General features: G+C 38.0%; 1 protein-coding gene across 3 annotated transcripts; it reads left to right on the top strand.

The window, feature by feature from the left end:
• Window positions 1–45323: 45323 nt before the first annotated feature.
• On the top strand, window positions 45324–106768 carry Triqk (triple QxxK/R motif containing). 3 transcript variants are annotated; one of them, XM_057790667.1, is made up of 5 exons: window positions 45382–45441; window positions 56375–56526; window positions 85790–85868; window positions 99019–99104; window positions 104313–106768. In XM_057790667.1, the coding sequence occupies exons 3-5, from the start codon at window positions 85808–85810 to the stop codon at window positions 104424–104426; spliced, it is 261 nt and encodes an 86-aa protein (XP_057646650.1). In that variant the 5' UTR covers window positions 45382–45441; window positions 56375–56526; window positions 85790–85807; the 3' UTR covers window positions 104427–106768. The 3 variants fall into 3 exon arrangements, with proteins under 3 accessions (XP_057646649.1, XP_057646650.1, XP_057646651.1); XM_057790666.1 differs by lacking the exon at window positions 56375–56526 and having other exon boundaries at window positions 45324–45441; XM_057790668.1 differs by lacking the exons at window positions 45382–45441; window positions 56375–56526 and adding an exon at window positions 64450–64486.
• Window positions 106769–144179: the final 37411 nt, after the last annotated feature.

The raw sequence follows: 144179 nt of genomic DNA, 5'->3' as shown, positions 1-144179 counted from the left end.
TTGAAATCAAATATTGGTTTGGTTTGTGTAGAGCTCAAACTATCTACAATGCCAAAGGAATAAATAAAGGCTTTAGTTTAATGTACCATCTACCAAACAAAAACAAACAGTTAGAGCAACAAACTCGTGTTTTAATCAGACACAGTGGAGTTGAGAAAAGAGAAAGACACCAGCATGGAGCCAGTGAATATAAAACGTGGGCCTTGTGGGAATTGCTAGTCACCGAGCAGCATGGGGCCCTGGAAAGAAGGCAGATGGAGGGAACACTGCAGGAAGAGCCACTCTGTTTAAAGTAAATGCAGAGGATGCTTGCTGAAGGTAGCTCTGGGACATCAGCCATGCACTGGGAATGGTCACAGATGAACAACCAGAGAGGCATGATGGGATCTGGGAAGAGATGAGTTATGAGTCAGTGGGGCCTAGGAAGAGGTCAGGAGCCTCTCTAAACCTCAGACAACATAAGAACCTATACTAGTGTTAAAGTATTAAAATCAAGATTTACAGCTAATTGTTTCCCAATTTAAGTAAAAGCAGTCTTGATATTTATATCATACTCAAAAAATACACAATTTGTACTATTAAATAATATGATATTGATAGTAATATGTCCGGAATCACAGATTTTTCAAAGTCTCTATTTGTACAATGGAGCGTTTCCAGGTCAGTGCTAGTGCTGTTTGAGGGTTCTGAGCCCGTGTTTACATGTTAAACAGGATCTCTCTGGCACACAAGCAGGTTCTTTGCAACCTGGCCTCGGTCCATAGTCTCGGAGAAGCTTAATGATACCGTCCACAGGACAGTATTTCTGTAGCATGCTTCCTGCAACTAGCTGAACAGCTGAGATTACTTACAATTGCCTTACTTTAGGATAAACAAAAATTCAAGAGTTTAGCTCCTGGACCCTTTTCCAGTCTGTCAGAAAAAAATCAGTGAAGTATGCCGTGGCTTCGTAGTGCTCTCCCCATTGCCTCTGCAGCTCATTCACATTTCTGGCTAGGGTTTCTGCCTTCCTTAAAGCTCACAGCAGCAGCTTCTAATGTTCTGACGAAGCATCTCTTCTGCAAGGGTGGACATTTCTCTCTGCGTACTCTCAGTACCAGAAATACCAGCAATCAGTACCCAGGGACAGCGTAAGAGCCCAGATGAAAGCTGTGTGTTAAATCAAAACATGGTGATCTCACAGAATCTGAGGGGAAGGCATCAGGGCTTACAGTTAGTTGAGGAGGGAGAAAGAAATGCTGACCCCTAGGTACTAAGAAGTTAAGGAGAAATAAGGTCCAGAGGGTTGGGGTGAATACAGTCAAAAAGCAAGAAGAAAAAGCATTTTGAATGTTTTCATCATAAAAATGGTAATCATTTGAAGAAAAATGTTTAAGCTGATTTAAACATGATACAATTATACATGCTCGGATGTGGAGTGCAGCAACACGTGTCGTTTTTATGCATCAGGTAAAATTAATGTAAAAATATATCTGCAAGTGGGCACAGCAGTAAGGTAAGGCCCTGCTGGGGTGCAGGTTCGGGGTCTTTTTCTACAATGAGGGAAAAAGCAGATGGGAGAGAGAAATCAGCTCTTCCTCATTGCCATTAAAGAATTTCAACTTAATTTTTAAAAAGTTTTAACTGTACGCGTTGCATAAATTCTGTTGATGTTTTTTAGGAAGTCAATAAAAATAGATTTCATTATAACTGTGAAAATATAGATGACTTTTTACACATTCTCTCTGGTGTATTTTAAGAATAATATGATTGAATAATATGTATATATATATATATTTCATAATTGGTTATTTTCAAATCTAATCTCCAGCACAGTACTAAAATTCAACTAGAAAAATAAACCCTTAGGGAAATGCTCAGTTTTACGAGTCCTCTTGACAACTGTTATTCCATTCCAATTACTAGTGTGAGATAAAGTCTCTGCTCACCACGACACCGAAAGCTTAATGCCTGCCTTGCAGATGTGCACACCAAGTCCAGGGTAAATATTCCACTAAGCGCAGTTTTCTTAGCAGGCTCCACTCAAGTTGTTCCTGGTTTAAGAGTTTATCTAAGACACATTCTGAGAAGCCTCTTCCTCGTCTAGGAATTTTTCTGACCTGTTTACTTAGGTATCACAGAGCAACGTTCTTGATACAGATTGGTTCTGTTGGAAAGAGCTTTGCCAAAGAAAGCAGACAGGCAACTGTTTGTACAGTGCATATTTTTTTGTGTTAAATATGGCTGCACCTGTGTAAACATAAACTTTCTTTCCAAGAAGTACCCATGCAGCTGCAGAGACTTTCAGACCTAGCTCGAGCAGTTGTTTTTATTAAACCGTATAACGTATTTAATAGCTTTTGGTCAGTTGTCGTTTTCAAAAATTATATAAGAAGGCTCATTTATTTTAATATAAACCTTTTATTGTATTTTCTACAATCTTAAGATGGAGTTGACTTTACTTCTTATTTATGCTTCATGGTGACCTAATTATACAAGTTAGATTTAATGAGCCGAAATGCTCCAGTCTTGCCCAGACACAAGAAAGAACATATTCTTTACTTATTAATTAATTCATCCAATCTTAACCTCTTTTATTTTCCCTAAAGTACAGTTAATAAATGCAGTTCTTTTCTGCATAGCATGTTGGTAAACACCTATCATATTTTAAAGTTGACTTTTGTGAGTATGGGTCAGGTCACTTCTTGTGTCAGCCGTGGTAGTCAGGAGACGGTCACGCAGCACTGCTGGGCTCTACAGAAGGTCTGCAAGAGCAGCTGGGTGCAGTGAATTGTTCATCGATACTGAATTATATTAAAGCTCTAGAAAAAACTTTAATTTTAAAATTTACTGGGTTTACTTAAGTAAACTCATGTACTGCTTTCTCAATATGTAAGTTATTTCCTCTTTCATATTTTTCCCTTCAATATTATTGAGGTATAATTGACTAATAAAAATTACATAAACTTAGCAGGGTGGAGGTGGTGGTGCTGATTCCTTTAATCCCCGCACTCTGGGAGGCAGAGGCAAGCAGATCTCTGAGTTCAAGACCAGCCTGACCTACAGAGAGTTCCAGGATAGCCAGGGATGCACAGAGTAATCCTGTCACAAAACACAACAAAAATTATATAAATTTAATATTTAAAAAATATTTTTACATACATTTAAAAATGTTTTCCTCAATGAAGTGTCCATCACTTCAGGTAGTTACAGTTTGTGATAATGTGTGACTGTGTGTTTATTTATGGTTTTTATTTATGTGTGTGTATGTGTGTGTTATGAGAATATTTAAGATCTTCTCCCCTAGTAACTTTCAATTAATAATATACACTACTGTTTGCTAGATTCACCATGATGCAATATAAAATCTTCTGATCTAATCTTATAAATAAATGATTGTAGACTTTGGCCAACACTTTATATTTTACCTTACCCCATGAGTATAACTATAAGTATACTATATGAAGTCTACATATAAATGAAATGATGCAATAGTATAAATTTATTTTTTTTGTTTTCAGGGCCTGATCAATTTCAGTTAGCATTCCGTATCATTCAATATGTTCTAAAGTGTATTTTCTCATTTTAAATATGAGTAATATTCAACTGCATGTATTGTGTTTCCTTCCCACCATGCTGATGCTGGACAGTCAGATCCACTCATTCCTTGCCTACCATCAATAAGACTGCCTTAAATTGGAAGAGTTGCTTTATCTATGAGATACTGATTTAATCTCTTTTATACACGAAGGAATTGCTGAGTCATTTGACAATTCTACATCTGATCATTTGAGGAAGCTCCGTATGACCGCAATGATATACATTTCTACCCGCGGTGTACAGAGGCTTCTTCATCTTTACATTTTATTGACAGTTGCCGTCCTTTTTATTATTATAGTCATTCTAATGGCTGTGAAGTAATGAACCCATAGTCTCTCTCTCTCTCTCTCTCTCTCTCTCTTCTCTCTCTTCATCTCACTATTTTCTCTTCTTGTTATATAGCCCTGACATACAGTTAACTATGTATACGGGGCTGGATTTGTGCCACTCCACTTGCCTCAACGTCCCCTCCCATATGCTCAGATTATAGACTGACCGCCATGTCTGGCTCTCGCCCTCTTACCTTGCCTGTTTCCATGACTATGATGTTGAGCACCTTCGACATGGTGGTCAGTTGTCTGTCCTCTCAGAAGAAACATCTACTTAAGTCTGTTGCATATATTTAAATTATATTATTCATTTTTTTATGTGTACATATGTTGGGGTGTGTTTGTACCTGTATGCAAGGATGCATAAGAAGGACAAAAACATATAAATGTTTCCTTTTACACTTTATATTTTGAGACATTGTGTAAACTGAGAACTCACTACTCTCTCACCTGTCCCCTTGAGGGAAATATCAGGACCACATGGTCTCTAATGGCCTTGAACTTGATCCACTGGTCTCTACTGCCTTTGTGTAAAGGTGGCATGGGAAAATGAAACTGCTCCTTTCGGTGTATCTATATACAGATTTTTTTCTCTGGGACTGCTCAGTTAGATATCCAGTCTCCGAAAAATGACTTTTGCCTATGGGTGATTTTCAGAATTGATGTTCTCTTGGGAGAGGTATGGTGAGCGGTAGAAATATCTACTCAGTCGTTCTGCTGACGTCCCTTCATATTACCATACCTCGATACACTTTTAAACTTCATACCATACCTCCATACACTTTTAAACTTTCCACCATCATCTTCACAGATATTAAAAATCATTTTTGAACCTGTAAGGAAATCAAGAAAAATACTTAAAACATGTTTTCAATGATTTTTGTACTCGAGAAATTCAGTATATATAAGAACAACAAACAGGCAGTGGAATGCCTTGTCTGCTTTAGCGTCTAGAATAGATTTGTAGCGTCTATGCATAGTCAAGGGCGTGGTAATCTGCTTCTTAGAGAAAGAGCTTACTCTTCCTTGTCTCAGGACAGAACTGCGCTTTTAATCTCACAAAGGCGGAAATGACAAGTCATCACTGCTCCAAGAACGGGCCTGTCACCACTGCGGAGCCTCCCAAGTCACACTGTGCTTATAGTAATACAAGGATAGTATTTGATGATTTTTCAATGCAGGATAGTATAAAATCAACTATGTACTTAAAAAAGTACCTAAAGCACAAAAAAAGAACCAACCAAAGAGTTGCATTGTAACATGGGGAAAATATTTTTATTGATATAGTTTATATTCTATACTACAATTAACCATCAAGAAAATATTATTAGGTAGAGCAAAGGAAAGCTTCACCAGTGTAAAGAGACACCCTACCAAATGGGTGATGATCTTTGGCAATTGTGCATCATATTGGGGATTAATATCTAGAATACAGATGAAGAAATGCAAAAATCAAATGCAAAAAGACACCTTTCAAATCATCCAAGTTGATAAACAGGCCACTGAAATGAACAAGACATACAAATGGCCATCAAGTATTTGAAAAAGTGTCCAATATCTTTAACTATCATGATATCTACCCCTAAGAAAACAAATAGTGTTAAGGATGTAGAGAAAGAAGAACATCTTTTTTTACTGTTGAAAATGTGAATTTGAGCAGCCACTGTGGAAATCTCAAAAAGGTACACACAGAACTGTCAAATGACCCAGCTCTCCCAGTGTGCTGTACATACTTGAAGGAGTTTATTTGCCAGAATATCAGAGAGAGTTGCATATCCCAGCAGCTATTATGAAACCAGCTTATGTTTCTGTTTGCTGAGTGTCAGTAGAATGCTAAAGATCCAATCACACAAAATAATGCTCCTAAATACTCCTCCTTTTCATTATCCGTGTGAAGTAAGATGTTGTTATATCCTTCAACTAAACAACAAATCATTAGCAGATCAAATGTAGACACAAATATGTAATCCAGCTGTTTTTGACTGACCTAAATATGAATGAGCTCAACCATTCTCAGCTGTTTCCATTTGCTTGTTTAGAAAAGTAGAGTAACCTAACCATACACTTATAATTGCATGGAATAGCACAAAATTAATAAAATAGTAACAATAAATAGTATTACTTTCTAAAATTAGTAAACAAATATTTATGAAGTTAATAACAATTATCAATAGATACAGCCACATCGGAAATCAATGCTACCTATAAGAATTTTAAGAGTATTATCTTCAGAACAAGAATTTGAAAACAGTTATTATAGATCATGATTTTTTATTTCAAAAAAATAGGAATATTTGAAAACCTCAAACACTGTGCTGACTTTTAGTTTTTAAAGATTTCTGTTTTATCTAATACGTATGGCTCTTTTGACCATGAATATGTACGTGCACTGTGTGGTAACTATGGAGACTAGAAGAGGGCTCTGTGTCCCGTGCATCTGGGGTTCCTCATGGCTGTGGGCCTCCTTGGGTGCTGAGAAGTGAATCTGAGGCCTCTGTGAGTGCAGCAAGTGTCCTCAATCATGGACCCTATCTCTTATAAATAAAAGTATAAAATCTAAGAGCACATGCTAAAAGTTGATCAAGTCATAAATTAGGCCATTGTTTATATACCCCAATCTCCCATTCACAATTGATTTTCATTTTACAAAACTACATGGCTATTATAACTTGCTGTTTTCATTGGGGCTTAAGTAAACACTGATACTGGCTAACTGTACCACTAATATAAAAATAACTATTTATAATATTACCACCAGTATTACAGAAAATACTTAATACACATTGACCTTTATCTTAACATTTCATTCAGTTCAGTATCATGGATTTAAACTGTGAACCAAGGTTAGCTTGGTAAATTTCCTTCTTAAGACTGGAGAGGGATTTTGGGTTTTTTGGCTCTCAAAATGACAGGAGATTTTTGGCATAAAATCTCTAGCTATGTATACCAAAATTATGACCTTTACATTATTGTTAATGTTTTAACAGAGTTTTTATATTCACATCTATATTTCATTGTTAGCATAATCAACGAACTTGTTCTCAGGCACAGAGTATAATAGGAAAATTCCTGAGAGGGAAAGACATAGTCATTCATGAATGGTTATGGGTGGAACTGTGCTCGGCCCTCTGGATCGGGAGATGGCCCTCGCTCTGGAGCATGCATTTCCCTGTTATTTGTTGTCTTCACTAGCACGCTCTCAAATCAGATTTCCCAATAGGAATGCTGTCTCAGCCTGTTTGGGGGTCAAGTAAAACCTTTCTACAATGAGAGCACCCTCCAGATGTCTAAGTGTGATGCTCAACATCTTGTCTGGTGTTGCTCGCATCACTTCCCATGTTAGCCTTTTCCACATTGATTACAGTTTACCATTGACTTACACACAGTAGCTTTTCAATATTCCCTCTGTGATTATACTGGCTCTTTGTTTCCAGATGTTCTCACATTTCTTTGGTGTTTTCCATTACTTTTCATTTCTATGAACTTTCGTCTGCAGACTATGTTGAGGGCATCCAGAAAAGACCAAATGTGTTCCAGACCAGAGTAGAGGATGGTTCTCCAGGTACAAAACTAAAGTTCTTAGTTCTATATTATTTAGATTTACTTTTCTTCATTTTTAAAATTTTACTTTGATATGTATTGTAAAGATAATGGCACACAAACTGAGGAATACATGTGCATCAGACACTGAGAGAAACAATTAATAAATGGGATCTCCTGAAGCTGAAAAGCTCCTGTAAAGCAAAGGTCACAGTCAACAAGACAAAACAACAGCCTGCAGAATTGGAAAAGATCTTCACTAACCCCACTTCAGACAGAGGTCTAATCTCCAAAATATACAAAGAACTCAAGAAATTGGCCATCAAAAGAACAAATAATCCAATAAAAAATGGAGTACAGACCTAAACAGTGAACTCTCAACAGAGGAATCTAAAATGGCTGAGAGACACTTAAGGAAATGCTCAAAATCCCTAGTCATCAGAGAGATGCAAATCAAAACAACTCTGAGATTCCATCTACAACTGTCAGAACTGCTAAGATCAAAAACACTGATGACAACTTATGCTGGAGAGGATGTAGGGTAAAGGGGACACTCCTGCATTGCTGATGGGAGTGCAAGCTGCTACAGCCCCTTTGGATGTCAGTGTGGTGATTTCCTAGAAAATTAGGAAACAACCTACCTCAAGACCTATTAATACCACTTTTGTATATATATCCAAAGGATGCTCAATATTACCACAAGGACATGTGCTCAACTATATTTATGCAGCATTGCTTGTCAAAGCCATAACCTGGAAACAACCTAAATGCCCCTGGACCAAAGAATGGATAAGGAAAATGTGGTACATTTACATGATGAAGTACTACACAACAGAAAAAAAAAAAAAAAAACAAAACCAACCCCACCCCCGATATTTTGAAATTTGCAGGCAAATGGATGTATCTAGAAAACATCATTTTGAGTGAGATAACCCAGACCCAGAAAGACAATTCTTGTATGTACTCACTCATAGGTGGTTTTTAAACACAAAGTAAAGAAAACCAGCCTTCAAATCACAATTCCAGAGAACCTAGACAACAATGAGAACCCTAAAAGAGACATACATGGGAAGTATAAAAAGACAAGAACTCCGGAGTAAATTGGGAATATGGGGAGAGGACTGAAAGGGAGAGGCAAAGTGGAGAACAGAGAAAAATGTAGAGCTCAATAAACATCAATAAAAAGCATAGGCAAAAAGAAATCCACGTGCATTTCTTTTAGGTACGTAATGATACAATGTGAAAGTGTATACCATACTCGGTTTCAGTGGCATGTACTCTCAGAGTATTTTTAACACGGTTATATTTCTTGTGTTTTCTTTAAAATCCATCTCATGGGTTTTTGCGATCCTCTAAAATTTTGCTTTATTTTTACTATATACCTGAAATCATTGTTTCCCTAGACACTAAGCACTTACTGCTTGTTCTAAGTATTTTATTAAGTGCTGGTTAAACATCTTGAAGCATTTTTTTTTACATTCAAAATAGATGGTGAGAGTTTATCAACAAAGTTGGTTGAAAGCTGAAATTGGTTTATTGAAATTCAAAAGTATTAAGTCCAAAAATCGTCAGAAAGGTACAAAATCAGAAGTCAAAACTTATTTCCCACAAATGTTATTGCTGGTAATTTTGGTGTGACTTTTCTGTGGTGGCTAATAACTAATTTTTGGCTTTAGTAATGATCTGAAAATTTTTACTGCAATTCATCCTAAACTTAAAGAACCTGTCATAGATCACCACTGCTGTCCATGCTATACACAAAGAGCCAATGGTAATCAATCATACATCCAGTATGCATTTTCTTAGCTCTGAAAATCTTTGTACAGGCAAAACTGACTGAAAACTTGTATTCTCAAAGAACACAAATCTCAAGCATTTTTGAAAATATGTAGAGTTTAAGCATTTTATCACAGTATTTTGACATAGGCATGATGGATTGTAAATGAAATGATGAATCAGACAGTGGTGGCGCACACCTTTAATCCCAGCACTCAGGAGGCAGAGGCAGGCAGATTTCTGTGAGCTCAAGACCAACGTGGTCTACAGAGTGAGTTCCAAGACAGGCTCCAAAGCTACGAAACCCTCTCTCAAAAAAAGCAAAACACCAAACCAAAACAAAATGATAGAGTGAGATGTAACCTCAAAGGAGACATGATTCCAATTTCTGCTTTTCCAATGTAGAAAACGTTAATTAAAACATTAGTGAGTTATTAGAGACAGCAGGGCAATCTTTGTATTACTGAGTAGCAGGGCTAAACCTTAGAACCCCCACTTCCTAATTTATCACACTTTTGTTATACCAGGGATGGAATTAATATTGCTTAGACAATATATTTCACTCATAATTTATTGTTCTGTTCTCTGCCTTGCTCAATTACATAGTTCTAATCTCTCCTAAATGTTTAGAGGTTCTAAGGCATCTATTTATCTTATATTGTAGAATAAAATTGTACTGCATAGTAATTTTGAAAGAATAGCTCAAAACACATCATAATCATGATTATTCCAAAATAGACCTAGAAAGATTAGATAGCTTTTTAATACGAGTAAGCTTGGAAACAGTTGAGCACGCAACTCTCCCAGCTGCTGTCATTAGTCTCTCTTCCCCAGTGTGAAGTAGGAAGAAGAGAAAACCCAAGTGATGGGGATGTACGTGCCTTGCCCAGTGTTACTCATAGACATACCTTATCACATAGTCTATGGTGCATTTTTCAGTACAGAATCAAAATTAGTAATAACTATTAATAACTCTCTCACTGTGTAAATTTTGTTAAAATAAATGAATGAACAAATATTTTAAAATAAACAAAATTAAAAGAGTTGTTTTTAATAGATTCTCAATTATCTTTTAAAAGATAAAGTTATTGAAAATTCAACTCATAGGAAATGTAGTTATATTTTATTTAAATTATAAATTATAAAGGTGTATCCCTGAGCTCATATTTTGGAACGTTTAAATGAATCCTTATAGCAAATTTATTGCTATCTGAATGCTTCAGCAATTTCAGTTTCAGGATATACTGTAGAACCTTTTTATGTTTAGAATTGTGTAGCTAAACATCCAAGTACATTGTCCACCCATGCATGATGATTAATTTTTTATTGAACAGAGCCTTAAAATATAAAGCATTAGTTGATTATGTGTAACCAAATGATGTTAGATGTCCAGAGGCAATTACTATAAAATATTAATGCAATTTCATCTCATGAAAAAGATAAAAATATACGGCCACATACTTTTTGATTCAGTTCCTTCATTTTTTGCACATTAAAAATGTATATCAGAGTTTCCAACTCAATTGCTTCAAATATGAAGTTACTTTTTTTTTTTTTTTTGAGAAACTCTAAGTTTGCTCAAGTGCATTTGTGATTGTAGGAGTCACCCAAAGTTCCTACGGTTAGGCTTCCTGTAAGCCGAGGCCAGCTCATGTTCCTTCCTTTAATAATACATTTAGAATCCTTATTAGAAAATGTGCCACAGCGTCGCACTCAGAGATAAACTACGTTGCAGTAGCCTCTGAAAAGAAGATAGAAATAAGTTGCTTAATAAAGTCTAAATCATTCCTTAGGTTAGCTAATAGAAGCACCCGTGGTTATAAAATTAATCAGTCCCTGCTATTACAGCAAATTGGTGAAGATTGTATTGACACATCTTCATCTGCATGTCTCATCAGAGGTGTCCGTGCCATTTAGCTAGGAAACCCTGGAGGCTTCCTCTGCACAGAATCTTATAACACTTCAATTAAGGGACACCAAGCTGCCAGGCAGACAGCAGCACATTTATTTCGTGAAGACTCCTTAAGATGTGCCACAGGCCTATCATTAAGAGAATATTTTTCACAGCAGGTTGCAAAGATCCTCGTGCCATTAAAAGGAATTGAAAAAGCATCAATTTGTTGCTTCCACCTAACGCAGATATTTTTCATTGCTGGAACAGCCATTAAAAACAATCTGTTTTATTGCATTCTGAAAAGATCACATGAAGTACACATAATGATTTATTTTAAGGGTGACATTAGGATTAAAACCACTGTGAAAATGTAGTCTTTCAAATAAATATTTAGGAAAACAAAGTCTCAAATATGCTTTTCTTTTTTTACACCAAATTATTAGTAGTCATCTCTTGATACCTTCAATGAGAGTTTGAAGCTGCCATAAAGAGAATAGCTTTTTGAAAGGATGGGGACATGAGAAGGCATGTCGCAGAAGAATGCATACCTTCACACTGAAAATGGAAAGTCTTTGAAAATTAGCAAAGCAGAAGAGAGAGCTGTGGGACCTAATGGAGCCAGTGCCTCCTTGGTGTGGGGATCTTTAGGAGGGAGGGGTTCAATGCCATTAATACGTTGTAAAATTCTGATTTAAGAACTAATTTTCAGTCCCTAAGTGGCAGGAGACACTTGATTTTAGTCGTTACTGAGGCTGCTGGAGACTCTGGTACCTATCTGATGATGTAGGAGACAGTCCACTTTCTTTTGAAGCTTCTCTTATTATCATAGTTGGCCACCATTGTACAAAATGAGGAAAACATTGCGCTATGGTGTCTTCCTACTCTTACTGTTTACAAAACTTCAGAAGCTTTTAAACAAAGTCTTTAAGTAAAAATTAAAAGAATAGTTCATTCACCCTGGTCAGGGTTAGACAGAATCTTCAGGTAACTTTCTAAGCAAAGCCAATAATAAAGCAGAAACAGCTTCATCAAAATATGTTTTATTCAAAACTTCCCTCTGTCTAGTCTGACTTCTCTCACAACAAAACGTTGACCTCTTGAACATAGGTGCACACCACAAGCTTTCTACATGTAAATCTCCATGTCAAGTCATGTCCCTAAGAACAGGGTGAAGACAATCACACTACCTGCTTAAGGTAGAGGATTTGGTTTGTTATTCCTGATAGGTTACGCGTATGAGGAGAACACGCAATGCTTCTGTGAATGTACATGTATACAAAGGAAATCTACTATAGGAAATACATTCACATCAAAAACAGAATTCTCCTTTGCTTCCAGAATATGTCTGTATCGTGACGTGAGGGCTGGGTAAGAGTTTGAGAGGACTGACCTTCTGCACAGAACAGCTCAACACAGATACAACTGAAATCACAGACGAGACCCAGGCAGATAAGCATTGCAACGGTGTTACTAACTGCCGGTCTGGGATTATTGGATTTTAAGAGGGGACTCTGATTTAACATGCACTCTGCAACTAAACATGTAATAAAGCTTACATTCAGGGGATGGATCTATTCTCTCCATAGGGGACTTCCTTCCTCTCCTCCCCCTTTATTGTCTTATTAACTCTTTTAGGAATAATGGAACATTATTAACTTGGCAATTTAAAGTCTCTGATCCTCAATTTTCTCATGGGTAATGAGAGGATAAGAATTTATTTCACAGGATCATTTCCATTAATTCATTCATAAAAACCTGATAATCACAGCTACACCTGAGGCAAGAGAATCACAAGTCAAGGCCTGTTAGGACAGTTTAATAAAGGTTTTATTTCAAAGTACAAAGGAGAGTGGGGGAGACTGGGTATGTATTATAGCTCGGTGATGCAGCCTCATTAAGCCTTGGGTTCCATCACCTCAAGTCTCTAGAACTGTGAGAACAGAAAGAAGAACAGGAGGAGGAAGGAGGAAGGAAGGCAGAATGTATTCCTAAAGGAAAAGGGGGGGGGGTAGAGACAGAGGTGAGGAAGAGAAGCCAGTGAAAAGAAAACAGGACCTAGAACTTTGGCCGACACTCCAGCCTTGGAAGTCTGTACAACTAAGAAACAAAAGAAATGAATCCTCCAACAGATTCTAAGCTGAGGAGGTAATGGATCTGACATCCAAACATGCACTCGCATTTGACTGGATGAAAATGGAATTCTAGAAAGGCAAATGGGGAAAAGCATTGGCTTCATAAAATAGCTCACGTGCTGAGTTCGTTCAGTATCTGCAGGAGCTGGTAAAGTCGACTGCAGTTCCCTCGGCTTCTTGTGTTCCACCCTTATCTCCTTAGCCTTCCTTTCTCCTCCATCTTAGTAGTCATTAGCATGTCTTATGGAAAACCTTAAGGGAATAAGATCACAGTATTCATAAACAAAAGACCATCATACGCATTCCGCCAGGCTCCTGGGAAACTGGTGATGTCTAGAAAGACAAAAGGAGGCTTCCACACTGTTCTGCTAGAATCTAAGGGACAGCAGAAAGAAATCCTGGTATTCATGGCAGTGTTGGAGGGGAGGAAGGAGAAATTAGGGGTCACCTGATGGACGAAATTACACAAAGGAGAGGTCAGAGTGTTTGGAAAACCGAACAAGTGACTTAGAGGTAGGAACAGCAATGAGGCACGAGAGTGATTGCTGAGCACCAGGGCACCAGGCTGGGAAGTGCACATGCTTGGTAAAAAAGTCCTTTCTCAATAAAAAAGAAAATCATAAATATATAAACATTGCAAATGTGGGGATATTGGTACATCAAATGCCTACAGATGTATGTACATACTGCAAAGTCTACTTAGTAGAAAATTATTACTCCAAATCAGAAATATTATCAAAATATTTGGTTTAAATGCAATTAATGAAGTTACATTTGAAGAGAAATAAGACATAAGTGAAGAAATTCTTAAATGTACTATACAGAAGAATCACAATCCTGATTTTTAATGAGAAGAACAAAGAACATTTTTACTTCTGGCTATTAGATTTATTAAGCTATTCTGAGCTTATTAAAAATTGCCTCACTATATTTTGTTTCTTTCCACTTTATCAGGTTACATTATTTAACAAGTATGTTTAGTGTATATTTTGATCACTCTGATATCACTGTACTCTGGGAAACACACAATCCTTTCATCACGTAATTCTCCGCCCTCCATCTGCAGCTGGTTTCTCTTCCCATTGCCATGCGCAGGTCAGTACTGATGGACTTTTTCTGCCCTCCATCTGCAGCTGGTTTCTCTTCCCACTGCCATCTGCAGGTCAGCACTGACGAACTTTCTTTGCCCGTCATTTGTAGCTGGTTTCTCTTCCCATTGCCATCCGCAGGTCAGTACTGACGGACTTTCTTTGGCTGTGCATGAGTTTGAATTTTCTATGAATAGAATAACACAACACAACTCCAGCTTCTTCCCTTCAGTGTAATTATCTTGAGATTCAAGATTCTGTTTCATGTACCATTAAGTAGTCTTATGTTCTGCTAACCAGTATGACATGCTCTGACTACCTCACAAACTGTTCAGTTCACCTGCTAATGGACACTGGGGTCATTTCCACAGTCTCTCTATCACTAATAAAGCTGCTATGAATTCTGCTGTACAAGATGAATATGGATATATGCTTTAATTTCTCTGATAAACATTTGAGAATGAAATGACAGAATTAAGTTTATATTCATCATTAAATAAATTTCCAAGACATTTCCCAAAATGATTATACCATCTTCTGTTTCCATTTGTCTTGTCCCAGGTTTCATAGATAAACATTCCACAGATTAACCTTGTCAAGACAAAGTTAAAATCCACCTGGAATCAGAATTTCCATAATATACAGAAGGAAACCAAAGTTGAGGAATGTCAGACAAACTGCTGCTGCGTCGTTGAAACAGGTGGAAGAGCTAGATGCCAAACATGGATCTTGTAGAGCCCAAGAACTTTCTAGGAGGCCCAGGCTGGCTCATAGGAATGGAGGGTCTTGATAACTTTCACTTTGAATAGATACGATTCTTGTCTATGCATTTGGTGGCTTTTGTTTGCTTTGGATAAATGAATAGAAGGGTAAATTATTTTAGTTCAATAGATGGCTATTTGGTTGTACAAGGTCAAAGTAAAGCTTTCTGTGGTTGACTAGAATTCAAACTGGGACTTGTCATTGATTGGGGAAGAGATATACAAGACCCCGTGATAAACTAACAATCTCCTTAATTTAAGAGAGTAGCTCTAATTCAGATGAAGTACTACTTAAATTTGTAACCATATCCCTGGTTTCATCGGTTTAATGGCTTTTCCCCCCTGTTGTTGACTTTGTTTCAAGGAACAGATAAAGATTCAAGGGCTGGCAGGGGAAAAACAGCTGAAGAAGAGAGGATGAGGCACCTGGAGGAGGTTAATGGATGAAATGCTCTCTCTTTGTTTCCATTTTTAATAAGACAAACACATTATGTAAAATTTAAAATGTGAGAAGTGTGCGGAGCTGCAGGAAAAGCAGCCTCCAAGAGGCACTTGCGGTTTCTGATGCTGCTGTTGGCACTGCTTCTTCTAACAACTGACCAGACCTTCGATGTCTATAATGATCACTCTCAACGCTTGCCGCAGCCTAAGACAGGGCAGAGGCAATGTTGAAATCACTGTGCCTGCCTAAGCATTTCAGCACTGAAGCTAAGGGAAACTGAAGACCATTTGCTCCTCAGAGGAGAACTGGGAGGCAGGGTAGACGCTACTTAGGTCTTAGCAACTAAAGCTGCAAGGGGTCACCGACAGGATGACCACGCCTCATTCCTATTCCTGCCAACAATTGCCATAGCCTTTTAATGAATTCACCAGTGTAAACATGAGTAAGTGTTAAAAAACAAATAAACAAACCCAAACATGTATAGCATAAGACCAGGCCATGCAATATTTAGTAGAGAATTGCAATAACTTCTTATCCACCCATTATTGTAAGTGATTGTGCACCTTATATTTTTCTGTGGCCATGCCCTGATCCTCTTTCCCTCTGACGTCCCTCACTGCAGTATTAGTGAACTAAAATGTCAAAGCTTGCAGCAGTGGGACACTACATTTAAAACAAACCTCCAAAGACAGGCAAACTTGAGTACTTTCTTTCCAACACAGCCCCGGTGTCCTGCATTCCCAGAAGCACAGTATCAGCTGCCAGAGTGATGATTGTAACCAGTGCACAAAGCAGTCGTGTTGTCAGGATGGTGAGCTTTTTGAGAAAGACACTGAAATAATACAAAAGCACAACACTCAACATAATCCATAATCCAATAGTTCATGACTGAGGCTCTTTTCCTTTGTATGTATTTCAGCTGCTCTACGGTATTAGTTCTAACACAACAAGGCACACTAGCCAGTGATGCTGTATAATAATTATTATTAAATATTCATTGCTTAATAATAAGCCAAGTAGAAAACATGCAGCCTGTCTGTTATTTTCAAATGTAAATGACTAAATGCATATTTGTTAGGGTTTGGATGTTTTCTCCATGTATTTTTGTGAGTTTTGTTTAGTCCATCCTTAATTGGCACATGATTGTATATATTTATGAGGTACAGGGTAATATTTCAGTACATGTCTAAAAAGTGTTATGATCAAGTTAGGACAATTAGCAACTCTCTCATCTTAAACATTTACCATGTCTTTGTGCTGAGAAACTTCCAAAGACTAAATGTTTACTTCGCAGTTGTTTCCAAATCAATCCAAACAACAATGTCATTTCAATCTTTCAATCACATATCTCAAAAGTTTGCAAAGTTATTATGAAGTTAATCTGAAAAGATTAAGATATTTGACTAAAGGAGAACAAAGTGGAGGCATGTTCCCTCTGTAAAATATATGTGATAGGCAACATAAATGTAAATGTACCAATTTCTCCAAATTCATCTTTAAATTCAGTGCGGTACCAATAGAATCACAAGTGTGTGGATGCACCTGCAAATAACTTTGTACATGTCATGGGAAAATCACATGGCTGAGATTGGTCATGGCATTATTTTCTGTTTTAATCAGTTACATTTTGCATTTCTAGAAAATTCGAATTCACTTTCTTTTACAACACCGTCCACCATTCACTGTCTTTGTACCCCACCTTCTTAATGTTCAAATGTCCAAGTATTTCCTAAATGAAAAAGTAGTTTGATAGTTTTGAAATTCAAATAAGGCTCACATATTTTAATTGGTAGATAGTCCATTTCTTTTCCACCAACCATTTTGTTCCCCATATTTTTTTTTTATTTGAAGAAACCTAAGTTCTCTCTCCAATTTCTCACAGTCTGGGATCTTCTAATTACGTGTTATACTCTTTTCCATTGTCCTCTGCCTTTTGATTTTCATGTAAATTGCTAATTTAAATGGATTAACGTTAAGACTAAGGTAATTTTAAAATTTCTTTCAGCAAGGCAATTTTCCAGGTTCTACAATGTATACTCATGCACTACCCCATTGTTTCCCTTTTTGATTCACTAGTATCCTCGCGTGAGCAGTCTGCTGTCACTGCATAGAAGAACTTGCAGGACAGCGAGAGCTGACAGCAAACTAGCAATACCTCATCTTTAGCGGACGCCGCTACTCTAAAAGGCAGCGCTTCTTCATCTGCCATTTAATCACCCATGGTGCAGTTTGTCTAGAGAAGGCAGCACGAATGCCTCATTACCTCAGCTGAAAGAAATGTGACAAGCAGGAGTTCCATTCCCCTGGATGTGAGGACTCACTCTGAAATTTAGTAACTAATGCGGTTTAGAATTGATGTAGACCCACTATACAAAGTCACCGAATGAAATAAAGATCCTGGCAACAAAACCCCATCAAACTTAAATTCTAATAGAAATAGTTAACATACCAGCGAAGAATGTAATTATTTAAAGCTAAGAGACATCTTCTACTTGGTGCATTTGGTGTGTTTTCTTTAATATTTGGGTTTTTAAGTTCAATGTTACATTTACAAAATCAATGTTTTTTTTTCATACCCATTCTGGATCTTTTCGTTGTCATTTCTGCATAATAGCCCAATGTGCTAAGTGCATTTCCAAACCCCGATGGCAAGATAGATGGCAGAGAATGCAATTTCTTTATCTCCTGAATTTCTATGTCTACTGTATGGTGAATACAGTAAATGGAGATATCTGTCCATAGGGAAACTCCAGAGATGCCCATGCTGCCAGGCTTTGAAATAAATTTGGGATCATTAGTTATTCATCAGAATACACAAAAGAGTAGAATATCGCCTTGTGACATTAAAAGAAATTATCTGTGTTCAATTCCCAACCCACACAAGGCAGCTCACAATTGTCTCTAGCTCTAGACCCAGGGAGTTCAGTGCCCTCTCCTGCCCTCCATGGGCACCAGACACATACATAATACACAGATATACATGATGGCAAAACACAATACACATAAAAATAAAATAAAATAAAATAAAATTTAAAAGCTATGTGTTGAAACTGATATAAAGAGAAACAATGATTCCTAGGAGATTTCTTCTCAATGAAAGTATGGTCGCTCTACTTTTTCTGAACTTTGTTCCTCAAACTGAGTCACTTGCCTTTTAAAACGGGATCTTTTAGGATTGGCACTCTGTTCTATAAATATTCAGCATTTTTTTAACTGAGTGCCTATTTCAAATATTGTTATAGGCACTAATATTCTATCCATGAAAATAGGCAATTTTCATAGCATTTCTATAAAAGTAATAGGAAGAAGACGATCACATAAAAATAATATGTCTGGTTTCCTGAGTGCATGCTTTGAAAGGCTCTGGAATGGAGTGATTGAAAGGTCCTGTTTTAGGTGGACAAGCAAAGAAGAATGAGAACAAAACCAGTAGAGAGACCCGAGACGAGGGATGAACAAGGAACGTTGCTAGCAGAAGAAAGATCCCTGTCAGTAACATACTCAGCATGGTTAGCACTACGTCAGTTCACAAGAGTTCATGTTCTGCCAAAAGCATTTTTCACTAAAGTAGAAAAAAAAAAAAATATAGACCTTCGGGATTCCGCACCAACTTCACCACTTCTGCTTTGTCAATTCTTTAAGCCTTGAGTCACAGCAAAGTTGAGCTTCCTTACAGATATACTCAGTTTTATTCTTGTAATATCTTTTTCTATAGGAAAATCAAAGTTCTGATATTTTGCTGCATTTTCAGGTCACCCATTATTTTACCCAGAGTAAGCGCTTATGCTGTGTGCAGAGCACAGGGGCCTCTCTTTGGACCTCTTTCCCTTGAAATCCCTTTCTTCTCAAGCTAAAAGCTTAACAAGTATTAGGTCTCGATGAAGACTAGCAGTTAGCAAGCGGATTCTGCAAAAAAAAAAAAAAAAAAAAAAAAAAAAAAAAAAAAAAAAAAAAAAAAAGCCTTTAGACGGTTAGAGTAAGTGTATTTGAATTTTCATGAGGACTTGCAGTTGCAATGAATAATTTAAGGTTTGACTCTGTAAATTTCCAGGTGTCCCAGCCACCGTCTCCAGCCCCTCTGCCTTTTCCAGTGCTCTCTCACCAGTTATGGGCACACAAGCTCACTGCATACCCCCTGCCAAGCTACACACACTTTGTTTTGAGCCACTCTGTGTTTCCGTGTCTCTAAAGGGCACCACATGAACTAAAACTGAACATCTCTTACCCAACCAAATACTCATGTGGGCACATCATAAGAAAGGACAACCAAGTCCTAATTTATGAAAATATGTCATATATGATTAAATAAAAGGTACAGAATGGATATTTAAGGCATCTAGATTGCAAATTAAGCATCAAAAATCACCAAGAATCACTGGCTATTTACCATCCTGGTATCCATTCATTTTTTAATAAATTTTAGTAATTTTTTTAATTTATTAAGCATTTTCTATCTAAAGAACACTTGCTAAGCTTCTGATATTATGCTGATATCATTAAAGAATTTCTCAAAGCAAAAGCATATGAAAATGTAGATAATGTGGACACCTAAACTGTTGTATAATTTGATGATTGCACTGTTCATCATGTATGCCCTTGGTTTAGGGAATATAAGGAGGGCCAAAACTTATCCTAACTTGAGCAAGAGAAAGCATCTGAAAGAAAACATTTTCCTTTAGCTTCAATGATAATTCTAGTGTTATGATATTAGAACTCTAAGCCCAGAATATTATTTCTTCATGAGCACACACAGATGAAGATAATTCCCTTAATACTGTTATTAATTATAGGATAACAGTTGCAGTCACCACCTCTTCTGGCCATTCCCAGAAATGCTCACTTCCTCCTCCCCTTTCTTAGCCAGTGTGTTTTTTTTTTTTTTTTCTAGGAATAAGCAATGACATAATCTTAACTGCATAGCAATAATATCAAAGTGTTAGGGCATTCCTGGAAATAGGACATTCAGAGATTGAACGACCAGAGACTGAACGGGGCGACGATTTCACTTCATGTACTTGAAAACCCCCAAATTATGTTTCAAAGGAGAGACATCATGTCAGTTGGGAACTTTGCCAGACTTCTGCAAAAGAAAAATAGTCAACTGGTCTAGAAGACACTGTTGGCTTCTGCAGCAATTTCATCCAGAGAGTAGATGACCACGAACAAAGGCTCATTCATGCTGCACTTTTGGTAATCGACTCAGGGGAACTTTCACGTGATTTGTTTTACATAAGGCAGGGTCTTAAAATGCATCATTTTTTTTAGCCAGTTCATACTTGAAAAAATTGATCATTAAGAATTTTTTATTCAAGGCCACACACACACACACAGACACACACACACACACAGACACACACACACATTCTTAGCGTTTCTTTCTCATTCTAGCAGGACCTTCCTGGTAAAGAGCTGAAGTGCTTCAAACACCCTTGTAATGGTACAGTAAATTACATTTTCTCCTTTGGAACATTGTAATAGATTTCTCTACAGAGTGATTTATCATACAACAATTAGGAACCCAAGGGAATTAGATGACCATTTTAAATTTTATCAGCTTGTTTCAATAAACTGTTAATGTGACCCTAATGTTTGGGAAGCACTTTGATATAATCAGATTTGGGTTGTTCAGTCTACTGACATTAATGGCTACCTCATTAATCATGGCATTCTCCCTGAGACCTTGGAAGCTGAGCTAAGTTCAGTGGACCAATTCTTACAAAAATAAAGCAGGCAATGCTTAGCAGGGAAACATTCTTACTTTAACTACACAGTGGGTTTTGTTATTCCTTAGCAGAGCAGCTGGAATCATGAAAAGCTCATAGAACAACAATTAAGCACTTAGACCAGTTCCCAAACTAGTCAGTCAGGTCAAGATCTTTCTTAATCATTATCTATAGTAATATTTTATTATTTAAAAGTATAGATCTGTACACCAAGATCTAAAATTGGCCTACTGATGGATGCATAACGTGTCTGTTCCTAAGCCCTGTCAGAAGCTGGCGGCCTGTGCCTCTCCTGTAGAGACAAAATCTGCCCTGCTGTTCAGAAACTCACAGCTAACCCTCAGTGCTCTGTCCTGAGAAGCAGGGGAGCTGTGATTTAGAAGGTTTCGAAAAACCATGTGTGAAGGTCGAGGCTGAGTTTAGTGCTTCTGATTTGGTTTTTATTTTAATGACACCCTCCCAATCTTTTAAATGTCAACAAAGCTGAAAGACACAATAAATATTGTTTTTATAGAAATATCACTAAGTTTCCCACATGGATTACTGGCAAAGAATGATTGTGAAATATATGTCAAGGCTGTTTCTAAAGTTATGGCTTCATTTTATTAATGTTTCTTGTTAAATTTAATAGGATAGGTACCTATTGGAAGCAGTTTAAAAAGCCTAGTGTGGTTAACTGGAAAGAAAAATATCACATCTTCAAGTCAGCCTGAAATGCTTGTTGCTTTAAAAATGATTGTTTTCAGTTTCAAGGAAATCTCATCATTCCATGTGTGGTGTGTTTTCTGGATTTATGTTATTCTCAAAGATTAAACTATAGAAAATACAGCTATGAACGTGAAATATAAAATACATAAACGTAGAAACAAGGTTCTTTTTCCCCCAAAGAATATTTTAAAAATGTAATATGCCTTAGTCACCGATAACATCGTAGTTTACTTTTTATTTATAATATATAATCTGAGTACACATTCCAGGCAGAGAATTTTAACAGAACTCCGATCCCATTGCAAATATTCCAGCGCAAAGAACTTCTCAAGTTGATATGGAATTCCATTGTATATAATGGTTCAGGTTCATCAATTCATGCATTAATACCTGTGGAGTTCTTTCTGCTTATTAATGCTGTATGTTCTAGAATCTGTATTATGAAAATAACTTGGTAAGCTAATTTAATAAATTTTATTATTGGAAATAAATTATATCTATTTTACCCCATGTTCTGTAGTATGATTGCCTGTTTATTAAATGATTAAATGTGTCCATAGGCTAACAAATTCTACAGAATGTGAAAATATAGCCAAATATGGTCTTTAGTTGAAGACTGTTGATTTAGAATAGATTCTTTGTAGAGAAATATTTCTTTAGATGAAAGCAAAAGTGAAGGTCAGCTGTTTTACAGACTGATAAAAGGGCACAGTTAGATTCATTATGTGTCCGGTTGCAACTGTTTACCACTCTCTAAAAATGCTCTTTCTGTTGAGAAAATATGGAGATCGTGGGAAAGCACTGTGCATTCTGCAGGGAGGGGCAAACTTGACTGGCAGATCCAGCCGTTGTTCCAGTCAGTGTGTAGCCACTGCTTATCCAGGGCCACTCTTTCCCCAGGTAGATCCGGGTTGTTACAAGAGTCAGGACTCCTCTTAAGGACAATAGGGCAGAAGCCCTCCCCTCCACAGGTTACTCCAGAACGTTATTAGGCCCGCGCTACACTACGATGCTCTTTCTGTGCCTAAGTACTGTTCTCCCGTTCTTTCTGAGATGTTGGATGTGTCCTGGGGTCTGAAGGCTGTCTTTCCAGATTCTTCCCCTTATTCATTCCCAAGTTTTCTTCTAGTAAAATTTAACTGTGGCTTTTACAACCTAGAGGATCACAGCACAACAAATGTTGTTCACTCATGTCCGCAGTTGTGTGTGTGTGTGTGAATACACTCCCATAGAAAAGAAAAGCCATTGTTCTCAATTTGTAACTTTTTCTGAAAACATGTAGAATAAGTCCCTTCAATCTCATACTTATTTAATTTCTATGAGGATGAGATGTTTTTAATGGCTACAACTTACCACTGTGAAAAACAGTGCTGATATCTGTCAGACAAGTTTTAATACTGTTGTTTGGTTCAAGTTAGGGACCTGTGATATGTTTGTATATTGTAGAACTATGCATATTATCCATTTTATGGTTCTGGATTCTACCTAGATTATATAATATAAACTATAGAGGTAAAGGCTTATTACTATTAAACACCTTTATTTTATATTCTATTAATTTCTATTAGAGTCTTCTAATATAACTCTTCTCTGATTATTCCTTTTGTCTAATAAATCTAGTGATATTCAAATCTTTTGTTTGATCATGCATTCTCCCCTGCAAAGCAAATAGTATCCACAAAGAGAAAATGTTAATATTTAAGTGTGTAGATGTTCAGCTACTCAACCTCTCTTTCCCACAGTGACTCCTAGAATTTTACCTTAAAGTTTGAAAGACGCCATTCAGATCACTGAAATCTTTTGGCTTTATCTATAAATTTACACTCTACATGCTGTAGGAAGGTATTTACGGACTCTACTCCATATGGTGTCTTTTTTCCACTGTGACAGAACCATCTATGAATGACAGTGGAAATTGCATATCTGAAGCTGCCACCAAAGTTCTTCTAGGGAGACAATTGTCTTTGTTTAGCAAAATACTTCAATAAGTCTTTTATAGAGTAGCATCTGAGACTCTCAAGTCATGGGCTTTGACATCACATTTGAAAGTGACAAGTTACATGCTCTGCCAAAGAACTGTGTAAAAACTAGGGAGTCTGACAAGTATGAAGGAAAGAGACAGGGAGAAAGAAAAGGCAAATAAGAGTCAAGTAGCAGAGAGGGGCAGAAGCCTGAATTTTATTTTTAAAAGCCAAAAAGTTTAATATTTATCAGTCTAATTGGAACCACTTAGGACCATTACACTCGGCTCCCATTAGGGATGTCATCTGGATGCTACAGATCTGTATCTTACTTATTTCCTATCAACTTTGTAATCCCCTAGTATCTGATATGGTCTCATTTTACTGGTAAAATGAATAAGACTGGGGCACTCCATTTATGTATTTATACTTTGAAACACATATTAGTGGACATGTTTCTAATTAATACATTCTAATAAGTGGGCGAATATATATAGATGAAAGGAGGTGCCATTCCAACCTCATGAATTATGTTTATCTCTTTTATTCTTGTGGAAAGATTCAATTGCATATATATAATGTTGCAGAAGGAAATATGTTCTAATAAGTCAACTCTTTAAACAAGGCCACTGCCGAAGAAGTCAGCAATCTTGGCTTTTCTTCTCCATGTCTCAGAATAGACTCCAGTGGGTGGATAACCTACCAGCAATGTGCACCTTCCCATGTGTGAGTGATGACTCCAGGCACCTTTCATAGCTACTCACAGCACTCAGAACGGTGCTTTGAATTTCAAATGTCTTCTTCTGTGCTTGATGTGCCTAATTATGTCAGCACCAGCTGGAAGGAGATATTGACAAGACAGTACAACACGGCTACGCTCCCTACATAATTCAAATTCAGTGGCAGGCTTCCACCTCCATCTCCCCCTTCCACCTTCATCAGCCTGAAGTCGAGCAAACATAGTTTTCTGTATTAAATGCACACACACATACACACACACACACACACACACACACACACACACACACCCGAAAGGGCATGCAGGCCAGCTTTGCCATATTTTTTTGTTTCTTTTTTTTGTTTCAAGGGTCTCTAGTATCAAAAGTATTACCAAAAACTAACGACTATAATAGCCACAGGAAATGCATGTTATGGTGGATTTCAAACGGTGTTTTAATGCCTTTTTTAATTTAGATCTCTGATGAATAATTTTGATTGCTTACTTTCTTCTCCCTGGATTGAAACACTGAGCCATCTCATCCTCGGCGGTCACCTTTGGAGCATAAGGGTCTTCTAATCCAACAGTGGCTCAAAAAGTCGTGTTTCCTGGAAGCATTTAGTTTCTACCTTAGAATATCAATTTTAGTTATTTCAACCGTGGTTGTGTATGCCTTCTGTGTCTTCCCTATGCGATGTAACACATATTTGTAAGATGTCCACTAGGCATGTGATACTGGGGAAACAAGGCACAAGAGACACAGATTTACTCCTCTGGAATGATCAAGCTGCTGAAAGCCACTGACAAGCACATAAAGAGGTTGAAAGATATGACAACAAAAAGAGAGACAGGAATTTATATAATGTGACAGGATCATCGGAAAGAGCAACCTATTCTCACATTGGAATTCAGCTTTTCCATTTACAGGTTCTTTTGTATTTGAAAATAAAATTTTATGCTCAGACACACACACAGACAGACACAGAAACATACACATACATATATACAAATATACATATATATATATAGCACATCTATATGTCAACTAGAGCATCACTATATATCACTACTGTATAGATATATACCTGTCTACTACACTATATATATATATATATACCTATTAAATAGATGGCGTATATTATTAGATAGCTAATGAAATAGTTAAAGAAAATAAGCAAAATCTCCAGCTGAAACTGCTTTATATAATTTGTCAATGATCTATATATTTAAGAACTGAGGAGATAAATCTCTTTTCTTATCTATGAGTCAAAACACTTTTTAAAGGAAATTCTATAGCCTTAGATTTCTTTAATGCAAAATATCAAAATATGAGTATGATTTTAAGATAGATCTATTATAATGAGCATGATATGACGTCGGACTAGACTTGCCAGTGGGTTTTATCCTCACATAAGTCATTAAAATGTGGGTTGTTTCTGGAAATATACTCAGATTTGCCAAAAGATTCGGCCCAGGAAGCAAATAATAAAAAAGAGTTCTTGTGTAGACTATGACGGTTTCCGAGTGCTGCAGAACTATTACCGGGATTTCTTTCCTTACCAAACATGGGTACACTAATATATAGTATGCATGTGTGCTTCTTATTTTGAGCCCCAAATTTAAACAATTTTGTTATTTTGTTTAAAGATTCATGAAGCCACCTCAGGAAAGCAGGACACTAATATAGGGAGAAAATGAACGCTTTTCAGCAAGAATAGGGATGAATGAATTGCCAAGCTCTCTGATGAGTGGAACACAGCCTTTGCCAGTTAACACACCACCAAGTGACCTCACTGCTTCCTCGGCTGCCAGAGGCCCACCCTTCCTCACTCAGCCTCCATGTCCACCTGGCTGACTTCCTTTGTGTGTTTCCACTTCTCTTCCAAGCAGGACTGAACCACTTCTGTATGTGTGCCTAGTCATTCTCACCCAGGGGGAGGCTTTGATTAGTTCACGATGTCACTGTTGCCAGAGGCAAGACTTTCACATCCTGCCACCTAAAAATTCCCTAGTTACCCTCAAGTGAAGTATCCAACCAATTAAATTCAGGGATAAAAATACTGGGTCATGTATGGAACATGATTATCCATGACTGGAATGTAGCTGTCTGGTGTCCTTTCTTTTTTCAAGAGAGTTAATGAATTTACTAATACTTGCTTCTAATCCTTGCCACGATATATAACAAGGAACCTTTGTCATTTTTTGAAACAGTACTCTTGGCTCAAGGAAAAGATAAGCTGTCTTCCAAGGCTTCCATTCTTCTAAGTAGCAAATAAATATACAAAATTGAAATTAAAAGCAAATATATCATCTTCTGCACCAACTCAAGTAAAAATTATTTAATACTAGCCTATTTATCATATTATTATGAGATAAAAATGGGGTTTTAGGCTCTAGGGATTTCCATGGTTTGATTCTATCAATATGGAATGAAAAATAATCACTTTCTGCTCTGACTTAATCAAATGAAGCAAAAAAAAGTTTCACTGAAACCAAATGAGTAGTTTTTCTTTTTTCTACTGTTACCAACATGTTTGGTATTAACATTCCATTTTAATTGGACATAAATATCCAAAGTCATGGGTTTCTATTATTAGTTTTAAAATAAAAGAACCAATTTGCCAACATTTGCATGCTTACCCTGTGTGAAACATTCTCTTAAGTTATTGAGGCTGTGGTGCTGAGACTCAAACACAGGCCCCCAGCGTTCTAGGCAAGAGCTCTACCAGTGTGCTATACCACCAATCCCACTTACCCGGTGTCCCTTTGTTTATAAATGAGGAAACCATGCTGTAAAAAGGTTAAAATACTTAGATCCACGCATACCTATCAAGTGTTACAGCCTGACTGACTCTAAAGCCTCCCTGTGGCACAGGGCCATGCTGAATTTAGAAAGCAATGCTTAAAGGACTGGGTCACTGTGACCTTGAGAACGTTTTTGCTTGTCTGTGTGATCTTACTGAGGGGTGAATCTTTTCAGCTCTTTAGTATCTCAAAGTTCACAAGTTTAGCAAGTAGAAAAGAAGCTAATTAAAAGCAGAAAACATTTGAGTAAGTTAATCCTGAAGCCTGATTTAGAGGAAGATTGGGTTCTTCTCCCAGTATGATTCTTTTTTCTTTTTCTTTTTTCGAGACAAGGTTCCTCTGTAGCTTTGGTGCCTGTCCTGGAACTAGCTCTGTAGACCAGGCTGGTCTTGCACTTCCAGAGATCCACCTGCATCTGCCTCCCGCATGCTGGGATTGATTCTTTCAGGTTCCCACACTCCTTCCATCTTTGCCTGGTGTCCGCTATCTTTGCTTTCAGAAACATCATCTCCTATGCACATCAACACGCCTACCCCATGTGATTTTAGTCCTGTTGAATTCTCTCTTCAGTTACTACAAATTACTAAAAGACAATAGACTTTTAGTGAATTCGTGTTTGAGACTAATACACACCATGGAATAATCAATTGAACTACTTCACATATTTACTTATTGTGGTGAGAAACTTAAAAAATCTACTTTCTTAGTAACTTTGAAATATAGACTATTATTATTTTTTATTATTAGCTTGCATGTGTATGTATGCATGTTGTATGTGAGTGTTCACAAATGTGTGTTGGCACATGTGCACATGTGTGTCTATTCGTGCAGAGGCCCAGGCTAACTTCGGAAGTCTTCCTTTATTATTCTCCACTTTATTTATTTGAAGTCAAGGTATTGAAGCTGCAACCCAAGTGTGTGAGTTTGGGCTGTATAGTCATTTGCTCTGAGCATTGGAATCACCAGCAGGCTGCGTGAACACCAGGCCTTTGCATGGGTGCCGGGAGAGCTAAACCCTGGTTCCATGCTTTGGGACAAGTGATTTACCCACTGAGCTAGTTCTGCAGGTCTGAGGCAGACACTATTGACTGTAACAAACCTTGTCCTTCCTGGATGAAAGGTTGTGCTTTCTGCCTAACGTTTCTGATGTGGGATTCCCTCTGAATGCTGTGAATATCGTTGGTTAATAAAGAAACTGCTTTGGACCTACAGCAGACCTATAGCAGAACAGAGCTTAAACTAAACAGAATGCTGGGGGAAAGAAGGACAGATTCAGAGAGAAGTCATTTGCCTCACCGGAGACAGACGCCGGAACTTTAGCCGAAGCCACAGCCACGTGGCGATACAGATTAATAGACATGGGTTAAACTAATATGTATGAGTTAGCCAATAAGAAGCTAGAGTAATGGACCAAGCAGTGATTTAAATAATATAGTTTCTGTGTGGTTATTTCGGGTCTAAGCAGCCAAGCAGCTGGGAACCAACAAGAAGCCGCCTTACAGCACCTTTCCTTATTGCTTATCTGTCCATCCTAATGTCCATATTCTGGTGGCTGCCATTCTTCTCTATATAAATTTGACCTTTTAAGATTGTATAAACGAACAAACAAACAAACAAACAAACATGTGTTTACTTAGACAGACAGATCGACAGGTAGATAGCAGTGTTTGTCATTTTCTGTCTTCTCTAGTTCATTGACCAAAAAGTCCCTTAGAGTCATCCGTGTTGTCAGAAAGGATAGCTTCCTTTTAAAACAATGAATAGTATTGCAATGTGTATGCAAACCACACTTGCTTTACTCATAGGAAATAAGATCTTGATGGAATGAGATACGCTGAGATACTACTGTATGCCAGCCCCTGTTCTTGGTGCTGGGAAATCTACCAGAGAACAGGACAACCCCAGTCTTTATTCTTGGCAAGTATGTATTCTTTGGGAAAGCCTTTCATCCTTCTAGAAGAAAAATAATGACTCCTCGTTCCTGGTGCTTCCTCCTGATAGAAGTGAGTTCCATTAGCACAGCAAGGTAGTGCCTCCAGCTTCTGGCGTTTCTTTCCAGAGGAAGTCATTTCTGTGAGGTGATCTGAGGAGCAGCACCTGGATATTCCGTTCTTCTGTTCCACTCAGTTCAGAAAGCTATGCCCTGGGAATGCAGACATTGCTCCACAGTGATGGAGTATTGAATGCAGAGGAAGCGACCATTCCCCTGCGTAGGTGACCTGGATGATCCCAGAGCTGTGGGGACCGGCCTCCTGTCAATAGACAGGTCTATTCTGCCATTCTCCAGCTATGCTCTCAGCTGAGATCTGATCAGAACTGTGGCCAGACTTCGATATCCTGCCCCATATCTGTAGTTTGCTTGTTAGACTGAAGGCTAGAGTCCCCATGGGATCTCATCATGCACTGTGAATCCTGTTTCTCTCCCGTTCTCTCAAAATCAGCTTCCCTGGTCTGTGTAGTTTTCACATTTGTGATTAATCATAAAACAACATTGATCTGCTTAGTATTTTATTTTATATAAATGTGCCACATATTTATTATCCTGAAGCCAGTTCTCCACTGCACTTTTTTTTTATTAAATGGTGTCCACACTAGTTTGTGAATAACAAGTTTATCTTTAACTTCTGCATAATATAAGCCACAGGAATGTGTGGCAAAGGCTTCATCAGCCCTCTTGGGGTAGAAGTTTCTCCAGTCTTAATCTTGCATGGCTTAGCACACTTATTCTCCTGGTCTGCTAGCAGCCAGCTCTGGGCTTTTCCACCTGCTAGCTCTGCAGGCACACACCCCCTGCTAACCTTGTTCCACCCATATCCCCAGCACCCACGGCCAGCCTACTCCCAGTATTTAGGTTTCATTGTTGATATCCTTCCTCCGTGCATCCTTCTCTGCTCCTCATCGTGGCTTGCTTCGCACTGTATTTCAGCACAATTAAAATTCAAAACAGACATTTAGCCGGCAGATCAGGTTTGTTAATCTAATATTACCTTTTCTACATGTTACAGTGCACAACTTCTGACTAGAATAATAAATGATTACTGCCTTAAAAACGTCTTTATGAAATCGATCCTGGAGGACATGTGTATCTATTGTCAATTAGCGACTTGGCATTCTTTTCAAAATTGAGGGCCATTGTTTTGCAAAATGTACTTTGTTGATTGTGATAGCTACTAGAGCTTCACGGATTGATGAAAGGATCTTGTACTGTAGTTTATGATTATGCCGGTTAAACCCGTGCCGAGGCTCTTGTCTATGCCTACCTCTTTGCTCACAGGTAGTTAAGATCATCAGTTCTCTGCGAGGATTTTCAAATTTAGCAAAAAATTAATAAACAGAAGCAAATATCACATGTGCTAAGTTTACTCCTGAAAAGTACAGACATCAATTATATCCCAAATTTTTGCTTTATACATTGAGAAAAAGGTGAAGGATTTTTGTTTCTAGTACACATGGTATTTTGAGGGTAACATGCATTAGGGTTACTGGGACTGAAATACAAAACTGGCTCTGGTTTTGTGAAACATACAGGCCACATGACGTTTCCAGGATTTCTGAAACCTTCATAATGCCCAGGCCACATAACATTTCCAAAAGGGACACTCTGAAACCTTCATAATGCCCAGGACACATAACGTTTCCAGGAGGGACCCTCTGAAAATTCATAAAACATTCATATCACTTGGATATGAAAAAACAAGCAAAGAAAAACCTCCTTTAATAAAACATTTGCCCCTATTACTCTACACTGCTTTAGAATTTTATTTATTCAAGCATCACATGCAATAAATTTGAATGATATGTGCATTTTGCACAGAATGAGAGTGTACCAGGGCTTTCATTTTTGTAAAAAAGAGCTTTACACAACAGCAAGGGTGAGAATTTGGGTAGAGACTTGCCTGGTTTCCCTGTGTTTTGAATGTATGTGTATGCTTTTCCTAGTTTGGATTTAAGTTACTTTTTAAAATATATTTGCTGAAGAAGGAATAATAGTAACAACAAGAGATTATGTCGCTATAATTTTCTGGATAAGGGTTTGTTAAGATTTGAAATATGTAAAATAAATAATGACTTGATAACATTGACTTTGATTATATTAGCACAGAGCTTGATTGAAACTGAAAGGCGTTTTAGAATTATAAAGGAACTTTAGTCCACGGAGAAGTGCAGCTGAAGGTTTCTAAGGACAATACAATGTTTTAAGGCACAAAGGGATAAACATTTGCATATGTATGATAATTTCACAAGGTCTAACAAAATGCGATGTCTGACCAGCTTCGAAAAGATTGTTGGCATCCTGACAGCCTTGAAAGGTTCAGCCGTGTGCAATTCATGTTTACATATCTTGGGTGGAACACGCTAGCCTTCAAAGGAAATGTAAAATGTCGAACATCTACGTTCTCTACAGGTAAATAACACATCGTATGGCTCCATTATGACCCGATTATATCCATTAGTTACTGCTGTGCGCCATGTAAATCTCTAGGTTCCCCTGGGAATGAGGAAATCATTTCAGACTTCAATAACTAACAATCAGTTATTGCTCTGGGCAATAATAAAGCTGAATGCAATTACCTAAAGTGAAGTTAGCAGTGTAACAAATGAAATACAGAGGGCTCTTCCCCCCTCTCTTAAAATAAATGTAGCATCTCCTCATCCCAAGTTACTGTGTATTCTAACAGGATCTTTCCAACTGTGCATCGCTTGAATGGCCGATTTGAGGTTTGAAATATATGTGATTACAATTTATGAAGCTCCTTTTTTGATATTATTGACTTAGTTTGTACTCAGAAACATCACTGACAACAAGTAATAACAGCAAAAAATAAAAATATAATACTAGCAATGCCCACAAACTGCATACTATAAAATATTTGCTTGAAAGATTTACTACATGGAATTGTGCTTTTATTTTTTTTAAAAAAGCATTATTTGTTTTAATGAACATGATCATCTTTTTTTGCTAGTGTTTATTCATGTAGCGAAAAGGCCAGAACAAACAGTACTGATAAAATCACCTTTCTGAGTTGGCCTAAGCATACATATGTTTATTACCCTTTATTGTTGAAGTATTTACTGAAATGAACAGTGAAGAGGAGGCAGTGAAGAAGAAAAGCTAATTTATAAGTTTTACTCTTGGAATGACTTTTTCTGTGACACCATTTACATATCCAAAACTGATTTCTAGTTTATTATTTCCATATATTTCCTATTTGTCATAACAGAATGCAATTATCCCGAATCGGATTTCCCAGTAAAAAGTTAATCCTGCTGTTTCCCATTTTGTTTAACTATTTTTTTTATTTATAAATGTAGTCTTGTTTTGGCATTGATGCTCATGAAAAAGTGGCTTTTCTGGCAATTCAGCTGTTAGCATCTATTCTATGGTGAATATGGTCTTTCCTTAGCTCTGTATTCAGATAGCTCTGCCAAAGTCTTTTCCGTGTTCTTTACCCATTTCTGTTTATAATAAATCCTTGGACATTTGATGCTAACACCTGCTTTCTGAAGAAATCCTTTCCCTTCCTTTGCAAAGGGATATTCTGATTTATTACTGTCCAGTTGTTTATTAGAGTTAGGCTGATAGCAATTATTAATACTTAAGAAAACTGACTGTTTCACAGGGAAAAGCATGTAGGAAACTGATGAATATTACTAAAGGTTATGTAAGATTGGCATTCACAAACATCGAGAGCAGCTGCTTCCCTACACTTTTATATTCTGTAGTTTTATTATATGTTGAGTGATTGGAGAGAGGCTCCAACTTCATGGACCACATTGTTGGGAAATAAAATTCATGTATGAGAGTAAAATCATTGTTGGGGTTTCTTACTTACCTAAATATTTCATTTTAACTTCTTTTATTTTATTCTAATTGGTCTTCCTGTCTCCTTTTCCTACTTCTTGTCCGTCATTCAATTGATAATTATTGACAACATACTCTGTCTTGGGTCCATAAATCATAATTCCCATTTGCCATAATAAGTGAAAGGAATACATGAACTGTGGAAGATGATTATTTTTATTTGTCTGCGTGTTTATAGTGCTGGCATTAAATACAGGGCCTTATGCATCCTGGTCATTATCCTATCACTGGACTCCAGGCCAGACAATTATTTTTTATACTGAATGAGGCTCAAACCAAATATTCAAAGAAAATCTCATTGAATATTTTTCTATTTATTAGCAATATTTTGAGGATGAACTATTAAGAATATTGTACATTATTATTTCCTCTGACTTTCACTGAGAGGTTGAACTCATTTAATGACAGAGAAGTTTGCAGAGATTTAGCAAAGCTAGTTTGGTTCACCACTCCTGCATAAGATCTCACATTTCTTACTTAAACTCTATGCATAAATACACAAACACACATGCATGTACATGCAATCCACATGCAGAGCAAGTACATGGGTGGCTTGCAGATTTCACATGCATCTGAATCATTAAGAAAGACTACGAAAGCATAAAATACTGAGCCTACATGTGTACATTTCTCTGAGCAGATCTAGGAAAATGTCTGAAAACTGCATTCTCAAAATGTTTTCAGACACCACCTCTGGATTGAAGACGTACATAGTAAAAACTGCAGCGTTTGGGAGTGTGTTCCATCCTCTGCTTCGAGGGTGTGGTCGATAAATCAAATCTACTGGTGCAAGCTATTAACAGCAAGCTCAAGAGGGAGCTAATTCATCCGTGTCACGTGGTATGCTGTCGCTGCTGCTCTGCTCCTGTCTTTGTGTCTGTCTCCAAATCTTAGCAAGTCCCGGAATAGATCTGAATTTTGGAATAAAATTGAACATTTGAATGATAAAACAAAGTGAAAATCCAGGCCCTTTTTGTAATTTGTGTGCTCCAGGTATTATTATTCATCGGAGTGTGACCTAGTAGGGCACAGTCTGTTCATAACTAAAAGAGAGATCTCACCTTGCCCAAACCCCTCTTTCTATGATGGCACCTACTGTCACTGCCCAGATGATCTACCGATGAGAACAGTACATCAGTTCATGGAGAGAATTTTAGACACCCAGTCATTAACACAGACAATTCCTATGCATTTTCCTAGGTTAAGATATTGTGTAGTACCAGAAAAAGACAGAAAAATAATTATGTTTTAAACGAAAAGCAAAACTGGACAGGTAAAACTGATTCACTCAATTTTGAGTCCCAAATTCCTTCTTGCCATCCCGCCTCTAATTTCGGTCTCATCAGCTTTTGCTCTCCCCGCTTTCCACCTCTTGTCTTCATCCTCCAGCGGTAGATATTCTTCACGGTCTCTCTAGATTCATTCTCCAGGCCATGAATATTCCCCTCTCCTTCCCGCTCTCCATCATCCACTTCGGCTGCTCACCCTCGCATTTGCTGCACCTTGGCTTTGATAGACTTGCAGCGGCAGCTCATGAAAATGGACGGGAGTCTGAATTTCGGCAGGGCTTGAGTCCCATCCCTGCTCATCAGTTGCATTGCCCAGCCTCTACTTCCTGTCTGGTTGACCCGCTTATACTTTCTGCCTGGCCAATCAGCGTTTATTTTAAACATGATTGACAGAATATAGACAATTATCCCGCACCACTCCCCCCCCCCTTTTTTTAAAACAAAGGAAAATATCCATACACGTGGCTTGTACAATCCTTCCATCCCTGGCTTTTACAATCCTTCTGACTCCAGGAACTGGCTCATTGCTTGACTTTCATGCTTTCTGATATAATTGGGATAGTCACCAGTCTGCTTACATAGACGGCCAGTTCAGGAAGCCTCCCTTTACTGCTATGCTAGGTCATCCTTATGGATTCCTGTGAATTTCCATTGCACCAGGTTTCTCCTTAACCCCCAATGCGCCCATCAATATATCTATCTCTTTCATTATTCTTCCCATTCATTTTCCCCCACCTGCCTAATCTGCTCCCTCATGTTCCCATAGCTCCACCCCTGACCCCCACTTTACCCAGGAGATCTCTTCCATTTCCAAGGGAAATCCATGTGATTATCCTTGAGCCCTCCTTGTTACCTAGTTTTTCTGGGGCTGTGGATTGTATTCTGGTTATGCTTTGCTGTACAGTTTATTGTAGAACCTGGCATCTATCATTGGAAGCCCCTCCTCCTGGGCGGTGTCTTGGTCCAGACTCCGCCTCCGGGAAAGCCCGTCATGCTTTTCACTTGTTTGGTTAGAATTATTCCAAGATATTTTATATTACTTGGTACTATTTTAAAGGGTGTTATTCCTCTGATTTCTTTATCAGCCCATTTATCATTTGTATAAAGGAGGGCTACTGATTTCTTTTTAGTTAATCTTATATACAAGCACATTACTGAAGGTATTTATCAACTGAACGAGTTCCCTGGAAGAATTTTTCTGGTCATCTTTAAGGGTCTCTATCATTTTCATAAAGTTTCATTCCACTGTGTTGAAATGTTCAAGTCTTGCTGTTGTAGGATCACTGGGTTCTGGTGGTGCCATATTCATGGTTTTCCGATGTATTCTCACTCCGGCGTTTACTCATCTGCTATCCCAATTTAGACACTGGTTATTCTTTGTCCTTCCTCGTTGTTGTGTGGGGGGATACCTTATGGGAACCCAAAAATGTGAGCCTGTCCCACCTGTCTGAAAGTCAGAGAGTTTGAGCTTATTTTGGCTCTTTCAAAGTTGTTGGCAATAGGAGTGAACTACAAAACAATATATTCTGGCACAGGGTGTGGTGTTTTGGACATTAAGATGGCCCATGAGGATGGATCCGCTCCAGCCTGACAAATAGGAAATTTGACATAGGGAGTGGCTGCCTACAGAATACGTGGTGTAAGGTGTGTTCACTGACCCAAACATCAAATATTTTTTCAGGAATTAATGGCTTGATGTCTCAAGTATTGAAGCAAGTAACTGTTCTGTTTGTCCTTTGTGTCATGTTTAAGCAGTCTTTTGCCTTCTCCCCCCCCCCTTTCGTGTTGGGGTACAAAAGTGTAGGGAAAATAAACATGGATGAACTTAGAACTCAGAATTCAGCAGTGTCTACTGAGTTGCCCTCCCAGTACTATCCTGTTTCTCTGTGTTTCTTTCTTTTCTCTGTTCCTCCTACCTAATGTTTCTAATCCTCATGCCCTACCCTGGAACATGCAAATTTGCCACAGCTAAGATTGTGGGAAAAGTTACCCCCCCCCAAAAAAGTGGCTCATGACAGTAACTTTTCATATCTTGAGTGAAACAAAATTGGCCCATTTAAGAAAAAAGAGGAAGCCCATCAAACAGTTTTGAGGCTTGAGCATGATATTCTCAGATAACTTATTATTTAATATTTGTTAATATGATTAACTGGAAAAAAATCAGAATGTCATTGATAAGACTTTACAGGTTGTTGAGTTCCCTTTGAGATGGATCCAAAGATGATGTTGAAAAGTTTACACAAGGAAGTTTCTAAAAATCCTAACTGTAAAACCACAAACATTCACTCATCAGCATCATATTTCACAAGGCCCTGGCTGCTTTTGACTACGGGAATGAGAAGACTTGGCTTTCAGAGTGTGCTGTGCTGCGCGGGTACAGAACAAGACAAAACCGTCTCAGAGAAACGTGTCTGAACCTGCGATCTGGAGACCGAGAATCTCCTTCCAGGAGCTCAATGAGATGGTCGTCATCTTAGTCACCAGATGACCAGCGTATTTCCTCAGGATGGAAAGGAAAAAAGGAAAGGAAGCGAAGGAACGAGTAGAAGGGGGCCCTGCATGAGAGTGGGGTTGTATGAGCAACAGCCAGCAGGCTGTTTTGTTTTATTTTATTTAGAACTGAATATATTGCTGGAAAGACAGCAAAGTCAAGCGCCTAAGAGTTTGGAACTTCAGGCAGCTTCCAAAGTTTAATGCAGCAAGTCCATGAAGTACTGATCAATCAGAAATAATGATAATGACAAAGCTGCAAACAATGACTGACCAATCAGAATTAATGATAATGATAAAACTACAAGCAATGGTAACCCTGAGGCAGGCCCGTGGCGTAGGTAGAGATGATGTGGTTCTGTCCACTCCTCCCTGTGAGTCTCATAGCATGCACAGGGGTGAGCACGCTGGACCTCAACATTAGTGAAGATGGTGTGGATATTGTTCCTGATAAGGCATACTCTCAAGAATAATGGAGCAGCTTCTGGCTCCCAGTATTCATCATTGTGCCTGCTTCTACTGTTTACCTTCTGTTGATGTCATCTGAGTTCTGCCATGTCCTTTCTGTCTAGGTCTAACTGTTGAGAGCTGGAAGCCCTGCATCCTTAACTGACGTGAATTGGAGATGTTAAATCATGAAATTTCCTATATTCTCTTCAAAATTCATATGTGAATAATAGAGTGCAGTCCTATGCAAAATAGTAAGGAAACAATTTGTTCACACAAAAATATGTAGAGAACATTGTGAAAATATGTGTAAAATTTTCTATTTATTCTTTACATTCTTAGACAATATAGAATAATGGATGCAAGGAGAATTTCAACAACTAAAAATGTAACATGCTATAGAATATGTACTATAATTCCAGAATATGTAATAATGAGAAAAATATATCTCTACTAAGTATAATTCCTTTTATTCACTATAATGAGTAGCTATGAAGTATTTATGAAATTGAAACTATAATTATAAGCTAATAGGCAAAGTGCCACATTGCACATAATGCCCTAAACAAAACTAAATGTTCTAAGAGGAAATATCATAGATATAAAACCATTTTTATATTGATAGCATACCATAAAAGTAAAGTAACACTGAATAAATAGAAAAGCAGTAGTACATTAAATAATATAGGATATAATAATAAATTCTAAGTTGAACTTTATTCTTTGAAAAGAAAAGGTAACTGCATGCCCCCCTGAAAGTAACAATACTTGTGATTTGAATATGAGCATGAAAATAATTGCAAAAACAATAAAAATTTGTAATTAAAAAATTTTGGTATAAAGCTGAAAATTTAGCAGAAGTAAATGCCTTTCTAACAAAATACATGGCATTGGTGTCAGTAGGACAGGTGAGTAGATCATGAGAGAGACTGGAAACCATAAAACCACACAGTGAGGTACCAGTGTCAAGTACAGTGAATATGGTGTGAGGTTTCTCTGTGACTCCCTTAACCTGTGAGTGCTGGTGTTTACCTGCGTTCCTTTGATGATGGCCCGCTTCTACACACAGAACCTCACAGAGCTCGGTACTATGCTAGGTTTTGTATAGATGCTAGCTGCTGTTGCTAGCGAAGAAGATAGACTCCTAAAGCTACCTACATAAGTGGCATGGGAAAGCTTCAAATATTATTAATGAATAAACACTAATTGTGATTAAATTAAGACAAATATAAAATTTGATAGCACACACTGACTTTACTTACAAAAAGAAACCGGTGAAATATAGTTAGATCAATTTCACAGAAACACCACTCATTCTAAAGGGTGAAACTCAATGTTTGAAATTAGGAAAAATACAGGGAATCATTCGGTTATTTTTATTTTCAACTCACTTGAAACAATGCCCATGCCTTTCCATACTTTATTTTTATTATCCACACATAAAATACAAAACATCCTGTATGCGTTATTTATTTTCTAGTTGCCCGTTGGCATCATATCCTCCAGAATGTGAATTTCAAGAGCACAGAGAGCTTTCTCTGTTCTGTTCTTTGCTATATCCTCTAGGCTTTGATTAGCACTTGGAACAAGAATTACCAAGGCTGAATACTTTGATCAGTTACGTTATTTACTCCATGTTACATTCGAGGTGATAGTTAATGCAAATCATGAGAAAATAGCATTGGACTAGACAATTGTACACAGGGATTCCTACCTATGTAAAGAAAGCCTAAGAGTTTTAACAGATAATAAATAAAACTACTGAAATTAATGACTATTTGCCCCGGAGTTGAGTGCAAAGGGTTTAGTATCTCCACAGTGCTGCTGTCCAGGGGCGCTGGCCCAGAGGTCCTTGGATTTCTTCTCTGACCTACTTTCATTCTGCTGCTGCAATAAAACACTGACTTAAAGCCACTTCAGAGGAGGACAGAGTTTCCTGGCTTGTAGCTTACAGACCATCATGGAGAGCCGCCAAGGCAGTCACTCCAGGCAGTAACCTGGAGAAGGCGCTAGAGCAGAGACAACAATGATTGCTTGCTCAGACTGGTGTGTTATATGACCCAGGACCACCTTCCCCACGAGTCATCAACTGTGTCTATAGCTTGTGTTGAACTGACACAAACTAACCAGCTAACCCTCGTTAGTGTTTTTTTCTAAGATTCTGTGAACTCACCAATGAACATATACATGTACATGTGTGTACAGATACAAGATTTGCTTTGATTCAAAATTAACTTTTTGTCATTTGCTATCAACAGATCCTACTTGGTAAAAGAACTAAAAAAATATTTTTGTTGTATTTTAAGTTAAACACCAATGATACAAATTCATCTTGGCAAGTCTCATCATACAAACCATGATGCAGACCCAAACGAAGAACATAGGAAGCGAAAAAAGAGCATTGATGCAAAAATAGCATCCATATTAGTTCCTAATTGACTGAATTCTTAGAGCAACAGATGTTCTGGCTAATTTAATTTTTTTTATAAATTGACAAATAAGACAAGAAGCTCCCAACACTTGGGGAAAATCTTTATGAACCGTCTCACTTCACTTCGTTGTATCAGAAACCAAAGAGCACGCTACAGTGTTTTGTTGGTGATTCCAGGTTTCTCTCTATCCTACATCATTCTGACTATTACTGAACACAGTGACAACAGTTTTCTATTTTAAATCTATATTTTAAATTGCCTCTGATTGAATTGCTAGTGGTTCCTAAAAATCATTAATGTGATGGTTAATCTTGATTATCAACCTGACAGGATTTAGAATTATCTAGGAGACACACCTCTGGGTTTTGAGCCGGTTCCCAGGGAACATTAACTGAAGAGGGCAATTGTCCTTTAGTGTGTGTGCATTAATCTCATGGAGGGCCACCTGAACCGAATAAAGCTGGGAAATGGAGCTGATACCAGCATTCGCTTCTCTCTACTTCCTGACTGTACATGCGACATGACCAGATGCCACAGTGAGAGATACTCTTCTTAGCATGCTTTCTCTGCCATGATAAACTATATCCTTTTATAATGGCCAGAATACACCCTTCATTAAGTTGCATTTGTGGGCATTTTATTTCAGCAACAACAGCAGTGATTAATACAGAAAATTGGTACTGGGAACGGGTTGTTACTTTAATAAAGTCCTAATAAACACAGCATAGACCTTTGATAAAGGTTGCAGCTCTGGGCTAGAGAAGTTTGAGAATTCCCTAAGAAAGGCTTAACGGACCAGTCTGATGGGATTTTAGAAGACCAGAACGCTAAGAGAGATGACGACAGTGGAGGCCTGACTCACTCAAGAAGTTCAGAATCGAGCAAGGATTCTATTAGGAGCTCTGCTAGTATAACACTCTGGCAAATAATGTGGCTTCATCATTTTCATATTCTGAAGATGATCGAAACTGAACTCAAAAGTGAAGGATGGATTTGTTTGGCTGAGGAAATTTCAAGACAGAACAGCACTTGGGCTACGCCATGGTTATGTCTTGGTGCCCCTATCCATGTCAAGGTGAGAGGGAGTAACCAATGAGACAGAAATTCAGGAATGAGAAAATGTATGACTTTGAGTTGTAGTTGGAAAGGCTGTGAAGAATTGAGTGATAGTTGTTAGAACAGTTAAGGAGAAACCTTCTGCTTTAAACTGAGACAAGACTCTGCTCACGAAAGGCCGCGCCTCATAAAATCACAAATTCCTTTGGCAGGAGAGAGACTGAACAGAGAATACAGCTTAGTGGTTCTTTGCTCAGAAGCCACCACAATGGGTAGGGTAGTGTTTTCCAGGTTCCCCCTGTTAGGTGCAGAGAGGCTATGGTGAAAGGGAGACGGGCATCTCCAGGTGGCTACAGACCTCGGCACTGGCGTGATGCTGTACTGGTTATGGAAATACACAAAGCCCAAGAGCAAGGGGGCCCTGGAGGAAGAAAGCTACTGAGGACTTTGTTTGGTGGCTAGGGTGGTACAGTTTAAAGTGATGTGTTTTGTGTGGACCCCACAAGGGTTGGGCTTGAAGAACCTGATCTTATCCATCTGATGTTAACCTGTTCATTTGCTGAGATTCAGAATCACCTGGAAGCTACAGCTCTGGGCATACTGTGAGTGTGTTTCCACAGCAGTTTCGCTGAGGGAGGGAAGGCTCGCCTCGAAAATGGGTTGTCATTTGCAGACTGGACAGAAGGGGAAGGCAAGTGGAGCACCATCTCACCACTCTTTCTGATGACAGATGACATGTGGCTAGCAGCTTCATGCTCCTGTCATACATCTTCCCTCGTGGTGGACAACTTTTCTTAGTTTTTTTTTTATTTTTGTTTTTTATTTTTGCTGTGATGAAACACCATGACCCAGGCAATTTATAAAACAAAATATTTGATTTGAGGGCTTGCTTCCAGTTTCCGAGGATTCATGTATGGTTATCATGGCAGTGAGTATGGCAGCAGGCTGGTAGGCATGGTTCTGGAGTAGCAGCTGCAGAGAATGTCTGAGCCACAAACCTGGAACATGGAGAGAAAGTCTTGATGGCATTGGCTTTTGAAACTTCAAAGCCACCCCCAGTGACACACCTCCTCCAAAAAGGCCACACCTCCTAATCTTTCCTGAAACAGTCCCACCAACATGGAACCAAACATTCAAATGCAGAAGCCTATGGCGGCTTCTCTCGCTCAAGCTGCCATGATGTCCCCCCCCCCCAACAGTGAGCTGAAGTGAACTCTTCACAAATTTAATTTGACAGGAGTTTTTTCCAAGCAACAAGGAAAGTAAAGAATACATCTTGAGACAATATAAAGTTTTGCTTAAGCCATTTATCTTTTGGGAAATCTTCCATTATTTATGTTGCCTATTTTAAAATCTTGTTCTTAATTGAAATGTAATTATACCCCTTTCCTGTCTCTCCTTCTTCTCTCCAAACTCTCCCAGATACCCAAAATTTCAAGTTGGGGGTATATACATAAGTCCTCTTTTTCTTTGATCATTATTGTTATCTACATATATATGTATGTAACATGCACAAATATATAAAAATATGATTTGCTAAGTCTGTTTTTGTGGCCTGTGTATATATGGCTTCAGGGCTGAGGCCTCTGCATTAGACTCCCAATAAGGGGATTCATTCCCACGAGAGGCCGATAAGGTCAACTCTTCTGTATCATCATGCTCACCTGTGTGCTGCCATGTTCCCAGCCATGATGATAATGGACTAAGCCTCTGAAAATGTAAGCCTGTTCCAATACTTTTCTTTATAAGAGTTGCTATGGTCATGGTGTCTCCATGGCAACAGGACACTAACTACGACCCTGACCTAGAAACTGCAGCAATTCTTCTGCCTCAGCCTCCCACACGCTGGGAACATGAGTGTGTACCATCACACAGCCTTTCAGTTTATTTACTGTCTGTCTCTAAAATATATTTATCTATTTATTTGGTACTTTGTCAGGTATGTTAAGTCTTCCGAAGGTATGTGTGTGTGTTCTTTCAATATATCTTATATCTATGCAAGAATTACAAGCATTGGAGCAGAAATATCAAATGCAAAATAAATAAGGTCTACACAGCCTCAAATTCTTCTACTATGAATATAGGAAACATTAAGTGGGCTGGAGACAGTCCTTTTAGCTTAATTGGTTTTAAAGACTAGAGTAAGGCTACTTTGTAGTAGTTACTAAACACTGTAACATGGCCAGTTCATACAGTAGTAAATGCTTACACAAAAAGGAGATTAACCAAGCCCAGTTCATAGGGATACCTAGTTAGAAATTCCAGTGGCAGAGACTTATCATTTGCTGTTCTTTGCATATGGAGCAGGGTGTTTTCTCCTGGATGTGTGACTAAATAAAAAGGTGCAGAGTTCCAGCAATCAGAATAGCTGCCTCAAACATCTGCAGCTATCCATATGTGGTACATACAGCTGTGTTTATTCCAAAGATAACACATTCGCATGCACACAATACATTTACTTAAATGTATATTTTATGCATGTGACGAATTCAAACAAAGGCATTTTTTCTATTTGAATATGCATTTGAAAAGTGACTGAAAGACGGTCTCCACAGTTATTTAAAGATGCCGACATTTACTTCTACAGCGCATTTTTCAATACACAATCATAACTCTTTCAGGCTAAAATTCATTGCAAGATTAAAGAAACTTAAATGGTGGGGTCACACACATCAAGAAAATTTTGGGGATAGTTCAATCTTTCAGAAGACTGAAAATCCAGCATTATAAAATTATCTTTTGTAATTGGATTTTTTTTGTTTATTCCAACAATTTTGTCACAACATGATGGGCATTTTATTTGGAAAAGGAAGCTGTACCTTGAGGTATTTAGTTTTCTTTCTACTTTCACATTTTACAAGATACACATTTCTTGTTTTGATTTAATAAATGATAAAGAGAAGGTTTCATCATTTTAACCCACTCCCTGATAAGAATAGGTACACCAGCCTGGCTAAGAACATTAATATAATCTCATTTAATTGTACCGTTGCTTAGGTTTACAGAAACTGGATACCAAAAAACAATCTAGAAGTACAGAAAATAAAAACACCTTTAAGTTTCATTCCTCAATGTGGTATCATGAGAAGTTTCAGAGAAATCTGTATGTGTTTACATCCTTTCTGCATGGTATTTTGCCTCTTACTAAAGATGTGATGGGTTAGCCAAAGGATAGCAAACTTTAGGAACAAAAATTACAATGGGAGGGATTTTATTTATTCATTGTTATCACTATATATTTTTCTTTTTAAATTAAAAATATATTATCCTCTCATACAATACTTTCAAACCAGCTTCCCCCCCATTCCCTCTTCCCTAGATGCCCTACCCCTACATTAGCTCTTCAGAAAAGCATAGGCCTCCAAGAGACCACAGTCAAACAGAACAAAACAAGATACAGTAAGACAAGACAAAAGCTCTCATCAAGGCTGGACAAGACAACCCAACAGGAGGAAAAGAGTCTCACGAGCAGGGAAAGAGTCAGATGTGCTGGCTTCCACTGATGAGTCTCACAGTAGACCAAGCTAGCAGCCATAACGTATAAGCAGAGGACCTGGTGCAAATCTATCCTGCTTCAGTCTCTGGGAGCCAATGTGAGACCTACTTAGTTGATTTGGTGGGTCGTGTTATCCCAGTGTCCTCTACCCACACTTCCTACAGTTTAGATTTTAATCAGTTTACATCAGTATAAAGAAAGAGTATCACTGCTGACCCGTAGATTTGTTCAGTGAGGAAATAAACTTAACCACTTCTAGTCTGTTCCATACACTGTAGATAATAATATCACTCAGGAGGGTTTGTCAGGATCGCAAAAACAGCATAATTTAGAAAGCAGTCAATTGCAGTACACATTCCAAACGGTAAACACCTCAATATTGTTTGTTCCTAGTCTACAGATGTGAAAACTGAGTTCCTGGAACACACCCACAATCATAGCCATTGGTCATGTTTCAACAACTACTTTTCCTAAATTGATTGTCCTGTTAATAGCTAAAAATTAAAATAAGAACTTCCCATCATCACACCCCCATCAGAGCCTCTCAGGCACACCTTCTCACTGTTGGAAAGTTTCCTAAGAATATCCCCTGACTAGATTTGGGCGTGCTTGCGTGTAAAAGGCTGGTCACTCACTAAAATAACTTTTGGTTTCGTTTGATGTTGGTTAACTCGTCCATCCTTAGCAGTTCCAAAGCTTTCTTGCTTGGAAAATGGATGGGTCTAAGGGCTGCGCCCTCCTGCAGGCTGGCGCAGGGAAGGCCCAGCCAATCAGAGCGCAGGCTGAGCGCCGGCCCCGCCTCTCCTCACGCGCGGCTCCTCGTCCCGCCCCTGCCTCTGAGTGACAGCAGCGTGGACTGCTGCCCGCCCGGCTGGACCCGCGGTTGGGCCGCCCAGGCTGTGCTACGCTGAGGTGTGTTTCGGCGAGGGCTGGGGGTTCGGGGTCACAGTGCGCAGGACGCGGGCCCGGGGCGGTCCCCGGCGCGGGGCCTGGGCATCGGGAGGCTCCTCCAGGAAGGCTGGGCTCCCAGCCCTGCAGGGCGGCCTCCTTCTCCAGGGGTCTCAGCCCTGGACGGCTGGGCTGGGGCGGGGTGGGCGTGGCCGCCTCGGTTGCCGAGCAACGCGGGGTGCGTCCTGCCAGCGTGTCCCGGAGCTCTTGGTCCTGAAACTCTCAGTCCCACCCACTCCTCCCCCTCGGACTTACTCTAGGCTGGGGATTTGCTCCTGGTGCTGTCCATTAACTCTTGGAGCCTTTTCTTTCCTGCGTGTAACTCTGGTTTCTACAAACCCTGCTCGCCTAGGCCTCCCTAGTCAGTGTTTTCACTCCTATGTACTCTTTCCTCTTTCCCTCTTATAGGAACAGAACAATCTCTGAAACCAAAACGTTTGTAGAGAAATGAGGTTACTTTTACTGATGCTTCGTGAATCCTTGAACCCAAAGGAGGTTGCTGTCTATGCGGATTACTGGGGAAGGGGTTCTGGGGTATAGTGTCTTCCACTTGACCTTAAGGAACTTCTTCTGCAAGTTGCAACTCATTACAAGAAGGGCTTTCGCCTCTGATCTTCCTTGCAGTCTACCGTGAAGCATATTAAACCTCTAAGCACCTACTATTGGATCCATATTTCATGTAACTACAAGATAGCAACACCGATAACCCCTGCAGATCTCTCCTCCCCTTATCTTTTGACCCCTCGTGATTCAGCAGAACAAACATCCTGTAGGAAAACACAGAGGAGAAGGAAGTTGGCCTTTCCGGTTCTGTACCAGGTTTCCAGAGTAAATCTCTTCAGGAAGGGAACATTGCTTGTTCTGCTGTTTTTAACTTGCCAGTAAGGCAAGATTAGTTTTCCTTAGGTGAGAATCCTCAGCCGTTTTTCTGTCTGTAGAGTGCTCAATCTGGTATCTACCGTAGTAGGATTAACTGATTTAAAAATATCATTAAAATGGTGATCTGTAAAAAATGCAAGGTGTTACTGATTACTTTCCATTCGTTTAACTTAGTGTACCTAAAAATGCTCTAGACTTTCCTCTTATTTCTTTGGTTAGTTGAGAAATGAACATTAAGCCGATTACTCTCTCCTCTACTGGTTTAGTGTTGTTATGGCTTAGGTAGCGCCTGAAGTGTCCTGTTTGGCAATTTCTCTGCCCTTAGGAGCCTTAGTTCCCCATCTCTCAAGGATACACAGAGAAGTGGGGATGTGGTCATGTGGGGGTTCTTGGAAAGATTAGGAAATGTTAATATTACATCTAATCATTTCCAAACTTTTGATGCCACCATTTTGACCATGGAAAGCTGTAAGTAATCCTTTAGCTTACTTAGCAGAATTTGAAGATTACGTGGGAGCTGTATTGAGACCAACCTGTTTTGGTTTGTTTGTTAAATTTAGGGACAAGATATTTCCTTTCTACCATGTCTGACCAAAGAAAACTTGGAGCAGAGATTTTTAAATCTCATTCTTCCAAAGAGCCTCTTAGCCCATCTAACTGTCCAAATCAGGGTCATTATAATCCATCTCTTTATAATTAGTAATCAACAAGCAGAAACAACCAATGTTGAATAAATGTGTTGCTGTGTTAAAGAGTAAGCTGTATTTCATCCCAGATCTCATTGGTCTTGCCAATGACAGCATATTCAGATATTTAGACAAGTGAAGAAAATTTAGTGTTATACAGCATTACTAAATTGTATTTTGAGATAAATATAAAATGTGTAAAATTTCTCTGCACCAGTGTTCATTTGGACAATGAGATTGATTACGTTTAGGTCATGCAACTGTAGAATCATTGCCTGATTCTTACAGCCCAAGTGAAAGGTATTTTGTGTTTTAATTTACATAGGCCAACACATATATCATGGCTGTCTTCACTGGTAGCTGTTTTCCTGTCTTTATTTTCAAATAGAAGAATTTAGATTTTGATATTTTCTTTGCTCATATCACTCACAAAAGTGGGCACCAGTTGTAGTAACGGATAGAGAAAGTGTCAAAGTAGGAAGTTTCTATTTCTTTTGTGGTAAGTGTTGAGTGTACAAAAGAACTTGGTATTTTTTAGAACTGATCATATGAACCCTGCCCTTCTTTACTGGACTCTCAATTTTAGCAGAGAAACTGGATCCAAGAAAGATACACTAGATAGAACATCAAGGCTTAAACATTTTAAGACCTAGTAATAGATTGTTGCTTCTTGTCTTGAGTTTGTAAACTATATGAACATCGTTGCTACGAACAAGCTGACTGGGTTAGTGCTTTTGAGAGGATAGCAAAAATGGCTAGTAGCTCCTCCTAGCCTCCCTAACCCTTTATTCCCTTTCCCAAAGACTAGACTTAATCACTGAAAAAATATTGAGTTTTCAGAATAGGTATGCTTACTCAGACTTACCATTTTGCATCACCCACGTTAGCTCCATCATCGAAGTGATGTTGGCTGGTGGATTCCAGTCACTTATTAGACATTGCTGTAGTAGTTACCTTGTTCCTGAAAAAATACCTGATTACAGCAAATAAAGGACGGGAGTGTTTATTCCGGATTGGTGTACCAGAACTAGTGAATGATGGGAAAGACATGGAAGCGGGAGCATGGGGCTGCTGGGTAATATTGCATCAACAGAAGTAAACAATACAAGATTGTGGTAAGCTGACTTCTTTTTATGCAATTCGAGACCCAGCCAAGGGAATGGTGCTGCCCACTCTGAGACTGGGTCTTCCCACCTTAACCTAGTGACAATGATCTCATAGACACGCCCAAAGGATCGTCTCCTAGACAATTCTGGGTCCTGTCAATTATCACATTCCCTTATTTAACTGAGTGGAATCCAAGGTCAGCGTCGTTAACCTACTGCTCTGGTTTCTTATAATGAGTGACATTTCTTGGTCATTGGAAGTATGTAATCGCATTTTACATCATTATAATGTATTTAAGGAAGCTGTTCTTGACTTTCGAGACTCTGACCTTGGGTAACAGTTGAGGAATAATATTCTTTACTTACTGCAGTGCTAAGTGGCCCATCTCAAAGCATTTCCCTGGGAATGTTTCTCCTTGTCAAAGCATGGAGTGTTCCCACAGACTTGGTGCATATATCCTTGTTCTGATTTCAATAACTTTGGCTCTATGAAGGTTTTAAACGTTCTTTTTAGAATATAGTGTTTTTGTATTATCTCAGAACAGCCAAAATGATGCTAATAGAAAATAGTGATACATGTTTACTCACATTTGATTTCCTCAGGAAATTTCTTAATTAAACAAATAGGAATCATTTAGTCCAGGAAATAATTCTTTTTCAGACCTCTGAAATATACTTAATCTTTTTATATGATAGAAATGCCAGGTGTCTTTGAAACAGTAGAGTGATTTGTGTGTGTGTATTGTAGTGAGAAAGAATTCTTTTACCTCATATATTGAATAATTATAAAGAGATAAACATTCTGTACTCAGTGATATAACAAACCATTGCATTGAAGCGCCCGGTAAGATAATTTCATAAAATAAAGCTCATGTCAACAGCATATCTTAAATCACGGATCTAGCAAGAACAAAATAGCTTGCTGCTTTTAGAGTTTCTCATAGTTCTATAGTTGCAAAAATAGCAGTCCAGTTAAATTGTAAAATATAAAATTTTAGCTATGACAAAACAAAGATTGCTCAATCCAGAGAACACTTTGTCTTACATAAAAAACGTTGTATTTAGAATAATAAATTATATAGCTAACCATGTCAAGATCCAAATTACAGATTATAGTTTATACCCTGGTTCAAGTGGGAAGTACACTGGTTGAAAAGCTTTAGATTTGATTCTAATAGCACACATATTATTTATTGGTCTCTAATACATTTCCAGTCATTAAGTTTCTTCTGTGCAGGAAGGGTTGGAGGTTTTGGTTTTTTCTCGCCCCCATGTTAGAGCATTGCCATGTGTTCTTCACAGTGACTCAGGGTAGCACGCGGTTTCTCTGCACAGGTCATAGCTGATGCTGTACTTTCTGATGCTGTCCTTCCTCTGCTTCTTGGCGTCCCATTCTTGTTTCATTCATGTCCTTAAATCTGTTTTCCCTGGAACATATGGGAAACACTGGACTATGGAGCATGTCCTATAAAGGCTTTTATGTACTTGTCTGGAAAATATAACATTCGACAGTGAGATCAAGTGAAAGAAAAGACTTCATCAAGTCAATGAAGTTAATGAACAACTCAGAGGCTTGCCTTTAACCAAAGAAGATGAACTGAAGGAAATCGTAGATGCTGATGACTTCATAACGCATGGCTTCAGTGTTTCGAACTCCATCCGATAGGAGCAGGCAGTGATAAAATGATAGTAGAGAGATGGTAGCAAATATGAAAAGATGACAAGAAATGAAACATATGAGAAACATTAAGTCTTTAGTTTTGGTACAATGATACTAGTTTGTGGTTTATAAGCAAGGAAGTGTTATTTTTTATTCCGATATTTGGGAGTTAGATATGTATTACATTGGATGGTTTTAACAAGGTTATCAGGGCTGCATTCCTTTGTGTAACTTCCAGTAGACAGTCTTGGTTTCTGTGCCTTTCCTAGGTCTTACAGCCACCCATATTCCTATGTATCTGACCCTCTTCTTTTATCTACTATGACAGCAGTGTTGCACATGTCTGCCTGGTCCTTTGTAGCCCCATCTCCTAACAACAGTGTAGACCTATCAGTAACTTATCCCAGGCTCTGTGAATAAAATATTTGTACATCTTTGGGCCTAGGAGATATGATATCATCTCTGGTATAAGTAAGCCAGAAGTTCACAATGTTCTATTCTCATCCAAATGTATATCGTCACTACTGAATGGTTTCTTTAGCCCGTGCTGTCAATTTTAAACAAAGACTTAGCCAAAGTATTGGGAGACATTGCTCCATCAGCTTAAGTAGCAAACACATACTTTTAAGTTTGTGGAACACGTCTTAAAATTAGTACCTTACTAGGGTGATTTACCCCCAAAAGCAAACAAGGTATCGAGACTCTCTTATATTTATAGCTGTGGATTTGTGTTGCTCAAACCCTAGAAATGCCAAACACATGGGAATATATTTTAAATTCCCAAGCCATTGCTCTGCTGACTTTGTGGGATTGGACAATGTAGAGAGCAGATGTGGCGTGGGCACGTTCCATTCCTGAGACACATTCTTTTGTCTTCATGTAAAACAGTTCTTTCTTCATGATTACCATTTGCAATTGTTCTGACTTTGAGTGGTCATATCTCACATGAAAAGACGCTTTTTGAATTTCTCGTCCTTTTTCAGGATTGAAAAATGTTTTCAACTCCTGGCTTGAACGATGAACCTTAATATATAACACTGAATGCTGCTTCTCTGTTCAGTGATCCGGATTTACTCCAGATGCCCATCAATGTTTCAGTTGCTCAGCAACTTCTTGATCTTTGATGAACTGGGCCAGTTTTCTTTACATTTCATAATAGTGATTTTATTTTCTCATCTATAGAAATGGGTCAACATCTCTATGAAGATCCTTGACTTTGCTTTTGAAAGGCAAAAATAAATTACTACCCAGATACTATATTTGGCCACTGTAAGTAAAACCCTGTAAGCATTGCAATATTTAATGAGAGAATTACTTGTTAATCATATAATCTAAGATTTATCTGGGAAGAGTAGGTAAATGATACAGAATACATGTAAAATTAAATGGAGTCTTCAAGACTTCCTCTGTATTCAAGTTTAATAACTCTAGGAAGAAGCCTGCACTGAGGTAGAGAGAACAGAGTTGTGAAGGAAGCTGTACCACTTGGTTAGGGAATAGGGAAGATTCAGTGACTAGGGCAGACTATTCACAACTTGGCTAAATCAGGGGCCATAGGGACCTAGTTAGTGGCCAGGTGAAGACAGCTAATAGAGCCCGTGCAAAGAAATGTGCGCCATGTAGATGAGGAACTGGAGGTTCTAAAATAGTGCAGATAGATGGTCAGGTCAGCCCTTTAAAATGTTAGTTCTCGGACCTTTCAGACACAGCATTCTCCAAAATTCTTTAATTTTGTTATCACATAAAGGAAGGTAACCGTGACAAGCCTGACCTCTGTGTTGTTCATAGTCCTACTCTACTTTAAAGGAGCTAATCTAAACAGGTTCTCAGCTGCCCTAGGATACATGGAGTATATATGATGATGTCATATGCAAATGCATGTGCTAAATTAATCAAAGTCAAAAAAATTCAGAAGATTAGCTTAACTATAAGGTGCAAAATGTAATATTATCTGGTCTTTCCAAACAAATAAATTTAGACAAAACATAATCTGTTATCTTGTATATTTGCCTTCTGTGATTCCTTTAAATAAAGCTTATGGAAAGTTGATGAAAGCTTAAGGTTATACTTAGAATGGGGCCACTGGATGCACTTAGATTTTATAGTATAGATGTGAAGATGCAGTCTCTAAACTCCTGCTTAGCATTTCTTTTTGATAAAATGAACCTTGCAGTGCCTGCGGGGAATTTGACTACTTGTGCCTTACTTTGGTTCAGTTGATAATAATTTTCTGGATAATATCAGCTTATTTATATTTACCTCGGTATTTATATTTTATTTATAAGGAGGTTTTCTCCTTTTTACAGATGAATGTCAGTCTACAGCTTAGGACACATTGTTCCCTGTAAGGAGTAAACTCTAGGGATAGATTTCAGTGCAAATTTCAGTTCTTCTCTCTTTCAAGGTAGCTCAAGTAGGTCACTTACTGACCCCAGAGGGAACCATTTCTTCAGCTGCAGCTAATTGTACTTATTCCAGAGGGACATGAAGACAAGTTCTGTCTGTATAGCTGATTGCGTAATCACAGTGCTCGCCATGGCCATGCTAACTACCCTTGTACAACAGCAACTACTCAATATTATCACTAATTTCATCATTATTTCTAAGGGACCAGTACCTGTTACTTACATTTTATAAACTCTCTTGTTCCATTAAATTACCATTTCTAGAGCTCTGCGTGAGCTGGGATTGAGGCGACAGCTAGGGATGGACTGTCCTTGGCATGCCATGCTCTCACTGGGCATGGGGTTCTCCAGTGTCCATCCTCCCTTCCCTTTAGGAGTTTTACATCCACAGTTACTTGAGATGGACATGTTACCTTTTCATTGTCTAAAAGCTTCTAGGACACACATGGCCCCAAGGTTTTTAGATAGGGTCTTCAGAATGGGTTAGTACGACATTTTATTTTAAACTCCATGTTGAGATATATAGTTCAGAAGCATAATAAGATTTGCCATTTTCAAAACGGTCCATTTGAATAGGTTTAGACCGTTTACAGAATTGTGCAACTGTTAACACTAATTTTGAATTTTTTTCTGTTTTGTCAAGAAATCTTTTCTCCACTGTTACCCCACTTTTATCTCTTCAGTCTCTGCACTGCAAACAGCCCCCAGTCTTTGGGGTCTCCCTGCTGGTCTTTCCCCTCCCGAGGACTTCACGAGAGAGAACAGCACCACTGACACACTAGTGGGCTCTTCTGCCTTCTGATGTTCCCTGGGATTGTTTCCTAGGACCATCCATGTGCTCACATGTATTTGATTCACTTTTCTGACTCTTATTTTATTATGTGTCTCGACTTTTCAGTCTGTGCATTGTGGATGGGTTTCTTCTTGCAGCTGTCAAAATGACACTGTTCTGAAAACACATGTGCATGTTTCATACAGAGATTCTTTTATTTCTCTTGAGTGTGCACTTAGAAACAGACGTGTTGGTCATACGCAATTCTATTTTTGGGTTTTGAGAGCAGTTGTGGAAAGTGGACGCTTAAAAGAAATCCAACACTAACTCATAATTGAGTATAGTAGGGGGTTGTTTATTTAGGAGTAGACTCACAGATCACAGTCTGGAGGAGAGGCCGGACACGCACTTTACAGTGGCATATATAGTTTAAGAGGCCACGCCACCCCCAAGTGGGCAGGTAACTTAAAGGCTACTGGCTATAGGAATTCCTACAGCATCCCCTTTTGTTTAAATAAGAAAGTTTTAAATCTAATACAAACTTATATACAATAAGAACAAATTTCAGGTATAAAATTTAGAATTACAACAGCATAAACAATATCAAGGAAGAAACATGTGATAATTGTTTTAATAATTATCCTGTCCTAATGAATTTAAGTCTTGCATAATAAATAACTTGGCTAAGTCATGAGAGAAAGTAACTACAATTACTTTAACCCTATCAAAGACCTGAGAAGGGAAATAATATTACTTGCATAAGCATGAAGTACAATCAAGCAACTTCCAAAATGTACAAAAAAGACAGAGACAACTGGCTACCAACTTTGGCTAAGGCCTTGAGTAACTTACAGACCATTTTTAGAGGCAGGAAATTTTTTGAAATCATATTACCCTGTCTTGGCAAGATTTGACAGTCTTTTTTTTTTTTTTTCCTGCTTGTCTTGTCCTAACATTGTGCATTTTATCAGTGGTCAATGCATGGGCAGTTCCTTGCTCAAAGCCCAGTTTTGTCAAGAAGAAAACAAGCTCCAAGCAGAGTGTCTTTGGTGCTCAACATTCTCTCAGGAATAGATCATTGCTGTCAGGAGCAATGGTATCTCACGTCAACAGAACCCTAAGTTATTTAAATGTCATATTTTATAACTCTTTGAAGTGGTTGAAGATTACCTATCTGTGCAGACTCATTTCTAATGCATGAGCTCACTCCTTTACTTTCCTAACCAATGCACGAGGGTTCTACTCTCCCTTCACTCTCGTCCTCTTCTACTGTCAATGTTTACTGTTTGGTATAGTCAGCTATGCTGAGGTGAAAGGGATGTGCCATTGTTCTGAATTTCTGTAATAAATAATGATGCTGAAGGGTTTTTTGTGCTTGTTGACAATTTGAAAAACCTCTGGAAAAATGTGATTTCAAATATTTGATCACTGGAAGATTAGATTAATAATTTTTTGAATTGCTAAATAGCAAGAATTCTTCATATGGTCTAGGTATGAAGCTTTTGTCCAATAACCAATTTGTAAATGTTTTTTGCATTATGCAGATAACCTTTGTACTGTTTTTTGAAGTATATAATATTTTAGTTATAGTTGTTTTTTGTTTACTCTGGTTTTAGTCTCTAAGAAACTATTATATAGCTCAAAATTATGAAGTTTATCTCAGATGTTTTTTCAAGTATATTCTATTACTAGCCCTTTCCTTTAGGGATATGATTTTTGTTGTTGTTGTTGTCTTTGTTCTGTGGTTTGAGATAAGCAGTAAACTTTATTCTGTAAGTGTACTGTTTATTTAGAGCCATTCTTTCATGGTGTAACTCTTGACTTGAATTTGTATCTGTATTTATAAAAGGCCTTCAGGCTGGATCGATGGCTCAGCAGGTAAGAGGGCTTGCAGCCTTTGCAGAGTACTGCAGATCAGTCCCCAGCTCCATACCGGGGTTAACTGTACCAGATTCACAGGCAACCTCGGGCACTCTCACTCACATGTGTGTGCTTGTCTGCATGCATACTTGTGTGTGTGTGTGTGTGTGTGTGCACTCACACACCCACCCAACCCTACACACACACAATTTAAAAGAGTACTTTAAAAAATTGTAAGGTATTTATATTGATATATGGAAGCTAAAAATTTATATTCTCAAATATATTGTTTTTAGTTTTCAGTTAGTATTACTAGAAAGCAGTTTGGAGTCATAGAAATTTGATTCTCATGTATACAAGAGTAATAGTGTAAACTAGAGAAAAACTCAGAGTTTGATGCAATATATATGTATACATATATATATATTCAATGAACATGTATATAATTGAAAAATAAATTACATATATGGGGTTGGGGTTATTTTCCATTATTACTGTTAGCAAGTGTTTAGGAACTAATATTCAGTTTAAAGCATATGATTAAGTACTATAGTTTTATGAGTTAATGATGATCAAATTGAAATAGATAAAAGTAATATGAAATTAGTCTTTTACAGGCATGCATGACTCTAGTAGTTCTCGACCTGTGGGCGTCTGCTTCTCTGATGGTCACACACTAGAGATCCCAAATATCAGATGCTTACATTGTGTTTCATAACAGCAGTGAAATTACAGTTATGAAGTAGCAACAAAATAATTTTATGGTTGGTGTCACCACAACATGAGGAACTATATTAAAGTGTTGCAGTGTTAGGAAGGTTGGGAACCACTGCTCGAGAACATCAGCAGAATATCTCCCACGGATTCTCAGATGACCTTTGCACTATACTAGGTCAAGTAGATTCTGTGTTGATTTCCTATGAGAGACCGCCTCCCAGCCATTGTTACAGGATTGTGTCTTATGAAGATGCATTGTTTTCCAAATTCCCTGGGGAAGTTAAACCTGTTTTAAGTTGAATAGATAACAGAGAACCAGGAATCAAAGAGTGAAACAAAAAGAACCATGGGAGACTCCAGCCACTCTATCTTTTCTGTTACATTTTAATTTTTGAACTCTCTTTTGGTCATGTACATGTATGTGTTCACATGGTCGTCATGGTTTGTGTGTGTGGAGGTGCATCTGAGACCCAGAGCTAATGTCAGCTGTGTTCCTCAATTACCTCCACATTATATAACGAGCTAGGGTTGGACCCTGGAGCACAGAGCTCACCCGTTTGTCTCACCCAGCTGGCCAGCCTGCTTCTGGGATGTCCCCTCTCTGCTCCCCCAGCATGGAGATCTCCCGCAGGCCCCATCCTTCCCAGCATATTCCCTATCCTGGAAACCTGAACTCTGCTCCTTACATAAGCACAGCAAGTTCTTTACCAACTGAGCTCTCTCCAGCCCCTTCAACTTGTCTTGTTTTTAGTCAACTATGTAACTGGAAACCGTTCACTTAATTGTCCATATATTCTCATTTTAATTTACAGTAAGAAAAGTCAGCCGAGAGTGTAATTTTTGGTGACTGGAGTTGAATTTGCCAGGAAAGCAGTGCAGCCTTGGAGGCCTTGCTTCGGGAAACATCTCTTTTCTGGCCGCTGTCCAGAGTTTAGACTTGGCAGCATCAAGGACACAGTATAAGGTGTGTTTTCTTGACTGAATCGTTGGAAAAGGTGTTTTGATTTGTGGCTTGTTTCCTTTTACTTTGTTTTTCTTGGTTTGAATTTTTGCTTCTGGCAGTGAACATGGGTTATGAACATGACTTTTTGTTAGAGAGGGCACAATTATAATGAGAAAATGTTTTACATGTTTTTATGTTGTGTAATTTAAACATGTTTAAGTAAACCAAGATTCACGAGCTGTGGATTTTTATCTAACTTATTTTAAAAAATAGTACTGTACTATTGTGCACTGACTTATTACCACATTTAGCATGTAGTCTCTTGATACTTGGTACATTATTATACTTTGGTAGATTGTAATATTTTGGTAATTACTTATTGGTTTTAATCAATGTTGCAATTTATTAATTAGTGAACGTAAAATTAGCTATATCACGTAACGCTTCCTGTTCCTTAATTCACTGACACATTGCTCCTAAGGCGGTGTAGAGAGGAGACCCGGCGAGAGTCGTCCTCTTACGCTGGCCCACACCTTTCCTTCCTCAGCCTGTCAGAGGCTCTCCGGTTCTTCAGGCTGAAACCCGAGGCTCTGAAATCCGCAAGTCTTTCTTTATAAAACCTGTCCCCTTGTTTCCTTTCTAATTCCATCTCTGTTCTTAGACCCATTCGTTTGCTCAAGCCCCCCTACCCCCCCATTTCAGCAAACTTGAACTGACTGTTCTGTTTCTTTAGCACTGATTAGAATGCCGCCATCTATTTGTATTAAAAGGTCCCTTTCTGGCTGGAAACCCTGCCATCAACCTATTGTTCTCTATCCTGTAGTTTTAATCAGTATTTAATAAGTCCCATATTTTATACTTACCTAGCTTATTATGGTTGTCACCATCAAGAATGTAAGACATAATTGGGGTTTATTGTGAAATGTGCAACAAACCCTCCTGTGTTTGAACACTTGGTGCTTTGTGGGGAGGCTGTAGAATCTTCAGGAGTTGAGGTTTAGTGGAGGAAGTAATTCAGTGGGCCGTAGGGTGTGCAGGTTGGCCATGCTCCCTGCCCTGTCTGTCCTTCATGATCCATCACGCTCCTGCCCTGCTGCCGTCTGCACTGGGACATGCACCTCCCACCATGCCTGCAGGCTTACGAGGGCCCGTGTCTTTAATACTGAGCCAAGAGAAACCCTTCCTACTGTAGGTCTTTTCTTGTGAGGTTGTTTGGTGGCAGGAAGAAAGTAAAGAATGCAGTATGCGATTCTCTGTACTCAGTCTCCGCTGCCTAGGGTTTGGTTACTAATAATTGAGCGATGAGTGAATTCATAGTCATCTGTAAAATGCATACTACGAGTTAAATACTGCTAGATAGTGATGAAAACAAATGCTGTACACAGTTCTTGTCTTGATAAATACAGTTTAATAAAGAAAACATAATTACAGCAGCCATTTTTTTTTTTACTTTTTACCATGGTGTGTTATAAAGACATGCAGCAAAATGCTGTATTGACCTGAATCAGAGTATGGTGTATTCAAGAAATGCTTCCTGGATAAATGATTAACAGTTAGAGTAGCCTTGGATATTAATATATTCATATATTCATGTACACAAACCCATATGTCAAGCCGGGGCGGTGGTGGCTCACGCCTTTAATCCCAGCACTCGGGAGGCAGAGGCAGGCGGATCTCTGTGAGTTGAGACCAGCCTGGTCTACAAGAGCTAGTTCCGGGAGAGGCACCAAAGCTACAGAGAAACCCTGTCTCCAAAAACCAAAAAAAAAAAAAAAAAAAAAAAAAAAACCATATGTCAATGTCTTGAGACCCTAAAAGTTTATTTCTTTCCGAGACAGTATTCCTAAAATGGGTTAGTGGGAAAGCTTAACTACCCCAGCACCTGAGCAAACCCCCCACGATCACCACAGCACCTGAGCATACACCCACGATTACCTCAACACCTGAGCGTACCCCTTACGATCACCCCAGCACCTGAGCATACACCCACGATTACCTCAACACCTGAGCGTACCCCTCACGATCATCTCAGTGAGAGAGAAGACCATCTCCGCGAGCACTGAGTTTAGACTTTTACTGTTAGAAGCAGATGGTTTACTGCCAGATGCAGGCCTGCTGAACTCTATCCTCCTATCAGGAGACAGGATGGAGAGGAATTGAATCAGGTTATTAGCTGCCTACCTTTCTGACATTTTTTTTGTGTGTGGGGATGTGAATTGTGTGTTTGTGGCAGGGCACATGTGCCACAGAAGGGGCCTGGAAGTCAGGACAGTCATCTTCTATGTGTGTCCTGGGGACATGCCAGGCCGTCAGACATGATAGCGATGTATGTCTCCACTAAGCCACCCTACTGGCTCCTCTTTTCTCCTGTTTTGACGGGAGGACATTAGATTAGTAGATAAAGACGTATTTAAAGACCTAAAAAACCTATTCCAAGGAGGAGAACATGAGCACAAATAATCAGTTCTGTAAGTTGACAAATTCAGAGCTGCATGCAGCTCAAAATAGATGGAGCACGGTTTACATGTGCATGTTTGTGTGTGTGTGCATGTATATGTGTGTGTGTGTATGTGTCTATGAAAGTGTGTGTGTGTGTGTGTGCATGCCTGTGTGTGGACTGGTGGGAGTTTAAAAAGTAAAAAAAAGAAAAATTGACAGGAGAAGAAAAGCCAGACTGCACTTACAAAGGGAAACATTGAACTATAACACTATAACCCCAGGGATCTTGACTAAGTTTAAGCATCAAGAGCTTATTCTAGAAGTGTCATGAAGATGGATTTGAGGGAAGGAGCTGGAATTAGGAAATCAATTAGCATATGAATTTAGTGAGCAGATGAGGTCCCAGGTTGGGTATCTGCAGCAAAGGAAGAAAGGAGGGGACAGAGGTGGAAAGGCTGAGACTGTGGGGACATCTGAGCACAGAAGATGCCTTGGTGGAGGGTGTTCTTTGCTACCCAAACAGAGGCACCATTGCAGACAGACTGTTTCTGAGGCTGTGTCTGAACTGGCGTGTATGGAAAGAATGACTTATGGCAAGAGTGCAACATGAGCAATTACTACTTGGTGTTCTGTGTGTGTTCCTTTTACCAGCGGGATGAGCCCATGTGTCCAGACTAGACTAAAGGTGGCTGGGGGATTTGGAGGCACGGGAGTGGGGTAACTGTGGAGTGAAATGGAACCAACAGAATAGAGGCACAGAATTGCAGCCCAGCATTTGGCATTTATGAAACCGGATTGCATGTTGACTGCAGAATTGTCTTGGAGAGATTGTTGTTCTTTATGTTGTTATGAATTCAGCAAAATTTGAAAACAGATTTTTTAAAAGAATTTGGTTTGGTTTTTGTGAGAATGACTCATGAGATAGAATCCAGCTTACAGACAAGAATCTTGAGTAATTAATAATGAAACATCTTAGTAGAAGAAAATTTTCAGAAACTTAAGTAATTATCTAGTACTTTCCAGAATTTTTTATGTGAGACTTTTCTTATAAGACGTCTTTGTGGTCAGTTTTAGGAGTACAACAAAGTAGAGAGAACAATACAGAGGTTGCCCATGTGTTTCCTATCCTAACATATATGCAGCCTCATCTGAGATCCCCATGCCACAGCAGAGTGGTGGGGTTCACAGTAGTGCAGCTTCACCCCAAGTTCACAGCTCTGGCGACCTCGCTGTTGGGGCCGTGAATTCTATGGGTTTTAACCTGTACGTCCCTTTGTCTCTATTTGTACAGACATATGTCCTCCAGAATAGGTTTGCTACCGGGAAGTCTTCTGCATCCTCATCTTTCCTAGGGTTTACAACTAAGAGGTAGACACCTCTTTTCCTTCTGTTGTCTCCGTAATTTTCCTTTTCCTGATGAATATCATATAGCTAGAGTAGCGGAATGTGGAACACTGAAAAAAAGATCTGTATTTGCTGTTTGTGTTTCTCCTTCTGAGCACTCTGTATTCTCTTCCTTAGCTCATATATTGGCAGACAGATTGTTTTGTGTTTTTAATTTTTGCAGTTATTTATATATTCTATATTTAAGACCTCTCTGAAGTATAGCTGGAAGAGATTTTCATTCATCCTATAGGCTGTCTGTCTATACTGCTGCTAGTTTCTTTGCTGTACAGCTTTTCAGTTTCAAAGTAAGCCTTAGGGTTATTTGCTGTATAATTGGAGTCATCTTAAAGAAAGTTTGTCCTAACTCTGTATCTTAAAATGTTTTCCTCCAGAAGTTTTAAGGCTTAGTGTCCTATGCTAAGATCTTTGATCCACTGGAAATTTATTTTTGTGCAATATTAGAGAGAAGTATCTATCCTGGTTTCATTTATTGACAAGGCTGTCTTTTGTCCTATTGTATATTTTTGACATATTTGTCAAGAATTGTTTTGAGAATTAGTTTCATTCCTTTCAGAATGACTATCATCAGTGAAATGACACATGCTTGTGAGGATGTGGTGTCAGAGTAATCTTATACACTGTTGGTGTGAGTGTAAATGAGTACACACACTGTGGAAATCAATGTGACCCAGCTATATGCCTCCTGTGTACATACTCAAAGGACTGTCAGTCCTACCATAGAGACCCTTGGGCATCTTTGTTGACTGCTCACATATTTATATTAGCTAGTAGAACCAATGTATATGTCTATTAACAGATATGGCAGATCTACATAATGTGGTTTTATTCATGTATATGGAAAAATTAAATTATGACCTTTGTAGAGAAATGGATGGAACTGGCAGTTATCATGTCCACTAAAACTAGCCAAATCCAGAGAAACAAAGACAACATTTTTCTCTCATATGTAGGAGGAAGAGATGAAGGGGAGGGAGTGGTAGAGGGAGATCAGTAAGAACATAGTACACATGCACGTGTAATAGCTATGATAAAACCCATTACTTGATGTGCTAATTAAAAATAACGAAAAGAATAATAGCTTTTTCATTCTAGTTTCTTTCACTAAGCAGTTTGTTTCTGTTCAGCTGTTTTGGGCTTGGTTGTATAATTTTTCTTTTGCATTATACTCTTTTGTGAGGAAGTATCATCATCTTAAAATATCCTATTAATGGGTATAAACTTGTTGCTTCTAAGTCTTAGTGATTATGTACAGGTTTTTTTGTGTGTGAATTGAAATCTCTGGCTCCTTTTGTTACCAAATGCCATGTGTGCTGATTCTATGGTAACTGTGCCCTGCAGCTCATCGCCAGTTCAGACGCGATGAAGCTCCGACCCAGGATGGACGTAGGCTAGAATCTTCCTGGTAAGCACACCTCAAGGTGCTACATACATGAGTAGAAATGGGCCAGGCAGTGTTTAATAGAATACAGTTTGTGTGTTGTTATTTTGGGGCATGAGCTAGCCAGGCAACCAGGAGCTGGGGTGGCAGGAACACAGCCCACAGCTCCCACAACAGAATGGTGCCCAACGTGGGGAACTGAATCTACAGAAAGCCTGAGAAAGCTTGGGAAAGAATAGAGTAAAGCATGTTTTCTTGGTAGCAGCAATTTCTCGGGTCTGCTCTGCTTGCTAGAGGCAAGCAAGCACTCTCATCTAAGAGAGGCTTCCTGACTCAGCTTTAGCTGCAAAATCCTGTAGCTCTTTTAAGAGGTCCTGCCACGAAACATTTAAACGGTGTTGATGAAAAGCTGAACGCATGCTTTTCGGTCTTCAGCTGTAGCAGGAAAAAAGCTGTGCCGTTTAAAAATGCTGGCTTTCTGGGCCATCCTGCCAGGGCAAACTCTGACTGTTTGAAGCAGGAGGGCCGACTACAGAGAGAGGACTTGAGTGTTGTCTGTGGATATAGTATTGCAGCTTGCTTGCTGGCAGGGACCTTGAAACACCATAGAGTTGTGGCAATAAAAATGGCTATAGCTGTTACCTCTGCCATGAGGCTGGAAAGCTAAGGAATGGGCTGGATCTAGCCAGCAAAGCCACAGCTTTAATCCTACCCATATTGGTCAGTAATTTAAAGGCTCGTGTGGTCAGAAAAAGAGAGATATACAGTAAAGAGAGATTCAAAGACAAATAAAACTTCTAAATGATTTACAGTGTGTTAAAAGTATATGCAGGCTAAAAGTTAAAGTTCTTAAAAGTGAAAAAAAAAGGAAGAAAGAGAGTAGTTGGGTGTGGTAGTACACACCTTTAATCCCAACACTTGGGAGGCAGAGGGAGATTGACCTCTGAGTTGAACTCTGTGACTTCAAGGTGTGGTAGCACATACCTTTAATCCCAATGCCTGGGAGGCAGAGATGGATGGATCACTGAGAGTTCAAGGACAGCCTGGTCTACTAGTTATTCCAGGACAAATATATACAGAGACTATAAAATATAGGTAAAAATAAACGAAATAGAGATTAAAACAAAGATGGAAAATACAATGAGAATCTTGATACTATATGCTATTATGCTCTGTTTGAATTGTTTGAATGCTGAGGAAGGAGCAACAGATGCTAAAAGATATTTGTTTATAAATGCTGCTGAACTAATCCAACATAGATATTTTGAAAATACCTTGACTTTAAAATTTGGATCTAAAAACATGATGCTTTGGAAAGGAGTTTCTTCTTTTGTTTTCACAGAAGATGAGACTCTGTGGATTGTTTCTATCCCAATATGGTATGATGGACCACGCCCTCCTGAAAGGTTCCTGTGAACACCCTCAAAAAATACTTTGCTCAACTGCCGACTGAGATGAACCTAGCAGACAGGTTATCCCATAAAAGACATGAATAACAGCACCTCCATTCAGCAGGAAGCAGTTTGGAGAGAAATAACTATGCCCATATTCTTAAATATTGTTTATAAATGTTCTTTTACATTTAAAGGGGGATATGGCATAGATATGGATAATTTACATTGGTATAAGTTTTGCTTTGTTGATATAAATTTAAGGTCAATTTTGTTATATGTATATATATATGTATGTATGTATTTCTGATCTTGATTAAGGTATTGTGATTGTGTTGTTCATTTAAAAATGTAACGTTTATAGGTTATTAATAGATAATCATTAATAATAGTCAAGTTTGTAGTCATGTTAGTTAGATTTTCTAGATGTACATAGATATATTTTAGATAGGCATTCTTCATATCTTTCGAAGATTATAGAATATGGCATTTTAAATGTTTTAATAACAGGGTTTTTCATGACAATGAGACACTCTGCTCCTGGCAGCACCAATCTATTTCAAGAGGAAGATGGGCATCGAAGAGGATTCTTATGGAGTTTGATAGCCATTTGGGCAAGAAACTGCTCTTGCCTGGACTATTGTATAAACTGGACACAGAGAACCCACAGAAAGAGGACTGCTGAACTTGCCTAAAGGTGAGATGATCTTTTGGGGTTCCTGATTCATGAAGGAGTCTGCGAGACATTCTTCAGGACACAGCAGATAGTGACTGACTGCCTTTGAAATTTCCTGCTTCATGGAAATGTCTACTGGAAACTATGGGACTGTAGGCCGAAGATGGATGCCCCAACGGTACAGAGGAACTTTGGGTGACTGTCCAGGCAGCGAGATGTTTCTGTGATTTCTAGAGTTTTGTAAGTTGCTTACTTCTCATTTACTTAGGTAATATTATATCCTTCTGGAGTCTTTGATAAAGTTGAAGAATAGATAGATAGTTATAGTTGTTTTCCTTTGTTATGATAAAAGATAAAATAGATGTAAATATTGTAACTGTAATTTTTACTTGATAACTGTTTTGTTATATGTAATTTTGCTATGTTAAAGTTAAAGCCTTCCTTTTTTTGTTTAAACAGAAAAAGGAGAAATGATGGAGGAAGGTCATTGGTTAATTAATAAAGAAACTGCTTGGCCCTCATAGGTTAGAACATAGGTGGGTGGAGTAAACAGAACAGAATGCTAGGAGGAAGAGGAAGCGAGCTCAGATACAGGGCAGCTCCTCTCAGAGACAGACGCCATGCAGCTCATCGCCAGGGCAGACACGATGAAGCTCCGACCCAGGATGGATGTAGGCTAGAATCTTCCTGGTAAGCACACCTCAAGGTGCTACACACATGAATAGAAATAGGCCAGGCAGTGTTTAATAGAATACAGTTTGTGTGTTGTTATTTTGGGGCATGTGCTAGCTAGGCGACCAGGAACTGGGGTGGCAGGAACACAGCCCGCAGCTCCCATAACAGTAAGTGTATGAGTAAGTTTATAAAAAATGCAGTGAACACCACGGTGAGGGTTCCTGAGGACTCATCCCTGGGAGAAGCCACTCTTCCTCCTCGCAGTCGTCAGGTGTTTGTAGTTCTGGGTCGTTTCCCTCCCATGTCAGCATGTCTGTTGAATTACCATGGTGCAGCCCTTGTTTATGTAGCCATTTCCATGAAAACCTGTTTCCTGCAGGTTTCCTGGTGTTTTGATGGTTACACTTATCTGTGGGTTTAAGAACATTGAGGATGTAGTTAGGAATTATGTTGACTAACAAAATGGCAGCATTTTATTCTCTTCTAAGGTCCATGACCTCACTAGCCCTGCAACATTGCTTAGGTTTCTGCTAGGCCTCGTTAGCCTCCTTATTCCCCAGGGAAAGGTGAGTGCGCTATCTGCCCATTCACAGCCCCATGACGCAGCAGGGCAATCAGATGCTATAGGGAGTCGAGTCAAAGCAGGAACTCAGTTTATTACTGTGAGCATCAGCTTATATAGGTTATGTGACATCGTGTAATGTGGGGTCCCTCCAGCCAATGAGAGACAGCCAAGCCCGCCCTCTGCTTGGAGAGGCATCTACCTAGTTTTTGCTGTTTCATCCTCACTCGGTTCCCTCAAACTTAAGCCTGGCTTTTCTCTGTCCTACCGGCCTCTAGGTACGGGCCCTGAGATAATTTTGGCCCAACAGGTTTCTAGTACCAGCCATGATTTCTTTCCTCTTGAGTGGGCTTATATCCAATTAGACAGCGGTTGGCTATCACCAACGTGTGAGTGCCGCTTACCACATCTTTATGGATACCTAATACATATCCATCTTTATGGATATCTTGTTATACTGGTCATTGTTATGGTTCATAGTTGTTACAGCTGTTCCCTCTTCCTTTTAGACTCTCTCTACCCACTATTCCACAGCATTTTTAGTAAAAGAAAAAGGAAAGAAACCGCTGTGCTGAGAGATGAGGACAGGCTTTCTGCATGGACAGAACGTGTATTAAAAGAACGTCCTGCTGTATTGATGTCTTCATTTATGTGCTCTGATAGATAACATACAAATTTTTGAAATAAACTTTGTTAATTTTGGAAAAAGTAGAGGTAACAAAAGGGATTCAAAATAAAAAAATAAAATTAAAATTAAAGAAAAATAAATTCTAACCAGAGATTATAACTCTGACTAATATTTGAACAGTTTTGAAGGAAGCTTTATTCCTTGTTGATTTATGTAGTTTTTTTGTGGATAAAAGTTACTTTTACGAAATTCTTCTTTGTGGTCCTAGCTACTGAAGGAAGTGGAAAGACTACGGCTGGAAACAATCCATAGGCTTTTGCTACATTCATTTTTAAATGCTGTATTTGAAAGGAATGCCCTGCTTTATGGTTTTCGTGGTGTTCCCTGTTTAGAAAGAAGCAGATGGTATGAAAACTGGACTCCCTGATTTAAAGGGAATGTTGATATTTATAACCCAGCTTATCTCCAGCAAGATTTGTTTTTTGCAGCTGTTCCAGGTTGGAAAAAATATGATATTAAAGTCCTGGCTTGCTGTTCTTTCCACATTTAGGGGGGAAATTTTCAAAATGTGGAAAAGTGCTGTTTAATTTTAAACATGAATGTGATGTAAACTGTGAGATTTCTGTCTAAATGTGAATTTTCTGTTTGTGTGCTGGGATATTACTCTTTTTGTTTCACTGGTCTCTTCCTCCATACACCACATTCAAGAAATAATTTACTCATTTTGCACATATCATCAAAACATTCTAGGAAATCAGACGATTTTTAAGAATTAGATTATATCATTAAACACACAGTTTTTTTTTTCCCACTGGGAAATTAAGTTTTTTCTCATTATAGTTACTTAAGATAAATATATTTATCTTTATCTTTTGCTATTTGCTTCTTTTTAATTGTAAATGGTACTCTCCATCATTTGACATACCTTAGATACCTTTGTTTATAATTTAGTTGAGAATTAACTGCATTCTATACTCTGAACAATACATGGCACCATCCCAGTGGACACATATTATCATTAAAGACTAACTTTCTATGCCTACATATTATCTGTGAACATAGGTATGTCTGTATATATACCAATACATACATAGTATTATATAAAGAGTGGCTTTGCATTTAATAAGATATGAATAAATACATTGATTATTGATGAATGTGGTACTATGCTTATCAAATGCAAGTAGACTCTACTATTTACATAGGAATTCTTTTCTAGAATATGAAAGATTATAAAATTTTGGTTATGAAAAAAAATTCATTTTTTCTTTTAAACTTTGAAACATGAAATTTTATTTAAAAGTTTTTGTTCCTTGTTTGTCACAACTGAGTTTCACTATTCACTTGGAAATCAAGCAAATTAGGATGTTACTTCAATCTACGAACTGACCACTACTAGGAGTCATCGTTTCATATTGTTTGTCTCTTATGGTTTGATGAATAAATCTTATAAACCTGAGTCTTCAGCTGAGAAAGTGAGACTCAGTCCTTATCTCTGTAGTCAGAGTACTCGGATGTATTTAGTTCACCGGTGCAGACTGCTCTGTATCTTATGTTATCCTTTCTTTGCTCTTTGTAAAAGGTCCATGGTTTCCATTGGAAAAGGAAGATTACTAATCTTGTTGAGCGTGTTGTCTATCTTTTCTGGGGTGTTCTTATTCTAGTACGATACTGTATTACTCAGATACTGTTCTTTGCATGTACAAGTATTTATTTTGTGAGCTTAGAAAAATTTAAATGAAATTTTCAAATTTGTGAAAACAGGTAATGATAGTTGAAGCATCTAATATTCTGTTTACTGACAGAATAGTGAATCTCATAGTTCTGTGAAAGGTACATGACTTTATAAATAAAATGTTGCAGATATTTTACTTCTAGTTTTGCTGTTTATGCTGGTTTGAAAGAAAATGGCCCCTAAAAGGAATGGCACTATTAGAAGGTGTGACTTTTTTTTTTTTTTTTTTTTGGAGAAAGTGTGTCACTGTGGGGGTGGGCTTTGAGGTCTCTTTTGTTCAAGCTTCCCTCAGTGTGATTGTCAGTTGACTTCCTGTTGCCTGTAAGATGTAGCTCTCTCAGCTCCATCACCATGTCAGTCTGCATGCCACAGTGCTCCTTGTCGGGATGATAACTCTGAACCTCTGAAACTGTAAGCAAGCCACCCAATTAAATGTTCCCTTTCTAAGAGTTGGTATGGTCATGATGTCTCTTCACAGCAATGAAAACCCTAACTAAGACCTGGAGTGTTTGGGAATATCCATGGGACTCCTTTAGACAACAGCTCACTTGAATGTAATATAGTCCCACCACTGGAAGCCTTACCTGACTACGAGAGATGGCCAGTTCAGACTCCATATCCCCCATTACTGGGAGTCCTTATTAAGGTCACCTTCATACATTCCAGGAAGGTTCTATGCAGTAGGTCTCCTCACCAACCCCCAAATGTCTCCCAAATCCTGCCATCTCTCCCCACACTCTCTTCCCCCCACTTGTTCCCATCCAGCCCCCATCCACAACAGTCTACGTACAGAATCCCAGGGAGATGTATGCATTTACTCCATACCTCCTCTTCACCCAGCCTCTCTGGGTCTACAGATTGTAGCTTGTTTATCATTAGTAAACAGCTAGTATCTACTTGAGAGTCCATACCATGCTTGTCTTTCTGGGACTGGGTTATCCCATGTGGCCTGAGTTTTTCTAGTTCCATCCGTTTGTCTGCAGATTTTATGATGTTGTTTTTTAACAGATGAGTACTACTCCATTGTGTAGAGAACATTCTTTTAATAAATGACAGGGCTGAACAGATGCTGTGTCTCATGAAATAAATATAGAAGTATCAACATATAAAAGATTAAAATAAAATATATTTAAAGCAATATTAACATAAATGGATTTGTAGGGAGGGACCCTTTATTACATGAGGACATTTCACTAGTGTTTCCTTATTACTAATATTATCATGTAATTTAGTTTTTGTTATTAAAATTATTTTATAAACATCACTTGAATTTTTAATATATTAATTTTTTTAATAATTATATTATTCACTTCAATTCAGGATACATTTGAAGTGCCTGTGCTTGTAGCTTTTCATTTTTGAACATTAGTAATTGTTATTCTGTTAGTTTACTGGAGCAAATAGCAAGCCACTGATAATCTCTTTCGCAAATATCCCATAGAGCCCAACGCAGATGTTAGACATTTACCTTCCTGGTAGATTGGATCATCACTAGCCTGGCTAGCAATGTAGATTTTCTCATATTTATTTGGAATTTTAAACTTCTCTAACTGACTCTTAGATCAAGATTTAATGTGTTGATGGGACTGGATCAGTCCCGCTGGGATAACATCTATCTATCTTTTAGTATATTCTTCACTGTAGCTTGAGCTCCCTCATGTTATTTACACATAGCTGCAGGATTTATCCTGTACAAAGCGAGGATGAGGATGCAATTGAACTACATTGCTGTGGGACAATGGTCTGTACCCTGTCAATTGTATTTTAATAAAATGCTGATTGACCAGTAGCCAGGCAGGAAGTATAGGCAGGGTGATCAGGTAGGAAGTAGAGGTGGGGCAATGAGAACAGGAGAATTCTGGGAAAGGGAAAAACTCAGTGTGTAGTTGTCACCCAGAGCAGAGGACGCAAGATGTGACTGCCTTGCCAAAAAAGGTACCAAGCCACATGGCTAACACAGACAAGAATAATAGGTTAATGTAAGATGTGAGAATTAATTAATAAGAAAGCTGAGCTGCTAGGCCAACCAGTTTATGATTAATGTAGACCTCTGTGATGTAGGAGGAGGGAGGGCCACTTGTTTGTCCCGGCCACCCAGAACCAAAATATTCACACAGAAACTGTATTAATTAAAATACTGCGTGGGCATTAGCTCTAGCTTTTTATTGGCTAACTCCTAAATCTTAATTTAACCCATTTCTAGTATCTGTATATCACCACATTGCTGTGGCTTACCAGGAAAGATTCTGCATGTTTGACTGTGACAGCTCCATGGTGTCTCTCTGACTCTGCCCTTCTTTCTCCCAGCATTCAGTTCAGTCCTCCCCGCCTACCTAAGTTCTGCCCTATCAACAGGCCAAGGCAGTTTCTTTATTCATTAATGGTAATCACATCACACAGAGGGGACTCCCTCATCACTATGTGTTTCTTTGGGACTGAAGGGCTGCAGAATTTGGCAGGACAGAAACCTCTGTCAACACAACATATGATGCAGTCCACTCATAGCAGCAAGTTTTTAAGAAAATAATTATCTAAATTAAGTTTTTAAAAATTTCCTACATGAATCCTGTATTCACATCATTTCCACTCTTTCCACCCTCCCCTCCACTTTTCTCCTATCCCACAACGCCCACTCAAATCCAGGACTTACTTATTAATGTTTTATATATGTGTATGTATATGTGATATAGTTATATATATAATATATAGCAAACATACATTGTATATACATAATGTATATTACATGTTATATATGACAGTATTTTTTATATCTCTATATATATCATGTGTTTAGGGCTAACCCTTTGGGTTGCATAATCTATCGGGTGCTCCTCCCTGGATTCTCTCTCAGTGGCTGTTCATTGCCTATAGCTCTTCAATTATTAGTGGGACCTTGTAAGATTTCCCCATCCATATTGGCATGTCAACTGGTGTCATTGTGCTGGTCTTATTTAAGCAGCCAAAATGCTGAGATTTCATGGATGTAGCTCTCTTGTCATGTCTATATGATACAGACTTGTGTCAGACTAAGGTCCTCTGGTTGTACAATCTTTCTGTCCCCTAGTCTATGATATTCTGTGAGCTGTGGATAGAGCAGAGGTCCTATAGTTACATCAATTTGAGTTGAGCATCCTATTGCCAGTTATTCTGTACACTGTGCCCAAATGTGTGGATTTCTTTGATAGTCTCTGTTTGCTTTGTTTTGGGAAAATAGAAATAGAAGCCAGTGTCTGCCAATGAGCTGTATCCCTGCCCTTAGACAGTTTTTTTTTGTTGGTTTTTTTTTTTTTTTTTGAGACACTATTTCTCTGATTATCACTGGATGTCCTAAAACTCACTATGTAGAGGAGGCGGGTCTCAAACTCGGAGATCCACCTGCATTTGCCTCCGGAGTACTAGGATTAAAGGCGTGCACCACCACTGCCGGCCATTATACCTTTTTATACTTAAACATAAAAAGGCAAGAGTACCTGTTTGTTTCTGGTTAAGTTCTATTAAACATTTAAGTAACGATAATTCCTATAAAAATCTAGTAGATGTGAACTGACTAGTGGTTTTGAAGCACACAGACAGGGATAGCACTTCCAAACTTACTTCTTGGGGCTGAATCAATTTTTAAATAAAATCAAAACAAGCACATTATAAGAATGAACACAATCTCTTTTAAATATTTTTAATCTCTGTTGATTATCTCTGTGAAATGATGTTTCCTATTTTTTATACAGCTTTTTAACTCATTGTTTTATTGCCTGTGATTTGAGACTTTATACTTGTAGCATATTCTTTCTAGCTCATCATTTTTAATCCTTTACTTTTTCTTATATTTTTGGTTGTGAGCCTAGCCTTTAATGGCTGAGCCATCCCTTCAGGCCTTAATCCTTTACTTTTTCTAATAGAGTTTTTCTTATGATTTTATATATGCTCATTTAAAAAGGCATTTCCCCGATATTATATATATATATATATATATAATATATACACACACACACACATATCTATATATGAGAGAGCCTAGCTTGCCTACAGCATTATAGTGTAAATATCGTAGATAAGGCATATTTTCACAAAATGAGCATTCATATAACTTAAGTCCTGATTATTTTAGCCATAGTTTTAGACATTTTACAGGTTACCATCTGTTATCAACACGGCTGAAATTTGAAGTCATTTTGCTTTTGGATAATATATTTCAAATCTATATATACCATATTTCATCAATTATAATTGTATTGTTTCTGTTTTTAAAAGTGAATGCTTCCAAGAGGTCCAGCATCACTGTCAGCCAGTTTTTTTTGGCTTCTCCTTCAATGAAAATGTGCTGTATCTTTGATGAAATAGGAAGGTTGGAACAAAGTTGGCAACTAGGAACCAATGATGGTACAATTTCCATTGTTCTTGTCTTATATTATTTTTGTATCTGATCAGTCCTTTTTTCTATGATATATTTTAACAATAACTTAATTATAATTTTTAGTGTTTTTTTCAATATTCAATACTGTAGTTAGATTATTGATGCCATAGTACTTCTCCCTATTAACTTTTTCCATATTATTTTCCAAGCTTTATAAACTCAGTTCTCATTATTTCATTTCTCTAATATAATTTGGTAGCTTTTAAATGTGTAATTTGCCTCATGGTTTGTAAATATTAAATTTAATATTCCAATATGTGTGGAAACTACCACTCTGAGAAATTCTTACATTAGTGAATTGGTAATGATGATATCACATGGGACTTCCATGTAATGAATGCCTTTAATGTAACTTCTGTCCAATTGTGTGCACACTAGTTATTTTATACTTTTGACATCTACTTACTAATAAAGCTGTTTTTAAATAAGTCACACAAAATTAAAAACTTACTAAAGGCTAAGTAACCACAAAAGACATTCTGATGGTTCACTTGAGCTATTTGTTTTCCCTTCTACTCTTAAATTGTATTTGCTTCATATCTTTCATTTGTTTCAGAAGATGTATTTTAAAACATTATATATTGGTTTATTAGACGTTTCCTACTTTGCAAACATGTTTCTAGGCATTAAAATAATTATTCTCAGACTAGTACAAATTGTACAAAAGGATTTTTAAAGGAATATTTTATGAAGAAAATTTGTCAGGTCATCTATTATTTTATTGTAAAGAAATAACTAACCTAAGGCCTTCGACCTTCTAGTCTGTGTGCTTATACATTATTCCGTATTTGTCAAGAAACATATGATGTATGTCTTGGAAGCTATTCAAGAACATACCTGAAGTAGTCAGGTGTAAAAGGAAATGGGAAATGCATTATCTAAGTAGTTAGATAGCCTTGATAAGAAAGGAAATGATAGGGCTGCGTTTCCTGTGTCCCCAGCGTGGACCTGCCTAACTCCTCGAATATAGTTCTCTGAGATTTGGAGACCTGGTTATTTGCAGTAGGTGACACATATTGAAATGACTAACAGTGAACACATGTTAATTCCATCACTAAAAATAAATCTAGGAAGCTCAATGTAATATAGCTCTATATTTTTTTTTAGTCAAAAGTATGAAAATCATGTTTTAAGATCACAGATTGTGATAGAATATATATATATATTTATAATTTTGTAATATTTTGAATTTTAGCAATTTGATATATGTAATTACTTTATAATTTTACTTATATATACATAGAGATAATTATTAAAGTCATAACTTCTTTAAAATAGATTTCTATACAATATATTCTGACTGTAGTTTTTCCAACACCTCCCAGATCTGCCCCACCAACCCAAATCCACATCTTTTTTTGCTTTCTCTCATTACAAATCAAACAGACATCTAAAACAATCAAATAGGTTAAAATAAAACAATCCTGAATAGTAAAAAACAAATAAACAAACAGAAAAACAAAGAGCTAAAGAAATAGCAGAAGTAACACATATAGATGTATAGACACACACTTTTCACACATAGAAATCTCCCAAGAACACCAAGTTAGAAACCATAATAGATATGCAAAAGATTTGTAGTGTAAGAAAAAAAAAAAAAAGAACCCAGATAAAGCATTATGAGAGAAAACCAACCAACCTCCCAAATTACTATTGAGTTTGTCTTGTGCTGACCACCTACTTCTGGGCATGGGGCCTGACCTTAAGTGAGACTCTTTTAGAGAAAACTAGTTTTTCATTTGCCTGTGGTAACCAGCTGGAATTAATTCTGGGTTGAGGATGGGGGTTTGTGTTCACATTCACTCTCAGTTCCGGTACTCTGTCAGACCCAGACCTGTGCAGACCCTGTGTGGACTGCCAGTTTCTGTGAGTTCATGTGTGTACCGGCAAGTCCTTCTGTGCTTCAGAGGCCGTGTTTCCTTGGTGTTTTCCATTCCATCTGGGTCTTACAGTCTTTCCACCTCCTCTTCTGCAGGGCTCCCTGAACCTTGTGGGCGTGGGGATTTGATGGAGACATCGCATTTAGGACTGAGTGTCCCAAGGTCTTTCACTGTGTACGTTGTCTGGCTGTGAATATCTGCATGTATTCCCATCTACTGCAGAAGGAAGCTTCTTTGATGGTAGCTGAGCAACTCACTGACCTATAAAGTATAACAAAGTCATTAGTAGTCATTTGTTGCCATTTTCCTTTAGCATAACGGTACCATTTGGTTTTCTCCTAAGTCTCTTGCCTATCTAGTCTCAGTCTCTTGGCTACCAGAACACTGTTGGGGATTGGTTCCATCTCATGGAGGGAGTCCTAATTCAGATATTGGTTGCTTGGTCCCACAAGATTTGTGCTGCTATTGCTCTAGCACACCTTGTAGAGAATCCATCATTGGAGATCAAGGGTTTATAGCTAGGCTGGTTTTTACTAGGTTAGTAACACACAGAAAACCTTTCATATCATGAATGCTCTAGGTAGGCACCAGCCAGCTTCTCCGTCCTCAGCACACTGTTCAGGTGTTTCCTTTAGCAATAAGGACTGGCCATTAGTTTCTGAAGAACAACCAGTATCATTAGCAATAGCCTAAGTTGTTTGGGGGTTCTCTTGAAGATACTTTGGTCAACAGCTCAGTTAAATGTAACCCATTCCCAGAACTTGAAGCTTTATTTGGTTACAAGAGATGCCAAGTTGAGGCTCGTCTCCCCTGTTATCGGTCAGTTCCATTTAGATCAGTATCCTATATATGTGTATTTGTGTGTTTGGAAGCTTCTAATTTGTTATTCCACTGCATTAAGTTTTTATATAGGCCCTTAAAATGGCCCTTAGTTTTAGCTACTCATCCCCATATAACAGGGAAGAAAAAATAGATAGCAGAGAATTGGGCCCTTAGGAAAGTGGCAGCTTCCAGGACAGCAAATACAGATGTGCCGTAAAAGGATGATAATTTTTCAGTAGAACATAAACCACCTTGAAGGAAAGATCTGACACTGAACAATGGGAGCATCAAAATGATAAAATGAATTCTTAAAATTAAATAAAACAGTCTTCTGTGGATGTATACTGATAAACATGTATAAATGAATAAGAGAATGTTTTGTGTTGATTACCAACTAGTAAATGTAGTAGGATGAAATTAGAATGACATTGTTTGTCAACTGTCAGATTTTAATTGATTCAGTACCAATAGATGCTTAACAATAGCTTCAATTTGATGAGAAGCAAGATGAAAGACATGAAGTTTCAAGACTTATTGTGAATTATAAATACAATAGTGAAAATTCTAGACTCACAGTGATGAGGGAAGAATCTGTGTCCGTCCTGGGATGGCCCTGGCTTTCACGTGACACAGTGTAATGGCATTCCCTTTCAGGTTGGATTCAGGATTGTTTAGATGGAAAATTGTGTGGTTGACATTTTTATAGGTCTCTGTTAAAATTATTTTACAGAACTAATAGATAAACATATCTCATAACAGTCTTTATATCTTCTTTAGTAACCAAATGCTTATTGTTTTTAGTAATAATCCTTATAAATCAGAGCCTTAATAACTAAGCCTACTACTTCCTAAACTTTGCATAGAACAGAATTTGTAAGATAAGTTTATATATAATTTTAAAAATCAGACAGAAATTAGGGACTGTGGTATATCCAAGCCCTTCTAGAGACTGGCAGAACACATATTAAGACTGAGGAAGTCTTCAAGAAGACTTTCAAAGTCTGCCAAGTACTCTAAAACTGTAATTTGTTCATGTTTGTTTGAATGAATTACATGCATGCATAATAAGGAAATAACATTGTTTTACCCTGCTGTGAGAACCAGCCTTCAGCAGCTTAGGAACTGAGAGGGAGCCACAGAGTTGGTGAACTAATCACTCAATTTGACTGTTCTATCTGAGGGACTAAAACTTAACTCTCTGGGACTGGCAAAAAGGGGAAATGCACACATATATACCTTTAGGGTTACCTATCGTCTCTGTCATCTCTCTAGTTCTTTTCTTACCTCTGTCCAGGTAGTTCCCTTCTGTGCATCATTAATTTCCCCCTTACAGCTTATATACCGTAGCAAACTCTTTCAAGCAGTATAAAAATTACAATGTGACTTCATTCTACTTTCAAGTGAATGATTACAATGAGTACAGGTAAAAAGAATGTTTCCCATTTGCCTTAGATGATTAAACATTTTACATATCACAGGTGAAAAACAAATTATCCCCAAGAACCCACATGTATTCATGTCCAAGCAACATGTTATAGAGTAACAGAGTGTAAGGAAGCAAGGTGTTTTTCTCAGCCAGTTCTTTCTCTGTTAAGCTGCATATTGTGGTTAAAAAGAAAAGATAAATTATTTTAATATTTATCTCAAAAGATAATCTCATAAAAATCTCTAATGAATCACAAATCTAAACTTTTATATATGGAAAACAACCAGTCAGATCTGCTTTAAATCCTTAGAATGCATACCCATTCATCAACAGTTTTTTTATTTTAGGAAGCTGAGAGCAGAACTAGATGCAAGGAAATAATCATAACCTTTGATAACCAACCCATTCCTAGCAAGGAAAGTACGTCAGCCAGCCACAGCCAGGCTGCCGTTGTCTGTGTTCCCTGACCTCAGTGAGTCCCTTGTTCAACTACCAAAAGTTTTTCTAAACTTAAAATTGTTCCTCAAGATTTTCTACCTCAAAGTTATTAACAGAAACATCTTAACCTAGCCTCAAGTCATTTAAAGCTTTGTTTTAGCTGTGATGCACATTGAAACCACATCTCCCAATATTAAGATTAAAAGAATCTGAGTTAGCTTAGCTTCTGGGACTCAGTTGTTTTCCTGAATCATTAACCTAAGCCACAGTCTATAATGCTCTTCAATTCCTGACCAGCTGACATTTCCTTGTTCTTATTTTCTATCCTGACAGCCTGTGCTTTTTCAGGGGCAGGGGCAACACTATATCCTTTATTAACCTATATTAATGTTCCCACTAAACTAACTTCTGTCACAATCCCTTACTCTATTTATTGGAAACCCTCAATCATCAAAATTATATTTAAACTAACAATCAGACTTAAGAGGAAATAATTCACAGGTGAAAATGCCCAATAGAACAGAATATTTCTATGAGATAATCACACTACATTCAAGGCAGTTGGTATCCCCCATACCCATTCACAGCATGCCAGACACCCAAGAAAAATGGCAGCGGCAAACACGCAAGGGCACAACAGTAGCAAGGGATATTTTGGAGCCGAATCCTTCGGAGCCTTGCCTAGCCAATATTCACCCATCAGTGCCTTGCAATCTGGTGGGCTGATCTCCTGAAGTCAACTGCTACCAGCTGTTTTAATTAAGAATAGTTGGTTGAAAATAGTGATTCTGATAGATTTAGAATCTTTCAGAAAATTCCATCTGCATGGAAAACTTACTTAGATATTTCCTGCTATGTGTATTTTCCTAATCTTTGATTTAGAGAAATGTATCAAAAACTTTTTAAAAAGATTTATTATGTTTTTAATTATCAAAGGAAGTGGGAGAGGAACTTTGTGAACTAAATACAGTACCCAACCAGAAGAGGGCGTCAGATTTCAGGGTAACAGGCTGAGCTGCCAGACTTGAGCCCGGGGAGTTGAACTCCAGTCCTCAGCAAGAACAGAAAGTGCTTCAAACTGCCGAGTCATCTTTCCAGCCCCTATTAAACATCTAGTCCATTACAGTTCTCGAATATTATGTTAGAGCCTAAAATGTAGAGTTCATGTAGGATTATAAGTGGATATGTCTGCTGTCTTGGGTTGTCGCTCTTTTTCTGTAGCGTTGAAGTGCCCCAAGACTAGCAACACAAGTGACACAGGATCCACTCTGGCTCACTGTCATAGATCACGGTTCATCACAGTGGGGGAAATGAAGGATTGGTGCCTCAAACAGCTGGCTGCGTCACACCCACCATCAGGAAATGGGAATCAGTGCTGACTTACCCTGCTCTCTCCTTGCACACACACAGTCCAGGTCCCCAGCAGCAGATGATCTTGATGCTGATGGTGGGGGAAGTTAGGAAGGGTGTCAGATGCTCTCAAACTGGAGTTACAGATGCTTATGAGCCACTTTGTGGTGCTAGGAACTGAGTCCCGGTCAACTGGAAGAGCAGCCAGTTCTCTCAGCCTCTAAGCCGTTTCCTAGTCCCCTTTTGAAACTTCTTTGAAGGAACAATTTACATGAAAAGTAACCTTTATTTAAAGGCTAGTATAATTTGTTTGATTAAAGATTTTCTTTTCTCTCTTGTAAATGCTTGAATTATCTTTATTAGGTATGTCCACACCTTTGGAAGCATAGTTACACCGTTAGATACATACTGTGTATGTGTTTGAGGAGGCATGTATGAGCACAGGTGCCCCACACATGTCGTCTTCTAGCATGTGCAGTGGATGAGTAGAGACCACTGTCAAGGGAATTTCTCTCTCAGTTTCTTCACCTGGTTTTTGAGGTGGGATCTCTTTCTGAGTGTGTCACTTGCAGTTTTGACGAGGATGACTGACTAGCCGTCTCCTGGGATCTGCCGGTTTCTGCCTCCCATTCTTTGGTTTACAGGCGTGTGGCCATGCCTGGGTTTTTTGTTGTTGTTGTTGTTGTTAATGTTTATGTTGGAGATAAGAACTCAGAACTTCGTGCATTCACAAGCACTGCTAGTCACTGAGCAATCGCCTCAGCACGGTTAATGACTTTCATTTGATAACCACAAGTTCATATGAGTAACCCAGCCAATATGTAGTTAATAACCTATCTCCTTTGGAAATGTAGAACAAGAAATCAGAAGTTCATTCTTTGCTTTCTCTAGAAAAGCTTTATTCAGTTATAATGGTTACTTTCATGTTTGGGAAAAGGGTCACTTTTTAAAGACTGTCTCCCTTATGTGGCATTTCAGATTTGTAGTGCCTATTCCTATTATATTGTTGCAAAGTTTAGAATTATAAAATCTACCCCATTGGTCCCAGGTAATGTGGCATCAACTTCCCTCATAAAGAATGTTATTAATGACACACACAGGCAGCTTTCTGTCTATTCTGGGCAGTATAAATTTAATGTGTTGTTTTCAAGTTTGTCATGTGTCCAGATGCTACAACAATCTGTGCATTAAAAGGCATCAAAAGAAAAGAAAGCAAAATATTTGTGGATTTTTTTGATGGGTACTGAAGGATTTCTGATACAATTATTTTGAAATAGCCAGTTCTGTTAGGTTTGAGAAAAAACCAAGTGCATTGTTTGCTTGTGGTCGTTATACACGTTTTATCGGCTGGACTTACAACTCTCCTCCTCTCAGCACAGACCCCAGGTATCCTCCTCCTATGTGACTTCATTTCTGTTGGTGGTGCTACCATCTGTGTAACACAGTATTTTGCCAAGCATGGGCCGTGACTACTTACATTTGAAATCTCTGGCAAAGAGGTGTTTGTTGAAGATCCTTAGCCCCTCCCCCCAGCCCTACTGAGTATTCTCTAAGGAGTGAGTATGGCCTCGGACTCTGTATTTTAATGAACTATGCTCAAAGCTGAGAATCATGGCTATTGTCAGTTGTTCTGCCTCATGGAGCCATCGAGGCTGTTTCCCGGGTCTAGGGTATCACTTTGTCTCTGTGGGCTGCTCCTATGGTGGGTTGCCTTTGGATTTCCTTAGCTCTGTGCTACCTCTGAAGTCTGTCGGTTATCTTCTCACTTCCCAGTCTATGTGATGGTGGGAAACAGTACCGAATGTGCTTCTCTTACTACACAAAACCCTTTGGTGCTGCATCAGAAAGCCTATCAAAACTCAAAGCCTCAACAATTTAGTCATGCTGCCCAAGCAGGTTTCCATCCAGCAAAGAGGCTGAAGGGCATCACAGTCCCGTCAGGCCTCATGCTTTCTTCCAACAGTTTTACAAATGACAGCATGTAGAAGCGTTGTTAGAAAGCGGCGGTCGTCAGACTTCATGGTTACACCTGTGCGTGGAGGTGTAGGAGTGAACCAGCACTGGAGCCTTGTGACTCCATCGCTGAGATTCTGGTCCAGCGGGGCTGGCTGAGGGCCTGGGAACCTACTTCTTAGTGGTTGATAAGGACGGATGGACAGACATCTTGGCAGCTGCTGTCCTAGCTCCTTTAGTCCCTCGTGGTTTATAATGCCCCTGCTCCTTGAGACATGAGACTTTCTTCTGGGGGACTGACTTGTGTATAGCCAACCTTTTCCAGGAATGGATTTCCCCATGTTACCCAGCCCCAGATAACTCATGAAAGGCCCTAGTATTCTGTGTCGTCTTGAGATAAACCTAATTCAGGATCGGACACATTTGTTTGCTCACTTTTCAGTCTGACCTATTTGGTCGTATGTCCTCCTGTGAACATTCATGTCCCATATACACTCCTGGTAGTTCATGGCTCCCCCTGTATTATTTTATTGTCAAAATCTTTCCATCTGTAAACATGTCACTTTCACCTGTTTTCATTTAATCAGATTCTCATCATTTTCACAGTCTTTTTGTTTGTTTGGTTTTTGTTTTTGACATTATTTTAGTACCCTAGCCTGACTTCAAGGCTGACCTTGAATTACTGATACTTTTGCCTCTCCTTCTAAAGTTCAGGAATTAAAGGCCATTGTACCACTAAGTTCATCTGTGATTAATATGTGGATAACCATATTAAATCCTTATTTATACTCCTGTATCATTTACTTTTTAATATGGATTAAACAAGCAAGGGTAGTCAAACAAAACTCCAGCTCATTTGTTTACCACACTTGACTCTAATTCCTTCTATTATCTGGCTATTTCCATCCTCCCATACTCTTCTCAGTTCAGAGTCTGTGTCCAAGCTTACATGCATCTCCATGTCCCCTCACTTTCTACTTTGATAAGGAAAGCTTTATCCTGTCCCTGTCTTCCTTTAGTTACTTACCATTATGTTATCAGCCACTTTGGCAGTTTTGTACCAAATTTGGCTCCATCTCAATAATCAGTCATGACCATTTCCACATTCGCCTTTAAAGATTCTCCACTCTTCTGTAATAAGGACATTCAGTTTAAGCCTTTGATTGATTTTAACTTCAGATTGGCTCCTTCACCTCACCAGAGCTTTAGTGTCTACAGACGTGTATAGCAATACATTCTGATTTCCTCTGCACTCTGCCAGCTCTGCCTCCTTCTGTAGCTTTAGACCCCGGAGTTGCGACCCTTGGCTGCTCTTCATAGTTCTTACATCTCTGTTTTCTTTGCTCTTTCTGTTGTCCCAGACTGGAAAATCTGAACTCTACCCTATCACACTTTCCTCATGGCAGCACTAAGCAGTTGAGACTGCCAAAAGAAATGTAGTGTGTGTCATAATATAGCCCAGTCACCAAATTCATGTATTTTGGGGTATTGCTCCCCAAGTCTATCTTCTTAAAAGTCTACAATCCTCCAGAGCATCAATTCTAGTCTACGACCCTCCAATTGTCTGACCACCTACCTTCCTTTTCACAAGTAGCATATAACATTGCTACATATTTCACAGTGAGCATGGGCTACCAAATTGTCTTTGCTGCTTGCTATCAGACCTCACTTCTTGGATGTGTGTGTCGAGTACATGATAACTTCTTCATCAATATGCTGAAAGGGTAGGCTATGATGACTATTATATCCAGTCCCTTCACCTTTTTTGGTCATACTGTTCAGCTCCTTTTTGTCCTTTATAGTTTATGATATTTATAATCTCCTTAAGCAGCATTGTTTCCACAGGTCATAAGTAGAATCTCTTTTTGCCTAATATGTTTATTGGTTTGGCTATTTCCTTGATGTCTATAATTGTCTTCAACTGAGTATGATATGAAAGATCACATAGCTTTTGTTTTCTGTTTTGTCTTGCTTCTCTTAAGAAAACATTTCTTACTCTGCTCATTGGTACTGTATTTATTTTAGTTTTATAAATAGCTGGAGAGTCCCACAACTAAGATACATTTCCTAGAAATGACTTCTTGGGTTTATATAAATAATTATTGTTCCAATGTGATTTGAGCGTATGAATACTTTCCTTTTCAAAGATTCATTTTGTGTGGATGACAGTGAGGATAGATATGTGTACATGTGAATGCTGGTCCCCATGAAGGTCAGAGAGTCAGGCGGCCCTGTAGCTACAGTTCCAGACAGCTGTGATCTGTACAACGTGGATACTAGAAGCCAAGCTGGGGTCCTCTGCAAGAGAGCAGTTCCCTTAACCACTGAGCCTTATCTCCACCTCCATTAAACAACACAACATATGTTTAGACATACTACTACAGAAATTGCTGTTTATACAGGCCTAGTAAGCATTTCTAAACAGGAATGCCATCTTCAGTCTTAAAGGTTCTAGAGTGTAAAGTTTTAATTAACTAAAATTTTAATTTTCAATTATTTTAATGTATACTCTATGTTTTGAATAACATTGGTATTCTTTCTTTCCTAAATATGTTATTAAGTTTCAAAAATTTTAAAAAGTTTTCTGATGACTTAATCTGAAATAATTCCCTCACAACAAAATACATAAATAATAAATAGTAGCTTATTAATCCATATTTTAGTTGAGCTGGGTCTCAGAACAAGTTATCTCCTCAGGGAATGCAGTGTTCTTCATAAAAGAAGGTGATGAGACATAGTCCCTAAGGAATTAAATTGTGAATATGGTCTTGGTTTGTACATGCTAATATAAATCTGTTATTCCCTTTCCACATCTATCACAACACATTTTAAATTGTGGCTGATCTCACATGCAAATAGCTGTCTTATTATAAATCGTGACTGTGTGTGCTAATGTCTCCCTGGATTTCTAGGAGTTTGCTATCATGTCATCAAAGCAGTAGAAATGGATAATGGTTACTGCAAGGGTTTGAAGAGGGGAGAAAAGTCAGAATATTGTAGAATTTCTAGATGACTGAAGCACTGACAGTTTGTGCCATACAGATGAATAGGCATGCTTTTAGATCATTTTAAATACAATTAGTACATTTATTAATGAAGTAAAATACTTCTCACCATTTTCTGCTTGTTTCACCTAACAAAATTTTGTCATATTCAAATGTTTTGTATGATTTTTGTTTTTATTTTTTACTCACCATTTTTTTGCTGAAAGAATAGAATATTTTTCAACCACAAGAAGAAAGTTAAAAATTTGAAATTCTAATCAAGTATTATTATAAATTATTGAAATAATTAGAACCATAATTGAAAGCCAGTTTTTTTTGTCTTTTGTCTAGAACTTTGAAATTGAAATTTTGCTGGTCTTTATATAAAATAAGTTCATATATATCTGTTTAAAGCCTATAGACATTTATGACTTTAGATTTGCTAATTTTTGGTATGATGTTATGTAAAGCACATTTGGAAATGAATAAAGTTCAATTTCCTTCAGTCACCTTCAGTCAAAAGATAGTTTTTTGTTTTGTTTTGTTTTTTTTCTACAAGTAATGGATCAATACAATACTTGTCTTGTAAGTGTTACCATTGTCAAATGACCAGGAAGGGAAGGGTAGTGTGATGAATAGCCATTGGGCACACAGACTTAGCAGTTTGCTGGGGTTTGTTCATTTAACTTAAGCATATTCCATGAAGAAAAAAAAGCTATATTAAAGAAAGAATATGTGTTTATGCACGTAAACTAACTTCTCTCTTGATATGGATACATCTTCAAGCTCCACACAATTAAGATTAAAATAATGACTCCACTTACTATTAATGAATGCAAACACTATGCAGAATAGAACTGCTATATGAATACATTATATCTATTGACATTATTTATGACTTGTCTTGACAGAACCATTTTAATGTTTTGATTAAGAACAAGTAAGACTGTATAGGATTAGGTGATATTTTGGTTTCATTTAGAAAACTTTAAGTATGTGTCATCTTAGATGCCCTAGCCCCATAGTTTATTGGAGATGGACTTACTTTGACTTTCTGTTGTCAGTGGATATTTTACATTGCTAAATTTTGTTATACCATCAATCTGAAGATTGTTATTATAAAACTAAGCTTTGAGATGAGCTCATGCTTTTCTCACACATGGGTAGAAGTTGCCTCTTTGGGAGTGCCTTTTCCTTGTGCTGAATGAGGTCATTGTTAGCTGACTCCATGAAGATGTGGAAAGAATGTAGTTGGGCTTGAGCAGACTTCGGGTGTACTTGGTCTTTGAGATCCCTTAGTAAAGTTCATTGGAAAAACCCCGCCAGTTTACTTGGAGCCTGAAAGAACTCTCCTTCTAGTAATCTAGTTCAAACCCGAGAAACTAGCACAGGTTTCCCTGTCTCAGATTCTGTCTAGAGCGCCAGGCTGGGGGAGTTCTCCGTTACCCCTGCCTTTTCTACTATAGACAGCCTTGTTTGAGCCACACCATGACCACTCTAGAGGAACTTCTGTGTCACCTTGTGACTCCCGAGCCCCCGGGGTGTCTCCTCCTTCCGTGTCCAGCAGGCATCACACTGTCTGATTGCTCTCCATGGCACAGCCTCAGCTTACTCGGCGGATGAGGACCGGGCGCTGTTTTCATCCCCCACCCCTTTACTTCAATAGTTTCCTCATCTTTTGCTAAGCTTCTTACCACTGACATGAAGTTCCTCATGCCTGTCATTTTATCACAGTTTCTTTCTTGTGTATAATTCCATATCCTTTTAGTCTATTCTTTGAAGGTCTGGGCTTCTGTGTCTCATCCACCAGTGTCTGTTCTGAGGGGACCTGAAGTAGGAGATTCTGCACGAGAGTATTGCTCATCCTCTGCTCTCTTGTTCTCCTCACCATCTCTCTATCCTTCTCTTTTCTCTTCCCCTTCTCTCTCCCTGCCATCTCTCAGATGAGAAATATTAGCTGAACTTTGTTCTTCAAATATTTTTCTATTTCTTCTTCCTATCTGAATTTTAGAAGTTAGCTTTTCCAGCTTCTTAAACCCCAAGTTCTTAGAATTCCTGTGTCTTCATATATATTTTTATTTATTATTTTTAATTGAGATATAATTATATAACCTCCCTGCTTCCTTTTCCCCTCTACCCTAAATCTCCAAACCCCCAATGAATGCTCAGGGCAGGAGAGTCAGCTTCTTTCAGGGATGCTCTCCTAATTGGTATCTGGTGCAAAGTAGTCAGTCCTGAAATCATATATACTCAAGGCTTACTAACCAGATATGACGAATTGTATTTACATATTTGTGCATATATATGTAGCAATAATAGTAAGAGGCCTTTGTGGTTTTAATCCGAAACTGACTTCTTGCTTGACCACATGTTTTTCACATAGAACCACACTAAAAAGAGTGAGGAACAACTTCTAGTAACCGATGTTTGCCTTAGTAAACATTTGAGACTTCAGGAAATATGCCTACAAATACCTAGTAATTCACAGGAGAATTTAATTCCTTTCTCAAGGATGAAAAATTATTAAAAATATTTCCTCCACCCCATGGATAATCAAGTTTCTTCAAATGAGGCCTTCCAGATTTGTATGAGGGCTCATTTATATTCCAGTGCATTAGGGCGAAAGAAAGAGAACGCATGGACATGCTTGTGAGGTTGCACACTGGGAAAGTGGGAATGGTCGTACCTGGTGGTGCTGTCTATTGTATGTTACAGGGCGCAACCCTAAACCTGCCCATCTCGGCCACATTTGTGAGGCTTTTGAAGCAAAGTTCAAACCATCCAACTCACCTAGTGTAGCCTTTCTGTTTTAATGTAGCACAGTGGATAGCTGCAAAGAGAATTTCCATTTACAGATACTATTTTCTCATATTCTGAATTGATTGAGCTTAGTTCTTGATAAAATTAATGTAGCCTAGAATAAATGTGTGAAGATTTTATCACCAGTAATTGTATATCTGATGATTTATATGAAAGTTTTCTTGTCTTTGTAGATATCTATTAAGTTAAGTCAGCAGCATTTTGCTCATTGTTTTTTAAAAAAATGATCTTAATGACCTTTTGGTGGAGTTTTCAGATAATTTTTATAAAAAAATGTTTCATTATAATTATTTTCTTTCTGTTTAACAGGTATTTTGGAGATCAAAGATGGGTAGAAAAGACTCTTCCACTACGAAACTTCCTGTTGATCAGTACAGAAAGCAAATTGGTAAGCAATGAGCTTCTGTGAATATAAATAAAAAAGTTATATATGTCAATTAAGGAATACATTTTCTGTAATATATACAGCTCACAAAAATATAAGATCAAAGAACCACCTTGTAGGTTTTTAGGTTTTAGGAGGAAAAACAAATATAACCCTGGCTCCTAGTGAAGAATATACTGCATGGTGTTTGTTTTCTCTAGTGTAATTGTGATTTTTCAGTGGAATAAGACTAATATTATTATTGCTTTTAGGGATAGATGCTGTTTATAGCATTTCACATATTATTATTTGATAAATTATTCCTTTATATGCATTTAAAAAGATAATTCTGTTGCTTCACAATGGCAGTGATGTAATTATTTCAGAATAATACATTAAAATATTCTGAATAAAATACAAGTGCCATATGTAGAACTCAGCTGAGAAAGGAGAACTTTTCAGGAGTCATAAGTGAAGACTTAGGGAAAAAAGAAAGATGATGATGAAGATCCCAAGCATACCCTTAGATACTAGGACAGCACCCCTTGGGAAAATGGCCATCTAGAGAGAAGACACACAGAGAAAGGGCAAGAAGCAGCCTGCTTGAAATGCACCCTTTCTCTCTAAGTGCTCGTGAGTATTTGTGTACAGAATACTCATGCACTGGGAAAATCCTGAGAGTTTAGAGAATTTGTAGGCTAGGGACATGTTTTTTAAAGAAATGCAATAAAGTAGAAATTGGACATTAAACAAAATCGTCTTCTTCTCAACATGACACTCTCTTCTCTCTACCTCTGCCCAATTAAATAAAAAGTGATTGATTAATAAGACCTCTTCAAGTTATTGAAGAATAAAAAAGAAATTTCAATTGAATTCAGATAAATAATTAAAAATAACTGAAACAAAATATATACATCTATTTTATAATATCTCTAAAGCATGCACTTCATAAATTAAAAATATTGTGAAACAGACATATAAAGTAAAACAACAACAACAATAATGCATAGGTCAATGAATAAATTTTTGTATTTTGTATTATGTAGAGCTACATAAGATCTGCATATTTATACATGCATACATGCACATATAAGTACATTTGACTCTATAAAAGTCAATTAGAATATCCATTATTCCACATACTGGATAAATTTTGCATAAGCTAAGCCCACCCAAAGTGTACCCATCAATTTTCTGTTGTGCACAGTATCACTAAATGTAGCCTATGTTAGACCTTTAGATGTTAGGACTTGGTTCTCTTTGACTTTCACACCCCATCTCTGTCCTTCATCTTGGGTAACAACCAAAGATATCCATTACTTCTTTTTTTATTCTTTTCCTTTGAGATTATGCTGTAATTACATCTATTGTGGAATATGAGATGAAGGTGTGTTAAATTTGTTTATGCTGTGGAACATTTGTTTAATGATGCAAACTTATTTTATTTTATTTTATTTTATTTTATTTTTGGTTTTGGTTTTTCAAGACAGGCTTTCTCTGTAGCTTTGGAGCCTGTCCTGGAACTAGCTCTTGTAGTTCAGGCTGGCCTCAAACTCACAGAGTTCTGCCTTCCTTTGCCTCCCAAGTGCTGGGATTAAAGGCGTGAGCCACCACTGCCCAGCTTGCATTCTTTAATATTGTATTTGTTTAACTCTGTGAAGCTGTGTTAATTTGCCTGTCTAAAACACCTGATTGGTCTAATGAACTGAAAGGCCATTAGCAATAGCAAGACAGGAAAAGGGTAGGTGGGACTGGCAGACAGAGAGAATAGGTGGAAGGAGAAATCTGGGAGGAGAGATGGAGGAGTGAGAAGATGAGGAAGGGAGGAGGACATCAGGAGCCAGGCACTCAGCTACCCAGCAAGCCATGGAGTAAGAAGTAAATAAAAGTATATTTAGCAGAGAAATATAAAAGCCCAGCGGCCAAAGGTATATGGAATAATTTAAGAAAAGATGGCTAGAAATAAGCCAAATTAAGACCAGGTACTCATAAGAAAGAATAAGCCTGTGTACACTTATTTGGGAGTTGAGTGGCGGGTCCCCCAAAGAGCAAAGAGCCAAAAGAACCTAAGAGTAAAAATAGCAAACAACTACATACATCATGTCTCCCTTCCTTTGCCCCCTCATTTGCTGTATTTCAAGGTCATGCTCTCTTTTTTTCATTTATTTCTGTGATCTACATATTACTTCTTAATTCAGTTGACTCAAGTATCAGATTGCGGGGAGAATACAGTAAGACTCCTTGCCAGGATGCATCTGAATGACCTCCACCCATCAGACAGATGATGTGTTGTTTGAGACTCCGTGAGCTGGGCTTCCTCTATCCACACTTCTCTCAGCGTTCTGTGCTTCTGAGCTCTCCCTGAGATTATCAGTTAAACTCTACTCCAACATGGAGGGCTCTCCTTTCCTGCAGATCCAAACTCTTTCCCATTCCTCCTATAGATTAGCTCCAAAGGCCCCCAAACAAGTGAACCCCTCTCCTGGTACCAGTTTTCTGGTACTTCCTTTCATCATTGCTATGACAAAATACCTGGCAGAAGCAACTTAAGGAAGGGTTTATTTCAAGTCACCATTCAAAGGATCCATTGTATTGTGTGGGAGAGGGCATATTGGTAGGGACATGTAGTAGTAGCTGGGCGCATTGCGTGCACAGTCAGAAAGCAAAGTCGAATGAATCCTTCTCAAGTCTCGTTCTTTTATTCAGTCAGAAAGCTCAGCCAATGTTGGAGGGCTGCACAGTTCACTTTGGATATCCCCTCTTCAGTTAAACCTTTCCAGAAACGTCTTCACAGACACCTCGAGAGGTCTTGTTCATAGTGATTCCAAGCTAGAAAGGGTGACAATTAAAATTAACTTCAACAGTGGATGGATACAGTTTGTTCGGTGTGGAATGGTATTTTGAATTTGTATCAAATTCAGCCTTCCACTAATTTGTAAATGATTTTAGCCACCATTTTTTTTCTAAATTTGACAGTAATTTTTGTTTTGTGATGTCTTTGTTTAGATTTTGAATCTAAATTAAATTGGCTTAAAAATAAAATGTCCTCTGCTCTTTTGTGGGAGAGTTTGAAAAGGAAGCTGTTTGCTGAATGTCTGGTAGAATTCATCTGGTAAGGCATCCAGCATTGAGTGCTTTTAGTCAGGGACTTCTGATTCCTGATTCAGTATCTTTATTTCTTATCTGTCTCTTTAGGTTTTCTGTTTATATCTGATTTCTTCTCTGTACTACAAGCTACCAGCCATTTCTAGGAAGATATCCATGTTTACATAAATATCCCCACTTCTTCTAGTTATTTCATTTGTTGGCTTATAATTATCCACAGCTATGCTATCAAGTTATGTCTGAGTTTATCTTCTGGAATTTTTCTCCCATCTTCATTTTGGTATTTGTTCACTTTCCTTGGTTTAGAAAACCCCTACTCTCTTATATTAATGTTTTTCCTACCGCATCTTAGTCTGAATTTTATGTGTTTCTTATATAGTATTTATTATTTTTTCCTATGCTTACTTAGCACTTAGTTTACTGTTTTATAAGTTTTGAGCTATTTCGAGTTGTTTGGTTAGAAAGATTCTTTTTAGTGCAAGTAGTTATTATCACAAACACTGCTCTTTGCTATGTCAGTCCAGTCTTGCTGCTTTAACAAACTAGACTAACCCAGTAGTATGTAAAGCAGAAAGGTTTGGGAAGCAGTGTGCTGATGGCAGCTTGTGTGTGCCTCCCTGATGTTTCTTAACACACCATCAGATATTGCGTGGAAACTGAGAGAAATCCTGTGTCAGCTCAGCCTGTGTTGCTGTTATTACACCCACCAATCTATCTTGGCCCTGCATAACCCCAACTCTCTCCTACCTCCAAATGTTAGCAACATTTGGATTGCAAATTACATCTCAGTGTGAATTCCAAACTGTGGCACCTACTTTTGCTGCGTGTGGGTAATTTGTTCATTTTCATGTGTCACAAAATGTTTCTTTCAATCAGTGATTATTTAAGAGTTGTTTACTTTCACATCGCATTTGTGGATTTTTCCATTTGGCTTGTGTTACTGATGTCTAATTTCATTGTATTCAGAAAAGATATTTTGAGGAGCTTAATTTTCTTATGTTCCTTAAGAATTGTTTTGTGCTATAGCACATCCTGAAGAATGCTAGCATGCCCTCAAAAAATGTGTAATCTGTTACAGCTAGACTGGACACCCTGCCTTATCTAAGTCCACTATTTACATCTTGTTGCTCTATCCATAAATAAAGCTGCATACTGTCAGTACATTGTCTCCTATGCATAGCGATCTTTCCGGTTCATGATCTGTTTGTGTATCATTTATCTTCTATCATCTGTCTATCTATCTGTCCATCTATCTATCTATCTATCTATCTATCTATCTATCTATCTATCTATCTATCTATCATCTCTCCATATATCCTTCCAACTATCTACCTACCTCCAAACTCATATATGCATGTGTAGGTATATATGCATATGTATGTAATGTACTTCAAAGTTTAGTACATATAAACAATTTGCCTTTCATGGGTTTCAAAGTGCATGGATTCAACTAAGCTCAGAATGAAGATACAATAAAATTGTCTCTGACCTTAACAATACCAGGGTTTGTTTATCATCATTTTCTAACCAGTGCAGCATTATATAGGCTTTGAATTGCATTAGGAACTTCACAAGTCTAGAGATGTTTTGAGGTCTACATATTAGCTCTGTGTTAACAGCATGTGTAGGCACCATGTGAGCTCCAGGAAGTGCGCGTCTCCTGAAGGTCCTGGAACCGCCTTCTGAAGACTAAGGAACAGCTACACACTTTTATAATAACTACATCATTCTCCTTAATTGGCTCATTCATAATTACGTTATGACTTTTTCATTGTCACAGTTTTCTTAAAGTTTATTTTTGTCAGCTGACAGCCGAGTCCCTCTGCTTGCCCTTCGTGGCTCTCTACTGCCCCTGTTCCAGTAGCCTCTGTTCTGTAATGACACCACTTCTGCATCATTAAATCTAAAGGACTCTCATCTTGAGGGAATGTAGTGTGTCTCTTAGAAGTCCACTCAGCTATTGGTTTCTTTATTGGTACACTTATCCATTTACATGTAAAATAATTGTCAATAGAACAGAAATTACTTTAGCCATTTTGGTGTTTTTATTTTTTTTCATTTTTCCTCCCTTGCTGTTTCTTTGCAGTTTGATAGGGTTTTTTAATGCTATAAAGCCTTTATCTTATTCTTGTATCTACTATTTATATTTGTCTCTGGTTTCCCAGAGCTTGCATGAAACATAAAAATCTAGCTAAAACTGGTAACAACTTAAATTCCTACAGAAACTGTGAAGAGTGTTTCCTGTGTTATCAGGTTTTGATAGACGCCTTCTTCCATGTTGTCAAGTTTGGGAGCTTATATTTAGTTACAACACTACTTATGCTAATTATGGTTTTCAGATATATTTTATATGATTATATACGTATTTAAATGTGACTGTTTAAGGAAGAATTAAAATGTTCTAAACTTATGGCATTTTCTATTTTTATTTAATTTCTTTCTGTCACTTAACATTGAAAAATTAATGTTTATTCTTATTTTATTATTTCATTTTTCTTATGACTTAGAAAAAATATTTGAAAAGTTTTTCTTCTGAGCTGTTCTGCTTTTAAGTAGTATTGGTAATTCCCTTTGAAGCTTTTTTAATTCTCATGTATGTTTTTTTATTCTTCCTTTTTACCTGGACTGTAATATTTGTTTTTCTGTTATATATATATATATATATGTATATATCTTTATTTTGGAGAAACAAACTTATTTTACAACATTTATGGTAACCAAAAGTTCTTTATTTCTCCAGTTTCATTTTATATTTATTTAAAGTTAATTTTTTTCACTAGTTTGCTCCCTATTCTAAATCTCTGAAATATTTGGATTATATTAGTTCATTGTTCATTCTTAAGTAACTAAAAACTTGAATTTCTCTCTTTGTTCTTAGGATTTTTCTTTATTCCCTGTTTTTTGTTTCTGTCACAGGAAATGTACTGAAACTTAGTATTTATCGAGTTTTGACCACACTGAGTATTGTTCTTATTTCTCATATATATTTATTTGTATGTATTGCATTCTAGTATTCTTGAAGGCAGATGCTCTTATTTTTTATTTGTATGTATAATGATGTTTAAGGGAGGTCCTTAATAAAGATTTACTTATATATCTTTAAATATTTTATCTTTGAGATTATAATATAATTAGCCTATGTCTCCCTTCCTTTTCCTCCCTCGGAGCCCTCCTGTTATCCCCTCCTCCCTGTCTTTCCAGTTCATGATGTTTCTTTTCATTGTCATTGCATGCACATATGTGTGTATGCATATACATATTTCTAAACATGACCTGTTCAGTCTGTAGAATGTTCGTCATATGCAGGTGTTCATGGCTCAGCCTTGGTGCTGGGTGACCCCTGGTGCTCCCTTTCCTGGAGAGGGCGGCTTTCACCATTCCTTGGGAGCCTGTCTGTAGCTCTTTGTTAGGGATTGAGGCCTTGCAGGATCCTTTTTCTCTTTGGAATGTTGTTGTTGTTGTCCTTGTCTGTTTAAATATTTTTAACTTAGAAACTTGCTAAAAGATATAGTTATGTAACTTTTGAGGCATTTTTGTCTTTTCCCATGCTTATGCATTTTTTATCATAAATCTCAGTGATTGCTTGTTTATATGCTTTTAAGTCATGTTGTGGCCTTTGCAGTGTATGGTTAGTGTCAAAAGGTTCTGTCCATCATGGAAAATTATTTGAATGACCTATAAAACATCATTAAACTAAAAGTTTGACCTGACATTTACATGTTTCTCTAAATTAATTTACCAGATTATTTATTATAATCCAGATGTCTGTAAAATTTTGAAAATATTTTTTTAAATTTTACTATTATAAGTATATTACCTTTATCTTCTAGGAATCATGTGGTATTTTATGTGACTTTCATTAACAAAAGTGATATATGCTCATGGGTCAATGTTTCTAATTTTTTCTTGTTATGTAATAATATCACCAGCATGTTTATTATTTTAAGTAGATATTTTCTTTCTCTTAGTCAATTAAGTAGATATTTTCTTATGAGTATTTGTAATTTTATTTTTAAGATATCAAAAAAATGCAAATTGTTTGCTGATGTATCCACGGAGGTTTTATATAAATACCCTAAAAAAGACTGTTGAGTTTTGGTTTCATAGTGAAACTTCTGCATCTACACATAATATGTATATGTAAAATTCTACTGTATATACAGTAAAAATTCATTTTTTAGTAATTATCTTGCTCTTGTATTTAATTCTGTAGTACTAGAAGAGATTATAAAATATTTTTGACTTTTGAATAAAGGAGGAGGGATTTGAAGCAGTTGAAATTATTCTAAAAATGTTGAAGGCAAGATAAATGTCTTTACTGTTGATTAGCAAATATTATTTGTCAGTACTTTTGGCATGCTGCAAATAACTCATCTTCCAATAATTCATTTGAATAATTAAATTTAGATTGCAAATTTTTCTTTTCAAATATTTTGACTGTTATCTCTCTTCTTTTCTATTGTATCTTAATTGGTGTGATCTATATAAATGGACAATAAATTATATATCTTTGTAATAGAGATCAGACAGTGAATAGAACTTGGTATTCGTCCCAGACAGAATTATGATTGAATGTATTTGAAAGATTAAAGCACTGAATTTACTTTATTTCTAATTAAAGGCAATTAAAGATTTGCAGGCACAAATAAAAGACAATGAATTGAGCAGGAGGTGTAGGAGCAAGTCCATCTGCAGGTGAAAGGATGCACCTCTGAGCAGAGCCAGCTGCATTTTCATCACAAGAATAACGTTCAGGAGGCTTTTCTGCATGTGCTTGTTTGATAGCATAATGTAGTCATAAGCAGCTTAGGCCGTATTCAGAAAACAGAGCATTAATGTTTAAAGCAGCAAGGCAGAGGAAGAGCAGGCTGCCTCGGGACGATAATGAGCACGGCCAGTGTGAGGGGGAAAGAAAAACAGTTTGCTTCTAAAAGAGTGGCCACCAGATGTTCAATGGTAATGACCGAGCAACCACCTCCACAGAGGGCAGAGGTGCAGTCTTCTTCTGGCCCAGGGTAAATAATTGGATAGGATAGAGCCAAAGACAGGTGTCTCTTTTTGTTTGTTTTGACTGAACTAAGACAATACCTACTTAAAACTACGTAATATTAAAAGAAAATCCAACTTTAATATGAAATAAAGCACATAGAGTTTATATTGATTTAGAGTATCATATAAATTACTGTATCCTTTCCTAAAACAATGTGATATGAGAAGCGATTATTGATAATAAGTATAGTATGAAAATTTATGATTTTTATTAAAAATATTTGAGTATATATTTTTATTTATTTATTTTAAAGGAAAGTGCTTGTTCTTAAATATATTTCAATGTTACTGGATATATAAGTGTAATTTTCAATAATACTTTATTAATTCTTTGATAATTTCATACAATATATTTTTATCATACTTACCCATTAACTTTTCTTAGATCTGATGTGGGAATATCCTTCTGTATATGTGGTTTTTTTTTATTGGTTAATGCATAAAGCTGCTTTGGCCTATATAGGGCAGAATATAGCCAGGCTAGAAGAGATATAGAGAAAGAGTAGGTGGAGTCAGAGAGACTCCATGTAGCTGCAAAAGGAGACAGATGCCAGATGGAACCTTACCAGCAGGCCGCAGCCACGTGACAACACCTGGATGTATCGAAATGGGTTAATTTAAGATCTAAGAGCTAATTAGGAATACGCTAGAGTCATTGGCCAAGCACTCTTGAAATTAAAATAGTTTCTGTATGGTTATTTCAGGCCTGGATGGCCGGGAAATGAACAAGCAGCCTCTGCCTACATGGATCTGTCTTCATCTCACTCCCTACCCTACTTCCACTTCTCATCTGTATCCATTTCTTATTCTCTGTACATTGACCAATTGAGGAACATTCTTTATGTTAATTGTCATCTACTGCAAGAAGAAGCTTCTCTGATGAAGGTTGATAGATACACTGATCTAGGAGTGTATCAGTAAGCCATGGAGATTGTATAAATACTTTGTCCATTTAGCATAATAATAGTATTGGCTTCTCCCCATGGGTCTGTAACCTGTTTTACCACAGGTTCTTGGTTCCTTTAATAGTGCAAGATATGGTTTCTATCTTAAAAAGCTGGCCTGAGATCATTCCAAAATTGTTGGTGACTCCCATAACATTTATGACACCATTGTACTACTGGGTGTAACTTTAAACATAAATAATGAAATGATGTCCTCTGTAGAAAGCTGAAGATTGTGATGTGAAGCAGAGTAAGTTAATGGGAAGCTAATGCCAGATGTGTTGTTTGGAAATGGGCCAGTCCCATGCTCATTTTAATAACATCCATTTTAAATGCACCTTTAGATGTTTGAATAATAATTGAGAAGTTTTCTTTCATAAAGACTATAGGTGGATGAAGAATGGATAAGGAAATGTGCTACATTAACACAGTGGAGTACTGTGGGACAATGGTCTATACCCTGTCACTTATATTTTGATAAAAAGCTGATTGACCAGTAGCCAGGCAGGAAGTAAAGGTGGGGCCACCAGGCAGGAAGTAGAGGCAGGGCAACCAGAACAGGAAAATTCTGGGAAGAGGAAAGAGTCAGTCTGTGGTAGTCACCCAGACACAGAAGACACAAGATGTGACTCCCTCGCTGAAAAAGGTACCAAGCCATGTGGCTAACACAGCAAAGTATTAGGGGCTAATAATGTAAGTTATGAGTTAATAAGAAGCCTGAGTTAATAGGCCAATCAGTTTATAATTAATGTAGGCTGCTGTATGTTTTCTTTGGGACCGAACGGCTACAGAACAGGGTGGGACAGATACCTCAGTAAGCAATGGAGTACTACACAGCAGAAAACAATAATGACATCTTGAAATTTGCAGGCAAATGGATGGATCTAGAAAACATCATATTGAGTGAGGTAACCCAGACCCAGAAAGACAAATATCATATGTACTCACTCATAAGTGGCTTTTAGACATAAAACAAAGAAAAACAGCCTACATTTCACAACCCCAGAGAACCTAGACAACAATGAGGAACCCAAGAGAGACATCCATGGATCTAATCTACATGGGAAGTAGAGAAAGACAAGATCTGAGTAAATTGGGAGCATGGGACCTTGGAAGGGGGTAGAAGCAGGGAGAGGCAGGGAGGGGAGCATAGAAAAATGTGTACCTCAATAAAATCAAATAAAAATTTAAAAACAAGACCATAGGTGTAACAGAGTAACTTAAGCAATGGTATTATGGTGCCACCGGTTGACTGGTAAATTCTTACTGTTACGTTGACTCTGATATCTGTCTGGTGATGTTATGATGGACCATGACAGAAACCATGAATATCACTCATTAATCATGTTTAAAATCATCATTCACACTTTTTTTCTCCACTTTACCTTAAAATTCTTTTTTTTTTCTTTGGTTTTTCAAGACAGGGTTTCTCTGTGGCTTTGGAGCCTGTCCTGGAACTAGCTCTGTAGACCAGGCTGGTCTCGAACTCACAGAGATTCACCTGCCTCTGCCTCCCAAGTGCTGGGATTAAAGGCGTGCGCCACCACCGCCCGGCCCTTAAAATTCTTATTAGGCATATACAAGATGAATCGAGGGGTGCACCCCTCGCGGTCCTGACTTTCTTGCTCGTGCTCTCTCTCCTTCTGCTCCTGATTTGGACCTTGAGATTTCAGTCCGGTGCTCCAATGTGGGTCTCTGTCTCTGTCTCCTTTCATCGCCTGATGAAGTTTAATATTCAGGAGGATGCCTGTATGTTTTTCTTTGGGTTCACCTTCTTATTTAGCTTCTCTAGGATCACGAATTATAGGCTCAATGTCCTTTATTTATGGCTAGAAACCAAATATGAGTGAGTACATCCCATGTTCCTCTTTTTGGGTCTGGCTTATCTCACTCAGGATAGTGTTTTCTATTTCCGTCCATTTGCATGCAAAATTCAAGAAGCCACTTGAGACAATGGGGATGTTCTATCGGGAACTCACCAAGGCCAGCTGGCCTAGGTCTGAAAGAGCATGGGATAAAACCGGACTCGCTGAACATAGCGGACAATGAGGACTACTGAGAACTCAAGAACAATGGCAATGGGTTTTTGATCCTACTGCACGTACTGGCTTTGTGGGAGCCTAGGCAGTTTGGATGCTCACCTTACTAGACCTGGGTGGAGGTGGGTGGTCCTTGGACTTCCCACAGGGCAGGAAACCCTGATTGCTCTTCTGGCTGACTAGGGAGGGGGACTTGATTAGGGGAGGGGGAGGGAAATGGGAGGTGGTGGTGGGGAGGAGGCAGAAATCTTGAATAAATAAATAAATTAATTAATTAAAAAAAAAAAAAAACCTCCAGGCAACATAGAAAGCTGAACACAGTCATACAACAAAACATGGAATTTTGAGATTTTGAAAAACAATAAAAATTAAGAAAAAAAAAGATGAATCGAGGGGTTTCTTTCTTCTGGTATCTGTGATCTCCACATTTCTTCTAAGATTTGCATTGGAAATGTGCTTGGTGGAATGGAGTGGAGGAACGGTGTTGCGACTTTCATTGCTCCTAACTGTTTATATCGCAGCAGGATGGACACAGGAATAGCTGGACTATTGAGATGTGAAATCAGAATGAACACTTGTCAAGGGTTATTTTTATCTTTTTTTTTTCCAGCAAAATTAAATGTTACTAATTTAAAGTGAGTCACAGTCATGTTTTTCTGCTAATTATTTATTTAAATTTAGAACATTTGATATACATCTTTTACAATTGACTCTTTTCTGCATCATTAAACCCTATCAGCAAATAATACTTATTCAGCTTCTGCCGGTAGAAGCAGCGTGGCTGCTGTTCAGCAGTGCAGCTCACTCTCTGGCCCCGAGAACTCGAACACGGCCCTTCAGCGGGAGAAACGCTGGTCTGTGTCTAATGAGCTCCGCTGTCGCCTGTCTCCATCACTGCTGTCCACTTCCCTCCCTTCTCTGCTGTTCGTTTTCCAAAAACTCTGTGTGGAAGATAAAGGAAGGCACTTTTGAGTCATTAGCAGACACGTTAAGAAACAGATGTGTTTAGCATTAAATTTTTATGACATTCTTTAGATCAGCTGCTTCCGGATTTATCTGAGTGTGAATAGGGTGTGGAGACTTGGGGTAAAAAGGGCAATGTGTAGGTAAGCTCCGGAAACACTCTGAGGAAAGGCTGAAAAGAGAACAAGAGCACAGGATGAGGCTAGGAAGTATGCTGTCCTGTCTGTTAGCTGCTGCTCAGAACGCCGCCTTAGAGTTTTTCTTACGACAACTCCCACTTGTTTCCTTAAAGAGAATTTTTTAAAATACATATTTTTTCTTGATAATCTTTTGTTGTGAAATCTAGTATTTTTTCTGAGGCTGAGTACTGCTTCTTTTGTAGCTTGTCAGTGGGGTCACCAGATGGTACACCAACACCAGAATTTAGTGATACTAGCCCAGCTTCGCTTCTCTTTGGCTGGGAAATGCAGTAAGGAAGATTGAGTGTCATATCTAAATGTCGCTCGCCTCTGTCTGACTTAGTCATGTTTGTTCAGTCCTCTGGTGAAAGGGATGAAAGTTAGACATATTTTGTTCTAATGAATTTAGGGACTTTAAAGTCAATCTCTTATGGATTCCTCTGTTAGCCTCAGGAAAAAATGAGCAAATATTTCTTAAATTATACTCTTGTGTATTTAATGTATCCACAATGTTATTAATTTAACAGGAGTTATTTTTAATTGCTAAAGCAATTTATTTAATAGTTGATTATATAAAACTGTATAATTATATATCTAGTTTTTATATGTAATCTTATAATTTATATATTAAGTTATTAGTGCTTTTATTTTAAAAGATTCACACTTGCTGTGAGTATCTTATTCTCTAAAAATAAAAGATATAATTTTGTTTTGGCATTCTGTGCATCAGATCATGATGTCTGTCAGAGTCAAAAGAGATCAGTCTTGAGTGACTTATGGAATCTTACCTGTGAATGTCTACTTTGTGTAAACATCCTTTGACACTGTATAGGTGATTGTGAAATTTAAATTATCCATAAAAAATAATTCATTGTCTGAAACTGTTTCTTTCTAGGCAAACAGGATTATAAAAAAACCAAACCTATTTTACGAGCAACCAAATTAAAAGCAGAAGCAAAGAAAACAGCAATAGGCATAAAGGTATACTTCTGTTTGATAAAGTTATAGTTTGATGTATTTATGCCAGTTCATTTTACATAACTGAATTGTATATGTGTTAAATTTGAATGTCTTAAACTATTTCAATCTCAATAAAGTGTTAGTAAAGTTTTTGTAAAATAATTTTCTTATTGGAAAACATCATTTCTGTCTTGAAATTTTGAGGACCCTTAAGATAAAGTTGTAATTAAAGCTTATAGTATATACAGTACATAGAAAACAGGTTTCTTCTCAAGCTATTATTCTAGCTATTAGAAATATTGTCCAAACAGTTCAGTCATGTATGTGGGTTGTAAGATTCGTCCACTCAATGAATCCCACTCTATAGTTGTTTACTTTGTCTCTAGAAGTCTGTGTAATGAAATTCTAGTGATATCCTCAGACTTGCCCTTTTGGCAAACTGGTGTCTATCTGTTTATGGGGAGGAGTGCAGCTGAGAAGGATGTCAACAGATATTAGTTTAATGTGCTTACAAAGCTAAAAGTATTTTATTGTTGGTCATGTCAAGTGTTCACCAAGTATTTAGCATAGAGTAAACTAGGCAGGAAAATCCATTTGGAACTAATCCTACCAAATGTGTAAATTAAAAATGACCAGTACAAATATTTTACTTAAATATTAAACTGTTAAAAGAAGATCTGGGTGTTCATCTGGCAGATAAAAAATCAATTTTTCTAAGTTATAGCTCATAACAAATGCCAGGGTATTACCAGCAAGCTGTAGCAGCTGTTGCCTTGCCAGATAATGTCTTTGGTGAGCGTCCAGAACTCGCTGTTCCGATGGTGCAACCCTGCTTTCCCCGCCTCTGACTGCTGGCTGTGATCAGCTCTGCTGTGCGATGTGCCTTTCCCACAGCAGTCTCCTCCCTTAGTGCTGTGCGGCATGTTTTAAGGAAAAAGGAATTTTTTTTTTTAACTTGAAAGATTGGTTTGTCTTTTTAGTTTTTTATAATTCACACCAAATTACATTCATGGCATTCATACAAAAGGCATTCTGTGGCATCAGCATTTAAAGAACCATGTTTAGCTTTTATTTTCTGTTTGGCCACGTGATGATTGACTCTTGTAATAGGAACCATTTCAACAGTGTCCTCCAAGGAAAGAGTTAATATTTGTTTTTGTTTTCACAGCATACTAGGAGATTATAAGGGATATATTAGTGTAACAAAATGTATTTCTAGCATAGTTTAGCGAACAGTTACATATTAGGATTATTGAATGTGCCCACTCCTCATTTAATTTGCTATTACACTTTTGGTTTTGCTTTGAGGAAACAACAGTGTTCTGGTTATAAGTTAAAGCAGTGTAGAGTGCTGTTAGTTAATATGTTTTCAGAACTATGAAGAATTACTTTTTTAGCTTTCTTTCGCCATAAAAACATACACTGAAAAGTGTCTGATATTAGAATATAGATCTATTTTAATAATCTAGCATATCGTTCTGTTTGGTAAGCCTTAAGAAACAAAGACATTAACCACCATTTTCTTTGCATAAAAGTGTGTATTCAAAGGCTATTGCCATGACATGAAACTTCTAAGAATCAAAACCAGGAAGGTGTCTTGCGTTTCAAATCTAGCATACTAATTAGTTTGCCCAGTCAAACTTTGATCGCCTTGTCATTTTGCTGTAGGATTTTTAAATAACAGAGTTTCCTTCAGCAATTGTCTTTTAAAGCTTTTTAATTTCCCTGGTGAGCGATTTTATCCATGTTGATAATGTCAGAGAAGCAAGTGAGAGCTAATGAACATCAGCCATGTTTGACTCTTACCGAGTTGATGCAGGATGACCAGAAAGTCGTATTGTGTTACTACTTTACTACTTTTGAGTGAGTTAGAGTTGCACTCTTCAAATATTATGAATCTACAGAAAATAAGAACAGGTACATAGATTAGAAAAAAAAAAAACGCCAGTGACGTCAAAACTGAGTGTGCCATGAGAGGCCTGAGATCACATCCCCTGTGACCCTCACAGTTGGCATGAGTGAGATGACAAGAGCTTCTTAAGCTGTGTTTGTAGTTGGAGACTCTGTCCTTCATCTCAGGGCTGAAAGTAGAGGGAGAAGATGGAGCATTGAACTTACCACATCCACGGCACCTGCAACTATTAAGTGGCTGGGAAAACCCCAAATTAGCCGTGCCTCGTTTGGGTAAATACGACCCATGAATATTTGTAAGGGCCGTCATTACTTCCCCTGTGCCTGCCTTATGTAGCCACTGTGACAGAAAGAGCTCTGGGATTTGCTGTGGAGTTGGTATTAAGAGCATCAGTGCCTTAAAGCCTTTCAGCCATCACACACTTTTAATACGCTTACTGTGAAAGTCACATCGGTATAATCAATGCAGTTTTACTTACTAGTCAGTATAAGAGAAGAGGAAGATGTGATCGTCTTGAAAACAGTGCGTCAGACGTCACCTCCAGGTTGAATCACCATGTTAGACCAAGTGCGCTGAGCCTTGAGATGACTGGCTGAGAAGAAGGCATTTGCCCTTTACGGGTTCTGGCGCCTTGCTCTAAATATACAGTTGAGTAATAGAAAATGTTTTGGAGGAACGATGAGTGGTTTCAGCTTTAAAATAAAATTATTTTATTTTTTCTTTTATTAAAAATAATTTTTGTACAATATATTCTGATTATGGTCCCATCCCCCAACTCCTCCAAGATCCTCCACACCTCCCCTCTCATCCAAATCCACACTCTTTCTGTCTCTCGCTAGAAACCAAACAGGCTTCTAAGAAATAATAATAAAATAAGATAAAACAGAAACCAACACACACACTGGAATTGGACAAAACAAACAAGCGGGAGAAAAAGAGCCAAAGAAAAGCATGAGAAACATAGATGCCGAGACACAGTTGTTGTCCACATCGCTGAAATTCTTATAGGATGCAGATACCTGTGTTCCCCAACATGTAGGAAAAACAAATCTGCATTGGCTACCTTCAAAAGTCCTCACAAAGGCTAAGGATGGAACACTTAGCCTGTCCACATCAGCCAGATAAGCAGTGTCAGGCGGACCCTGCCAGCAACCCTTGGGAGGGACAGCTTGAAATGTTGTCTGTTCTTTTTATTATTTCTGGTTTAAATCTGGACAGCAGCCAAATCATGGAAAGGAAGGCGTCCTACAGGTGTCTAAGGTTATGGCCACAGCCTCTGGTACCCTGAAAGCTTCATTTGAGATTTGATCATGGCAGGTTCTTTAGAACAGTCACCCTCCATGGTGTCTGCCTCCACCAAAAGGCATTTTGAAGGGAAGTGTTTGTGACATTGCCCTCCGTGTTTTTAAAGCCATTTGCATGTCATACACTGACCAGATAGCATTGAACTACAGCATAATCTCTGCTTTCTACCCTTAACATTCTTCTTAACACCTCTGAATATCCTGAACAAATTTAACGAGGGCTGGCTGCTTGTCTTAACAATCGTGAGTGGGAAGGCAGTAATTAAGAGTGGCTATCAGTGAGATGAGAACATTCTCTCTGAGCTGCTGGAGTGATGGCCGCTGTGGGTGGGTTCTGCTGTCCACTCCCCAGAGCAGATGGAGCTTGTGGTTGTGCCGCTTGTTCCCTATGTCCTCTTGAAACTGGAAGCGCTGTAAGCAGATGGGCCGGGAGCACAGCTGTGGCTGGCGGACATAATGAGAGACCTGAGCGGTGCTGCCCTGCCCCTCAGAGGTGCCAGAGCCTTCCAGCTGACATTACATTGATATAGTAGATTGTAAATATCAGGTCCCACAAAAATTACTGACACAGTTTTCCATGCTGTAGTCTCTATCAATATTTATTTTCATAGTTTGGATATCTAAATAAATATAATCAAGAAACAGAAAATCTGTACATAATGTGTTTGTGGTTTCAGCATTCACCTGAAATTTCATGTTGGTTATATATCAAATTCAATTAAATATTTTTTAGAGTTTAATAGGTGGCACATGTTGGATTATTTATTTTGCATTCATCTTAAATGTAAAATATATTCATACGGATGCAAATTAATCGCTTCCCCATGAAACAATGCCAGGTAGGGGATGCACAAGTGACAGCAGGGTGTGTAAGAGCCTTGTGGGTCCTGCAGTGTGAGCAGGGTGTGTAAGAGCCTTGTGGGTCCTGAAGTGGCCTCTGTTCTTTTCCTGTGCAGTAAAATAACTCGTTAACATTGAGAAAATTTCTTTGCACACAGACCACACCACACAGAAGAAAATACTGATATTTTTGAAGGGAACTGTAGTTTTATCGTATGTTAAATTTTGCCCATTACTAAATATAAATGATTGATATAATCAGTATCAAAACACTAAAGGTAGCATCCAATCCCTGTCTTCAGTGCTAAGATGAACCATATTAGTTTCTACCTCATGCACTCAGAGTTCACTTTGTATCCCACTGTGTAAGGTACAAAGTTTAAAGTTCTAAGAAGCAGAATGTGTAGCTAAGCATGGGGCAAACCTGCAGTCCCTGCACTCCAGTGGAGACTAAGGTAGGAAGTGCAGGAGCTGGAAGCCAGTCTCACTCAGCCACACAACCAGTAGAGGTCAACTTTTCTCCAAAGAAAAAAGAAAAAGAAAGAGAAAAAAAATGGAGTGGTGGGGATTGGAGGAAACAGAGAAAAGGAAAAAGAAAAAGAAACAGTTAGTGGAAAAGAGGCCATGAATTTGAAGGAGAGCAGGGAGGGATTTATGGAAAGGCTTGGGAACAGAAAGGAGAGGGAGATCGTTTGTAATTCCATTATAATCTCAATAAAATGAGCGTGAACAGTTGCGCTTATAGTATCTGTTTATTGTAATCAAAATCAATAGCATTTCTTTACAATAGAAAATGAGTGGTAATTTGTAAAATATCTTCTAATAATCGCTAATAAGTAATACTTAAAAAATAGTTACATGTACTCAATAGAGACTAATTCAAATACATAGGCACAAACTACATTGACTGACTTTAAAATTTTGATGAAAAATTAAGAAAAATATATTAAAAGATTATATTTAAATTTTGCCACCCGAAAAATCTTTATAGAAATGCCTCATCCATTTATGAATTTGCTATTACAATATGTATTGTCTTATGAAAAATAGATTAATAATTAATAATTATTGAGTTGACAGTATTTATCCTATACCATGGAGTGATAATTTTATTGTATCTGATGAAGCCAATTTCTCTTTATCAGCTCAAGTTCACTGTTTTCTCTTTCCCAGGAAGTCGGTCTCATGCTTGCAGCTCTCCTGGCCCTCCTACTGGCTTTCTATGCTTTCTTTTATCTCCGACTGTCCACGAATATTGACTCTGATCTGGACCCAGATGAAGATTAGCTGAGCAATAAATGAAGCGATCAATAAATGAAGGGAAATAATTCCGATAAGAGCATCCTTGGGGAGAAGTACTTTGGCAGTTTCCAAAACTGAAACATTTTGAATATTTTCTTCTTGGTACTGTCAGTTTGCAGAAATATCTTTGTACCTCATGGCATAAGGTATCTGGAGACTTTATCCAGCAATCCCGAGTCACATATGCTAGTCAATACTTTGTAAATCCTTCAGCTTTGGCAGATACCCTATTCATGTTATAGTTGGATAACACAGTTTTCATATGTCTTCCAAATTTACATGTGTAACTCAGCCACTTAAACATCATTAAATCTGCTTTATCCGATGTATATTGTAAGGAAAAGTTCGCATTCTTATTTGAAAATGCACACTCAAAATCATTCTAAGAATGAGCAGAAGGCAATGGGAAATTTTTTGATATTTTTTATTTCATTTTATTACTTTTGTTTATATGGATACAGTTAATTAGTCATGTGTGTACACATGTATTTTGGGTGTGTTCATGGGTACCCATGCCTGTTGGGCTCAGGGTTCAACCCTGAATATTGTTCTTTTTTAAAAAAAAAATCTTATTTTACATGCCCATCCCAGTTTTTACAAAGAAGCATGCTTTCTTTCCAGACATATTTGATATCATTAGGGAGACTATCTGCACATGCATCCGCAGGAATCTTTTTTCCTTCCTTGCCAACTGTTAGTGCACATGTGCTGTGTCAGAGATGGCACCTGGATGACAGAAGCTCACAGAGTCACATATGCCCCTAAAGAAGAGTTCCTTTCCTCCTGGGCCGTCTGAGCTGGTGTAAACAGAAAGTTCAGCTGATCTCAGTTTTAATTAACTTATTATTGCATTAATATAAAATTGGAATTCTATATTAATTATGTTGTTCTGGTCGCCTGCAGTATCATTTCGCCCCTCTTGTTAGGGAGCTGTGCAGCAATCTGCTTTTAATTGCACAGGGTTTCTCACGGTGCAGAATTGGCAGGAGTGTACCTACGCAAAAGCATTTTGTTGGGGTGTCTCTTAAATCTGAGCATTACAAAGCCTTGTTTTTTAAATTACATTTTGTCTCTTGAGAACTAATTCATGATCAGTAGAGAAAAATAAACGGTGGAGAAATATGCCACGTGTCGCTTTCATCTGTGCTCTTCTAAACAGTTTGTGAGTATTTTTGTGCTGTGACATAAAGACTATTCAGCATCTGATTGGAAGTCAGAGGTTTAATAAAAGTGTTAAAGATACATGAACACATAAATCTTAGGAAGCTTTGTGGATATATGTGTATATATATGCATATATGTGTGTATGCATACACATATATATACGTATAGCCATAGAATTGATATTAGCTTCTATCTACTATAAAGATGTATAGAAAATGGCTATTTTGAAATATGTGCAGAGTTTTAGAGTGTACCTTGACTTTCTGAGAAATAAATACAATTCTAAGATCATTTCTCTACTTGCGAGAGGCGGGAACTCTGATAGATGCTCGAGGAGTAAGTCTGGCTGTAGAGCATAGGTTGTAAAAGAACAGGTATTCTTTGTTACCTGTTCAGAGGCTGAGTGTGTCAGTGCACCATTTGTTCTGTGGAATTCATCAGTGTGAAACAGCCCAAGTTTCCAGTATCCTCACAGATTATTTATGCCAAACATCTGAGGGCAAAATTTAGCCAGCGTTATTTGCTGGATTCTTCCCCCTGAACCCACAGACTCAAGAAACAGAGAAGAGTTCCTGTATACTCACCACAGAGGACCCATCCAAGTGGCATTTTTAGGAAAGGTTGCAGCATTTTACGCCATGTGGTATGTCTGTTCGCAAAGTGAGAGGCAAGGGAATATCCAAGCTGGCATTTTGGATTTGATGGGCCTTTTACTTTCCTGAGTGACATGCCACATGTCAAGAAATACTGTTTTCTTCCAGTCTCCTCACACTGACGTGAGCAATTTCATTTAGTTATTTCTCTACCATATGGCGCTAAACACAGGCACATCCACTGCAGCTTCTTTCTGTTTTTCAGTGGTAATTGCAGTGAGAGGACGTGTAATAGTTGTGTATCAGATACCTGTCCAGGTTCTAGAGTAGCACAGTTAACAGCACTCAAAAGAGATGCTTGACAAGTGGTTGTTCTGAGGAAAAACTTCACCTTTCTGTTCTGTTCATGAGATTTGCTGTGGAGAGAAAATGTTGTTTCTATAATAATAAATACAAGTTGAAATGTACTGTAATAATAAGCAAGTTTCACCACCTGAATTTCTCCATGTCCTGTTCCATTTGTGTAGCTGGTTGATTTATGACATTCCCAGAAAACAAACCCCAGACTAAAAGCTTTGATTTCAGTAAATAGCAGGTAAAGCAAGATGATAATATTTTTACATAATACTGTTTTCATAAAATGCAAATCTCATGAACTCATATTAACAGGAAATAGCCATCTCATGAATAGAAACACCAGGCTGAACGCCTACTTTGAATATTTCAAGACAGAAAGATGTTGGCTCCCTGCTGTTTCAGAGGATCACACTTTTGAGTAGTAGGTAGCATTTGTTATAAATGTGGGGTTAGAATCAGGTGTAACGTTTAGGCATGGCTATTTCCCCATAATAACTTACTCCGCTTAGAGTGATGGAGAACAAAATAGAAGACATTATAATGGCCTGTAACTTCGGAATCCCTTAACGTATGATGTGGTGTAAATTTCAACCATTGTCAGAGAGCTAACCTGTAACCTGTGGAGAGCTGCGAATGAGGTGCAAAGGTTGTGATGTAACATGCAAGTTTAAATGAAATTAAATTTATTTGAGGAGAAATATTGTAAAACCATAGCATCACTTAATATTTCTTTCTAAAAAAGAAAAGCTACTTTTAGTGAGAATATAGGGTGGTCTGTTTTGCGACTGTGAAATATACCAAGTTTACGAAGACTGATGACATACTCTAGCCCCAGCCCATGCTGGGGAGATCTTGAGAATATGAGTCTGTTTCTTTATGTCTTTCCAGTGTGTGATTATCTACCCATGAATTTAAGTGCATGTAAGAATTTTGTTATAGTGTATTTTAAATGTCTCGGCGTAATTGTTTTATATAGTAGATTAATCAGTCCAGAATTTAGTATTTATGGTTGTCTGGTATATTGGAAGATTATATATATATATGTTATACAAAATTAATTATATAACTTGTGTATGTATAAATATATTAATTATATGTATAATTAATTGTTGCAGAATTAAGCAATTGGTACAAATTCAATATGAACTAGGTGCGTCAGGTTTTTTTTTTTTTTTTTTTTTTTAGGAAACTGAAGCTTATTTATTTAAAAACATTCTTAGCATTTCACTTCAACTTACCATACATATTCACTCCAAATGAAAATAAAATAAAATTTTATTATAATGTTTACATGAACACTAAAGCACTCAATCTTCTAGGCTGTAGAAGTGCATAGTCAATAATATTTCATTGGAGTGAATCGTACATTAGATAAGCTTCATAAATAAATGCTTAGAGATTAAACACATTTATATTTTAATGTCCTACATCTGTAACAACTTTTGATCCAGAGACGACCAAAGCCGATTCTTTATCCTCTCTCTAGCAGCAGTGACACTTCTTCACACTTACCTGAGCCTCTCTGAGAAGAGCTGCCCATTTCTCCCCTAGCAGCCTTGCCTTCTCTGATTAGCGTTGCTGTGCCAGAGAAGCCTGGGTAGAATGATGTCAGCTATATGTTGTCGTACGGGCACCGTACTTAGGATCACTACACCTTCAGTAAACGCGGAATTGTAGCGGATGAAACCACGCCTACAGAATTATCCTCACCATGGTCTTCAGCTGGAATTGCATAGAGAAGTACACGTGAAGAAGTGTGCCAGTATGGAACCGTCCTAACTGATCATGAATCTCCTAAAACAATTGAACTGCAGCCCCAGTCTGCATAGTAACGCCTTGTTACACAATTTCTGTATCCTTAGCAACAGATATGGGATGCTTATTTCAATAAAATAAGTTACTTTATGTGCCAGAAGATTTTTGATGACAGTGCCCCCTCCTATTTTTCATTTTTTAAAACAACAACCAAATTGGTGGGGAGGCAGCCAAAATCTGAGGTACCAGTGTTTCTCGAACAGATGTCGCGCCATTATTTTTTAGCTCGTTTGGATGAATAAACATGCGAAACTGTGAAGTATTACATTTTAGATTTTTCCATTAAAAAAAGAGACAATCTGTTTACTGTCCTAATTGAGACAACAATCCTCGTGGTTGCCAGTTTTGGCAGTCATAACAATGAACTATAAATATTTGGACCAATCAAGTAAATGGTGAGCATAAAGGCTATAGCATGTGTAAAGTTCTATTTTCACGGGCACCCATCTTAGTATGACTTTTTTTTTTTAAACTTCATTAAATAAAATGTTTGCGCGGAGCTAAAGTTTCATGGTACAGCTAAAAGAAGTGGATTTCGAGATCTAATTTCATCCTGGTTTGTCAACCTCTTCCCTGTACAGCTGTCCGTCTGCTGCTAACAATGTAGGTTGTAGTTTCTCTGCTGAAGGAGAAGGGGCAGGTTCACTGTCGCCCTTCCTGTGGGACGTTTCTGACCATAGCACAAAGCGCAGTTGTTTTTTTCTTAATTTTCTTGTATTTGCAAAAATACCACACGTTTTAAGTCTGAAGTTGCAGCAGTTGGTTTTATGGTTAAGTAAGACTTTAGAGATAGAAAAAGGTATCTGTAATGCTTGTTATGATGGAAAGAAAGGAAAGCACGGGAAAGTTAGTGGACCAGACAGCTAGCCATGGCAGTAGTCCAATCATTTGTGATCCACAGAGAGCTCTTCAAGGGACTCTTGTTTGAGTTCCCTATCTTCCATCTCCGACTGCCCACCTTCAACCTGATTTCCTTCCTTCTCTGTTTGTGTCGTCTCTAACATCCTCTGGGTTATGTGTTGCTTGTTCTATTTGACCTCCACTCACATACAAATACACAATGTGAACCTGTCTTATAGGAATGTTTGTTTTTGTTTATTTGGTTGATTATTTAACTGAGTGCATATTATTAAGGTACCATTACTGTAGCTGATGTAATTCAAGATTCTTTCTTAGTATCATCTAATACCAAGTCAATACTCAAATGTTCCTGATTGTTTCCAAGCTATCTTCTTTAATGGACCCTGAGGGAGGTCCATGGTACTCTTGGTTTTTTTTAAAGTTTTTATATAGCAGTGAGTTTTATTGTGGTTGTTTTTATATTTGTTCTGTTTTTGTGGGTTTCTTTTTATTTTTTGCCACTGACTTACAGGTTCTAGTGACATCCATTATCCCTGATTTAGAGTTTGTCATTGCTATTCATTTACGATTCTATTTTGATATTTTTATAAAATGTGATAGTTGGATATTACATCTAAGCCAAGAGTGTACATAACACATAATGAGGAATATATGTCATTACTCACTTGGTTAACTATGATTTATCAATGGGCTCATTTGCTACCACTGTGATTCCTTCTGAAATAAAGCTTTCACTTAGTATTTTAGCTGTATCTCTTAGTATACATTGAAATTGTTTATTAGGTCCCTTGTCTCTTTAAGCACTGCAAAATGCAGTTTTCTGTCATTCCTTTGTTTTTTTTTAAGTGAAATAACTTATCATTATTATTGTTAAAATTATCATTATTGTAATTATTATTATTGAGACACTATATCTATATGGGCTAGAATTATTGTACTTAATGCAAATAAACAATTTTAGTGAACAAATTGATTTAAAAGCAGGTTTTCCTCCTTGATTGTGTCTATGTGTTGGTAACTTTTGTAGTCTTTTAGTTTTTTGAAATATAACATTAAATGAGAAAATGGAATAGAGATTGTGAAAAATAGAGAGTAGGGGAAGAGAAGGAAATTACATACAAAAGGCCAAAGAACAGGAGACTTAGTTCTTATTTTTGATAGCACAAGAGAAACAATTCCAATTTCTGATGTAAAATTACCTTTGTTTAATTATAATTGAAATATTTATATTCTAACCTGTAGCTCGTCTAAGATAGAAGAGATCAATACATAAATCTTTCCCATTGTCAAATGGCATAGCTGTGAGTTGTACTCTCTAAGGTGGCCAGTGCATGTTTATATTGCTGTTGTCCTCGTCATCTGTTATTGTCATTGTAAGTTACAGAAATTTATGTATTTGATATATTTTAGCCTATGGCAATCATCTTTTTATTACCAAAATGAAAATTCTATCATGATTGACATTAGAAGCATTTTCATGAAAAAAGAATGGATTATGTTCCTCTGCATTGACATTACTAAAAGTGAGACCCAGTGCAATAAGATTTTATGTATGTATGCCAGTATGTTTGTGCACATGTATTTAAGTATGTGTATATGTATTATGTATGTATGTATGTATTGTGTAATCCAGTATGTCTGTGCACATGTATTTAAGTATGTATGTATGTATGTGTGTGTTTTTATGTATGCTATATATTTGTTTATTTGAGATGAGCCCACATACCCCAGGCAGGCCTTCAGTTCACTATGTCTCTAAGAATGACCTCAAGTTTCAAATTCTACTGCCTTTACCTCCAGAGTACAGGGTGTTCAACTTAGTATTTTTAATGTAGGAAAATATTGAATGATATATATTATATTCCTTTAGAATATAAATATATGATGATAGCATCTTCAATGTAGGTCAATAAAGATAATGTGAAGTGTATATTTCCTAATGTCAATTTAAATTTTGGCACATATACCAACTTAGGAAATATGAGTCTTTACTAAAAGAACAAAAACAAAAAGTCTTCAAGAGACACAAAAGAAATCCCCAGTCATCCTGGATGTAATGATTCAGTTGTACTAACATAAACATTATTTTAATTTGAGTACAGAGAATTTAATATGTAAACTATTATTGTTTAGCATAACACTATAGTTCAATTATAGTATATAGTCATAGTTAGGAAAAACTAGACTGCAGGACAAAAGATGCTTTATGTACTTTATGTACTAAGCATAGATATTTATTTAATAAATAGTATATAATGATAATAAAAATAGTCATTAAATGTCTTTTTAAAATCAAGTATCTTTTACAAATTAAAACATGTATACCAAGACTTACAACTAGATTAATTTCCAAAAATTTGCAGTCTCTGAAAAAAATTGAAATCATGTAAATTATTAGGAGAAATCACAAACATTTTTAGAATCTTTTAGTAGAAAATTATTTCTAGACATTGATATGAGGTAGAAATCATGAAGTAAATACTCTTAGATAACCACACACTAACCCAGTCTAACACTAGAGCCTTGATCTTTAAGGATCTGAAGAAGCAGTGTCTTTCACACACTGCTTGAGAGCGATAATTGAACATGTTTTCCGGAAGGCTCTTTTACAGAGTACCTCCAAGCTGTAAATGCCACACACACTTGATGCATTCATTACAAGATGATGATGACACCAGTGTTATGCAAAGAATAAGCAAAGCATTTTAGCCACAGTGCTGTTCATTATTCTCAAAGTACTAAAGGCAATGATGGTGCCTACCTAGCACAGGACAAATGACCCACGTCAGCCCATAAAGTAAGTGTGGTATAGTCTGCACGTGATAAGTATTTAGCTTAATGATCAGAGGATGGAAAGTTGCTTGTAAAATTACATGGTACACAATTTTATTTGTGTCTATCTGCATATCTGTATTTAAATGCATAAAAAGGGCATTTAGCGAGAAGTAAGGATATTTATCTTTATATACAAGTTAAGATTGATTTACATCATTGTAGCAAGCTGAATCCTTCATCTCTTCAGAGACAGCTAGGAGGGAAATGTTTCACTGAGTTACTTAAGAATCCAAGCACCGACTAGGCATGTTTCTGTTGTTTCATTTTCTTTCCTTTCCGGTCACTTAACAGTTGTGACTACCTATTAGGTATTAAATCTACCATGTCGGCCTTCACAATCCTCAGGATAAGCACGAGATCCGAAACAGCTTTGCTCTTCACAGTGACAAAGTCATCTATTGTTTATACACAAACTGTTAATTATTCATTTTCTATATTTCACTCACTGTGCTTTGCTCTTATAAGAAAAGCAGTCTTCAAAAGTGAAAAACCATACACTCATCTCATGACAAGTAATACTGACAGAAGCCAATACTTTGATCAAACAGGTAATGGAAAAAATGAATAAATTGGTAAGATGATAAGAGATTGGATGGAAAAAATCAACAAAAGGGCACAAATGTATTTGGTGCCCAGTCCATTCCCTCAGGAACCCATCAGGAATCAGAACTCACCGTGTGACTGGTGCTGAAGGCCCCGGAAGGCTGCGAATGTTCCATTGTGATCACTAGTCTTTCCTTTCTCTGCCTAAGTGACCTTCCCTAGTTTACTCTAGAAAATTCCTGTATGTGTATCTGTTAAGACTGATCAGTTCCCAGGGTTTCTGGAGTTCCCTCACCCAAAGCCAAGCAAATGGACTCATAATGAAAGCTTTCATGTGATATATTTCACACGCATTATCTGTTCTGTACCTGCTGGTCTTTCTTACTCAAATCCACTCTTCTAAAGGAAAAAAATAACCTGCTGTTTTATTGCTGGCTCTTCGGTGCTCAGCTCTGCCCCTAACCTTTCAGATATACAATAAATGTCTTTGACTGCCTAAGCACTAGACCCCATTCCTGAGAATAGGCCCTCAGTAGTGGCATCTCTGATCTAGAGAAATCAGAGTGGCAGGCGAACCTTTGTGCCGATGTCTGTTCTGTGTAAAGATGGCCTAGGTTAGCACAGTTTCCCATCTTCTTTTCCAGAACTAAAGCACGGAAAGTTGTAACAATTACAATCCTACTAACTCCTAAGTGAATATTTGAAAGCATGGAATGACCCTTTTCAGTTCCTTTCTTTCAGGAGAGGCATTTTGTTTGAGTATGAACATGCTCAATTTTGTATTATTCGAACTTGACTCCTGTACTAAAGATGAGGTATGTGGGTGGTGGGACACTGAGAGTGTCATGTATAGAACAGGGCTGTCCAAATTCTGAGGATATTGTAATTGTATTGTGTTTTTGTTCTAATCTCAAATGGGGGAATAGTGAGTTTAAAATACTCATTTTTTAAATTAAATAAGCTAATGATTTCGTTAAGAAATTTTAGACTTTTAAGACAAATTTGAGACCCCCATAAAGTTTTCTTTAAATGGCTGTTATTCTGATATTCTGGGTCTGATTAGCAGAATTGTTCACTGTGAAGACCTGCGTCTCTAGCTTTAGTGGTGAATCTTGACTGTCAACTTGGTAGCACTTAGAATCACCAGCAGAAGGGACTTCTAAACCTGTCTATAGGGTGACCCCAGATTGGGTTAACTGTGGTGGGGGGCACCTGCACTGACCAGGGTTGGCCCCTGGCTGAACAGAAAGGGGTAAGCCAGCCGAGCATACGCATCGTGCAGTTTGTTTCCTGGCTGTGGACACAGTGTGGCCAGGCTGCTCCTCCTGACATGCTAGTCAGAGCCTTCCTTCCCTGTGACTACAGGCTGTACGCAGGACTGTTGAAGACAGATAATCCCTTGCTCTTGTCAGGTATTGTGTTACAGCCATGTGGCAGGTAACTAGCCGAGAAGTCAAATGATGTATCTTAAAAACAAGTTTGATTCTTAGAGAGCCTTTTGGAGCTTCCTGTGTGAGCTTTTTATCACTAATATACTGATTATGTCTAACTTTATTATAATATATAATATAATATATAATATAATAACTTTATTTAACCACAAATTATTGTATTTTAAAAATTCATAAATTGCATATATACCTACATGATATTGAAAGAATTTTAATTTTAAAAATTAAACTCACCCATATAATGGCCAATATGCCAATATTTAGTATTTCCTCTTTTAGTTTTGGCCATTTGGAAATTTTTACTTTACTGGTTGGTCTTGAAGTTAAACAAGTTTTAATATGTATTTCTACTCATTTACATTTTATCTGTTCCTGTTTTGTCCACTTAAAGTTTTGGGGACTGGGGAGACAGTTCAGGAGATAAGAGCTTGCACTGCTCTTCCGGAGGACTTGAGTTCAGTTTCCAGCCCCCACATCAGCAGGCTCACAATTACCTGCGATTTCAGATCCAGAGGCTCGCATGCGCCTGACTTGTGTGGGTGCCTGCATGCACGTGCACATGTCCACAAACAGACATAATTAAAATGAATAGAAATAAATTATTTAAACATGTTGCTATTTCTAAAAATAGAATTTTTGTGATTTGTTAACATAAATTTTTATCATCCATGTGTGTGCTTGTATGTTTAAAGAATATTCTGAGGATTTATGTGTTACACTCTCACTTTCTTTGAGGTGTCTGCTGATTTAAAACAGTTTAATGTGATTAAATGCAAATATTGAGATCACAGCAAGTCTTCCTCCAGAACCATGCAAGAATAGATTGTTAAAAAAAAAAAAAAACACCAAAAAACAAAAAACAAAAAACAAACAAACAAAAAAAAAAAAAAACTGGTGTAGTTTTAGGTGCCCCATCAAATTGGCTTAACTACTTCCTTTATATTTTCAGTGATGTCTGCCTTGACCACTTCACATATTCTGAGAAGTCCTCCCTTGCCGTGTTCTGACTTTCTCCCCAACACTCCACGGTCAGCCTTGTGAGTTTTGTCCCTTGTGTGTATCGTCCCATGCTATTCTGGGATGCAGTTCCTTTCTTCCCCGGTGTCCTGTGATACCTCTGTGAGACTACCTGTCTAACACTGAGATCAGGACTGCAGTCTGCTCCAGTGGGCATCTGTCAGTGGTGGGGTCCGTCCCTGAGCCCTGACGATGCAATCACCTTGAGAGCAGAGAATTTGTATGCAAATGTCCGCAGAAGTGTCCGTCTGACCTGTGCTCTTTTCAGTGAGTGTTCGAATTAGAAATGCTTGTTCTCTTTCTCTGATGAAATCGAATCATTTTTAATGTGATTCTGTTAAATCCATATGAGAAAAGTCTCTGCTTTAATGCAGTCAAACCCAGTCCAGAGAGCATGCTATTTTCATTTATTTTGTTCATTTCGTTAAAGCAGTTACGTAAGTTCTGCCTAAGTGTTTTTGTTAGAGATATTCTTAGATGCATTTTGGTATGTATAGTGTCCTGTCCATATGAAATGAATTTATTCGTTAGTGTTTTCACACATGTCTAATGCATTCCGGTCACATTCAACCACATACCCTCCTTTATCCCCATCCCACACAAATGCCCAACAAACTTGCCGTCCTCCCACCAAGTCTCCATCCCATTTTCATGTAAACATTTAAAAATTATAGTTTTATTGCTATGGAGAAATACAAAGAATGGTTGCTATTAATCCTATTGACATGATAGTAATAAACAATGCATTCTAATTCTCTAATAAGTACTGTATAGACTCTGGAATTTTATTTAGACATATGGCATTGTATTCAAATAAATAGCAGCTTTGTCCACTCCAACTTTAGTGCTATTTACTTTTCCTTATCAGCTCAAGTTCGGTTAGACCCTTCAGTACTTGGCAGCACAGACTTTGACTTGTTTGTGGCAGAACCTGCAAGGCTCCTCGCAAATGTTATCTCATGAAGCCTGGTCCAGCTAAAATGCAAATTCCATTTATATTCGGGCTTCTTAGTCGCCTTCCGTTTCTGATTGTTTGTTTGTTTTCTGTAACAGTTATTACAACCTGAAGTAGTCATGTTTTCTTACGTTAGTCTGTTACAAGTCTATCAGTCACCACCATAGAACGTTCTGAATTGTTGCCTGAACTGTTGTGAAGTAATTAGATAACGAAAATTATAGATATTTATATGTATGTTACAAAACATCTTTATGGTTTTATTTAGTTTTATTGTTGATTCTGTAAAGATTTTCAAGTATGTAAACCTGTTTATTAAAGGGCAGTAAGATTATCCAGTCGATGTGAAACAGAAATAATGATTTTGTTCATCCTTATTTCTCATTTTCTTTTTCTTTATTCTTCTCTCATACAATACATCCCTACTGCAGACTCCCCTCTCTCCCCTCCTCCCAGAGCCCCTTTATACCTCCCCTCCCTGAGATCCACTGCTCCTCCTTTTCCCATAAGGAAAGAGCAGCCCCTACCCGGATGTCAGCTGAACTTGGCATAACAAGATGCAGTAAGACTAGACATAAATCTTCATATCAAGGCTAGTTGAGGCAACCAGAAAGAGGAAAAAAGTCCCACAAACACATGAAAGAATCAGAGACACCATCCCTCCCTCTGTTAGAAGTCCAACAAAAACCTCAAGCTAAACACCCACAACATGTTTGCAGAGAACCCAGTACAGACCCATGCAGGCCTTATGAGCCTTGCTTAGTTGATTCTCTGGGCCACGTTCTACTCATGTCCTTCACCCCTCTGGCTCCTGCAATTCTTCTTGCCCATGCAATCCTACCTCCCCCTCTTTAGTAGGGTTCCCCAAGCTCGGCCTAATGTTTGGTTGTGGGTTTCTGCCTCTGCTCTTGTCAGCTGCTGGAGAAAGCCTCTCTGACGACGACTGGTTTAGGCACTGGTCTGAGTGTAGCAGAATATTGGTAATTATTTCAATAACTTTCTTTCCAATTCTGCTTGATTCTACCCTAGTCCTGTGCCAACTAGCTTCTGGATCCTTGCCACCCAGGGAGTGCCAGGTGTGGTCACCTCCTCTGGCTTACAGCAGTCATTCATTGATTGGCGTCTCCCAGCCCTCAGCCACCACTGCCCCAGTGCATCTTTCAGGTGGAACAGGTTGGGGTCGTAGGATTTGGGGCTGGGGTTTGGGGTTGGAATGGTGTCCCAGTCCCACCAGTTAAAGAAGATAGCCTGTTCATATCCTTTGTCACCAGGAGTCCCCAGGGGAGTCACTCTCATAGGTCCCAGGAAGTTTCCATTGCACTGGCTGTCCACATTGGCCTACCAATGCCACCCCACATTTCAGTCATCTCTTCCCTGTCTCTCTCCATCTGTCCCTACCCTTCCTGATTCCTCCTGTTTCCATCCCCACCCACCCCCAGTCCTACAAAATCTATTCTATTTCCTGTTTCTAGGGAGATACATGGATTTCCCCTAAACCTAACCCCTCTGGGTCTGTGGATTGTAGCATGATTACCATTTACTTAACAGAAAATATCCCCTGATAAGTGAGTGCTTAGCATGTTTCTTTTTCTTGGTCTGGGTTACTTTACTCAGGATGATTTTTTCTAGTTTCATCCATTTGTCTGCAAATTTCATGATGCCGTTGTTTCTAACTGCTGAGTAATACTCCATCGTGTAAGTGTACCACATTTTCTTTACCATTCTTTTGTTAAGGGACACCTAGGTTGTTCCCAGTTTCTGACTGTTGTGCATACAGCATCTGTAAACGAAGCTGAACAAATGTCCTATGGGTAGGATGGAGCATCTTTTGGGTGTGAGCCCAAGAATGGTATAGCTGGATCTTGAAGTAAATGGATTCCCAGTTTTCTGAGGATCTGACATATTGATTTCCATAGTGGCTAAGTTTGCACTCTCACAAGCTATAGGAGTATCACACCCTAGCCTACATGAACTGTCATTTGTGTTATTAATCTTAGCTATTCTTGCAGGTGTAAGATGGAGTCACCCTTTGTAACATTGCTAAATAATTCTATTACACCATCATGAAAAGGCTTTACTGAATATAAGCATGATCCATATCATCTATTATCTATCACTTATTTTTCTCTATCTCTATCTCTTCCCTATTACAATTTGAGCACACTTTCTCCAAAATACTCAGAAACTGACCTTTAATCACATCGTACCGGATGAATCCGTCATCCAGAACGGTCTTGAGATTGTCAATTGCGCTAACGTGAAATTTTTCCTGAAACAAATGAGTTAAAGCCACTTTCAATTTGAAAATGGCTAGCATGTGAAAATGGTCAGTTTCAGGTCTTCATGTTGTTTGTTAGGAGTCTGTGTTCGTTCTTGCCAAATAATGGTTTTCTGTTTGTTGATGCTTTACTATCTAGTAAGAATTTTTGAGCTCCTGCCCTGGGTTTATCAGGCATCCCTCAATAACGGGCTGTGGTCAGGATCTATAATATAAACCAGATAAAGGCTCGCCTCCTCTACTTGCTTTTGGACAACATTTTATCACCACAGCACAAAGATAAAAGAATGTGATATTTTATTTCACTTGTATTATCTTGATTCTTTTCTTCAAAGTTCTCCCATTGAATTTTCACTGAATTCATTAAACCTTGGTTATATTTTAACTTCCTTCTAAGATGGACTTGGCCATCTGCTTGCTTCGGTTTCTGTAGTTACATATTTTTTCCTACTCTATTTATTCTACTTATGTTCTTTTGCTTACAATTTTATTCTGGTTTATGCCAGAATACTACTTTCCTACCTTCTTATCATACATCTATATCTGTAGCTAATCTTCAGATGCTTTTTGAGACATTTAAATTAATGCAGTGATTATGTTTGAGACTTTTTTAGATCTTTTTCTAATTGTTTTTGTAGACAAAACACCTAAAGTATTTCCAGTGTTCTTATTCTGTTACCTTTGTAAAGGGTTGTTGGTTAATTGTTTCCAAAGCTACTGACTTAAATTCTTCTCACTTCTGCCTTCTTCCCAGTAGCCAGTGTTAAGAAATATCACACCCACATTTACTGTTTACCACTGGAGTCTGTAGCTTGAGCATATACTGCATCTACTGGCTTACAGTCCTGTCAGGAGTTTTGATGCAATGTGGCACTACATACCAGTTAATAATAAGCTGATACCTGTGTACTTTCCTTTTCTCAGTAAAGCAACTGTTGAATCATTTCTAGTTTCACTTGTACCTTTTCGTAGCTTGGGAACAGGGTCTTGCTATATAGTTCAGGCTGGCTTAGAACTCATGACCCTTCTTCTTTTGACTGTCAGATGCTGGGATGACATCACCTAGTTTAGTCTAGTTTATAGTATCAGTGTGAGGCAGGAGTGTAATTTGAGATGAGATTCAAGTTCAAAGGGGCACTATTATCCTCAGTCCCAGAATTTTATTAGAAGCAGAGGTTTTCATTTATCATCTCCAAGAATAACTATATACAATAACATTGCCTTGAAATTCCCCCCATAGGTTTGAGTTTTTAAGGTTTTTGTAGGTTTGAGTTGCTGTACTCAGTACTTTAAGAAAAGGTCTTGTCGTATTGATGTTCATGCTATTGGCATACTCTCATGCACGTAACTTTCCCAGGAAAACACAAATGAAAACTATTACGGCTTTAGAGAATTAAAGAAAGTATAACAGCATATTTGACTCACCTATATTATGTGCCCTTTTAAAAGTTTCTTAAATAGATAAATATTTTACAAAACAAGTGCAGTATCCAATGTTTTTCAAAATCCTTTACAAGAATCTTCAAGAAAAATAATGCACAGAAGTTCATATTCTCCTGACAAAACAAGAAATAATGAAAACTAATTTCTTCAATTGATACTTTCTCAGTGCTTTTTCAGTTCATAAAATACTTATAAAAATAAAAGCCCATGCATTTTTCCTTATTGTAGTTCATATGAAAATTAAGGGAGCCAACAATAAGAAAATATGATACATTATTTTAATCTCTAGTATTTATTAATTCATTTAATTTAAATGCAAATTATATGTTTTAATAATCATAAATTTCCTGGCATCGGGCTGGTCCTCCTAATGAGCAGTGTGAGAGATGGTACTTTTTGAAATTCTAATAAAGCATTCTATGGAACGTGCTTCCTTTGTGAACACCGCTGCTCCTTGAAATGTCCCGAACTGTGGAGCTGAGATGATTGACAGCCAGAGAAGGTGTTTAAGGTTGGGACAGGAACCACTCTGACTGCATGCTGAACTCAATCTGAACGCTGAGTTAAGAAGCAATCTCACATCAGTGTGTGGAAAGATTTCACTTGTGATCACAGACAAACAGAGGCCCTCTCGCTGGTAGGTGTCAGAAGTCATGTGATGGACACTAATGATGTCCGCTGCTTTTCATCGTCTGTCACAGACAAGTCACAGTCTTTTCCACACCAACAGTTAAGAGCATTTAATGAAACAAAACAGCGTTATCGAGCTTCGGGTTCCTTGTCTTCTTTGGTACTAGAAACGAGGCTTCAGTTCATTAAATTGTGGCTTGTGGAGGTACACCACAATTAGAGTCTGTCCACCGAAGCAAAAATTATAATAAGATCCCAAGGCGAGTCTTTAATGTACACTGACCACCCTGTCCCCGTCTCAGAAGTTTAGAGAAATTCAGCGAATATCACAAGTTTAGTCATGAATATATGTATATTTATCTTGCTTTAGTATGCAATAATATGTTCTTTATTTTAAAATATAAAAAGAATAAATATGGCAGACCCTATCATCCAGATAGAACCTGTGACATTATTTGATAACTTTCATTTGGTTGTGTGTCCTTCCCTCCTAGAGGAAGTACTCACAGGAATACAAAACCTGCAATTGATTTGTTCCTTGTCCTCTGCCTCTTACTATAGGAATATCCAGAGGGGTTTCTGTTGTTGCTGCTGTTATTTTGTTTTAAACCAAAAGATGTACAAACATAGATAGAAACTGGCTCATGATATTGCTGTTTTCATTAACTCTACACACACTGGGTTTCTGTGAGGAAGAGGGCGCTTCCTCATGGCTAGGAATGGAGCAGCAAATGAAACCTGAGCCCCTCTCCCACAGAGCCTCTGGGCTCCACTCGGCCTTCTCGGGTCTCTAACATTTGTTCACCAGCACCTTCTCAACCAGCTGCACACAAACTGCTCGGTTACATTTTAACCCGATGCCTCATCTCCTCTAAAACCCTCAAATCTCACGTCACAGTCATTTCTTCACCCCTTAACAATATCTCTTTTGATGTATACTTTAGTTATTAAGCATACTATTTCCAGGCTTCCCACTGGAGAGTATATGGGCTGTGGTGTTACCTTGTTTGCACAAATAAAGCTTGCCTGATGATCAGAGGGCAGAGCTAGCCACTGGCTAACCATAGAGGTCTGGAGGTCTGTACAGACAGACAGGAAGTGATATGCTGGGAGGAGAGAGGAAATGATGTTAAGACAGGAAGACTTATTTGTACAAACAAGATAGCACCACGGCGGGCTATTCCCATACTTTTATTTTTGTACTATATCATTTTTTTCTGTCTAATAAATAAAGTGTATGAAGTGCTGAAGCTAGTTCCTAGCATGCACGGATTCCACAGATATTTGTTGAAAATTTGCACTGGTAATGTTGAATAGAACGCCAAAGTGTGAGTAGACGCCAGAATGGAAACAAGACTCAGAAAGTTATAAAGGGTGAAATTTTATTTCAGACAATTAGAATCAGTTCTGTGGGAAATGATAAAATGGACAGAAGCAGAAGTTTTTTTATTCCTGTCAACGTTAAATGAAAGGAAGTGAAGAAGGCTGAGGAAAGTGTCTACACAACGAACACGAAAATCCAGTTATTACGTATGCTGTGGCCCAGCCAAAGGCAGGACTTCGACAAGGAGCAAACCCCAGTGTAGACTAGGGAATCTTCTCCTTTTGTGATAGATTGGCTTGCAGCGTCACGTTCGGCTTTCCTCCCCTTTAGACTCTAAGGAGATGGTCGACTCCCTGCCAGCATCACAGCTGGCAGGGAGACTTCTCTGTGAAGAGGCAGAAAGGACAACTCAGTTCGGCCTGACTTAGTAGATGCTGGTCCAAACTTGAGAGTCTGACGCCAGCCAGTTTATTGTAAGCTTATTTAAACACAGTACAATGGGGAGGGGGGCTTCCTGGTGTAACAATGTCCAGTGCACAGTGAGGCTCATCACTTCAAGACTCAAAGTGCGTGTGACCACGAAGATGGGTTCTGTAGCTTAGGGTCTAGTATCTGGTGTGGTCTAGGACAAAAATAGCACAGAGTTGAGCAGCCTGTGAAGGGCAGGTGACATCTCCCCAAGGATAGATTCTGTTGACTGAGAGTCAGGGAAAAGGTCTGTGGAGGAAGAGTCCGGGGATCTGGATGAGGTCACCAGGTCATTAACAACACTCACTCCGGCTTTCTGAGAGGAAACAAGTATTTATTTCCTCCATTGAGGTGACACTGGGAGTGATTAAAATTTCTGGTTTCCCTAGTGACCTTTGAGTGCAAGGACCTTGGTGCTCTCAACACAAAATAACACATTGATGTTTGGTGGTAAAAATTTTATTGTTGATTTCAATCTTATTACAAAGTATTATAAGATTTTTCAATTTTGTAAAATTATTCTCATACATTACAATGCATGAACTGTAGTGTAATCCAGTAAATGAACAAAAAGTAATTTGAATACTTTAAGAAGCATAAATTTCACAATGGAAATCACTGACGCAGCTCCTCCCTCATGCTCCTGTCCACCCGACTCGCATCACAGCTCTACTTAAACTGACTCACACTGATGCTCCAGGCGAGACCCTCCACCATCTCCCTCCAGCTGCCTCCATTGTTGTCTTGCTGGACTTCCTCAAACACAAGAAGCTGTTACCCAACATCTCCAATATCCAGGGTAGTTGCAGATGGGCCAGACCTTGAGGTAGCAGGCAAACTAGTAGGACACTGAGTAACAATAATTTTTACACTCGTTGGTTGGTGTAGGTCCAGCAGCTATTGGAATTATGTCTGCAGGTTTCTACCTCCCTGTGGCCGGGCTCCATGTCTAATCCACCCTTTCCTATACCGCAGCGTCTATAGCCCATATGCATTTATATTCATTAGAAGTCCGATGAGCTACCATTTTGCAAGGAAGCCATCTATGTTTATATTGTAAATAATACACAAATAACCCAATGGAAATACCTAATATTATGATATCAGAGTAAGTCACTTGGCAAAGACAATTTGTATCCAAAATTGTGTAGTGTACTTCCAAATTAAGGTCACAAGAATCTCAATGAGCAGTAGATACACACCCAGATTTATAAGGAAGTATGTATCTTTCATAATCCTCTGGCTATTGAAATGTAAAAACACATTTAAAGTATTCACATATTAGTTACTGTCTTCCGTTACATTCAGCAAGCCATTTTATGTGCATTAATGCATGTTTTTGCAATGTTTTTGACATTTATTATGTATGATCTCACTGCTCTCTGACTCCGTTGGCAGAGCTCACCCTGAAATAAAATTAGCATTAATGATTATTAATAACATTTTAATGGAGCATTATATTAACATGTGAGATTAGGGCTTTCTCATGTGATAATTTCTCTTAACAGTTTAAAATTTATCGTGCCATTATTCTAGCCCCCTTCTCCTTCAGCACCATGTGGGCTTGCCACTTCCAAAACCACCAAATTTAATTAGCAGCGAATGATAATAGCAACAACAGCTCTCATCCCGGAGTGCTCTGCACCCTGGGCCCATCAGTAAGCACTTTACGCGCATTGCATTCTTGGAGTCTTGAGGATTTCCTTGATTATAATCATCGTTATTACCATTTCACATTGAGAAACTGGAGCCTAGAAGTGTGAGGTAACCTTTCCAGCGTCATAATCTAGAAGTTACAAGCCCAGGTTTCCAACATGGAAGTCTCTGAGTTCCGAATGAACCCTTTCCAGATGTTTCTTCAGCTTTTGTTTCTCTCTGCTTTCTGTGAATGGTAGATTGGAGATTGTCCATCGACTCTACCTATATTGTATTTAACTTCTAAAGATGCGTTATAGTTGGTGTTATAGTAGGAAACCTCTAGACTATAATTCTGTATAAGTACCCCGTGGTATGCCATGTTTGCTCTATTCCCACAGTATATTAATTGAGAGCAATTAACTTAAAAAGTTAACCCGGGATAGGTTTTTAGTTTATAGTGCCAGCTTCATTTGCATCAACATTCTCTCACGCACATGTCCCTGAATGTGCCTGTACATGGGCCGTGGAGGCCAGAGGTTGATGTCAGGTTTCTTCTTCTGTAATTCTGCACATAAATTCTTATTTTGGACCAAGTCTATCATTTGGCACAGGAGCTCATCGACCACATGGAAATCTGGCTTGTGAACCCTTGCGATTCTCTGGTCTCCCCTTTTCAGTGTTGGATCATTGCTGTGCAGGGCACATGTGGCCTTCTGTGTGGTGCTGTGGATTTGAACCTGGGTATGCATTCTTCTTCAGCAAGACTGTTACTCACCGAGCCATGTCCTAAGCCCCCAACACTTAAACAGGATGATTGTGAAATATGCATGAGAGCCTAAAATAAAAATTATTAAAACTAAATTATTTATTTTAATTAAATTGCCTTAATAAAATTTTCATTATCCTAATGAGGATGAAAATAGGAAAATCTCTAGCAATGGTGTTTTAATTGGATTTTGGTCCGGAAGGGTCCATGATTGAAAATTCTTGGTTTCTAGGTTTTGACATTTGGAGGGCACAAGCCAGACTCTTGCTTGGAGTCGGTGCTCTAACATGCTTTTGAATATCAGGCACATTTGCCTTCCTGTATACTTCCAAAACTTTGAAATAAAGATTGAAATTCTTCATGATTTCCTTAAGGATATCCAAGCAGAGCAATGAACGGAAGAAGCAAAGCTTCCATAAATTCTAAGAAAGGACTAATGGAAGTACAAGGAGATGTCAGTACAGCTGGGATACATTAGTTCCACCCTTATGTGGATTTTTGATTCCGTTTTCTCTTATGATTATTCACCCTACATTTTCTGTCTGCAGATTATTTTGTTTATGGAGAAATCGGCAAAGTCAGGGACTTTAACCCGACAGTAGGCAAATGTGCCCTTCCCTGCCCTTCCTCTTACTCTGTTGTGAATTAGACTCTTCAATGTTTATCTTTAGCAATTTTTAGCCACTCAGTTCTCTCAGGGCCTGATCTTCTCCGATGGTATTCTCTAGAAGTTCCTGATTTCTTATTTAGGGGTAGTGTGTGTTCTTTAATTTACACTTGTACTTTTGAAGTCCACTAGGAAGTTCTCTCCAGAGTTATATTGCATCAAAACGGATGATTCTGGGTTATTTTAAATTAGCAAGTACCCACAAAAATCTCTGGATATTCATCTGCATGGAATGATGCCTCTGAAGGCTGCATAGTCCAGGAGTTTACAAACCATGAACTTTCATTCCCAGTTCTTTCTGGACCAAATTCCAATTAAAACCCCATTGCTAGAGATATTTACATTTTCATCATCATTAGAATACTGAAATTTTTATTGAGGTGAACTAGTTCATATAAATAACTTAGTTTTAGTAATGTTTGCCTTAGGTTCTCATACATAGTTCCTAACATCCTCACTGAGCAAACAGGAGACTGCTGTCCTATGGCTTAGTTGTGACTACAGTTTTAAACCACAACCGTTCTTGCATTATCTGTTCATTTAGGAAATGTGCACCATTTAAAAATCTGTGCATGCCTTAAAATATGTTTATCAGAGGGTGAAAAGATTACTTGATGGTCAAGAGCACACACTGCTTTTCCAGGGGACCTGAGCTGGGTTTCCAGCACCTACTTTCAGTGATTCACAGTTGCCTGTACCTCCAGCTCCAGAGAGTCCTCTGGCTCATGCAGGCACCTATACTGCTGTGCTCACACACATGCACATGATTTTAAAAATAAAAAATATATATAAATTTTAACATATATATTAAAAACTACATAAAATCTGTAAACCATAATGTTCTAACCTACTAAATATAATTAGAATTTACCACATTGTTTATTAATATGTTGTTTTTATTTTAGTTTTTAAGAAGAATTTTTATTTATTTTTTATTGTTGTTATTGAGCTATGTATTTTTCTTCAGTCCCCTCCCTTCCTCTCACTTTCCCCTCTACCTGCTCCCATGGTCCCCATGCTCGCAATTTACTCAGAATACCTTGTTTTATTTTTTATACTTCCCATGTAGATTATATCTATGCATGTCTCTTTTAGGGTCCTCTTTATTGTCTAGGTTCTCTGGGATTGTAAATTGTAGGTGGGTTTTTCTTTGCTTTATGTCTAAAAGTCACTTATGAATTAATACATATTATATTTGTCTTTCTGAAGCTGGGTTACCTCACTCAATACGACGTTTTCTAGATCCATCCGTTGCAAATTTCATGATGTCATTTTCCCCCACTGTCTAATACTCCATTGTGTATATGTACCACATTTTCTTTATCTATTCTTTGGTCAATGGCATATAGGGTGTGTCCAGGTTCTGCATATGACAAATAATGCTACTATGAACACAGTTGAGCACATGTCATCCAAAGCATCTGTACCAGGTTTGTCCTTCCACAAGCAATGCATAAGTGTTCCCTTTACCCCACATCCTCTCCAGCATAAGTTGTCATCAGTGTTTTTGATATTGGCCATTCTGACAAGTGTAAGATGGAATCTCAGAGTTGTTTTGATTTGCATTTCTCTGATGACTAAGGATGTTGTTTCCTTAAGTGTCTTTCAGTCATTTTAGATTCCTCTGTTAAGAGTTCTCTATTTAGGTTGTGCCCCATTTTTTATTGGATTATTTGTTCTTTTAATGACCAGTTTGGATTATTTACATACCCACCACAGTTTCCTCTCCCTCCTCCCTTACAATCCCCTGTCCCCACCCCTGCCTCCTGTCTACCTTTCACCCCATTCACTCCTCTGTCTTCTCCATTGAGAAAGGGACAGGCCTGCCATGGGAGTCAACAAAACATGGCCCAGCAAGTTGAGGCAGAACCAAGGTCTGTGGAATATATATATACATATATATATATATATATACATATATATATATGTAAATGGATTTAAGGACAGCAGATTCTGCTGGAAGAAATATGAAACTGTGTTATGTTGAAGTTAGTTGGGTCCCTTCATCAGAGACTCTGATTTAAGGTTACAGTTTGTACTGCTGAAAGTACTGACAGTTCATTTAATTTGTTGTCTGAAGTATGGCTTCAAAGATAGTTTACTATGAATGAGAGGTGAACCTGACATCCCTTGGCTTAACAGTGATAAAGAGATTTGAACATGAAAACTGGAATGCTGGGTAGATTTGCTATTTGAAATCTATTCCCCTATAATGGGAGGGTCCAGAAGATATGCCTGTCACTAAAAGCAATTATGAAGGGAATACTGTCACTTCCCATTCTCTATTCCCTGCTGCCCTGGACTCCTTCATGCCTTTATCACTATGATTCACTACACTCTGTCTGATCGTGATACAAAATAAATTCTTTTTTTTTTTTTTTTTTTTTTTTTGGTTTTTCGAGACAGGGTTTCTCTGTGGCTTTGGAGCCTGTCCTGGAACTAGCTCTTGTAGACCAGGCTAAAATAAATTCTTGCCTTCTTACATGGCTTTGTGTCAGGTATTTGGTCACACATAGGAGAGAAGCAACTGAGATACTAACTTATTTTAATAAAAAAGTATGTTCTGAGTACCAAACATCCTGAGATTCATGTAATGCTTTTCCCCTTAGTCTGTTGATACTCAGCATCAATTTGCCTGACACCATTGTGCATTTTCTGTGAAGAATGCCAGGGAATGGCCACAGGTGTCTGGCACATTCTGCCTATGGCCAGGAGACCCATATCATTAGGATAATGACCACGAGTCATCCTATTTGGCTATGTGTTTGAAATCAAAACAAGAGGCAAACCCAACATAAGTGCAGTTAATTTAAGGCACTTTTGCTCTATTTATTAAGGCTAATTGCAAGTCTGGCTTACAATTAACAATTGCCTGAAGGATTAAAGTGCCCCTGGCACTTGACAGAACAGAGTGTCCATGGCACTGCCCCTAGATTTAATATTTCCAAGAATGGATTTCTGCCTGTGATTTTATGGCTACAAATAGCCTGCTGCATAATAAGTATCAACACTATCTTGGCAATGCCAAAGCAATTGATGATTTTTGTGATAGTCTATCCTTGGGTCTGGTAGAGAAGCAATGCAGCTGGAGGCTAATTAAGGGATGCAGGTAGGATGTTCCGTCCTGTAAGGGGAGGCTGTCTGGTTTCTCACCGGCTGGTGGCTGTAGCTCCCACACTGATAGGATGTGGTTGCCAATGTTACCACCTCATTAGAAAATTAGCTTTTAATTATCTTTGGAAGCTACTGCATGTGTTTTGATGGGAGGCATACATTTGTACACATCTTGTTGCAGAATTAAAATTCCCCTTCATGTTTCTAATGGGCCTCTCCTGCCTTGCAGAAAAACAGCAGTCTAGCTGCATGTAGGCAGCTGCTCCACAGGTAGTGGTGGCCATGCAGCTCCAGCCTGCTCTCAATTACAAAGACATGTCCTTTACTACCCTCACGAGCATCTCCTCACTCCAAGGCCTCCTGAGACATAAAACAGCAACAGAAGGGGCCACAATCAGGTGCTCCCCTTTCATGCTTCTCACCCCCAACCTGGCATTAATGGCACATAGTCTGGGAAGAATACGCTTTACCTCATTTTTATGTTTAAACATCTCTGCCCGAGCACAGTGGTGATAAACCTACAGCAAGATAAATGACTAGATCATCGCCCTTCTCCCCGGGGGAAGCAGGACTGTCAATTAGGCTAAGGGGAGGCTTGGGGACGGCTTTGGCATGCCCTAACACCAGGGAAGACTTCTGTCCTGGGTAGCTGGAAAGCCCAAAGATGGATTTGAAACGTGGCTGCAACCCTAGGGTGGCCAGCCAGCAAGGAGAGAAGTCAAGGAGCCTCGTGATTAATCATCAGACATGACAATGAGAGTGCAAAGAAGAGGCCCAGGAGAGCCGATCTTTTGAGCTTCATTATAATTAGACATTGCCTCTTTCCATTCTTCTGGGCGGCTTAAAAGGAGATACTAGTGCACTTGGTTTAAGAAGCGAGGCTCCATCATTTACCAAGCATAAGCGTTCTTTTGTTATGCTTTTGCAAAGCAGTGGCTGTGACATCTCCTTTGACCTTATTACCAGTCTCAGAGGGATGGAGGGCAGCTGGCATTTTTCTAGTTTTGCAGATGATAGAGCTGTGTGACACAGCAGAGGTGGGTAATTTCCCTGTGCTCACACAGCCAGCTGCTGGTGGCACCAGCCTAGAGTCCAAATAATTCAATCTCCCAACCCCTTATTCCCAATTCTCTATTATTCCTCACCTTCCTTCCGCAGAAACTAAATTACCATCTGCTAAGATGATACTCTTATAGTTTTCCCCATTATGTTGTTATGCAAATGAGAAAAATGGGAAAGGAAACATATCCTGGCCAATACAGCCTGATAAACACGAAATAATATAATACAGATTGGAAAGCATCATTTTAGACCTGATTTTTTTCCCTAAGGCTGGAGGGGGCATAGAGAGAGGATTTATTTTAATATCAGAAGAAAGGGATGGACTTTGCAATGTTGATATTTGTTATTCAGGGACAGAATGGAGTTTGAATTGTAAATAGTCTTCTCACATATTCTGTCCTGCCTGCACACATCCCAGATTTCTGCTCTTGACCAGAGACTACATTGGTTTTAGAATTTGCACTGAAAAATAATGACACTCCAAATTTCAACCAAAATTTTAGCTTCTAACTCCAATTGTCTCTCTGAAGAACCCAACATCTATCTATAACATCTATTTTTGATTATTTTCAAGAAATACCTATCAGGGGTGAGCATCGAGGGCTTTTCTAAGAGATGGTGGTGGCTCTGGTGATGATGACACACACCAGATGTCCTGCTGAATACCTCACACCTACTGCCTCTTATCCTCATCCTCAGTCCTTTGAGATAGCACCGCTCTTCCTATAGAAACCGAAGCTCGTGATGAAAACACATCCTGCTCAAGAGCCAGCAGTAAGGAAGTGGCAGAGCCAGTCTTTGAACTCAGGTTTTCTGGTTTCAAAGCCTAGAATCTGAATAGCTATGACTTTTTGAGAATTATTAAAGTCTCAGCAACTGAACCCTCTAGGCTATTGTCTGAAGGGTTTCCTTCTTAAGAACAGTGATAGACCACAGTAAAGCCTCACTCTCCCAGGCTGATCCCCAGTTTCATCTAAATGCATGCCCATAATAAAACACGTGTCTCTTGACCCTTTTTGCAAGTTGCACTTAGGAGAACCTAGGAAATTATCATATGTACATACATGTTCCATTACAAGTCTATACAATGTTACTTGTATGTGTGTTTTCAGAGAAGACCATTTGGTTTTGGATGGACGATAGGCATACTCTTCCCTAGGGGACACTATTTCTTCTACTCCAAATTCCTTAGTTGTCTGTAATTATTTGTGTAGGTGAGGTCTCATTGGCTTTTCCTCATTGATTTTGGCATGTCTATGTGGCATGTTTGTGAGACTTTAAATAGTACAGCTTCTCTCATTACTAGGAGACACATTAGAAGGCCATGAATTTGAAAGACATCAAGAAAGGAGTTGTAGCGAAGAAAGGGGGGAAATGGAAGCATTTTTTTCTTTTGAAAGTCAGAATTGGTATGGGTGAGCTAAAATATGTGCTGATTATGTGAGAGATGATGCCTAAAGAATGGGAAATTTTATAAAAGAAGATTGAAAAATTAAAGTCAACCAGTTAAATATTGATTTTAGATAATCAATGAATATTTCTAATTTCAGGGTGCTCCATGGGACAGACTAATATACTGAAAAGTGGAAAAATAGTCATTGTGTACTTCAATTCAGAGCTAGTTAGCAATTTTGTATACTAAATCTAGTAATATTAGGACTAAAGTAATGTTAGTCTAACTATTTTAAATTAAAAAAGTCATTCACTTTAGAAATATTTTTTTTCAATAGATACACATAGCAGAAGTCATATAGTAACTGATACCTTATACTTCATTAAGAATTTAAAATAATACCATAATAAAATAAGACACTACAAAGAGAAAATGCAATGCATAGGCTGGAAGAAGACATTATACATTTATGTAACAGGTAAAGGGTTAAAAATCAATAATTAATAAATTGTTTATATAAATAGGAAGGAGAAGGGAGAGGGGAGGATGAATGGAAACAGGGGAAAAGAGGGAAGGAGGGAAGAAGAGAAGGAAGAGAGAGAGATTAACTCATTAGAAAATAGACCAAAGTACATGAAGAGGCAATTTCAAATGGAAAGTCAGAAGCTCCACATTGTAAGATAACAAACTCCGTTAGTTAGGAAAATTAAGATTAAACTATCAAAGAGTTTAATTGGTCCTCTAACTGTTAAAATCTGATCATTATTGGTCCTCTAACTATTAAAATCTGACCATTGTTGGTCCTCTGACTGTTAAAATCTGACCATTATTGGTCCTCTGACTGTTAAAATCTGACCATTATTGGTCCTCTGACTGTTAAAATCTGACAAGCCGAGTGTAGGAAAGGGAAATGATAAACACTTGATCAGTGTTGGGCACCAACTCCTTAAAGCTGATCTGGCAATATTTTGGAGTCTATCTACAAAGAAGCACACAGGTCTGACACTGCCGCTGAGGGACAATGACCTGAGCAGTAAACATAGCATCTATGAGGACTGATTTTTTTCTAACATTTCTGGTAGAATTGCTTGTATCTTAAGCAGCAATCACCATTCTAAGACAGTTTGTCTCAAAGACATACTTCCTGTAATTTAGCTCAATAGCACTTAGCAGCACGAGAGAAGTGTCTTTCTCCTGTGGAAATGGCTGTAGAGACAGAGTCTGGGAGAAGAGATGAAAATGGTCCATTTACCTAAAACACATTACCAAATTTTATGGCATGAGCCTAAGGTGTTATTTTGCTGGGCCAATAGTTTGTTTTTGCTTTTTAATTGAATTTGGGCACAAATTTATAGATTGTTCTCTTCAAAATTATTGCCTTGTTTCTTTTAAAAAAAAAGTAGAACAATTTGCAAAACAGAGCTTCCGTCTGCTGAGAGAAAACCTTTGCTAGTGTTCTCTATTTGGTACTTAATATTGGTTTATCCTATGCCTCAGTGCTTCCTTCCTAAGAGCATCTGCCTGGACTAGAGAGGCTACACGACTTCGAGCCATGCTATCAACCTAGATAAGTAATTGTCCTGATTTTAGCATAGTCAGGCACTCCAGTCCCCCAGCCATGTTTTAGTTGTGTGTGGTTGACCACGTGAGGCGACATGAAAATTAAACTAAGATAACATACCCTTGAAAAGGCAAATACATCAATTGATTGAGTTAAGGTGTTTTAGTATGAGCTTAGCATTCTCTGCACATTCTTATTTCGGGGGTTTTATATTTATGGACATGTCTGTACTTATGCATCTGAAAACTGTTACTTTGAGGAAATGAAGGAGGGGACGGTCCAGTCATACTTGGCTGCTAGGACTTAGTGTAATATTCTCAGATGCGCTAGAAAAGGCCATCACTTTGCCATTCGGTTCACACCTGAGTGGGGTAAAAAAGCACAACGTAAGTAAAGAAGCATAATATTATATTTTCAAGATTCAGAAATGTCAAAATCAAGTGCCTTATTGCCTCTTTTATGGAAAGTGAATAGCTGCTTACAATGGAGGTGCATTCCTTCATTCCTTCTCTTAATTAATTAGGCAGCAAAAGCTGGGATAGCAGCTGCCCAGTAGAGGTTAAATAGCCATTCTTTGGGGATGCTGTAAGAAGAATTGCTAGTTCATTTTTGTTTGGCCGAGATTTAACTTAATAACTTGGTTTCTTGCAGTCCTGAAATAAGAGAAAAAAGTTATTAGAATGGTTTGGGCAATTGCAGATCTAGCAATTTAGAGGGACTGAATTCAGGGTTCAGATGCAACTGTGGGGACACGTGTAAGTCCTTCTATGGTTTAACAGGTGCCTCACGTCTGTTACACAACAATTTCCCACTCCTCTTCTTCCAGCTCTTCTGCGAATTTAACCATCTTTAGATACATCACATTACTGTATCCATGTAATTTTTATTGTTTGTGTCTGCCTTCTTTCAGTTAAAAGAATGTCCTCTAGGTCCATCAACAGTTTTATAATGGCAGAACAATTTTCTTCCTTAAGTTTGGGTACTTTCCTGTGGCATCTATATCATATATTTCTTTATCAACTCATCCATACATAAATGTAAACATCATTGTTTACATTTTGGGATGTTCACATATTGTAACTCTTACAATAATGAGGCAATGGGTATTAGAGAGTCTGGTATCTGTATCTATTCTTTTATATGGTCACTGGGTTATGTATTAGTTCAACTTAATTTGCTGAGGAAACTGCATACTTATTTCAGTAATAACTGCTGAAATTTATAATCCTACAACTTTCCTCCAAGGATTCTAATTTCTCCACATTCTTTCTGTATGCAATTTTTCTATGTTGTCCTGAGTGACTATTGGACAGAAACTTAAGGGAAGGATCTATTTTGGCTCATTGATTGTGAGGGTACAGTCCATGAAGATAGTGAAGGTGTGGTGGTAAGAGTAGCTTTGGAAGGCACAATGGGAACAGGAGGCAAATGGTTACCTGGCACTTGTGGTCACGAGGCATAGAGAGCTAGAGCTGGGACTAGGTTTGGTGTAAGACTCATAGTCTTGCCCCTAGCCACCCACTTTCTTCAGTGAGGACCAAGTTCCCAACTGCCTTGTCACCTCCCAAATCAGCATGACCATCTGAATACCAGGTATTCAGACTCATGCATGTGTGGAGTATGTTTCCTATCCAAACTGTACATTCCCTAACACTTATCTCCATCTTTATATTTTGATAATAATCTTAACTGTGGTAGCAATGCTTTATTGTGGTTTTGATCTTAATGTCTGTGATGAATAGTAATGTTGAACATTTCCTCTGGAAATCTGGTAGCCTTTTAAATGGTCTCCTTTGGAAAAGGTCTGCTGAACTCTTTTGCCCATCTTAAAGATGACTGTTTGGTTTTTAATCTTTGTATTTCCACTGGCTGTGGAGATTCTTGCAGATTTTGGATGCTAACCACTTATCAGAGGGACTGAGATATATTTTCTCACATTTTTGTAGAATGTCATAAATCTCTTGATGTTTCATTTGTTGTACTTAAGGACTTGTATGAGCTTCTTTTAAGATTTATTTATTCATTTATTTATTTTTATATGCATGGGTGTTGTGCTTACATATATATTTGTGCACCACATGGGTGTGGAGTCCACCAAGTCCAGAAGACAGTGTCAGACTCCCTGGGACTGTAAGTAAAGACAGTTGTGAGCTGATAATAATAATTGAAAAATAAACGGTAATCCACTGAGCTATTTCTCCAGCCCTAATGTATAGGAGTGTTAAAGTTTGATTTATTGTTTATTTTTGCTTTTACTACTTGATCTCTTGACCTGATGCATAAGAAGGAAACTTTCCCACGAACAATGCCTAGTTGTCTCTTTATGTTTTACTTTAAGAGTTTAACTTGTATAAATTTACATTTAAGTGATATGGGATGTCCTTTTGTATATGTGTTGCTTTTATTAGTTGATGAATAAAGCTGTTTTGACCAGTGACTTAGCAGAGTAAAGCCAGATGGGAAATCTGAACAGAGATATACGAGAGAGTTGGTAGAGTCAAGGAGATGCCATGTAGCTGCCAAAGGAGACAGATGCTGGATCCTTTCCCTTCTTTCCCAGTAGGTTACAGCCTTGTGGCTATACACAGATTAATAGAAATAGGTTAATTTAAGATGTACGCGTTAGTTAATAAGAATTTTGAGCTAATAAACCAAGCAGTGTTGTAATTAATATAATTTCTGTGTGATTATTTGGGTCTGAGTGGCTGGGAAATGAACTAGCACCCTCAACCTACAAAATGGTGCCCAACGCATGGCCTGCCACCCACTTTGGGTCCAGGTTCTTGTATACCTGATCAAGGTTGGGAGGAAAGTAGTTAAGAGCATGCCAGTAGCTCAGCACTCTCTGCCCGGGCAACTTGCAGGATCAGAGCTGCTAGGCATACACAGGCAGGACATGGAAGATTTTCACCAACATACACAGAGATATCTCTAGGCTGTACTGTGCACTACATGGCAGATTTAGTTTTCACTCAGATAAAAAGGGTTTATGTGCTGCACACTCCTTTCCAGCATTGAGGTGGTGAGAACGAACCTACCTGGTGGCCCCAGAGCCGGTGGTAAGTTACCTCCACCATATTGAAAGGCCAAGAGGGGTAAAGCCAGCATCCAGGGTCACTGTGACCACACTGCTTACCATTTTAAAATGTTCCTTGTCAGAAAAGGATTTCAGATACACAATAAAGACATATTCAGACAGAAATAGATCTTTGAATAGCTCATACTGTGTTTAAAAAAATGCACATAGGCTTGGGAGGAAGAAAAAAAAGTATAGACAGTTATAAAAAGAAGTAAAGTCCTTAAAGAGATAATAAAAGTAATATAAAAGTGTCATAGATTAAAGAAGTAAAGAAAAATAAGGCACGTAAAGATGGAAAATACACAGAGTCTGGATTATGTATATTATTTTGTTTTCTTTAAATTTTTTGACTACAGAGAGACATTTGTTTCTGGGAGCTGCTAAGTTAAACCAACATAAAGGTTATCATGATTTCAAAATTTGGGTCTAAGAATATGTTGCTTTAAAAAAGAGGTTCTATTTTTCTTTCCACAGAAGTTGAGAACGTATTAATTCCTTCCAGGCTAATGTGGTTTGCTGGAACAAACCCTCCCCACAAAAGGTCTTTATGAATCCTAAAAATACTTTGCCCAACGAACAGGAAGAGGAAGCAGTTTGGAAAAAAAAAAACTATGTCCAAATTCCAAAAATGATTGCTTATAAATATTTGCTTTCATTTAAAGGGATATATAGAGATGAATGCTTTATGTTATGCATCTTGGTCTATTGATACAAATTTAAGGTAAATTTCGCAACACTTTGTGTATATGTGTTTCTACTCTTGTTTAAGGTATTGTTTATGCAGCTCATTTAAAATGTAATATAGAATTTAAAATTACAGATTAATTGATAGTCATTTATAATAGTCAAACATAGTCATGTTAATTAGGTTTTTTTTTTTCTTTTTTTTTTCTTTTCTTTTTTTTTTTTTTTTTTTGGTTTTTCAAGACAGCGTTTCTCCGTAGCTACGGAGCCTGTCCTGGAACTGGCTCTTATAGACCAGGCTGGCCTTGAACTCACAAAGATCCGCCTATCTCTGCCTCCCAAGTGCTGGGATTAAAGGCGTGCACCACCACCACCTGGCTAGTTAGGTTTTCTAGACATACAGAGATATATTTCAGTTAGATGATCTTCAAAACTTCAGAGACCTACAGAATATAGTATTTTAATTTCTAGTTGCCTTTTTTCTTGCCAGACTTCTTGAATCTAATAATAGTTGCGCACATTTTCTTTTTAACCACGAGACCTAAAGTATTGAGGAGTTATGCATTAGCCGGGGTTCTTCAGAGGGACAGAACTTTAGGCCTGGATGTAGTGGGGTGGGCCTTGGACTTCCCACAGGGCAGGGTTCCCTGCCCTCTCTTAAGGAGGAAGGGAGGGGGGGTGAGTGTGGGAGCAGGAGGGGAATGAGTGGAGGGGAGGAAGTGTAAATTTTTGAATGGAAAAATAAATAAATTAATAGAAAAAAGAAAAAAAAGAGAGAGAATGCATATATATAAAACCAAACCCCAGAATCAAGATCCAGTAGTTATTCAGTCTACAAGTAGGAAGTCTCAGCTGGTCTTCAGTACGAATCTGGAAATCTCAAAGAAGTAGTTTCTGATACCTGTGAAAGAATGAAGATACTAGTGACAGTGACAGCAAGCAGGTGAAGAGCAAGCCCTTCTTTCTTCAGTGACCTTCATACAGACTGCCAGCAAAAAGGCATGGTCCAGACTAAAGGTGAGTCTTCCCACCACAAATGATTTAATTAAGAACAATCCCTCAAGGGAGGTCAAGATTGTGATGGAGAATCCACAGAGACGCTGAACCAAGCTCCTGGAAAATAATTCACTCTAGATCGACCACTTCGGAGCCTCCATGGGACCTAACTAGGCCATTCTTATGTGAGAGACAGTAGTGAAACTTGGGCTGTCTGAGGCCTCACAGTAAGAACAAGATCTACCCCTGGTGCTTGAACTAGCTTGTTGGAGCCCATTCATGGAGTCCATGGTGGAATTCCATGTTCAGCCTTAATGCAGGGAGGAAGGACTTGGTCCTGCCCCAAGTTAATGTGCCAGACTTCGTTGACTCCCCAATGGAAGCCCTTACCCATTGTCAGGAGTAAAATGGGAGGTGTGCTTTAGGGAAGACAGAGGGCATGAGGAGAGGTGGGACGAAGAACTGTGGTTGGAATGTAAGATGAAATTAAAAAATAAAGAAATAAATTTTAACAAAGAACGGCCCCTCACGTGTATGCTCAGTCACTTGTCTATGTGTTAATTAATCCCAGGTGTAATCAAGAAAGCATGGTATCACTATGAACTTGGTAGCAGAGAACCAGACATTAAATTACAATGGAGGTAATACAAACTATTGTAAATCCATTTGGAAGACTGAAGAAATAGTTTCTTGATTGAACTTTCAAAAGCCACACCAGGGATAGTTATAAAACACAAGTTATTGTCTGTTATCCTTGTATTACATCAAGTTGTGCCATGGTTATAGTTACAAACACTGCCAGAAGGAAACTTCATCCTACCACTTAACACTGGAGATGCCTAGACCACTGACTAGCTTCATTTTCTGTTGACTGAGCTAACCCCTGGGAGATTTTAATCTCTTTTCCATAAAATGGACCCAGGTATGCCTCATTTTCATGAAGAACTTTTAGGAGCAAGAAAACATGCTCTAGGAGAAGAGTTGGCATATGAATGGCCAACACTTTCTTTACTAAAACTTGCAGTCCATGCAACACCTGAGGTAGCACTGTTTTATTCTGAAATGATAAACTGGGTAGCTTGGGAAAATAAGAGGGTAAGTTTTACTTGATCAGAGAAGTAATTGTCCTCATAAACCCAATGCTTTGAGTCAGTATGATTGAATTCAAGTTGGTTCAGTTCATTCCCAGAGAAACATTGCTAGTAAATGGTGACGGACCAAAGTCCAGGCAGCTAAGATGTTCCACACACATTAATAAATATCATCACTGTGATGATTTGTCTTTCTTCTTTCTGGAATCAATATGGCTCTTGAGTAGGCCTCAGTCCCTGCTCCTTGACTTATTAACTAAATGACGGTATTCAGTAGATTTGATCTCTTTGAGCTTCAGTTTTTCCTGTAAAATAAATAAATAAATAAATAAATAAATTTAGGGTGAGCCAGTAAAATTTTTGACACCATAATAGGCACTGTACAACTGACAAGCACATGACCTACTGCTATCATTAATTGCCTATTCATTTTAGTATCAGAAATATTTTAACTGGCACATATCATAGGTACAATAAATACTATCACAGGCTGAAACAAAGGGTAATCTGTATAATATACTCTTCTTCATTTCAGACAGCCTTCCGTTTTATATAGTCTTTATTCTGTTTCCTTCCTGAAACTCTGATGTAGAGCCCAAAGACCCTTGAATCCTGCCCTCTCATCTTTGCCGTTTTCATTGTCGTCTTCCAAATAACAAATAGTACTGACTCTTTCCAATCAAAGTCTTTATCTCTGGCTATTTATGAGACAGAAATTGAGGCATTACATAGGGCTTTAAGGTCAATATATTACAGAATTAATCTTCACTATAATTTAGGTTCAGTTATATGTATGTGCATGCTAATATGTGCATGGGGGAATATAAACACATTTTATTAGGTGAATGTGCATCTCTGTAGCGAGTCTTGAAGTCACCTCAGGTGTCGTTCCTCAATGATAATTGAGGAAATTTAGTCTTTCACTGGCTTGAAGCTCATCATGTAGGTTCATTGGGTTGACCAGCAAGTCCCAGGGAAATGCTTTTCTCCATGGCCACAGTGCTGGCTTGTGTGTGTGTGTGTGTGTGTGTGTGTGTGTGTGTGTGGATATTGGGGGTTGAATTTAGTTTCTTGTACTTACACAGAAAGCACTTTATCTATTGAACCATCTCCCCAGTTTGACCTTCACTATTATTTTGGTTTAAGAGTTGAATGAACTATTAGAATCCCAAAACAAAAGAAGTACTTTAAAACTGTAGGCAAAACATTAACTGAAATAATGGAAGCAGAATCCATTTGTTCTAAATGTGTGGATAACAGATGAATTTGCTGCTGATTGCTTTGAAAATAAATTTAATACCTGTCAGCCAGTTTAATCCCACTAATCAAAAACATCATCATCTTATATGACATATGAGCCATTATATCTTAGGACTAACAGTCGTGTTAGCTTCACTTAGCTCCACGTTATGCAGAAAAAGAGTAAGACTTCAAGTTACCATCCGGATTAAAATGAAACAAATTCTGGAAAGTCATTCTATTGTGTAAAACAAACTGTGTTATGTCATTTATTAACAACAGATCATTTAGGTACTTCACATGCTAAATAGAATCTTATAGCATATAGCAATTACGAAATTAGGCTTAGCTTGTTTTTAAATGGCAAAATTTCCTTTTCAGCATGTTAGTATTGTGACACAAATCTGTGGGTGTAGTAAGCTCTTGGGTATCAATGATCCTGAACGATCAAGCACATAAAAGACACACAGCCTGTATTTTCTCCTGGAGCTATTAATGCCAAACATAAATATTGTAGCACTGAACATAAAACACCCTTTGCAAAAATATAGACTTTGTTTGTTTGATTCCTCTAATGCTTTAAGAAAAAAAAGGCTTGCATCAAGGGTGCTAAAGTACTATATTTAACAACATAATTCAACTTAAGGGGTTCTATACTGCATATACATTTTTCTGTTGAATTACTGCCTATTTTCAATTCAAACAAGTGCATTGTTCTATATCAACAAACCTTGTTAGGTACTTAATAATAACAGTAATATATAAGGAGTGACTTAGGCACTCGTTGAAAAAGTGGCCATTATTAGCAATTACCTGCAACTTTTTGCCATCATAGCTCAAATAGTTCAATGACTGTTAGAATCTTTAAAACTAATTTTATAGAACACCTACTATGTACATAGTCCTGGCTTTGAGCTTTCCATGTGCATTCTAAGTCATTTTACCAGTTTTGCCCGTGTTGTGGTTTCAGTGAGAATGGCCCCTATAGGCTCACATATGTGATGTGAATTTTTAGTCAACAGAGAGCAGTACTATTTGCAAGGATTAGATGGTATAGCCTTGCTTAAAGAAGTGTATCACTAGGGTCTGGCTTTCGGATTTTCAAAGTCCCATTCCAAGCCTAGAGACTCTCTCTTCCTGTTGACTGCAGATCCAGATGTAGAACTCTCAGCTATTTCTCCAATACCGTGTTCTCCTATGTGCTGCAATGTTACCCACCATAACGACAATGGACTAAACCCCTGGAACTGTAAGCAAGTCCCCAATTAAATACTTTCCTTTGTAAGAGTTGCTGTCATCATGGAACCTCTTCACAGCATAAGAAAGCTAGTGAGGCTTTTAAGAGAGTAATCGTTATTCTCTTTTTATATTTCTATGGCAGGGTTGTTTAAATGATATTTCAGTTTTAAAGGGGACATTTCTGGATTTATCCTCTCTACTCTCTACTCCTTCCTCTCCAGGACAGGAAGATTAAGTACGATGAACTCTGAAAGCCTTGCCTGCCAGAAGGTGCCATCACTCAAGTCCCATGCACTGCTGGCCCTCAGCAGTGGGAGACAAGCCCATCTTGGTTTATTCACCAAGATGCTTGTGTGTGAGAAAAATAAGTCATTTACTAAATGTACTAACTCCTGGTAGTTACAGATCCAGGGAAAATTCTAGAAGCCATGTATAATCTTGAGATTTCTCCCTTCATTAGCAACTGTGTGCTTCATTGCAAGGAACTATGAGACATGTTCTTCAAAGACCACGTGCACATACAAATCTTACTCTTTAGGATGGGGAAGCAGGAAGAGCTAGTCTGGAACAAGAAGCCAGAAGCAGTCAAAATTGATTATACCTCAGGAATAGCAGGTCTTCACGTAACTCTAGTCATGCTCCCTCCTCTTAGGTGTTGAAAGAGAAGAGGAATATGTGTCCAAAGCAATAGCGGGAGTGAGCCATCTTCATTTTCACTACATTGCTCAGAGGTGAAAAAGCGGGTATGGTGTCCTAACATACCCTCGGTGTGACACAGGAAGATATGATTCAGAACCATGGATGTCAAAGTTAGTGTGAGAGATGGCCCATTGAGTATACCAAAGGAACACTAGAAGGTATATTTACTAATATTTGTGTTGAGCTAACACATGTGCTTTGTTAACATTTAACAAAGGAGTTAGTAATGCACCTGTATTAGACTGTACATCGGACAATCATTTCTCACACACAACGCACAGAATTCTTTCTTCATGCTAAGCAATTTGCAGCCTTATCTTCTCGTTTACTTCAAGATATCTCAGCGTGTTGTGTTCTGCTACGCCTCACTAAGTGGATCTCACGTTTAGGTTAACTGTTTCTAAGTAAACCAACATTTTTACAAAGTAGATAAAGATGCCTGTTAAGAATTTAGAAATCAAAGATAATACTGATAACATAAACACAAGAGAACAAGAAAATAATAAAGGCAAAATGCTAGTTTGTGTCACCCAAGTCTAAGAAAAAGAATAACTATAATCTAATCAGAGCCCACCCCACACCAATTAATCAAAAGTTCATGTACTCTGCTCTGAAATTCAAACATAAACAGTGCATTTAGAAAACCTACAAGCATATCTGAAATTTAAAAGTATATTGATTTAAGACAGAGGGCTAGAGAATTTTATTAAAGCAATGGACTCCACACAACTGTAACAAATTTTGGAAAGAAATTTCTAGTGCTCTTCTTAGATTGTGAACATTTAGCTCTTCAACTTTAGGATGGGCAAGCATTTATTACATGGAAAGAATTAGCATAGAGGTTTCTCAAGGAGACAATAGATGTTGGGCCACAGAAAGCAATGCAGGCCTTATGCCCAGGAACAGAATCACTTCTAATTTAAAATGTTGAAAGAATCCAACAACACCTAAAGCATTGGGTCAGATCAGAAGAGTTTCTGTAAGTACATAAAGAAATAGAATATCAACCAAAGGAGGGACATTTCAAAAGATCTTGTTTTACAACCAGAGGAGGGACAGACCACAATATCCAGTCTTAGTTGTTTACACACCGTCAGAAACACCTTGAAAGGTGACTGCATGAAAATGGAATTCAGATTTGCCAGACTCTAAGGTGAGGTTGTGTGCTTTCTTTGATTCATTGAGGTTCACTTCCTCATCATTCCACACTACAATAGAGCACACAGGATCATACTGGAGTCTGCACTAAGGCGTGAATTCAAATGGCCCTCCATACCAAATGGGGGCCTGCACTGAAGAACTTACTGCCGGCTGTCCCCACAGTAGGTTTCCAATGTTGGAACTTAACCCTGGCTTCTCTAGTGGCTACTGAACAAAGCTATTGCAGTCTGATGAAGGGGTTAGAGCTACCCGGCCAATCCTTGGCCAGAGGATTATAAATATGAGGAAAGTGACCGATGAGCAGGCGTTCCTGGTCCTGTGGAGTCGTATCACATGCCTGCTCCATGTTCTCTTCCACTCAATCCTAGGTTTGTACCTTACCCTGGACGTTGTTCTTCAAAAGACCTAGTCAAGCCCAACTCATCTCACAAAAGTAATAACTGTAGAAATAACAACAATAAAAAATATTTTGTAGTTAGGTTTATTTGGAAAATTTTGTGTTATAACCAATTTATTCACTGTAGTAATTCTTAAGTGAGACTACACAGTGGTTGTTTTTAAATAACTATTTTATTTTTTGAAATAAAGAGTACCTTAAATGGTCAACCTGGATAACATATGCATATAAGCAACATTTTACAGACTAAAAAGACTGTGTTTATGTTTTAGAAACACACACACACACACTCTCACACACACACAGTAACATTAATGAGAAATTATTAAAAGACCATGAATATAAAAAGAACACAGATGGTATATTGGAGGGCTTTGAGGAAGGAAAAGTAATTGGGAAATGATGTAATTTTATTATTATATCAAGAATTAAAATAAATAATAAAAAAATGAAAAGATGCTTCTTTTCTCAGGCATTAGAGCTACACTAACATAGACTGTTAGACTGTTAGAGCTACACAAGCATAGACTGCTTGTTTGTTTCCCAGCCTTCCAGACTCAAAATAAGCACACAGAAACTATATTAACAACAATGCTGTTTGGCCAAGAGCTTAAGTGTATTTCTAGCTAGCTCTTACATATTAAATTAACTTATTTCTATCATTTTATATTTTACCACAAGGCTTGTAGTTTACAGGCAAGGTTCCAGCACATCTGTCTCCTGCAGCAGCTACATGGCTTCTCCCTGAAGGCAGACAAGATGCTGGAGAAGGAGCTGAGGGTTCTACATCTTGATATACAGGCAACAGAAGGAGACTGCATGCCACACTGGGCATAATTTGAGCATATGAGACCTCAAAGCCTTCCCCCACAGTGACACACTTCCTCTAACAAGGCCTCACCTTGTAGTAGTGTTACCTTCTATGAGCTAAGAATTCAAACACGTGAGTCTATGGGGGTCATTCCTATCCAGACCATGACATTCCACTCCCTGGTACCCAAAGTCTTGTAGCCATGACAATTCAGAAATACATTCATTCCAACTTCAAGCATCCCCATAGTCTCTAACTGTTTCAACCCTGTTTAAAAGTCCAAAGTTCAAAGTCTCTTTTGAGACTCATAGTAATGTTTTAACTGTAATGCCCTATAAAATCAAAATCAAAAAGCAGATCACATCCTCGAAACATAAAATGGCACAGAATATACATTACCATTCCAA

Source organism: Chionomys nivalis, chromosome 16, assembly GCF_950005125.1.
Source record: "Chionomys nivalis chromosome 16, mChiNiv1.1, whole genome shotgun sequence".
NCBI classification, from domain to species: Eukaryota; Metazoa; Chordata; class Mammalia; order Rodentia; family Cricetidae; genus Chionomys; species Chionomys nivalis.
This window is presented reverse-complemented; position numbering and strand designations above follow the sequence as displayed.

Coding starts and splice junctions, on each gene's coding strand:
- Triqk (XM_057790666.1), top strand. CDS start 85,808: ATGGGTAGAAAAGACTCTTCCACTACGAAACTTCCTGTTGATCAGTAC. Junction 85,869..99,018: donor TCAGTACAGAAAGCAAATTG/GTAAGCAATGAG, acceptor GTTTCTTTCTAG/GCAAACAGGATTATAAAAAA. Junction 99,105..104,312: donor AAACAGCAATAGGCATAAAG/GTATACTTCTGT, acceptor TCTCTTTCCCAG/GAAGTCGGTCTCATGCTTGC.